The 129,309-nt window shown below is 54.8% G+C and overlaps 3 protein-coding genes and 1 long non-coding RNA gene across 15 annotated transcripts; 1 reads left to right on the top strand and 3 right to left on the bottom strand.

Moving 5' to 3' along the window:
* Window positions 1–261: 261 nt before the first annotated feature.
* Window positions 262–11,115, bottom strand: TEPSIN (TEPSIN adaptor related protein complex 4 accessory protein). 4 transcript variants are annotated; one of them, XM_020875716.2, is made up of 13 exons: window positions 11,031–11,115; window positions 9,236–9,308; window positions 8,816–8,907; window positions 8,552–8,645; window positions 6,454–6,521; window positions 6,224–6,302; window positions 6,037–6,108; window positions 5,021–5,224; window positions 3,875–4,049; window positions 3,649–3,762; window positions 3,444–3,522; window positions 3,124–3,258; window positions 262–2,146 (listed from the first exon to the last, which is right to left on the bottom strand). In XM_020875716.2, exons 1-13 carry the CDS (start codon window positions 11,076–11,078, stop codon window positions 1,586–1,588), a joined length of 1,794 nt encoding a protein of 597 aa, XP_020731375.2. In that variant the 5' UTR covers window positions 11,079–11,115; the 3' UTR covers window positions 262–1,585. The 4 variants fall into 4 exon arrangements, with proteins under 4 accessions (XP_020731375.2, XP_020731374.2, XP_020731377.2 ...); XM_020875715.2 differs by having other exon boundaries at window positions 3,875–4,052; XM_020875718.2 differs by having other exon boundaries at window positions 3,875–4,052; window positions 8,816–8,905; window positions 9,236–9,492; window positions 11,031–11,102.
* Window positions 11,116–11,439: 324 nt separating this feature from the next.
* On the top strand, window positions 11,440–13,298 carry NDUFAF8 (NADH:ubiquinone oxidoreductase complex assembly factor 8). Its single transcript, XM_020875724.2, has 3 exons — window positions 11,440–11,524; window positions 11,694–11,804; window positions 13,051–13,298. The coding sequence occupies exons 1-3, from the start codon at window positions 11,441–11,443 to the stop codon at window positions 13,078–13,080; spliced, it is 225 nt and encodes a 74-aa protein (XP_020731383.2). The 5' UTR covers window position 11,440; the 3' UTR covers window positions 13,081–13,298.
* Window positions 13,299–15,427: 2,129 nt separating this feature from the next.
* Window positions 15,428–56,225, bottom strand: SLC38A10 (solute carrier family 38 member 10). Of its 8 annotated transcripts, none has more exons than XM_020875708.2 (17): window positions 55,811–56,225; window positions 52,923–53,040; window positions 48,068–48,113; window positions 47,171–47,264; window positions 46,817–46,960; window positions 45,838–45,962; window positions 43,082–43,184; window positions 42,081–42,263; window positions 39,749–39,860; window positions 38,792–38,898; window positions 27,851–28,007; window positions 22,511–22,678; window positions 21,863–22,315; window positions 21,211–21,330; window positions 20,045–20,068; window positions 18,166–18,336; window positions 15,428–17,563 (listed from the first exon to the last, which is right to left on the bottom strand). In XM_020875708.2, exons 1-17 carry the CDS (start codon window positions 55,907–55,909, stop codon window positions 16,518–16,520), a joined length of 3,270 nt encoding a protein of 1,089 aa, XP_020731367.2. In that variant the 5' UTR covers window positions 55,910–56,225; the 3' UTR covers window positions 15,428–16,517. The 8 variants fall into 8 exon arrangements, with proteins under 8 accessions (XP_020731367.2, XP_070335812.1, XP_020731366.2 ...); XM_070479711.1 differs by having other exon boundaries at window positions 18,166–18,333; window positions 27,836–28,007; XM_020875707.2 differs by having other exon boundaries at window positions 27,836–28,007.
* Window positions 56,226–64,532: 8,307 nt separating this feature from the next.
* Window positions 64,533–95,655, bottom strand: LOC139039157 (uncharacterized). 2 transcript variants are annotated; one of them, XR_011492396.1, is made up of 4 exons: window positions 95,081–95,655; window positions 67,494–67,629; window positions 67,132–67,185; window positions 64,533–65,421 (listed from the first exon to the last, which is right to left on the bottom strand). It is a non-coding gene; the product is annotated as an uncharacterized lncRNA (long non-coding RNA). The 2 variants fall into 2 exon arrangements; XR_011492395.1 differs by lacking the exon at window positions 67,132–67,185.
* Window positions 95,656–129,309: the final 33,654 nt, after the last annotated feature.

Below are 129,309 nucleotides of genomic sequence, written 5' to 3' on the forward strand. Positions count from 1 at the left end.
GACACAAATTACTGAAACTCATGAGGAAATAGATAACCCAAATAGTCCTAAATCTACTTAAGAAATTGAATTTTGTAGTTAGAAACTTTGCAATTAAGAAAATTACTGGACAAGATAGTTCCGTTGGAGAGTCCTTCCAAACATTTAAGGAAGAACTAATACCTGTCCCAGCTTTTAGAAGTCTCTACCTGTGCCCCTTAGTGCCGTTTTCTCTCCTCTCTCACACACACAGATAGAAAATGAAAAAGCAATCAGCGCAGCTTCCTGTGAACAGCAGTGTTTATGTGGGAGGTGTGACCCCAGGCCATCCCCAGTTCTCCCCAGAGCAACCACAGCCCTAGCTCTGAGGTGGCTGCACAGTCTGCAGGCAGAGGTCACGGGAGTGGGGAGATGACACGGGTCACACAGGGACCTGATGCTGCTCTAACCCTACCCAGACCCTAATCCTGATGGACGAGAAGGTGGGAGGCTGCTTACAGCACCCCCCTCCCGCAGAGGGAGGGATCTGAGCTCAAAAACAAAGACCCAAGCAGTGGTTCCAAACTGACCCAAAAAACCTTGTTTCTGAGGGCCAGGAAGGCAGGGGTTTCCCCAGGGGACCCCAAGGTCAGTGCTTGCAAGGCTCTGTGCCTGCCTGCCTGCTGCTACAGGAATTCAAGTCCAAATGGCCAGTCTCTGGCCAAGGAGACAGCAGGGTGGGGGTGGAGGAATGAGTGAGGTGGCCCTGGGATCCTCCTCTCAGGATTGTCGCCTGGAAATAGCAGAAGCTTGGCTGGAGGCCGGGCCTGGGCTCAGCCTGCAGATGGGTCCTCTCCGTCTTCCCCTGGTACCCTTCTCTGTGTGCCCATAAGGATCCCGGGGACTCGGGCCAGTTCCAATGGGTGTGGGGTCTCCAAGCTCAGTCACCAGGCCTCTCCCGTGAGCTCCCCTCCAGTGCCCTCTGAGCAGGCCACGTCATGCTGTCTGCCCCACTGCCCTCCCTTCGTCCCTCTGGAAGATGGGAAAAGTGGACGGTGTCCTCATCCCGCCAGAGCAGATGGCCATGAGGCGGGAGATCCGGCACCCCAGGGCCCACTGGCTGCCAGGCTTAGCTCGTGCTCGGCTCCTCTTTCTGGGCCTGTCCTGTGCTCCCTGCAAGTCCTGCAGAGTGCTTGGGGACACTGCTCCTGGACCATCAAACCCAGAGGGCAGGCTGTAAGAGGGGGGTCCTGCCGCCCAGCAGAAAAAAACAGGAAATCCACCTTAGGGGCAAAGTTGAGGAGCAGCTCCCATGGGCACCTCATTACCGCAGTGGTGGTCTGGCTCTGGCTGGTGCATGGACTAAAATATCACCTGGGTTTTACTGGCGGCCATTTTCATCCCTGGCAGGGCAGGATGGGTGAGCCATCCATTCTAAGCTCGGCTGGCTGGGTAGCTGCTCACACCAATGCCTCAGTGGGTGAGGAGAAGAGGCCAGGGGAGGGCAAGGCTGACCACAGAGAGGGGAGTTGGGGGCTGTGGGCATAGGGGACAGCACAAAGTCACAGGGTCCTGGGAGTCACGGGCCAGGGAGCACACAGACTGCATGTGGCCCAGGCGGACAAGATCACGAGTTTAAGAATGCGAAAGCTGACGGCTCAGAGCCGGAAGGCTCTTTTGCTGCCAGCCTCTGTGACAACGTCCAGGGAGGCTGGTGGGCTGGGAGGGGATCCTCTGCAGCAGTCCCGGCCCCCACCAGGCGGGGACAGGCCACCAGTTCCATGCCAGCAAATAAGGAGCTGCAGCTGTGGCCGGGGCCCAGGCTGATCTTTGGCCCTCCCTTTGGGGTGTCCATGCAGAGCGGGCCCTGCTCAGATGCAGCCCACTGGTCTCTGGAACCTGCCAGCCTGGTCTCAGCCTCCCTGGCAGCCCCAGGGACTGGAAGGGGGCAGCTCTCTGGGGACGTTGGGGGCACAGGGCTGGGCTGCAGCCCTGATGGGGGCATGCTGCCCTTGGGCGAAAACAGAGCTGAACTCAGAGGCTGTAGGAAGGCCTGGCCCCCGGTGAAAGGCAGGGTGTCGGTCAGCAGGTCTGATGGGCCCACACGGGCGGCTGCAGGGCTAGGCTCGGCTGGGGGCCTCCGGGCAGGGGGCCACTGTCGGCAGGAGGCTTCAAAGTGTCTCAGGATCTGAACAAGGGAAGAGGGGAACTGGTGAAGGCTCTTGTGCTCCTTCAGGAATCATAGAGGACAAGGTCCTCCTGGGTCCCCTCCTCAATGTCGCTGGCCAGAGCATGGGGCAGGACCACTGGCCGCTCACAACAATTCTGTCATCCCCCGGCAGTACCGCTGCTGCTCTCCACCAGCTGTCATACAAACAGATGCTTTCCCCCACATCAAGCTGCTGTGTGGCCTGCCAGAGTGGAAGAGCGCCCCCTCCTGGTCAAGTGCCACACAAGCACCTGACACACGCAGAGGGAAGAGATGTGTCTGAAGCACCCCCAACCGCCACCCAAGTGTTATTCCGGATAGCTGGACTCCTGGGTCCTTCTCAGGCTTTAGCAACACCATGATGTGCCCTCGACGTGTTTCATGTGTGGCAGGTTCACTAGTGCTCTGATGAAGAGCGGTTTAGAGACAGGTGACTAAGGATGTGAATTGTCCACTGCCATACAGAAAACTGGAAGCTAAGAGAGGCCAACAGCAGGCCCCAGAGAAGACTGCAGGTGGCCTCCCCATATTCATCAGAGGAAGAGGACTCAGACAGACAACCATTTCTGCCCTCCCAGAATTGGGGATATGGGAGCAGAGCTTAGACCCATGACACAGAGTACAGAGCAGAGGAAGAGAGCGATCCAAGCAGTCAAGGAGGGCTTCCTGCAGGAGGAGGGCTTCCTGGAAGAGACAGCCACAAGGGAGAAGGCACTGCCCAAAAAGCAGATGTGCTGGGCAGAAGGTCGGGGAAACCTGGGGAAGGTTGGGGAAACCTGGGGGTCCCATGTATGGGAAGAGGCCAGGCTGCCAACTGCCGTTCTAAGGACATGACCTGTGCCAGCCGCAGGAGTGGGAGGAGGGACATGTCTAGGGAAGGCAGTGGGGGCGGGGGGAGGGTGTGGGATTGCTGGGGTGTCCTGTACCCCCTCCTCTGGGCCCTGAAGGCTGCCCACCTTGGTGGCCTTGTTGGTCACGGGTCCGGGGCTGCCCGCACTGAGCTCCTGCAGCCGAGGCCGGGTGAGAAGCAGGACTCGCTCCTGAGAGAGCAGGTCAGTGCACCCGAGGGAGGCGATGGCACCCAGGGCTCTCTGCAGGGTGGGTGGGCTTGATGTCAGCTGGGTTCCCCACCAAGGGAGGTCTGTGTGACCGGCTCCCTCCCTCCCTCCTCTCGGCCCTCAGCAATCAACCAGACAATCGACTGGGCATCCTGTGCTCACTCTCCCCACTCCCCGTGCCCGGGCATACCCCCAGCCCCACCTGCTGCCCTCCTTACCATCTGAACACGCTCACTGGTGGCAGCCAGGTGGCGGATGAGCAGCTCCAGCACAGCCTCACAGTTGAGGAGGCCACACCTGCAGGAAGGGGGCACCGCACAACAGGGCTGGGGCTGTGGCGCAAGGGGTGTGTGTGCAGAGCCAGGGCGAGGGATGGGGGTGAGGTGCGGGGACAAGGGGGCCCTGGAACGGGTCGGGGCTCACTCTTTGACGAAGTGCTGCACCTCCTCTCGGCTCAGGAAGGTGTGCTGCCCCCGGGTCACGGTCCGGACCAGGCTCAGCTCCTGCTGGCAGTCACTCAGGGTCACAGCCTCAACCCTGCCAGGTGCACACGGGGCAGGACAAAGGCTGGTCTCCCTCGCGCCCCCTCCAGGTCACCTCTCCCCTATCAGGGTAGGGAAGGGAGGGGCGCCCTGGGGTGCTGGATCACCTTTCTGCCAGGTCACTAGGTGCCCGGCTGGCCCCCGAGGGGCTGTCACTGCCCGATCGACTGCCCGAGTCCGAGGCCTTGCCCAAGTCATCGTTCTCCTGGGAAGACTCCTGAGAGCTGGGACTGCTGTCCAGCTCATCCCAGCCGCCTCCAGCCTGCCCGGGCTGGTGTCTCACTGCTGGAAGAAACACCCACTGAGGGTTGAACCCTTGGGGGCCTCAGATTGGCCCCACGTCCGTCTCCCCAGGAGCCCTGGATGGGAAGACCCAGGGAAGAGCCGGTGGGCTGGGTCCTGGGATGTGGACACGGTAGCTGCCAGGGCGCCAGCTCCAGAAAACACCACCCGAGAGGAAACAGGGCAGAACACGGCACACCCTCACTCAGGGCCAGGGTGGGGGGTCTGCACGGGACACGCCTGCCCAGAAGACACAGATGCCAGACGCCAGGCGGGTGGGAGGCCATGCAGTGCCAGGGCAGTGGGGACAGTGCCCAGCAGAGCAGCTCTCAAGTCCCGGTAAAAGTGCTGACATCCTTCTTCCGAGCCAGGCAAACGGGACGGTGCTTCTGGGAGAGGCAGAAGTGGAGGCGGAGGGCACGGGCAGTCATCGCTCCCTCCCATATCACGGCGCACCACTAGAACACACACGGCATGGAGCCTGGCCCTGCGGAGGGCTCCCCTGTTGCCCCTGGGCCCTGATGGGCTGCAGAGCTGCTTGAAGGCACTGGGTGAACACACAAAAGCTGGGGATGGCTCCTGTCCCAGCTCTAAGCTTCTGTGTCTGAGCAACCGGGATCCTGGGCAGACCCCACCTCTTGTGGGGCCGTAATACCCGAGCTCCCACCCAGAGCAGGCTGACAGAGAACACTGGACATGGGGGTTGAGGCAGGGCTGCCCTAGTGCACTGCCGCAGAGGCCGCAGGGAGCCGAGTCTCGTGGGCAGCTGGCTCTGCGAGCTTGTCACATGCTGGTTCTGAGAGGTGTCGCGGGACCCGCAGGGTGGGGCTCCTGCCCCTCACCCCCACCATGGATGCGCTGCTTTCTTCCTCCTCCCTTGTCTGCTCCCGCCTAGCCCCAGCAGGTGACCGCAAGCCCAGGGCCTGGGGAGGGGGAAGCCAGCGCCCCAAGGGAGGAGTCCAGCTCGATACCTCTCGCTCCTGGGCTGGCCATGGGTAGAGGGCTCCCGGAGGTGGGGGTGCTGAGGCTGGCTGAAGGTGTCACAGCCGGCTGGTAGGCGTCACCCCGCAGAAGGGACCTCTGGCAGCTGGGGCTCTCAGGCCCAGGGCGCACGGCACTGGCCACCACCTCTGCAGCTTTCTGGATGGTGGACAGGAAGGCTTCACCCGCGGAGCCTGCAGCAGAGAGAGGGGAGACGGCACAGACCCCTCAGTCCCACCCTGTGTTCCCGGGATGAGGTGCCCATGGCTGCTCCTTGCCCAGGACCCAAGAGGTTGGGACACAAGCTGCAGTCACAGAGCAGAGGCTGTATGGAGGGACAGGGCCCTCCCAGAAGCATCTGCAGTGAATTCACTTCAATGCATCCTGGCCCCAAGGAGTGTGGATGAGCGGCAGCTCATGGCAAAGCTGTGCCCTGGCCCTCCTGTGTCCCCACCTCAGAGCACGGGGCCACCTGAGGTGGCTGTCCTGAGAACCACAATCTCCCTGGCCACTTAGGGAGCACTCACATCCAGTGCTGGGGGCTTTCCCAAGGAGTGCCCCATGGAGGGTGACCTGGTGGTCACCCCCAGGTTAGGAACAGGTGGGCTCTAAGGCCAACCCACTTTAGGAATCGTAAGTGCCGAGGAACTAGGAGCCACGGATGGAGTGGCCAGCATGTCAGCTGGACCTGGCCCAGAGCCCACAAGAGGCTCACACGGCCCTGAAGGGCTTCGGGCTCTCCCCGCAAGCAGGGCCGGCACCGCGCCAGCTCCAAGTCAGCTCTGTCACAGCTGGGACCACCGCCCTCTGTGCTCAGCTCCCTGAAGGAGCCCAGGGCTGACACCCCAAGTGCGGGGCTGATCCTCAGCCTGGCTTCTCACCAGTCAGGTGAGGAGAGCCGACTGCACCTCCCCAGCCGCCCCAGGGTGGCAGAGAAGTCAGTGGGGGGCACACAGGCCCACCCGCCCCTCGCCCGCAGCCGGGCCCCGGGCCCTGCAGCACTCACCTGTGTGACCCCGCTCCTTGCTGTAGCCAAAGCCCTGCAGAGTGCTCTGGGGCCTGGATTGGGAGCCCATGCCTGCGGGGAGGCCCACGTCAGCAGCAGCGGGGACCCGGCCCTCAACCCCAGACATTTGGGGAAGGAGAGGCCCACCCAGAGTAACCCAGTGACAGGGCTGGGTGTGCTCGCGTACCTGCCGGAGGCAGGGTCCTGGGAGGCTGGGAGGGAGGCGGAGGCAAAAAGGCGTCCGAGTACAAGGCAGCCCCCAAGTCCTAGACGAGGCAGAGGGCACTCAGCACCACACACCCATGGTCCCCCCACCCCTCCTCCCCTGAGGGCCACTCAGGGGCTCCGTCCTGCAGAAAGAGTGGAGCCAGGGCCCTGCACGGGGAGAGCAGGGAGTGACCTGGGTCCTGGGCTCACCTGGGCGGCCGCCCGCACCTTCTGGTACAAGCTGTTCCCGTGGAGAGGATCCGGGGGCCCGGCGAAAACTGTGGGACAAATGGGAGCAGAGCTGAGCTGGGCGATGCCAACCAGCCTCAATGCCCACACCCGACACAGGCAGTGAGCCTTGGCCTTGCCCAGCCCCTCTTGAAGCCCCCAGCTCAGCCCCCTCAACCAAGTCCCTGGGGGCTTCCTAAAGCAGAGGCACTGCCGTCCTCAGGCCTGGGGTAGCTGTGCCCTCACAGCCCCTCGGTGCCCCCTGGCCCACACCTCCCACACCCACAGCTGTGAGGCTGCAACTCAACCTCCAGAACACCAGGACCATGTCAATGTGCCACTCCTTATCACGGCCTGAAAGGTCTCCTGCTCATAAAGCTTCAGCTGTGGCCCATCAGATAACTTGTGTGCGCTAAGTCCCTTCAATTGTGTCTGACTGCAACCCCATGGACTATAGCCCAGCAGGTTCCTCTGTCCATGAAAGTTTTCAGGCAAGAATACTGGAGTGGGTTGCCATGCCCTCCTCCAGGATATCTTTCCAACGCAGGGGTCAAACCCATGTCTCCAGCATCTCCTGCACTGGCAGGCGGGTTCTTTACCACTAGTACCACCTGGGAAGCTTGTGTGCTTGCATGCATGCTTAGTCGCGTCAGTCATGTCCGACTCTCTGCTACCCTACGGACCATGGCCTGCCAGGCTCCTCTGTTCATGGGATTCTCCAGGCAAGAATACTGGGTGGGTTGCCATTTCCTTTTCCAACCTGGGAAGCTTATGTATCATTAAATCTCGCTGGCTCCTCCTGCCCTAGGGCGCTGAGACCAGCGGGGGGGGGGGGGGGGGGGGGGGGCACCTCCCCGCCGTCCTGCCACAGCTCCTACCCTCCTTGTGGGAGTCACAGGGACCCCCCGCCAGGCCCCCAAAGTTGGGCCACCCCCCTCCTCTCACCTCCAGGATCAGCTCCTCTCATAGCCCCATCTCTCTGGGCACTCATCCTCTGAAGACAGTGCTCAGAGCTTGAGAGATGTTGGTGCTAATAGAGAACCACGGTCCCCCTCTGCTTCCTTTGTCCTCTTTGGAGGCCAGGACAGAGGTGAGGCCCAGCACTGGCCACAACCGTGTAAGGCGCACAGCGGGACAGGCCCGTTCTGACCCTCCGGCTGGTGAGGATGAACCAGCCATGCTGCTTCAGTGCACAAACTCCGGGGAGCTGGGCTGTGACGAGTGTGCCCCCAGCCCCCTGGACGCCTCTGGGCATCTGTCAAGTAATGATCTGTGCCCCCTCCGAGGCCACTCCCTGTCTCCAAGGCACCCGCATGGACCCCAGGGCCCACGGGCAGCCCAGCCCCGGCCTGGCCTCAGTGCGCCTGCAGTAAAGGGAAGACAGTGGATTCGGGGTGCGGCAGGGTGGGATGAGTCCAAGCACCTGGTGGGTGGGGCACAGTGAACTGCTGAGGGTCTCCGACAAGCAAGCGGTAGACAGAGGACTCAGTCTCCTCCGTGGCACCGCCCTCTCGGGGACAGCTTGGCGGGGTGGGTTCTGGCCTGAAGGCCAAGGCCTTCCTGTTCCATTTGCCCCACTCAAGAAGACCTCAGGCCACGTCCCCTCACCAGCTCTTATTAACAAGAGACTCATGAACACCTCTGGTCCGGGGTCAGGTAACAGACAGGGCTCTATCCCAGACTCACCTGTCACCTGGATCACCACAGGCCAGGGTCCCACGTCTCCCAACAGCCTCACTAGTCCGGTCCCCCACCCTCCCAGCCCTTCCAAGAACGGAGGGGTTCCTAGGGTCCGGAGGAGAAGCCCTGGGGAGAAGAGGGAACCCAAGGCAGGGACAGACAGGAAAGGTCCAGGCCGCTAAGACAGAGCTCATGGACAGACACCAGTCATTCTGCAGTGTGCTGGCCTGGCCTGGCCGGGACAGGGGGAGGAACTGGCAGCGAAGGACAGTGTGGACGGGGGAAAGAGGGGTGCACAGGTACGGGGCAGGGAGGTGGGGGCTCGGGTTAAGGGATCTGGCCGAGACCTGCCCTGGCCACCTTCCTCCCCAAGCCTCCCACGGGCAGTGCTGGCCTGTACCCGCGGCCTCCTGGATGAAGGCAGGGTTGCGCTTCAGGATGAGCAGGAAGGATGAGGAGCCGTGACCACACAGGTGCAGCAGGATCTTCAGCACCTGGGAGAGCAGGGATGGGGGTGGGGCAGAGCTGGATCCACAGAAGGGTGCCCCACCCAACACAGCCCCCGATGCCCCCAGCTCATCCCTCCCCTCCAGCCGCACCACAAGGGGCGGGACGGGGCCCTGACCTAACCCCCGCACAGGCCTCTGGAGCCGCTCGGACTCACCTTGAGCTTCACGCGGCCAGAGCCGCTGTGCAGACGGTTCAACAGGTACTCCAGGAGACACTGGCTGCTGCCCAGGGATTCGTGGGAGATCTCTGGGAGGCGCTCAGTTAGGGAAGGGGCGAACTAACCCCAGGCCACACAATGCCCTGGCCAGGGAGAGAAGCCGGGCCTTCCTGCCATCAAACTCCTCAGTGTGGCCCCCTCCACCACAGGCACCCACCCCAGGCCCTGGTTTCAGAACACCCAGCTTCTAGGGTCTCCTGAGCCTCATGTCATCAGTAGGGTGACTTTCAGAGCCCACACACCTAGCAGCTATGGGAAAGGAGCCAGGGTCCCCTCAGGATAGGAGAAGCCCAGGACTCTGGGAGATGGGGTAGGAGAGGCTACAGGGCCCCCAGATGTATCCACAAGGAAGGATACTGGCAATCTCCTCAAACAGGTAGCCCGGACACGGGACATCGTCATCCGACGTTCCCTTCAGGAGAATCGGTAGCTGAAAGGGAGCGAGAGCCCAATCCACAGTGAGTGGCCACAGGAGCCCTCATTCTTGGGGATCTGTTTCCACACAGTTTATAGTTGGCATGCCACAGGGTCAGGGGACCCAAAGAGGACAGCAACGGTCCCACTGGCCACAGACAGCCTGCAGAAGCCTCCCTTCTAGAGGCCAGGATGAACACCTAGGAAGAGGAAATGGATGGTGGTCTCCATGGTGACAGGCCCTAAAGGTCATGATTCAGCATGGCCCGCCCAGGCCCCTACGCCTACAGCCACACAACTTAAAAGCACCTTTACCAACTTACAGACTGGCAAAAAAAAAAAAAAAGACTCCTCGGGTGAGCCCCTGTGACACCCGATCACACCTGTGATCATTCACCCTGACAGACGTACAGCGCCACTTCCAGGAAAGGATCCCACAGAAACAACTCAAAACAAGACCAACCGACTCAGCTGTGTGTCTCACGCTTATCTGTCAGCACAAAGGTGTTTACACTGAGTTGACTCAGCACAAAGATGTACAATTTCTAGGGATAAAAACCAGAAACACCCATTCCACCTCACGGCACATCTGGGGGGTATGACCCTCAGTGTAGACAGGACAGGAGACCTCAGGTGCAGTCTCTGAGGTGCTGGCCACAGACACAGTTGGCCTGAATGTTGCAAGAGACTGCTTACGCTACTTGTCCACCAAGACCCAGAGGGAAGCTGGAAAGGTCTGTAGGACCATAGGCTGTTCAGCACATAGCGAAACCTCTGCTCAAAGAGGCCGGTCTTTCAGCAGCATGAAGGTGAACCCAGCACCCCCCTCACCCTCGCCGCCTGCCTGTGGAAGCTCACAGTGCCAGAATTCACTGTTCATTTTGGCCTATTTCTGGTGACAGACCCCAACCTCCCTTTCTTGACCCTGGACTTTGGACTGGTTCAGGCTCATTTTAGGAGCATTTTCTACCATTGGGAACCCAGACCTCCTACAACTTGGGAGAGTCTTTCTCAAGGACCTGAAGGCCACTCCTTGAAATGTAACCACCAGGAGGGACAGGGTCCGTCCCCCAGTTCTACTGGACATTGGGATCTTAGCTTCTGTAACCATCAGTTATCAGCACAGCAGCCATATCCCACCAAAACCGCCCAAACGCCTGTCATTTTTCACTTGAACTCCACCCTTCTGTCCTGTCCTGAAAACGCCCAGTCCTCTCCGCACAATCTGAACTGGAATTCAGGGCTTCCCCCACTGCCTGGACCACTTAATAAAAGGTTTTCTGCCGCTCCTCGAATCAGCGTCTGGTTATCTCGGACAGAGTTCTGGGGATCACTGTTTCTTTTTCTGTAAAGCTACTTTAAGCTGGGTAAGAAAACAGAAAAAAATGGATTTTGTTCAAGGGGATGTCACTATCCACAGTAGACCTGACACAGGGGTGGCCTGACCTACCCCCGACCCCCAAGGCTGTGGACCCCCCCCCCCCCAGCCTCGGGAGGGGCCGAGGAGTAGGATTTGAGATGAGGAGAGTTCTGAGATGTTGAAGCGGCCGAAAGACAGGGAAAGAAGCGAGAAGAGGTGGGAGGGGACAGAGGGGGACGAAGGGGACGCCGAGCCTGGCAGCAGCCGGAGGACACGGGGATCCCGCGGGGGCAGTGCGCAGCCAGGGAGGCGGTCGGCCTGGGCCAGGGGCGAGGCCAGGAGGCGGCGCGTGGTGGGACCGGGGCCGCCAGCACTCACCCGGTGCAGAAAGCTCAGCCGGTCCCGCAGCGGCGGCGTGGCCGCCATAGTGCCGGTCACCTTCCGGCCCCGCCCCTATTCCGCCAGGCCCGGGCCCCCGCCAATCACTGCGTGAGTCTGACCCCGCGGGCCAATTACTCGCGTGAGGAGGGCCTTGAGGCCGACTTCGGGGAAACAATTTGCGCGTAAACCAATACAAAGTCCAAGAACAGCGACAGGCAACGATCCAACTGCAGGGCTCTGGGAGACTTAAGAGCGGTTCCGGAGAGGTAGAGGCGAGGGCTAAGCCTGACCAAATGACAAAGCGCAAGAAAGGTTGTGGGCGGAAGTGCCTGCCTGTCAAGCCGTTGGGCGCCGGAAGAGGCCGGACCTAAGATGGCGGCGCCCACAGGTGCCGGGAAGAGCCTCTCATGTCGGGGAACGGAGCTGTGTGGGGTCGCGTGCGTAGCCGCCTCCGCACCTTCCCCGAGTGTCTAGCGGCCTGTGGGGCCGAGGTGCGGAGTCGTCAGACGGGGCAGGAAGGGCCGTGCGGGGCGGGGTGCGCGCTGGCGGGAGGCGGGTAGTGGTGACCCAGGAGCGGCGGCGGCGGCGGCGGGGTCCGCCCCGGGTAATGAGTGGGCGCGTGGGCCGTGGCGACCCTCTCCCGTCTCCATCCGCCCCCAGGCCGCGGCCTACGGCAGGTGCGTGCAGGCGTCCACGGCCCCGGGCGGCTGCTTGAAGAAGGATCTATGTGCGCAGGAGTTCGAGGCTTTGCGGAGCTGCTTCGCTGCTGCGGTAAGTGGACGCCAGCTTCGACCGGGGGTGGGACCCTGGGGGGCGGGGACCCACGTTACCCGCTCGGGAAGCTGGCTTCCCTTTCTTCTGGGTTCGGTGTTGGGCTCCAAGAGGTGCTTCAATGGGCCACAGCCCCACACCAGCCGGCGCGACCCCCGCCGCCACGGAGGCTGCCTGTAATGAGGCTAGCAGAAGGTTTTGAGGTGGTGCCCAAGGCGTCAAGGTCCTGGGTTGCCTCGACTCTGTGGGTCTGGGGTGGGCCACGATGCCCACAGTCAGTTCTGCTCACCAGAGCTGCTGGTGCTGAGTACTGGACCAGAGAGGGGGCAGTTGGGTCAGCTCAGCAGAACTGAGGGAATCCAAGGCAGTTTCCAGATGTTCCAGGATGGCTGATGCATGGGCCATACTTCATTTCCCAGAGGGCTCAAAGAACCCCTTGCACCTTCCTAGCAATCATTGTGGACTGGGATATGTGGCCTCCGCCCTCGTCACCAGTCTCTGATCTGACATGTTCATCCAAGATGCATGTGTCGCTTGGACTTGCTTCCTGCCCCTTGGCAGCTTCCCTGCTTTACTAAGAGCACTCCCTCTGGGAGGTACAAACCTTCATCGTGTGGTCAATGGTTGGAAGGATTCACATGTAAAATAAAGATCACACACTCCTGGCCAAACCAGGCTTTTCCCTACCGCCTGTGGTTATTAGTCAGTATCACAGGTATCTGGTCATCTATGACTCCGTATGCTCCTTTGCCTCTGTCATGTTGCCCTGCCCCCGGGAGCACATCACCGCCTCTGCTGCTGTTTTCCATCGAAGGCAACCTAACCACAGGCCCTGGAAGTTCAGGACAGGAAACCTGGGGGTTTCTCATTTAAAGACACAAGCCATTTTGTCTACTCTGCCTGCACTCTGAGGCTCTGTGGGGGTGCATGAGGAGGCAGGAAGGGAGCCTGTCTCTGGGCAAGTGTTTCCATCTCTGACTTAGAGATTCCTTTATAGAAGGGGTAGGACTAAATGGGACTCGTTGCTGGCACAATACCTGGCAGGGGTGGGAGAGGCCACAGAGCAGGTTGAGCCCAGCCCCGGCTACCAGTGCCCCAACCAGCCTGGCCCCATGCTGCACACCTGTGGCCAAGCTCTTTGTAAGTTATTTGCCAGGAGGTGGCTTCTGGTATGGTAGTTTTCTTAACTTTGAAACCATGTCTAGCTTGAAAGCAACCCATTCAGACACAGCCTTTTGTCTTCCAGGCCAAGAAGACCCTGACAGGAGGCCATTAGGAAGAACTGCGAGCTCCAATCCACGTCCCTGGGTGCCTGGCACTGATGATCTCAAGGGGCAAGCGTCTTAAAACATCAAAAGCTCTTGGGGCTAAAAGGACTGGAAACATATTAGGCGCGCATGAGCAGAGGGGAATGGGTTTTCCAGCCTTGCATGCCTGATTTGGGGAGAATAAGATACAGTGAACCCACAATAAAGACCAGATCAGATATTGTAAGATTTGTCATCTGCAGAATGAGTGCATGGGCTGTGAACAAGCTGCCTTGCGAGTCTCGTTCTTTAAAGAATTCTCACCAAAGGTATGTCATCTGAGTCTGGCGAAGCATTTAGAGGTAACTTCCAGGTTATAGCACAGACCAAAGAGAGAACAGTGACATCGTGAGGGAAAGGTCCGAGCTGTAGGAATCTGATACTGATGGGTTTTTTTTCTGACTTAGAAAAAAAAGGTGGGGGTTGCTCTTCCAGACAAAGGGGTGAACCCCGGGAGGGTCTTGTTTTAGCAACCTGGTGCCCATGAGACTTGCTCCATGGGGTTGCCCCACCCTCCCTTACAGCCACTGGAGTCTGAGCCCAGGTCCATCCTGGCCAGGCTCCTGCCCACTCTGGCCCCGCCCCTCATCCTGAGATACGGTAAGGCCGCAGCAGCACACGTGCTGGAGCTCCAGGGAGACCCAGTGGGACCCAGGAAGATTCCAGCATCCTGAGCACTGCCTGCTGGGCGTGTCATCCCAGAGCCTCCTTCCCCAGGGTGTGGAGGTCACATTGTCCTCTGGCTCCACCCAGGCCTGCTGTCCCAGAGCTTTGTGCCAGGGCACCCACACCCTGACGCCCGGAGCTGTTCCCTCTTACAAAGGCTCCTGCACTTCCCCCACAAAGCGCTGAAACCCCTTATCTCTGAGCTATCATCCCAGTGAAACGCAGTTCCCAGGGCAGCCTTGGAGGGGAGCCACACGCTGTTCAAGGATTTCAGGGCTGTTAAAGACTGGCTGACTGGGCAGTCATGTTTACCAGTCACGACTGGTATTCAGGACCAGATATCATTGACATGACCCCCATCCCGGCCAGGGGTGATGGACCCTCAGATTGGCTGAGGGCAGGAGTGAGGAGTGGGCCAGGGGGACAGACTTGCTGAGAATGCCTCCCCGCTTCCCTGTCTGCCAAGACCTAGCATGCACACCCGGCAGGTGCCTCCTGCCTGAGGACGGCCTCTTTTTGACCCTTTGTGCTTTCTGCACTTTGGCATCTCTGCTGTGCACAAGCTCTCTGGTCCCTTCCAGAACCACCCCTCCCGGTGCTCTCCTATCATCCTTTCAGATCCCAGTTCACGGGGGCAGGTGAGGCCACCAGCCATGTGTCAGGTCCAGGGCTGTGGACGTGACCCACTGGCTGGGCCAGGCTGCTCACCACACGCTGAAGTCAGTTCATGGGCCTCCCTGGCTCCCCTCCCCAAACTCAACCTCAAAACTGTGTTTATGGGAGGGAATTCAACCGAGTTGTGTCAGGGTGCAGAAAAGATGGTTCCTGCTGCTTCTTCAGCTGTGTCACCAAGAGGCAGTCACCCTGTGTGGCTCTGTATGCTCCACCTGTCTTGGCCTCGGACTCAGGGCTCAGCTGCACCATGGGAGGCCACACCTAGCCTCGGCCCTGGCTTCTTCCCACCCTCGGGCTGGGCTCGGGGACCCCATTCTAGAACTGGGAGTACAGACAGGGTCCTGTCCAGTCACCTAGGCCAGCCAGGCCTCGTGTCTGCCGCGTGTATCTGCCAGCACAGAGGGTCACTCCTGGTGGCCCGGTGTGCTGCACTGGCCACATCTACCAGCCGTGGGACCCAGCGGGAGGGATGGCCTGTGGTCAGAAAGCAAGGCACTGCCCCCGGCCCCTCATGGCTCCCTGCAGTACTGGTCGCGGTGACCCCACCCAGAGGTCTGCCCAGATCTCTCCCGAAGGAAAGGACTGGGGAGGGGAGTGGAGCTGAATACAAGCATTAACTGGGACAGAAGACCCTGAGCGTCCAGAGGTGCGGGGACAGCAGGCGATGGCAGAGGCTGCACTGCTGCTCTCAGATGGCTGTGGCCCCTGCTCTGAGGAAGAAGTTATCCTTGCAGAAATCGAGAGAACACTGGGTCAAGGTGAGAGACCCAGGTAAAGAGGGCTGGACACGCAATCCCACCTTGAAACAACAAACGGTGTTCCAACCTGAGGGAAACTTTCGCCAGGTATAGTTTGCTTGGAATTATTTTTAGTTAAGAATGGAGGGCGAGAAGCACTGGGACCCAGCCGCCTTTCACTGAGCTCCCCTCTGTGTGAGCAGTGCCCGGGGTTCGTGGGGAATCAGCTTGACTTCCAGAGGACTCCACTCCTTTTATTATTCATTTTGAGGCTTCAAGATGACATAGAAATCACAGTAAACAATAAAACCATTTCAAAAGGCACAGGGGAAAGGTGAGCCGAGACCAAGGCTGGAGCTGTCATATGGCCTGTGCATCATGCCTGGCTAGTGGTCAGTGAATGGCCCCGCCATGGACCCCTTGGGGCAGGGTCTGGAGTGGCCCCTGCCCCCAGAGGGGAAGGAGGCACACACAGCACAAAGCACAAAGCAGGTGAAGGCCCCAGACTCCTGAAGGCAGAGTCCAGCATGTCTGTCAGGTCACCTGCCAACCAGCCCCCAGTCAAAGGATGACCACTGGCCTCTCTGCCCCTTGAAACAAAGTACAACAAAAAACACCACAAAAACCCTCCCAACAGATGAGTCCCAAGGGTGCAAACCCAGGGGAGACGCTGCCCTGGAAAAAGTGAGAAGTGGCGAGAAGTGAGGCCATGCACCCCTCCCCTCCGGGCCTCGAACCCACGTTTCGTGGTCACGGCTTTGGTCTGTGGCGTGGGAGCCTTTGGGTGATTCACCTCGCACCAACCAGACAGCAGTGGTCTGTTTTACTTTTTAAATCTCACAACCACTCGCTTGGGACACTGAAGTATGCAGAGCAGAGCACCAGGGCGGAGGCGGCTGGACCCACAGCCCTGTCCAGCCTCTCAGACTTGACGCAGCATTTGCGGTGAGGGGGTGAAGGCAGAAACATTTACTCAGGCTCTGTACTGACAGTCACAGAACATCAAGAAGGAATTCAAGTTCAGGGTGACACCTGCCTCTCATGGCAGCCGGGGGGCCAGGGCTGCAGTCAGCACTCAGAGCCCCAACATCTCCACCTGAACCCCACTGGCTCCCACAGCCACACAGGAGGTGGTGGGTCATGTTTCCTGGTCTCAGGGAGCGGCTGTTTTTCCTCCTCAAGGCTGGAGGGAGTTGAGTCATGGGAGAGTCAGCCTGGAAGTGGCTGCAGCTGCAGAGGCATCACTCCACCCTGGGCCTGACTTGAGCATGGCACCCACCGTGGTCCAGGTTCACCAGCTGACCAGAGCACCCTGGCCTTAGTGGGGCTCAGGGCTCCTCCAGGGTCCCAGGCAGCTGTTTGATCTGGCGGCCTGGGACCACCCGCAGGGCGCCCCCAGCGGCCTGGTGCAGCTGGGTCTCCAGGGCGCTGCGGAGGTCGTTGACCTGCACGTCGGGCAGTGAGTTGAAGCTGATGATGACACCGTCCTTTGGGGCCAGCCCCGCCTCTGCCAGAGGAGCTACGTCCCGCCGTCTCCTCCGAAGGTCGGAGCCCACCTGGACTTTCAAATCCCGGTTGGGTTTGGCGTTGTCCGGCTTCTGATCTCCAGGGATGGCGGGTTTGGGCCCAAGCTCAGGGTCTGGCCTCTGCTTGGGCTCCTGTCCGGCGGTGTCCTCCCGGGGAGCAGGCACATGCTCCCTGCCGGGGGCCTCCTTCCTCATCTCCGCATGCCCACCCTGCTGCCCACCCTGTCCTCCAGCAGGGTCGGCCCAGTGTTCCGGCTGATGTAACACAACCTGGGCCTGGGGGGCTGCTACCCCCGACCTGCCTCCAGGTGCCCGGTCTCGGCTCGCTTGCTGGGACTTTACCTGAGGGGCCCCAATCGCTGCCCCTACCCCCGGCACATCTGCCTCCTGAGCGTCCGCACCAGCAGCTGCTACCTCCTTCCCGGGTTTCTTCTCCTCGTGGGCGCCTCCACCAAAAACATCCCGGCTCTGCCCTGGGACGTCCCCAACCCCACGCTGCTCTGGGCTCCCGGGCACCCTGGCAGGCTCTAGCACAGGGACCCGCTCTTGCACACCAGCGCCCTCAGCCTCAGGCACAGCGCCCTGCCGGCCTTCCTGTGGCTCTGCCGGAGCTGCCCAGGGCTCCGGGTCAGCACCGCCAGGAGGTGCAACTGGGGCTCTGCCCACTGCCCCCTCAGGCTCCTCCACGGAACGCTGGCTGTGCCCCTGGGCAGGAGCAAGGGGACGCCCAGGAGCGCCGGGCAGGACTTCCACAGGCTGCGGCGGGGGACGCTCCACCATCCCCGTGTCATGGACCTCCTGCTCCTTACCTCTGGGCGCGGCCACCCCCAGCTCAGGCTGTACGTCCGCTGCAAATGAAGTCAGGCACCCGTTTAGCCACAGAGATGAGCAGAAGCTACCGACGCAGTGACTAAATGAAGCCAGCTTGCCAGCAATCAAGGAATACAAACACCTGCTTAAATTCGCCCAGCAGGACTCTAGACCACAGAGCCACAGATCCAACGGGGATGGCGGGGCGGGGGGCGGGCAGGAGGAGGCAGGAGACTCTGGCTTTCATGCATTAAGGGACAATCCCTGGGCTTCCCTGGTGGCTCAGTGGTAAAGAATCCGCCTGCCAATGCAGGAGACATGGGTTCGATCCCTGATCTAGGAAGATCCCACGTGACTTGGAACAACTAAGCCCACCCACCACAAGGACTGAGCCCACATGCCGCAACGACTGCCAAGAGCCTGTGCTCTGCAACCAGAAGCCAGCACGCAGCAACGGGGGCAACCCGGCACTCTGCAGCGAGAGAAAGCCTGTGCAGCAATGAAGGCCCAGCACAGCCAGAATACATACATACATAAGCACAATTCTTTTTAAAAAAGTGACAACCCCTCTTCCCTGAGCAGGTGCAGCCACCGTCCCCAGCCTGCCCGGCCCCTCCCCCCCTCCCTCCCCCAGACTTGCCATCCTCGCCTTCCTGGCCATCCTGCCTCTGCTGATGGATCTCTTTATGCTGCTCTTCGATCACCGCGAGCAGCTTCTCCTGCTGGTCCAGGAGGCGCTTCTGCTGCACCTGCTGTTCCTTGATCACTTGCAATAATACGGCGTGGTCCAGCATCTCCGCCCGGCCGGCTTCTGGTGCAGAAAACACGAGGTCAGAGTCTGGGAGCTACAGAGGCGCTTGGCCTGGGCTGAGGGCAGTGTGATGCATGCAGGGAGGCCACGGGGGCCTGTGGGCCCCTCCCTTGGACGCCTCTTGGGCATTCCCCTCTACCCGGCTGAGCCAGCACCCACATGCCACAACCACAAATGACAAGTGATCTGGGCTGGTGACCCAAACTATCAACTATTCTAAAAAAGAAAACAGGTTTTTTTAAGAGTTTCCTCTAAGGTGAGAATTTTAAAGACAAACAGAACCATCTTCCGCTTCAGCAGCCACAAGGGCGGGGACCTCAATGAGGAGGCTGCACCAGTGCTCCCGCCAGCCCCACCTCCCCAGGGAAGCTGGCTGCAGCTGGCAGTGGAAGAGCACCAGGTGAGCTGGGAGCAGGCCAGCTGCAGCAGGTGCATGTAGGAAGGGCCCCCACAGACTGTCGATCAAGAAGAGGCCCTAAGGCTGGACACCTCGGGTGCAGAGAGCTCATAACACACTACAAACACGTCAGCACTGGGTCAGCTCTGGAGAGCTAGCAGTCCGGGCTTAAAGAACTTTCATAACACGTGTCGTTAAACATGAAGCTTTGAAAGATGATGTAACTGTACAGGTTGTCAGATGGAAAAGCTCGAATCTGAAGAAAGGAGAACATTTTGGGAGTGGCGAGAGTTAACACGCCAGTGAGGGCCCCACGTGCTGGGCACATGCAGGTGTGCCAGCCTGTCCTCCCCAACAGTGACCTGTGACCCTCCAGAACAGGGCAGGGTTGGCCTTCTCCCAAGGACTGCCATGGCTTCCCTCCAGAGGCCGGTGCCCATGAGGAACATGCTGAGGCTAAGCATGCGGAGGATGGGTCCCTAGGCTAGCCCGAGTGATCCAGCCCCCTGCTCCCTACCAGGCACACATCCAGACATCCTAAGGTGACCAAGATGCCTGCCTGAGAAAGCCTATGTTCCGTGGATCATCTCAGGGCTTCCCACACCCCCTTTAGACAGGGAAGGGCACAGCACCATCCCACAGAGCTCCAGACCACCTCCCTCGACCATGACCATGGTGCCACATCACCTGTCCCCAAGGGAGGGTTCCTAAAGAACAGGCCCCCTGACTCACTGGCTCCTCGGAGGACTAGCCCTAGCCCGAGGCTGGGGTGGGGGGAAGTGCACCATGTCCAGCCAGAGCAACATGGGACAGATAGGAAGCAGAGTGGAGGTGATAAGCTGAGCCCCCAGCCAGAGCTCCACGTGCAGCTGCTCAGCTCCCCAGGACCACAGGGACCAGGCTCACAGATGGGATGAGAGCTGCACAGATATTAACACACATGCAGAGCACATTCATACCAGGCCATGCACACGGCGGAAGTCACACGCAGGCCCCGGCCCATCTCTGGGGGTGCCCAGGTGCTTACAGGCTGCACCTGGCTGTCCGGTGGTGGCGCCCCACGGCAGAGCCGCAGTGGGGCTAAGGGGCACCAGGGCATGTGGACTAGAAGAGAGTGGGCTGGGGCATCAGGGGGACCCCACGTGAGGGGCTGCAGATGAGCCCAGTTGGGGGACAGACCATGTGTGGATCCCGGGCTCTGACTCACATGCCCCATGCAAGGCGCTACCGGACTCAGTGACCACACTGTCTGCTGTCTCATCTTTAAACCCCCACAGAAGCCTTCACTGTGATGCTCCTCCCGACTCCTACCTGCCACCATCTTTCTGATTTCAGCTGTGCATCCCATTGAGAAGCGTTTGGAGAAAGGCAGAATAGGAAACCATGAAAGTTCTTTTCAGAAAAGAAAAAGTCAAAGAATCAAACAGGATTAGGTAACAGATTTTAAGGACCAGGACCAGCAAAGAGACTGAAACCAAAGACAGTAACATGCGGAACTCCATGGCATCCGAGCTACAGGAAACCCTAGGACCCTCAGCTCTGCCTTCCTGGCCTCTGCGTGCAGAAGCTCAGCTGGCTTCCCGGGCCTGGTGCTCTGAGCCAGCTATCCCAAGGCTGCAGGATCTTCTGGGAAGCAGCTCGTGGAGCAGCAAGGCATGAGCATCCCATGAACCCACCTGAGTGCTGTACCATGATCCCCACGTACAGACCCAGACTCTCAGAGCACACAGTGAAACACCCAGGGGCCACTCTGTGGACACTGCTAGCAAATAGGGTGACCCCACAGGGGTTCAGGGTGGGGACCAAAGATACCAGGATGAATGATCATTTGCTGGGAGAGCTGCCACCACCTCCTTTAGTGCAAGGCAGTACCTGACCAGGTGGGGCTGTGAGGAGGGAGGCATCAAAAGCAGAGAGTGGGAAGCACCCCAAAATGGGCATAAAGGTCTGGAGGAGGATGCAGAGCAAGTTTTGGTTGCTGGAGAGAAAAGATAAAACGAGCTTTCGCTTTGGGACAGGTGCTGGGTCTTCACTGCAGGTGGGAACAAAGATCCCCACCGGGCCCCAGCTAAGACAGGGTGGGAGCTGCTGCCACGGTGGCAGGGGAGTGCTAAGACAGCAGTGAGTCACCGGCCCTCCCACCCTTGCTAACGCCCCCCACACCTGGCCAGCTTGTTGGAAATATTAACGTGTCTATTTTGAAATGAGATACAAAAACGGGAATAGAAAGTCACATGACAGTGACAGGTTGTTTTTTTTTAAAGGGGGAGAAAAGAAGATAACAACATTCCTGGGGAAGTGAAATGGAGGAGAGAAGGCTGTTAGTTGGCAAGGGAGCTATTTAAGATCTTTCCTCAGCAGGAAACTGGCAAGACAATGGGCTCCTGTGTCTCCTTCTGGGCCACACTCCGCTTCCAGAAGGAAGTGGCAGTATCTCCAGGCCTTGGGAGGATGCAGGGAGAAAGCAAAGGCCTTACCCTCCAGCTTGCTGCCAGCGTGCTCCCCGCCCTGTCCCTCCTCGGTCCTCTGCTCTCGAGGCTCTGCCTGTGGCGCTGCCCCCGGGCCTGGCTTCTCCTCCGGGAGGGGAGCCTTCCCACCTGCACACATGGCGAAGACTCAGGAGGCTTGCAGGCAAACTCAGAAGAAGATAGCGGGGGGACAAGAGGAGGCCAATATTTCCTAAAATCACCCTCCACATTGGCTCTCTCTCCCCGGTATTGTATATTCAATCTATGAGTACCAGGGAGGTAATAAAAAAAATATTTAACATCTCACAGGCTGGTGGGAGGGAGCCAGTGTCAACTACCTTCGTCAATTAGCATGCAGGGACCGTCCTCAGTAGCTCTGAGATGGCACTTAACAAGGAGCTACCCGTCAGGCCCGCGCCGCGCCCTGTGTGCGCCCAGACGTACAGGAGCAGCTCAGCACCTGCTGCTTACGGGTCTGGCGAGCAAGTGTGTGACAAATGTCAGAGAAGCTGCCAAGCGCCAGCAGCTGCATCAGGGCTGCGACACACACAAGCTCATCTCGCGAGAAGAGAAAGGCAGTGCGACAGAAGGGAGGATGGTCAGTGTCTCCTGCCGCGTCCCCAGCCTCCCCCGGCCCCGCGAGGAGGGAGCCCACACCCACCGGGCCCTTTGTTCTCCTCCGGCTTGCCCACGGCCCCCACGGCACGGCCAGGCAGTAGGGCGCTGTCTGCTCTGGCCCCTGCGCCTGCCACTGGGACGTCCTGCCCCTCAGGGAGCACTGCCTGGGGCCCTGGATGCACGCCCCTGTCGCCCAGCCCCAGGTCCTCCTTCACAGGCTCAATGGCTGGCTGATCATTTTCTTCTGGAACCTTCTGGGGATCTTTGGGAAGACCTCCCGCTGCCTCCAAAGCCTGTTCCTGTCTGGGTCTCTCTCGTCCTGAATCCAGCAGGGGTGGTACCATTTGACCCTTGCCCCCCAGGGCCCTTTCATCCACGTGTTTGGACGGACGCTCCTTCTCCAGTCCTTCTTGGTCTTGACCTTCATCCACTACCACCTTGTCGTGAGGCACAGGGGGTTCGTGGCGGTGGGCCTCACCCAGAGGTACTGCAACTCCTGGAAGGAGACACACGATGTTGGGGAGTGGGTAGGGTGGGGGGGGGGGGACTCAGCCTTCCCTCCCAGGGTGGCTTTCCCTCTCCAGGTCTGTGAACTGAGCTCTCATCCCAACCAACCACGTGACTGATGTCCAGCTGAGGTCCCGCCCCCATGGACACCGCCCCCACACCCCCACCCAGGCAGTTGTAGCACCTTGACCAGGGCGATCCAGCTGTGCCTCCTCCTGCTTCTCCTTGGCGTCTTCCCTTGGGGGCACATTCACGGGGCCCTTAATCTGGGCCTGCTCCACCTCATCTTTCTCATTTGGCAGCTTCGGCTTATCTCGGCCGTCCTCAGCCACGTCCACAATTGGATTCTGGCCTGTAAGCACGGCACAGATAATTGAGCGGTGTTTCCACATGGCTACACCGCCAATCAGCACAGCAACTGGGCGGTTTTCCCTGGATTGTAATCACATTTCCCAGTCGAATGGCAGAGCCTAAGCAGTTATTTTTTTTTCCTGTTCAATCATTAGCAGCTAACTAGCACAGAAAACTGTCATTTTTCATGTGTATTCATAACAAAAATATGTCAAAATGCAATTTACACCTAACTGGGTGCAGAAGAGCGACACCCCGCCTAAAGCTGGCCATCACCACCAGGTGGCAGCATGAACCCACCACTTGAAGCCTGGGGACAGTAAGGGCCCACATCGTCCCTCCTGGGGACAATCACCCTCCCCAAGCCCAACCAACCCCTTGCTGAAGGCCAAGGGGGAAGGGGAGGAGAGAAATGCTTAAGGAAAATGCCTATGGGAGGCTGATTTGCAATTCCCATCAAAAGGAAGGTGAGAAAGAGGCACAGCCCACAAAGCTGGCTCCCCACACATGCCTGTATCCCACAGGCCTCCTTATCCTCCGGGAAGCCCAACAGCTCAGTCACAGCAGGCCCTTAGGGAGAGGGCCACGAGGATGGCCAAAGTGGAGGCTCTTAGGAAATTCTCTCCATTAACAAAACCACTTTCTACCTATTAGGCAAAAGTGGCAGAAACTAAAACACTATGTGGGGAAAAAAGAGTCATTTCATCCCAGGCCTGAAGCAACCGCTTTCCGCCTTCAGAGCACAAGCTGCCTGCAAGAGGAGAGGCAGAACCCCCAGCAGTGGTGGGACCTCAAAGGGGCTCTGGGGGGACTCAAGACAGTCCTGTTCAGGTGGGCTTGCTCCCTCCCCAAAAGGAGGGGAAGGGACTGGGCTGACCTGGCATGCTCGCCGGGGGGTACCTGCAGCAGCTGAGGTTTAATGTCCAAAACAAAGTGGAGGGGGGACGGCACTGGGCAAGGAGTCAGACGCAGGATTCCACAGTTCAATCCAGAGGCTGATTTGAGTAAGTGTGTGGTATCTGCTCCACAGCACAGGTAACACCCCCGTCCCCAGCCCCCAGAGGCTCCTGGGGGTCAAAATCAAGAGGGGTTGTCCAGTGGATGACCAAGTTAAGACAGGGGGCCAGGAAGGGAAGGAAAACCACAACAAAGAATATCTCCATCATGTTGTAGAACCAAGTCAAACTCCATCCATCATCAGGCAAAGGAATGACCAGGGGCCTCGGGTGAATGAGGGGTGTGGGTAACACAGCGTGGCCACCCCACCCACAGCAGCCAGGCCTCGGGCACTTCACAGCTGTCCTCGGCAATAGACACAGTGCTTTCTAAAACGAACCACAGCTCCTCGTGGGAACAGTTTGCCAGCAATGCCTGTGGGCCACAGTAAAACTAACACCAAACTTCCTAATTAGCAACTGAAGAACAGCCCGCACTCACCCACAGTGGTCACCCCAGGGAAGGATGAAGGCCGGGCAGGGGCCTGGCCTGTTTCTCCCTCCAGAGGCAGCAGTGAATCAGAGGCAGTGGCCAGCAGAGGGCACCCCGGCCTGGAAGAGCCTCCTCTCAGCCTCAAGGTTGTGGCCTCAGCTCCCCAAAGTGGGCACCACGCAGGGAAACTCCATGTCTGCCTCAGTTCTTCTGGGCGGGGAAGCTTTCTCACCTGCCTGGACCCCTCCACACTCAGACCCTCCTGACGGTGCTTCTACCAGGAGCTCCTGAGAAGACAGGCCGACAGTCACTGGTCTAGTGTGGATACCAGGTGGTTCTGTGACTGGCTCAGGGAGACAGAGGGCCCAAGTTCAGTTCAGCTGCTCAGTCATGTCCGACTTTTTGCAACCCCATGGACTGCTGCACGCTAGGCCTCCCTGTACATCACCAACTCCCGGAGTTTACTCAAACTGATGTCCATCACGTCGGTGATGCCATCCAACCACCTCATCCTCTGTCGTCCCCTTCTCCTCCCACCTTCAATCTTTCCCAGCATCAGGATCTTTTCCAATGAGTCAGTTCTTCGCATCAGGTAGCCAAAGCATTGGAATTTCAGCTTCAACATCAGTCCTTCCAATGAATATTCAGGACTGATTTCCTTTAGGATGGACTGGTTGGATCTCTGTGCAGTCCAAGGGACTCTCAAGAGTCTTCTTCAACACCAGAGTTCAAAAGCATCAATTCTTCGGTGCTCAGACAGACAACCACAGTTTTGAAATCTGGGGACGTGCAGCCGTTTTTGGGTGTGACATCCAGAACAGGCCTGTCCACAGCAACGAGAATCTGCCTTCAAGGCTGCTTCCACCTCAGAAGACAGGGTCAGGGCCAGGGGCTCCTCTTCCTTGACTATCCCCAGCAGGACCCCGTTCTGAGTCTGGAGCATCTCTGTGTATCTTGTGATCAGTGAAGATGGAAGCAGTCCTCTGACTGCCAAGCACAAAAGTAAAGTGTCTCTTAAAATCACATTTGCATTCCACAGATGGAATCCCTGTTGATTGGAGGTAAATCCCAAGTTCAGGAGATGCAAGGGACCCCAGGGCCATGCAGAGAGCAGGAGTGGCCACCAACAGTCCTTTAAAAAGGCCAGGTGCTGCTTCTGAGTACCTTTCCTGACTACCTTCGAAGTGCCTGCCTCACTGCTGCCGTGAGAAGGTCTACTTGGGAATACCTGCTCTTCTTGACTTAGGCAGCAAAGGAAACCCTGTCTAGCACATTCTACTGGATGTGCAGGAATCCCAACAGGTCCCTGGACCCAAAGCCCCAGCTGGGTGGCTGGGTATCCCTGTCTGGCTCACTCGTCACACTCTCCTGCAGATGGGCACGTCTGCCCATGGGCAGCAGGTGGAGGGGGCGTGGGCCGGTCCCTCGGGGCTGAACATGGGAGGCAGCGCCCCTCCCTCCCCTGAGGAGTCCTTCTGGATTTGGCTGTGGCTGGCGTGGTTATCTTAGCGCCAGTGTGATGAGCTCACAGCTGTGTCTGACACACAGGCAGAAAAACTGAGAAGTCACGTGGCACAGGGGCGTTAACTGCTCCTTTTCGGTGGGGCACTGGGAGAGCTGCGAGGGCACCAAGGAGGAAGGCAGGCCTGCAGCCGGGCCTCCCCACAGGCACGCTGGCATCGGTCGCAGGCGGCCTGGATGCTTTCCTGCCCACGTACACCAGCACCTGGCACAGTAGCACAAGGGACGCGTCCTCAGAAGAGAAACTTAGGAAGGAGATGGGGGAGGGCGAGCTCCCACTCAGGCCTGTGACACCCTCTGCCAGCTGTGTCCCCGCACCAACATGGTGCTGCCCATGTCCCATGCCCGGCCTGGCCCTTCCCATTCTTTCCCACCCAGCAGAAGCAGGGCCGGGTCCCCACTGGGGAAACAGACAAGCGGTACAAGGTGTGTGGCCAAGGCAGTTCCCAACACCAAGACAAGCCATGGGCTGGGAGGGAGAGGAAGACAGGGGATGAGGCCACGCTCAGAGGAGGGGCTGAAGAGCATGACAAACTCCAAACCCCCTCGCCAGACCCTCAAGGGGGCCGTCAGCCTCACATTCATGGCCTTGTAGCCTTTCCTGAAGGCCTGCCCACCTCTTCTGTCCACACCAGGTGTGTCACAAGCCCTGCGCTTGCTGGGAGCGCCAGGCTGGGGGTGGCCAGGCCCGTGTGTCCCTAGCAGGGCGGGACTCCCCCAGTCCAACGGCCAGCTAGGGCTCTGGGGAAAGTTGGTACTGTTTCGGCCTCTTCAACATCAAAGAGACCAATAAACCTGCCTCACATGCTGATGGGCGGACGGCTGCAGGGCACGCGGCCCAGGCCCCACGGGCCCAGCTCTGCTTCAACGAGGCAACCCATCAATGACGGGGAGGCCGGGGGGCGAGAAACACGGAGACTTGAGTTAAACAAACGGCATGTGGTGCCGAGAGGGGCCTTGTGTTTGTTACAGACTTGTGGAAGAAATGGAAACCAGATGTGGCCGCGGCGGCTCCAGGTGAGCCCGGGGCCCGCCTCCACGACAGAATGCAGCTGCTCACGCCGGCAGTGGGCTGGAGGCCGCCCAGCACTGTGGGGACAGGCAGCCCGGTGCTGGCTGCATCAACTGATGCCGAGAAGCCCACTACCGGGCGGGCCAGCAGCCAGCTGAGAAGCGAAACCAGTGTCCGAGTCGCGTTTTGCTGGGGGCGTCCCCAAAGCACCTGGGGCCAGGACCCCTGGGGGTGAGGGACGCAGTGGGGCTGCTAACAGGGGTGGAGGGGCGCCATCTCCCTCCCTCCTCCAAGAGGCTTCTTCTGGTCCAAGTTACTGAATCCGTGCAACCACTGTGGGGACACCCAAGCAGCTTCTGACCACTCCAATTAATATCTCTGCTGAGTGCCGTTATCCCCAGGGGTCCTCTGTGCAGGGGACTCCCAAAGGGGGAGTCTTCGTGCTGGCCCTCACCATCCAAGGAAGGCAGAGGAGAGCATGCCCCATTACTCTGGGCTCAGGGATCCCCCAAAAGGGCCCCAGGAGAGACTGTTCTCCTGCAGGAAGTTGGTGTGGGGTGCGGTAACTGCAGGGGCTCTCAGCACAGACAGGTAAGGCTGGAACAGAGACGGCGACACGTCCAAGAGGCCTGAGCCTCCAGCCACAGGTGGCCCAGCGCTGCGAGCACCTTCCTTGGACACACCTGCCTGCCTGGACAGCCCTCGGGATCTTTCCTTCTGCCACTCACAGCAGGCAGGGAGGCCAGTACTCCCACCTGGGCTTGGCAGTCATCACCAGCCACAGGGATCTGGAAGCCACCAGCAGCCAGCGCTGCTGCTGCCACAGGGAAGGCCAGGTAGGCCGCAGGGAACAAAGATGAGGGGCATCACTGACTCGGTCCAAGAAAATCTGGCTTAAAATTTACATCCTTACAACAGGCAAACATGAGTGACACCCACAAGTTTACTTACCTGTTGGTGCTCTGAACAGGGGTGCAGGGAGGAGTTGAGATTTCTGCCCTGCTGCCTTCAGCCTGTCCCCTGCACGCAGGCGGCACATGCAGGTGGCTGCACACACGGCCCCCAGGAGCCCCCTCACCGCCCCCCATCACCCGGATAGGGCGGAGGCAGCTGGGCAGGTGAGACGGCCTGGAGAGTGATGACTGCATCCCCATGACCCGCGGCGACGCTGAGAAGGCTGCAGGCCTGTGTGCGTACCTGGGGGCCACGTACCTGGAAGCGGGGCTGCCTCTGCCTTCACCGCGCCCTCGGCCTCTCCAAGCCTACCGCCCAGGGCTTCCTTCGCCAAGTCCACGGGGGTCTCCTGGCTCACGGACAGGGTGGTGTGTGTGCTGATCACCAGGATGCCCAGGCCGACCCAGAGCACCACCTGGATGAGACAAATACCCCAAGAGCTAAAGGGGTCACGCAGTCCTGCTGCCCCATCCTTCCTATGGGTGGGGTACAGCCCACAGAGGCCCCAACCACACTGCCCACTAGATGATGGTCACTAACTCATCAATGTGACGGAATCATGGGCCACATCTGCAGGGGCCACACTGGCGATGGGGTTGGGGGGCAGGGCGGGGCATGAGGGGGGCGTGAGTGTGACACGAGGGGCCTGCTAGCTAGAGAGACTCAGGCCCAACGGCCAGGCATCCTGGCGAGCCTGGTGGCCACATCTGCCCGCACCTACTGCTGCAGAGATTGGGCCCCTTGATGGTTTCCACCAGACAGCAAAAATCTCAGGGCACTGACCCAACTTAAAGTGGGCTCTGGTTTGTCCCACCCCCTCACCCAGTAGAGGGTCCAGGCCACTGGCCGCCCGGCTACCAATGATTAGTCCCAAGATCACCCAGCAGGCTAGACACGCCTGCAGCTGCAGGGCACAGACGGGGAGGCTGTGAGGACGTGGCTCCTCGCCCCCTCCGGCCCACTGGTGCCCACTGGTGCTACCCGGCAAGCTGAGCTGGATGCGCTGCTGCCCGGCGAGGGGCCTTGTCCCCAGCCCGTCCCCCCATGATGGCCCCGAGGCTGAGCATAGGCGTTGCCCTCAGAGACTCAGGACAGGAACCCCTCGTGCTGTGACGCCGTCTGCCCTGGAGCTCCGGCACACGAGAGGCCCACCGGCGCTCTCCGTGTGACTTCTGCTGTCACAGCAGTGGGCGCAGCTCGTTCTGCCCTGCCTAGCCTGGCCCACCTTCCTCTTCCCTGGGAGGAGTAACTCCTGGTTCCTCGGAGGAGAGCCATGAGGCAGCCTGCCCAAAGAGCCAGGGGACACCGCCACCCACCTCCACACACTCTGAGCCAGAGCTCAAACCTTTCCTGAAAGTCACGTTGACTCTTTTAAAAATATATCAGTTCAAAAGAACTGGTGAGACTTTCCCAGGCTCAACACAACTGCAAAAGAAAGATTTTTGACTGGAAGAAAGGCCCTGCGCTCCTGAAGGCGGATGCCAACCAACGTGGAGAACCTCAGAGAGAAAGTCCGTTTTCTCCAGTCACTCTGGAAACACTGAGCTGGTCTGGGGCTCACAGAGGCAAAATGCTGGCTGTGATCCAGGGTCCGCGATGCTTCAGAGAGGCCCCTCCGGTACCGACCACCAGCCGGCCTCAGCCAGGTGCGTGTGGGGATGTTGTTGGGCTCGAGCCCCCGGCATCTGAGCGCTGAAACATTGCACACTGCGTGGGGTCACAGGCTCCTGAGTCCTGCCCCCACTTCAAATAATTTTCTTAAAAACATGAGGATGCCAGCTTCGGCTGTGAGTTCACAGAGCAGTACGTTACACCCGCTCACCAGAAAGGGAAGGTTTGAGAAGCAACAGTAGACGCCACCACAGTAGTTTTTTAAAAATAAAAAAGAAACTTTAAATCCCTTGCATCTTGTATTTCTCTGGCTGTTGGCTGAGAAAACAACAAAAAGAACTTCATGTCCTGCCTTGGACCCCGCGGCACAGATAGGACGAGGGCAAGAACGAGTGAGAGCCCTACTGAAGCGCTCAAAGGGCTGCAGTGGCTCTACCCGCAAGGCTGGCCAGAGGGGGCAGGGAGCTCCAGCACGGCCCCCAGGACAGCGCCAGGTGGGGGTCCCACAAGCCTGGGCTTCACCAACAGAAGCCCGTCCCCTCCAGGCTCCGATTTGGGCGGCCCCTAAAATGGTCTTGACACAGAGATGAAGACAGCTGGTTGGTCGTTTCTGTGTTGGGTTATTTTTACGGGACATCACTGAACATTCCACGGGAGACCAACAAGCCAAAGGCAACATTTCATCCATGGCTTTGAATGATTTATTTCAACCCTCGGCTTTCTGGCCTTAAAGAAACAAATCGCACACAAAATAAAAAACATTAACTCCATCAATGCTGGGAGACAGCAAGCTTAAAAAGGCCAAGAAAGTGTCAACTTAAGTTCAACTTACAAAGAAGAGCCTGCATGGAGCCAGGAAGCGCTGCATGGTGCCACGTACATACCTGTCTCTGCCTCCGGCCCAGACATCTCATGACCCTGTCAGCAAAGTGTCTTTCCTGTCTCCACCTTGTCCATCAAGACACCCACCTATGCTCCCCTACCCAGCAGCCGTCGCCACCCCACCGTCTGCTGGGAACCCCCTCATCCCCTGACACATCTGGCGCTTGAGCTGCCCAGGGTTCTGTGGGGTACTCGCCAGTCGACCACTGTCTTAAGCGTGAGCAGCCTCCTGGCCCCACCAGAGCAGTTGTAACAGATGCCAGCTCTCCACTCTAACCCTTTCTTTTAAAGAAATGCCACAGGCCCATGAAAACCTCCAGGCAGGGAAGCCAAAGCCACCCCAGCTTGAAGAGAGCGGAGGATTAATGCCAGGCCGACATCAGTGAGGACGTGGGAGGGCCATGCCTGACACCAAGGGAGTCTAGGTCCACAGGCAGTGCTGTTGCAGTGGCCAGATCACAGTCTGCCAGCACGCACGTGTTGGGAGGTGATAGTCCGCACCAGGGCAGGAACACAACCCCCACGGCAGATGCTCCAGGTGGGCTGGACTTTTGTTTAGTCGCTAAGTCATATCTGCCTCTTTTGTGACCCTGTATACTGTAGGCTGCCAGCCACCTCTGTCCACGGGATTTCCCAGGCAAGAATACTGAAGTGGTTGCCATTTCCTCCTTCAGGGGATCATCCCCATTCAGGGATCAAACCTCGGTCTCCTACACTGCAGGCAGATTCTTTACCTCTGAGCCACCAGGGAAGCCCTTTGGGCCCAACTTTGCAAAGGGCACAGGTGTTGGCCAAGTCCCTGGGGCAGCCATGACAAGTATGTGCTGACCACAGACCTCCACCCCCTGCAAAGGCCTGAGGCATCCGGTAGGCCCCAGGGTCACAAGAGGCCAGAACTCTCAGGTTGCCGCTCTACCATAAAGTGTGGAAGGCCGAGGGCCACAGGTGTGTGAACAGGGATGACCACCCATCCCCCAAAAGTTCTGCAAGAAAGAGCTGCTGCTCCCAGAAGAAGGGGCCACAGCCGAGGTCTGCACCACACCAGCCAGCCGTGATGGAATGACAACAGAGGAAGCCAGCAGGGGTACCGGGCTGCCAAGGCCTCAGGACAGGGACAGGAGGGGCTCAGGCCTGCAAAACCCGTCTTCCAGGTACAACTTCCTGCAAGTCCAAGAGCTGCTTCAAAATGGGACAAGGTTGGTGAGCGAACCCAGTGCACCAGACATCTGATCACACAGCCCTGACTTCTGTTCTTCTTAACCAGTTACAGACCCGCCAGGAGAAGAAACACAAATAAATCCTGACATCTCAGGCCCAGTACTTATGACAAAACCATAGACTTGGCCTGGGGACCACGTGTGACTCCCCAGGGCCCCCAGTCTGTTGGGATCCCCAACTCAGAACCAGAGAGAGGTACCGGCCCAGAGTGAAGGTGTCCCCTTTCACTGCTCACACCTGAGACTGAAGACGAACATGTTCAAATACAGCTCATACCTAGAGGCAGGGGCTCTGGAGTCTGCCACGTGTACCCCAATTCAGGTCTTCAGTGCAGTGTGATCAGGGCATGGCAGGCACCCCAGTCCTGAGGCAGAGGTATCACATTCTGGGTGAGGTCCCATGGATCCCATGGGTATTTACATCCCTGTTTCAGGAGCACAGTGGTGCCTTCGGACCCTCCCGAGGAGGCTGGTGCAGCTCCGGCTCAGAGCTCCATTGCCTCCCACCAGGCCCCAGGTCCAGGCGGCCCTGCTCCCCCTGTTGGCTCCCAGCCACAGTGTCAATTCCAGGTGGCAAACCCACCCCTCTAACTCAGCCCCACTGGAGAGCTTCTCCAAGTTCTTGAATTTTCAACATAAAGGATGAACTGGTGATGACAGATAAGGTTTCTTTTCAACTAGCTAAGGGCCAGTAGTGTTTCCACGGTCACTGCTTATCCTTCTGAGGATGTTTCTCAGAACACTCTTTGGTGCCTTTCTCCAGCACAGCTACGATGGGCCCATAACCTGCGCCCCCCACCTTCCCTGGCTCTTCCGGAGGTCCAGGGCCGGGAACAAGCACCTCAGTGCCGACAGCACTCAGGCAGTGGGGCAAGTGGACTTGGGCTGACACCAGGTCTGTGTCATCCAGGAAAGCAGTAGCCAGGCTCCTGGGACAGCAGGGACACACCCCAAGCAAGTGCCCTCCAGGCCTGAGGTCTGCGCACCAGACTCCAGTCACATTTCTGAGTGTGCCCCTTGCAAATCTCATTTTTCTCAAAACATGAAAATTCCACACTGAGAAGTAAAACAGCAACACATACAAATGGTATGCCACAGTCAGATGGTCCACCCCAGGACTGATCCACAATGCATCTCACCAGAACACTAAGTCCAGTGGGGAAACCTACCATCTTCTCTGCACGTGGTCAGAAAGCAGTTAATATGATTCAATGTGCTTTCCAGTTTTAACAATCCATATTAAAACAGGCACAGATAGATGCTGCTTTAACGTGATTCTAAGTGTGCTCACATCTACAGAAACGTGGGGGTGTTTGAATGCACATGTTCATTTCTGTACATGAAGCCAAAACCAGCATTACATGTGACGATTCAACACTACAAGCTGTCCCAGCTCAGCTGGGAAGACAGCGAGCTGGTCCTCCACCCCCGAGTGCCACGGGGAGAGGCAAAAGACAATATGGACGAGAAACGACCAGAAAGGGGGAGGTGAAATTACCAAGAGATGCCGTAAGGGCAGTGGGTAAAAAGTCGATAAATGAGAACCTACAACCTCCCTATGTACAAACAGTCGGAAAAGCCAGAGGAAAGGGAGGTCCCACTACTCCCAACACACGTAGCAGACAGAAGCTGGTCCAGCAGATGGAGACGGGGAAGGTGGGCTGAGAGCAGCCGTGGCAACTGAATGCCACACCCCATTATTGCACCGGGAGGCTCACAAATACACTCCACAGATTAGCCAGGGTATCAAGGGAATGATTCTTCCTAAATTTATCTACAGCTTCAATGAATTCCAAGTAGACCAAAACTAAAAAGGTGGATTTATTTTTGTTAAGAGTCAGATCAGCTGATTGGAACATTCACATAGAAAGTAAACAGGGAAAAAAAAAAAAGAAAGAAAGTAAACAGGGAGTTCCCTGGTGGCCTAGTGGTTAGGATTCCGGATTTTCACTGCCACGACCTGGGTTCAATTCCTGGGTAGGGAATTGAGATCCCACAAGTCATGTGGTATGGCCAAAAAAAAACCAAATAAAGTCATCAAGAACAACCAGAAACATCATTAATGAAAGAAGAGAGATTAGAATTAAAACATTCTCAGAGCCACACGACAAGGCAAGGGAGTACCATCGCAAGGCTGGGTAATTAAAACAGCACGGATGGCCACATCACTGGACAGAACAGGCAGGAAATTAAAACACAAGTCCCAAACAAGCCCAAATACATACAGCAATTTAATACACAGAAGCAGTAACATCTCATACCAGTGATGGACTCACAGTGTTCTGACAACTAGGTATCATCTAGAAAAAACTGAGGGTACCTACTTTGTTTCTTACACCAAAATAGAATACAGATGAGTCAAAGACTAAATGAGGGACTTCCCTGGTGGTCCAGGGCTTCACGACTCTACACTTCCACGACAGGGGGCACAGGTTCAATCCCTGGTCTGGGAACTAGGATCCCACATGCCATGTGGCACAGAAAAAAAAAAAAGTAAAAGATTTAAATGGAAAAATGAAGTTCTGGAATTACTACAGGAACTGATGGAAGAATTCCTTAAAATAACACTGGCATAGGAGGGTCATTTTAATAATGACTTTTTTTCCTCCTAAAAAGAGTCTGTGGACTAAAACATTGGGACTTCACAAACTGGGAAAAACATTTGCCATTTGGAAGGTAATGGACTGACTGCCTCATATTATAAGGAGTTCCTAAAAGCCACTAAAATCCCCAATTGAAGGCACTGGTGAACCGCTTCGGCAGCTGAGACTTGAGGAGTGAGAATCCAGAGAACATAGGCGGGCACCACCCCCCAGGCCAGGCTTTTCCTGGTCAGCAGTGCTGGGCACTGGGACAGCACAGCACTGGAGCACTGGCCTGGAGCTGGCAGACACACAGGGTGAGCCCCAGGCTCCCCACAACCAGAACCGGATTCCTGTAGAAGAGGAACCCTCCAGGAGGCACCCATGTTCTGCGCACAGCTCTCCCTGAGGCACGTGCCAGCCACCAGCTGCGCCGAGTCATGCGGAGAGCAGCTGCCAAGAGGATGAAAGCTAAGCAGAGAATTTAGCAACCTGCGGGTGATCGAGCTGAGACTCAGGAAGGGCTCCACCCTAGGAGTGAAGGCAAACCTGACACAGATTGCTCGCAAGTGGACACAGGCCTTCTGCCCATCCTCTGTCTGCTGGACACAGGACATCATCCTCCGGGGACCGAACGATTTCTCACACCTACCCCCATAAACTACCAAGCACACCGGGGGATGGGACCAGGCCCCAGAAAACCAAGTGGGTGCAAAGGATCAAAATAAACATCAACTATCTGAACAACAAAAATAACGTCTTGTAATGTTTAAAATACACATAAAATTAAAACACATAAAAACAATAGCACTGAAGGCCGAAGACAAAGATAAATGGAGTTAAAATATTGTTGGATGGTCGCTTCGTCTGGGAATTAGTAAAAGAAAAACAAGTAATTTATGGTCAACTCTAATAAACCAAGGATTCTATTAAACTGCCTCGTATAACCACTAGCAGAACAGGAATGAACAACACCAGCTAAGAGAAGAATAGAGAACAAAGACTTTAAAATGCTTGATTTATCCAAAAGGCACCAAGAAAGAAAGAAACAGAAAAAAGAACAGATGGGACAAATAAAAAACAGAGTAAGACGGAAGCTTTAATCCCCACCCCCCAAATCGGTATTAACTGTAAATAGTCTTAAATACTCCTATTTACAGACTGGATAAAAACAAAACAAATCAAAAGCAAACTATATGCTCTTACCCAAGACATAACCTTAAATATAAAGGTACAGAGATATCAAATGAGAAAGGATAACAAAAACTACATTATGCAAATATAAACCCAGAACAAACCTAGATTAGCTACACTGTATCAGACAAGGCTGCTTTTAAGGAGAAAAGCATCTCCAAAGACAAAAAGGGACATTTCATCTAGAAAAGGGTCAGTTCAATAAGATATAACCATCTTAAAACTGTAAGCTCCTAGTAACATAGCTTCAGGACAAAAAGCAAAACTTGACAGAACTAAAAGACACAAGAACCTTTAAATAATTCGAATGGAAATTGTCATACCTTTCTCATAACTGATACACAAGGAGATTAAAAAAATCAGTCAGAATACATAAAAATCTAAAAAAATCATAGCAAACTCAACTCAACCACACAAGGGATGTGCTCTGCATCCAACAACTGCAGACAGCCAGACAGCTGAACATCCATTGGAATCAACCACCTGCTGGACCCCAGCAAACGTCCGAGGACTGAAGTTCTTCAGCTCATGTTCTCAAACCACACTGGAACTGTGCTTGAAATCAATCAAAAAGAGTACTAGGAAATCCCCCAAAGTTTGGAAATCTAAAGAAACCACTGGTGAAAATCAGTTGGAGTCTCCAGAAGGCTGCAAACGGAGGGGGTTCTGATAAGGAAAGGTCTGAGACCTGCCTCAGGAGAAGCAGGGCAGTCAACAGCAGGGCTGGCTACCTATTTATGTAGGACCAGTGAAAAATAAAGACATGGGGTCTTTCGTCCAAAAATCAAAAGTACTAAAATGGTTTCCCTTTTTTCTGTGGTTTCTCTCCCAACTTATTACAGTGTTTTTTGTTACTTAATGCTGTTCTAGGAAAAATTGACATTTTAGTGTTAAAATAAATAAATAAGTAAGCCACTGGTGAAAGGAGAAATACGGATGGAAATTAGGAAAAGTCGCAAAGTGAATGATGATGTCAAGTCTTCAATCGACAGTTTGACGGAACCCCAGTCAAACACCAATGCTGAGAAGCCACTCCTAAAACTGAGTTGGAGGACTTCCCTGGCAGCCCAGTGGTTAAAGACTCCTGGCTTCCACTGCAGGCGGCATGGGTTCAATCCTTGGTTGGGGAACTAAGATTCCACATACTTCATGGTGCAGCCAAATTTTTTTTTTTTAATTAAAAAAAAAAAAACTGAGTTGGAAATGCAAAGGACTAATAATAGGTAAAACCACCCTGAGGAAGAATAAAGCTGCCAGCATCAAGACTCATTACAAAGCCTCAGCAATCAACACAGCGCTAGTGTGGGACAGACGGACAGACCTGTGACAGGAGTTCCCACTCTCACACGTACACAGGTGACTGACAAAAATGGTGCTGGAGCAAGAGGGTGCTGCTCCTCAGAGAACCACCCAGAACATGACCCCTGACCCCTGCCACACACCAGGCACCCCAGATGGGCATGGATCTAAATGTGAAAGAGAAAATAAAAGGCTTCTATGATATGACAGAGTACACTGTCTTCAGGACCTGGGGATAAGCAAACATTTCTTAAATAGTACATCAAAAGCACACAGCAAGGGACCTCTCTGATGATCCAGTGGCTAAGACTCTGTGCTCCCATTACAGAAGGCCCAGGTTTGATCCCTGGTCAGGAAACTAGATCCCATATCCTGCAAATAAGACCTGGTGCAAATAAAAAAATTTTTTTCCTTTAAAGTACAAAAGCAAAAGAAAAACTCAAAAAACTGAACGACTCTAAAATTAAGAACATCTGCTGATCAGAAGAAAGTGAAAAGGCAGCCAAGAGTGAGAGAAAACATTTGTAATATACATGTCTGAAAAAAGTCTTGTATCTTAAATCTTTAACAAACCTCCATAAATCAATAAGAAAAAGACAACTCATAGATTAAAAAATGGACAAGACTTGAAAGGCACAAAAGAAATCCACACAGCTAGCAAAGAGTATGAAAAGGTGTTCAATGTCATCAGTTACCTGAAAATTACAAATTAAAATCCAAATGAGGTATTGCTATACATCCAGTGGAAGGGCTAGAGACTGAAAAAGGGACCATAGATGTCAACGTGACTAAAATTCCAATATGGTGCCTGAGGACCACTTTAGAAAGCTGGGTAAAGTCTGGAAAAATCTACCAAGACTGGACAAACATAACCCCAGGACCCAACAATTCCACACCTAAGAGAATAGCCAACCAAAGTGCACACAGGCTGCACCAGAAGAAGCAGGCAGAGCAGCCCGTCCCAGACACTCAGCTCTGGGTGACCGTAGACTCCTACGTGGATAAGCATATGGCAGGGAGGATGGGCAGACCACCCCTGGCCACCCAGCAGTAACTTGGGATCTCAGGTGTGAAGCTGAGGAAGGAGGCCAGACACTCACCAATACTTCCTGTGAGGCTCCACTTTCACTAACTTGAAACGCAGGCAAAATTATTCCAAAACATAAGAAAACAGGCAGTAACCTCTGTGGAGGAAAAACTAGGGCGGCCCAGGGAAGCTTCGAATGCTGGAATGTTTTGCATCTGCCCTTAAGGTGGTTCTGTGACTGTGTTCACTTAGCCACATGCTCTGGTGCCTCAGATGGAAAAGAATCTGCCTGCAATCTGAGAGACCTGGGTTCAACCCCTGGGTTGGAAGATTCCCTGGAGGAGGGAATGGCTACCCACTCCAGTTATTCTTGCCTGGAGAATTCCATGGACAGAGGAGCCTGGCAGGCTATATAGTCCATGGGGTCCTGAAGAGTCAGACATGACTGAGCAACTAACACTTTCACATTTTTCACTTTCAATTAGCCAAAATATATCAAGCTATACGTGAGATTTATGTGCTTTGCCTTACGTATACTATGTTCCCAAAGAATTTACCAAAAACTCAACAACGCCATAAAAGGTGAGCAAAAAGCATGGACAGTTCACGGAAAGAGAAATGCCCACCTTTACTTCAGGGAAGCCAAGACTTGCCATCACCCTCGGGTTGATGGAGGGGAGAGGCCAAGCTCAGCTGCAGAGCTACGGCACTGACCCATACACGGGCCCTTGAGGAGAAGCTCCTGCTCTGAATCAGGGATCCCAGACCCAGGTAGCCTTCTACAGCACTTTCTCAAAAGTATAGAGGCGCTCGTGTGCACACATATTCACTGTGGCTTTGTCTGTAACAGTGAAAGCCTGGAGAGGTGACACCAGCAGACAGTCCCCAAGGACTTTCCTGGTGGTCCAGCGGTTAAGACTCCACACTCCCAATGCAGGGGGGCCTGGCTTCGATCCCTGATCAGGGAACTAGATCATGCCCACTGCAACTAAAAATCTTACATGTCAGATAACTAAGACCCGGGTCAGCCTAATAAATTAAAAAAAAAAAAAACCCACAGTCTCTAGCAAGACAGTTGCAGGTGACCTCAGCAGAGGATGGAGTCAGGGTCATGGAACACTAGGGGCACACACGGATAATCCAGTCACCAGACAGACAGGCAGGGAAAAGCTGTTCAGTACTTGACACTCAGATAAGCTTGGCTCGGTTCAGCAGCCCTGGGGTGCAAGGCTGCTCACCGTGGCATAGCCCCACGTCTCCCAGACCTGTGGGACCACGATCCTTTTGTGTAAGGAACACAACTAGTTCACAGTAGCCTTCAGACAACATGCCCTCCTGCTCTGCCTGACCCAGCCCCACCAGGAGTGGGGCTGAGAGCACTGCTCACCTGGGAGGAGAGAGAGTTCTTGTGAATCTTCTTGTAGATCAGCGCTGGGCAGATGAAGCAGATGAGGCTCCCCATAGTGGCCCCCGTGAGGCCCAGGATCGTCTCCACTGGCGAGAGAGCGAGGGAGGGGTGAGCGTCCAGCAAGCAGCGTGAGGAGCCGTCTTCCCGCGAGGACCCTTCTACGCACGCTGCTGGACAGCGGTGAGAAGCAGGGCACAGCGTTCTGTGCTCACAAGGACAGCTGGGGTGTCCCACCTGACGCCGTGATGAAGGGGTGCGTGGGGCCAGGAGCCTCGGGGAAGTCTCCCCTCTGAACCTCGGCTTCCCTGCCAGCGAGGTGAGCTTAACAGCACTGCCGGCCCCTTGCTGGGCCCACACCACTGCTCCAGCTCCTTGTGGAGTGTCCGGGCAGCCAGCGGAGGGCCTCTGGGCCAGTTCATCTTACACCACCCGACCTGGTGCCCAGCGAGTGACCCAGCAGAGCCTATCCTGGTTTGTGGGGAAGCCAGGAGTATGGGGGCCTCGGGGTTGCTGCCTGGAGGGTATGCAGGGCCCACTGGATGTCTGAGGACAATAAGCTTTGTCTGTGCTGGAGCAGGGGCCTGCCCTTTTCCCTCAGTGACATGTCAACAAAATCAGGAGTCGTAAGTAAGGAAGGAACTGCTTGGTAACCGCTAACTCACACATCAGGCCTGGACCTCACACCACAGCTCCACCCACGTGTTTGTGGTCCCATCAAGCTGCAGTGTTTTCTACCAAGCCTTTCTCAGGGAGTCAAAGAAGAGAGCACCCAAGAGTGTCTAGACCTATTTTTTTGACCAAGAGAGGACGGTGGTGAAGACTCTGGGTGTCTTGGTTGAACACCCAAGAGTAAGGGGTGCACAACAGCAAGACAGGGTCGGGGAGAGCGGGATAAGCCGGTGGGAGGCCGGTCACTGGAGCAGCCACCCTCCTTACCATTTGGGATCATCATCCCACCGACCATGGTTCCGAACACAACCGAGAGGGTGAGGGCTTTAAATCGCAGGGGCGGCATGTAGCCTCCAGCAGCGAATGTCCCATCTTTTTGCTATATGAAAGAAAATAAAAACAAGATTTAGAAATGACCAATTTCCTCTCCACTCTCCTATAAGCACGTCCCTAAAGGGCTCTGCCAACACCCCAGGCGGGTCAGCCTGGGAGGCAGCGAGTGAGCACTCCAAGTACAGGCAGCTATGCCTGAACGTGAACCTGCAACCAGAAGCTCGGACCCCCAGAAGGCCCAGGCTGCTCCTCACAGCGGCCACGGGGATAACTTTGTTCTGAGAAACTCGGAACAAATCCTCCCGCCCTCCTTTTAGGGCAGTGCTGTGACAGAGATTTTTAGAAGCACCGCATAGCACAGGAGACAGAACACAGCCCCACTCACAGTAACACACAGCAAGTTTCAGGGTGCAGAGGGCCCCCCATGTGCACAGACATGCTCAGTTTTGCCATCCTTGTCTCTAGCAGGTGAGTCCAGGAAGAACACAAGGGGAGAAGTCACAACATGCTACAGTCAAGCCCAAGAGACCATCTCTGGCCTCGGCCTCCGCGCCCAAAAGCACAGGGGCACCGGAAGCATCTCATCAGGCTGTGGTGGGAGGCGATGGGAGAGAAGCTTCTAGAACAGCACTGTGCACACAGAAGGGGCCAACCGTGATTACTGTTGCCGAGCTAGGAAAACATCACTCAAGTGAAGCTTCAACCCTTCTCAAACTACAGTTTGGAGGCACCCAACGTCCAGAATTGACTAGCAATGGTGGCTTTCTCAGAACAGACCAGAGAGGGAGGGTGTTAGGTCTACACCTTCTGGCTCAGAATCCTGCAGAAATTTCCCCAGGAAACACTCTAAGAGCAGAAGAAACAAGCAGCTACAAGCATCAAGGGGACACAGGTGTTATCTGTGAGAGGTCAAGGGTGACCAGGAGACGTCAAGCAACGACCAGGAGGTGAGAGCAAGGGCACAGTGACGCTGGGGGTTTCTATGGATACACGTGGACTGGAGACAGGAGAAAACACAGCGAGAGGAAATCTGCAGAGATGCACACAGACGCTGAGGGGAGCAGAAGGGGTCATTCACGTGAGGATGCAGACATGCAGGTAAGCTTTCCACTCAACATTGGCTTTATCACCACTACTGATTTTCTAATTTTTAAAATGATAAAAATGTGTTACATACAGAGACACAAATGCTATTCAGATATGAAGTACACGTATGCATCAAACGAGGACCCCAGGGCTCCATGAGCTGGCCTGCTGTGCCCCCCAAGGGGACAGAGCCTCGCGTGGTGCCCAGGTGCCTGAACAGCCAACAGGGGCAGGGGGCTCTGCCTCAAGGTGCTGGCCTTGGTGGCAGAATCCGAGGGAGGCTGACTCGACCACGTGCCGGCCACTAGAACACAAGCCCAGTTCCGGCTGTCCCAAGTAGCCACCTTCCCTGCCTGCCTGCTGGACTCTCCCCTCCCCGCCTCTGTGGCCTAAGCAGTTCAAATGACCGCCAGGAGTCCTGGCTGATGCCGTAGACCAGGCTCAAGGACTTGGGCGGGAACACAAGAACCACCACAGAGAGACAGGGCCAAGCCCATGCCCTCACCCTGGGGCATGAGACACCACACCGGCACCACCTGTCAACTGGGCAGCAGTGAGCGGGGAGTCTGGGTTCCAGCTGTACATTTGAAAACTGCTCACATAGGACTACATGGAGCTGGGCCTACACACACGACAGCAAACGAAACTCAGCCTCTCTCAGGGCTCAGATGTCTTCTGTCAAACTGTTAAAACTTTCTGTTACACGAACCTAAAGAGAACGGTGGCCTGACCCCAGCATCCATCGGCCCACCTGGCCAGCCATTATACACGCCTGTCAGTCAAGCCGGCTCTCCTGAGTTCCCACCTGCTCCTCTCCCACGGGTTCATGCTGAAGCAAGCCCCCGATTTCCCACTACTCCTCTAACGGGGGGACAGCAGGGCAGTCACAGGACACAGGCCTAAGCTGCTTGGACACTGAGCATGACTCCACGTCTCCTGCAGGAATCAACCTGGCCTATATGGGGCTCTTTTCTCCAAAGTTGGTTGGTTTAAAAAAAAAAATCCCTATTAAAAGATTCCATTTTAACTGGAGTTTCTGATTTTTAACTAGGAAAAGCTCTGCCTGCGACTGCCCAGGAAAATAAGGAACTATAAAAAGCCACTGGAGGACAATGTAACTGAGGCCAGGACAGCGAGGATTCTGGGCAGAACGCCATCCGATGGGCCCTGAGCACCTTACCTGCTGCTCGAAGAGCAGAGTGTTCAAGGCCTGTCTGCAGGGCAGGATCATCATGGGGAAGCCCACGGCCACGGACATCATGAAACCCACACGGATCATCTCGGTCACCAGGTTGGAGGGGAAATGCATGAGCACGTTGCCCTCGGTGGCCTCAGTGAAGCTCACGTAGCCGAAGAAGCCCACCTGCGGGGGAACAACAGCAGGGGACATGTGGCAGGAGGGGCACACCCTCCCTTGAACAGCCTCGCACTTGTCACAAGCAGCTGCAGCAGGACGAAGGCCCGCCAGCTCCCGGCTCATACGAGTCCTCTCTGATGAGCGGGCGGAAGCCCTGAAGGTGAGAGTCCCACATGGCTTCTCCCTTTTTGGACAGAGAGGCACCAAGAGAAGGGAGCTGCCTGCTTGGAAAGTGAGCAGAAGCATGCCCCATGAGCCCCACGGAGGGGCTGGATTTAATGGGCCTCAAAACCCAAACCCGGGAACCACGGGGTAAACTGTGGTTCCCACAGGCTGAATGGATAACAATCATATGGACCTTTTGGAAAAAACGACAAGAGTGGCGGAACCACAAGGTTCAGGAAAACAAGTCAGACTCTCAGCGAATTTATAACTCTATTTGCCATGTAAGAAAACAATGAAGAAAAAAAAAAAGAAAACAAAGAAGAGAATTAAGAAGACTGGAGGGGAAACATGAACTGTGTCTGCATCTATGGCCTGGAACTTGTGATTTTCTTTCTCTGCTATTTCTCACTGCTGCACCACCTTTCTGCAGTGAGTCAGCAGAGGTCGTGCAGAGGCTCCAGGCCCTGGGTTGAGGTGCCCACGCTCCTCCGGGGATGGGGACACCAACACCACCTGGAGAGTCAGCTCCCTGCCGGCCCTGGAGCTGAGTGGAGGGGCAGAGCTGCCCTTCGGCCACGGGGATGGGAAGAAGCAAGGACAGGCCTGCACTGGGGACTGGTGGAGCTGGGGGAGGGAAAGGGGCACAAAAGGCTTCCTACCGTGACGTAGAAGGTGGTGACCACGTTGAGGGAGGAGGCAAAGATGGAGCTCATGGTTTTCACTGATGGCTCATCCAGGCTGTCGTACGTGGGCAGAACCTGGCTATAAAAATAACAAGCAACTTCGCAGAGCTGATTCCAGAGACAGACATGCCTCTCCCAGGCCCTCAGCCGAGTCTCCAACGCCTGCCTTCCCACCGCGCCGGCCGCCACCAGCACTGAGGCTGGGCTTGCACAATAACGTGGACAGCACTCGGCGCGCTCCCTGCACGCACACTCTGTAAACACTTCAGAAGTGCCACAGGATGAAAGGCCGTTTGTTCCACTGTAGCAGGAGCGTGACCGCTCCGGGGAGCTCCGGGCTGGTCTAAGCAGCCCGTGTTTACAGGGGAAGCAGGAAGCAGTTCAGAGCGTCGCTGTCAAAAGAATGGAAAGTTAAACAAACAAGCCGGGCCGGCTGCCCATCTCAACGCCTCAGTGAGGGGCTCAGAGCCGGCATGGACCCAGCTCTGTGACAGAAGAGCGGCTGCAGCCCCACGGCCCAGGGCCAGCAGGGACAGATGCGCCCATGCAGGATCTCTGCAAATGGCAGGCAGGGAGCGGCACCTGTGAGAGGTGGGCCACACAGAGGCAGACAGGGAGGGGCGGGCGCCCTGTGCAGCCCTGAGAGGAGACAGCAGGGTGACACTGTGCTGAGAGCTCAGGCTTGGTACCCAGGGAGCCGGGGCCAGCGGTCACACCACGCGGGAGGCCAGGAGGGGGAGCATTAGGATGTTAAGTGAAAAGCATGACAGTCAGCAGAGCCAAACCCCAAAACTGCCTTAAAAAAAAGTGAAAGGAGAACAAAGAGGACCTGTTAATGTTACTAGCAGCAAATGACAAGGACGGGGGAGGCCTGGCTGGCAGAAGCTGGCACCGTCCCTGGCACTGCACACTGTCCCACTGGCCACTGCTGGTGGGCAAGAGTCACTGTGGACAGATGTCCCCACCTCGGTCCTACAGAGGGGGCAGTCAGCGGCCACATGCACGCACACCCATGCAGACCAGGGAGGTGGCAGAGGACCTGCAGGAGGACTGACACCAGCATCTGGGCACTGCCCAGCTGCTAAGGCCAGGGCCAGGTCCATGCCAGGGAGCCCCAGCACCAGGTCTCAGGACAGGGGCATCCCCAGCACACACAGGGAGAAGCCCCTGCCCAGGAGCCGCTGAGGGGAGGAGCTGTGCCCACATGTGGGGATGGATGGGTGTGGCAAGGCTGTGGTGCCCACCTTCCTCAATCCTGCCTGTGCCCCTGGGACCCTTGATGGCAGCAACCAGATCCCCAGCACCCACAGAGCACTTTCCCATCTCACTGAGCAGCCTGTGACTCGGTTTACCTGAGTCAGAGGTGTCCGCCTGCCCTTGCGTGGCCTGGGCCTCCACGCGCTCAGGGCTCTGTCCGAGCTGCTCTGGGGGCAGATGGTCCTGGGCCGCCCTGTGCTCATCTACCTCGAAGTCAGACCAGGAAGGGCTGCACACTGACGGCACAGCGGAAGGCCAGTCCATCCAGAGTGGGGAGACCAGCCGTGCCGTGGGGCCCACGGCCACCTGGCAAGGGCAGCAGAGCTCCTAGCCTGCACGTGCTTCAGGGCCAGATGTGCGGGAAAGAGCCCCAGCTCTGGACCTCTCGGCTCCACTCCCCAGGGGACGTGGGCACATCCCCAGGCCCCGCGCCTTCCGTGAGCGGCAGACGGAATATGAGCTCACAACCCACCCCCCTCCGGAACCCATAACTCAACCTGAGAACCAAGCCCAAGAGACCCGCTTGATGACAGAGCGGCCCACACCGGAAAGCCAGACCAAACCCACAGGAAAAAGGACAATCGGTAACTAGGTACACGGCAAAAGGATGTAGCTTCTGTCACCAATTTTAACAGGGACGTTAAACAGCAAGAGCGGAGTGTGCTCTGGTGGAAACCGAGCTGCCAAGAGAGATGAGAAGTGGGAAACGACGATTTGGATCTCGCATGTGGGTGTAAACACAGTCATCGGAACAAGTCTCATCTGTCACGTTAGTTTACGACTGGCACAGTTCATGCCCGTGGAGCTGCAGGGGGCTGCTCTGCCAGACCCCCGCCACCGATGGTCCTTTCCTGTCCCCGCCAGATTTATGCCTCTTTTGAGCGGGGTTACCACCCGGCCAGGTGTGGATCGTAGGCGCCTGTCATCTGGTGGAGAAGGTAAGGCTGCTGGAATCATGGAAGACACTGCTTTGCATTTACAGAGTCCTGAGTGCCAGAGCACACGCCTGCTCAATTACACACACGTGCGCACGCGCACGCACACACACACACACACACACACACACGTCTCTGAAAGCGTCCCAGCAGCAGTCTGAAGTCAATGTTTGTGCAATTCCCTCTTAAATATTCTCACACGAATAGCTAAATTCTGGCAAAAAGCTCGGGACTCTGTGAGTCAGATGGTTCGGGGCTGTGCTGTGTTCCCCACAGCCAACTCTGCTCGTGGGGGATTTGGCAAACTGGGCGTTGTCGCCAACAGTGCCGGCAACACATCTCAGGAACAAAGTTGATTTCTCTCCTGGTAAACACAGAACTCCCGCCCTGAACCTGGAGCGGGGAGAAGCCACGGTGAAGAACACCTTACTCCTCGTGGCCTGCATCATCCACTGAAGGAAATGGTGCTTTCCGCTCCCAGGATGGCAGCCTCCCCTCGTAACACTCACCCCCAGGGCCCCGGGAGCAGGTGGTACTTACGACTGGCAGGCAAAGGACATGCCAAAGATGGGAATGCAGCGGAAGACGCCCTCCCAGCGGATGTAGCTGACCCGATGCAGCCACTGCCCACCGAACAGGCCGTGCTTGAAGGAGCAGAGCACGATCTGCGAGAAGGAAGCGGAGCTCATACCAGGCAGCACACACAGGGGGACTGCGGCCAGGGTCGGGCAGGGCACCGAGGCGGCTGGCACCACAGTGCAGGCCCCGCACGGCGCAGCCTGGTGCCACCGACGGGAGGGGCTGGGGGGGCTGGAGGGGCTGGGAGTGGTGCGTGGCCCAGGGTTTCGGCTCTCTGCTGTGCCACCAGCTGGCCAGGTGATGCCCAGAGGAGCTGCGGGGCTTTCTGGCCCTGGGGGCGGCTGCCCGTCCAGGGCTGCAGATGGTAAGCAATGAGGCCCACCTGCTGTGCCCACCCCAGTCGCCTCCAGGTCAGGACAGTCCCCCAAGCTGGCAGGTCCTTGCCAGTCCTGCACGGACATAATTTAATAGACAGACCCATCAAGGACAGGGCTGCCTGGAGAGGAAGGGGAAGGGTCACTGGGCTGGCCCTCAGAGCCGAGGGGCACTGGAGACACCACCCGGGGCTTGGTCTTCTAAGGAGAGCCCACTACACAGACTCTCCCATTCTGCTCCCACCGGAGTGGTCAGGGGCTCAGGCCCGGGGGCTCCCAAGGGGCGCCCTGAGTGTCAACTCCAGACTGCACCCCTCTGCCCCCCGCAACAGTCAGCGATAAACACTTGTTAGACAATAACTGCTCTCAACCCCTTGTAAGGCTGGCCTCCTGACTTCTGGCCACAAAGCCCATATAAAAGGTCTTCCGTGAACTGGGGAGCATCGCACTTTCACTTCCTGCCTCAGAGTGCTCCCCTCCCCTGCAGCCCTGTCTGTGGGCTCCTGTGGCGGATTCTACGTCACGTTCCCGTCAACCTCGGCGGCAGGTGGCGGCCTGACACTCACCACGAACATGAACACGGTGTAGAAGATGAGGGCCATGGCACTGAAGGACTGTATGGAGGCCATCATGTTCCTCTGCAGGCTGAGCGGGAGCACGATGCACAGGGACACCGCGAAGAGCAGGAGCATGCGGAAGGTGCCCGTGACCTGAGCAGAGTGCCAGGAGTTGGCACAGGGATGGCCCGGGCTTCCCACCCCGAGCCCTGGGACTGACTGGGGCCCAGCGAGCTTCGCCTCTTGGCGTGCTGGTCTCGAAGCCCCTCCCACCGCCCCCCCATCCGAGATTCGGACTGAAATAGTCCCAGCGCTGCCATGCGAGCAGCCGTGAGGTTTCCGCACACCTGAAGATGTCCTTACCTGAAACCCAAACAGCCTAGCAAAGAAGTTGGACCCCAGGTCGCCAATCACAACATAGAAGGCAATGCATGTTCCCAGCATCAGCCCAATCATGCTGCAAGGAAGGTGGGCAAGCTTGAGAGCTGAGCACCGGGGGTCCCAGATGCACCGGCATCCCCCTGGCCGCTGACACGCAACAACCCAAGGGAGAGGTCGAATGGGAGACATGGTGTCGACATTCAACAGTTTCCAAGGTTTGGCTACAGAGTTCGCTATTTTACTCAGAATGAATATTGAGCAACACTAGACTCTTCTTTATGTGATATTACATTTTTCTCTCAGCAGGAGGTTCTAAAAGTTCTTTCAGGTGGTACAAAAATGCACTGTGATGTTAAGACAAGTTAAAAGAACAATCAACTGCTTCAGAAAAGGGTTATTCTTTTCAGTTTGCAATTCCCTAATTTAGAAGCCTAAAAGTGCAATTTCTCAGCCATTTTTTTCATCTCATAAAATTTTACTCCAAAGGGAGAATATGACATTTCCAGTTTAATGCCACCTTTATGCAGTAGTGTTCAGGGCAGGGGGCGGGGTTGGGGGGGCATCTGAGTTTCGGGAACAGAACCCAGAGATGAAGTACAGCCCAGGGAGTGCCCCCTCGCTGTGTTCCCTGGGTTTTCCATTTTTATATTTTTCTTAGTAAGACTTAAATAAGGCTTTCAGCCTTGACACTAATCATTTTAAGGGTACAATAAATTAAACTTTCAACTATTTAGTAAGTAACACTTCAGAGAAATATTTTAAGCTATGAACCAATGCACATCTGAAACATACAACTCATTGTGTAGCAATCCTCTTGTTTCTTTTTGGTCACAAGTGAAGAACAGAGAGAATTACCCCCAACAGAACAGCACCACCTACCTGGTTTCCACCAGCATCTTCCCTGCTTTCCCGTAGGCGTGCAATGCTAGTGCAGGGAGGGAAAAAGAGAATGAACGCTCAGTCTAAAGTGAGAGAAGCACATCAGTAAAAATATCCCCAGTAAAAGTTGTGAAAGGCAATCTGACAAAAACCTGTAGGTCTGGAGTTCTACGGATATAAGGGGATATTTGAAAATTTTGGTCCCGTCTTTTTTCAGATCTACCTTCAACAAATAAGAATCACAGAAAATAAGAATAAAGCTAGGGTGGGTCACTTTTCACACTCACTCGTACACAAAGAAAAGGAAAGGAAAGAAAAAAGAAAAGAAAAACGGTCTCAGGGAAGCAGCAGTTTCCCTCTGGGCAAGTTAGGCTGCCAATGAGGAGGCCGAGGGAGGCCTGCCTGGGACAGGGTGGGGGTGCCCGGGGAGGGCGGTCAGCCCAGCCCCAGCACATCTGGTTTTCCCAGTCATAACAAGGGGACCTGGCTAAGGGCCTTCATGTTCACTCTGTGGTTTTAGCAGAAAATCTCGAGCAAGGTGCTTTGGGACAGGAGGGGACAAGTGCACGCAAGCCTGGAAAAGCCCCTCAGCCTGTCCTTCCTGATAGTGGAGCTGTTTCCAGCAGGAGAGACATTAGGAGCTGACTCAGCAGGCCCCTCCCTGGACCTCACAGAGGCTGGGAACCCCTGCAACCCAGCCCCATGGTAAGCCAGACGAGGGCCGAGAGAAGCTCTGATCCCCCAGAAACAAGCAGAAGGGGGTGCGCGTAACAGCAAAGACCCCTCCCTCACACGGGCAGAGCCATCCAGGAGAGCAGAGAGCAGGGAACACGCAGGCCACCTCACGTGAACGAGTCCAAAAAACACAACTACTTTACTTTCAAACTATTTAGGAAAAATCACAGCACTGCCAAAAGCCAGTGAACATGGAGCCCCTGGGCTACATGGCCACAGGGCAGGTGGCCTTGGGAAGCAAACCAGGGGTCATTCCGGCCTCCCGGCTTGTCCAACTACCACATGGACACTTGCACCTCAGGGTCCTCTAAGACACAAAGTCCAGTGCCCCTAACGTGAAGGTGGCTGGGGCCCAGCCATCCCATTCCCCTCCTTCTCCAAAAGGAAGCTGAGCATCTACAGCATATTCTAAGTGCTCAGAGCACCCAGCCAGAGAGAGTTCCAGAACACACCCGCATTCTGGACAAAGGAAACTAAAGTTGTTCTAGGAGGCCAGAGAAGAGTCATGAGGCGGCACCTTTTCACCCAGAAAGACTCGCTGGGTTCCCAGAAGGACAAACCTAGTGGGGCTGCCCCCGAGTAGCTGCCTGTGCTGAGAAGGCCTGTGTTTCCTGCCCGGCTCTTAGCCGGGAGAGCCCCACACATACCCCACACACCGTTCCAAGTGTCCAGGCCTCAGTAACCCCTAATCCTGAGACATAAAAAGAACACCTGGCAGCCCCCCAGCCCTCAGTCTCTCACTGGCAAGCGAGGGACTGCCCTCCCACCCCTCTGGGCCAGAAGCAGAGCACCAGACCTGCCCCGCGAGGCTGGGCGGCATCTGCTGGATGGTTTCCGAGAAGGCAGGTCCCTTCCCCACGCTCCTGGGCCGGCCTCCCCTCTCCATCTGCAGCAGGTTCGCTGCAGCTCGTGGGCTGGGCCCCGCGGGGACCCAGAGCCGGCACTCCTGCCAGGTGTGTAGCCGGGAATGCTGTCAGGAGGGGCTTCCCAGTCTCCCCAGAGAGGCTGGCTCAGGGCTTTCTCCTGGGGCCACAGCCGGGCCCACGGCTCTCAGCACACCTTGTGGAAATCGGGACCCCAGGCCCACCCCATGCTCTCTGCCCACAGTCCACAGCCTCCGCTCATCAGGCAGAGATGGGGAAGCACACACCAAACTGTGCTATTCACGTGGAGGGCAGCGACCTCAACCCAGCCCTCCCCAAAGCCAGCCACCTGACTCCCGCTGCCATCTGCCTGGGGGTGGGGTATGATGACCATTTGCTGGATAAACAAGGGGTGGGGGGTGCAGAGAATCCTGGGTGTCAGGAAGGATGGTTTTGTGACCCTCATTTCCCAAGCCAAGTATCCACAGGTACAGGTCACACAACTTGGGACAGGCAGGGAGGGACAGGCCCTCTGCAGGCCCCACCCAGCCCATGATCGGGAAGAAGGCTGACCAGGGCCACAGAAACCTGGGCGGGTAGAGGACAGGAACACAGACGCGGTGCCAGAGCAGCTGCTACGCACAGCTGAGCGCTCCGAGGTGGCAGCAAGGCCTGGTCACCTCTGCAGGCTGGGCCCGCGTCAGAGTGGCCTCATGGGGCCATGACTTCTCGGGACAGCTGACTGTCTGGTATAGCTGTACATCTTCTGAAAATGGGGTTTGAAAAGTCTACTTGAAAGTCAGCCACACAAGGCAAAGGAGCAGCAGATAAAAAGTAGATAAAATTCACAGAACTGGTCTACAAGCAGCAAACAGAACACCACAAAACACACACACAAAACACCAACAGAAACAAAACACAGCAGGGCAGTATTTCCACAAACTGACAAAGTTCATCCTCCAGTGATGCCTACACCCGGGCCAGGACCGGGAGGGCGAGCACTGTGGTCACTTCCAGGCATGAACCAAATTGAGAAATGTCACAAACTCAAACTTGAGAAAACCATCCACCTGTTCCTTAGAGCGCGATGGCTTAAAAAGGTTTATTTGTTGAGGCTGCTTCAGCCGTTTCAGCAGCTTCCACACCCTGCACTGCACTGTCTTCAGGTCTGCCCATCTCCTCACCCCCACCCCCCCACTCCCCCACCCCCAGCTGTCTGATGCCCATGGGCCCAGCAGACATGTGCTGGGGGCTCTGCGGACAGAGGCCATCTGTCCCGGGCCTGCAGGACTGGCATGCAGTGAGCTCTCTCCGCCCAGGCCACCCTCTCTGGCAGCAGTGCAAGCTCTGGGCCAAGAGAAGGAGGAGGACAGAAGACCTACAAGCAGCAGAAATGGCCCAGGAGGTGTGGGAGGATTGCTGGTCCATAGGGTCCAAGAGACTCCCATCTCCTCCTGTGTAGGGCTCCTTTCCAAGTGGTGGGGTCTCTCCATTTCAGAGATGGTGCCAAGACGGAGCCAGGACAAAGGGCAGCTGATGCTGCAGGCTGGGCCTGGGGGGACTGTGGGAGTTCACACAAATGCACCATCTTGTTTGGTACCAAAGGCATAATCAGAGACTACGGGTGGTTTCAGATATTTTTTGGTTCTGGGTAGTGAGAACTGGGCTGCAGCCACCACAAGCAGTTAAAAGGTAGGAGCACCAGCCAACCACACAGGAGGGTGTCCATGGGTAGTGTTCTTCAATCTTTCACACCTCGCCAAACCAGTTTGCCTTCTCGGGGACCTTCTAAGAATATTCAGATGGACAGCTGTCAAAAACCACAGCCTCCCCAGTCCAGGGTCACTCATCCTATTTCAGGGCACAGCCAAGCATTTTTTGGGAACCCTGAGCAGGGAGAAAGAGTCACCCCAAAAGCCACAGCCTCACAAAAGGAGGAAGGGACCTGCCCTGGTACACATGTCATCCCAAGTAGAACCTGGTCTCATGGGTGGGGGAGCGAGTCAAATTTAGCCTCTAAATTTCACTTCCCCAAGTGACTCCAACAGCAATGAAAGAGTCTGACAGCACCATTCTTATCAGAATGGAGAGAGAAGGAAGCAGTCCTTCAATTTTGAGGTCAGAACAAATGTGAGTATCTCAGTGCCAATGCAAAGTAGGCAGACTGGAAGGAAACCAGAGGTCACACTGCCAAAAGCCCACGCGTGGGGCTCACAGATGTTTTTATTTTCTTTGGCCCTGGGAACCCTGCACACCGTTTCCTCTTGGCGCCTCCTCCCTGCTGTGAGAGCTGTGAGCCGAGGGCCCACCAGGGCCTCCGCAAGCGGACCCAGCATCCGGGCCACACACTAGCTGGAAGGTCAGGGGGTCCCAGCCAGAGGATGGGAGTCTTCCACAGACGTGCACAGAGCAGCCCCTGAGACCACGTGTATTGGTATTTCAACACCCACACCACATATCCCCAGAATGCAGCATGGAGTCGAGAGGTCCAAGGTGGTGGAGAGAATGCAGCCTTCGCACACCAGCCTGAGGCGGGTGGGAGAATGGGGGCCCTGCACTCAGAGACAGGCTGTCCAGGAAATAGATCAAACCGAAAGGAGGTGGAAAGCGCAGCCTTCTTTGCCTCAGACGAAATCAAAGGAAGAAAGAACTAGAGGAAACAAGACTGCAACCAGCAACAGGACATAGAGGATGCCGTAGAGGAGCTGATGACTTGCTGCCGATACAAGCCTGAGCCCAAGGACAGGCTGCCCGTGGCATTCAAAGTGGAGACGTGCAGCAATATCTGGGTCAGGAAGGAAGGCTCTGGGGCTGTAGGCATAAGAGCAGAAGCTGCCAAGGCTGTCTGAACCGGGAGGGGCCTCTCTATGTGGACATGCATAAAGAGAAGGCAGGAAGACAAGCATTATCTCAATTTTAAAACATGTTGATTTAACAGCTTTGTTTTTTTAACTGCATTAAATTTTAAAATAAGAAAAATTGCTGCTCAAAAGACTCTTTAAGAATAAAGTAGAATAAAGAATAAAGCACTGGCGGTCCAGTGGTTAAGAGTCTATGCTTCCAGTGCACGAAGTGTGGGTTCGATCCCTGGTGAGAGAAATAATATCCCTCATGCTGTGTGGCATGACTAAAAAAAAGATTAAAGTGAAAGAAAAGTACTTAAAAGACTAAGGCCCACAGCCCCAGATCCAGATGCTGCACTCCTTAAGAAGGTGCTAAGAAAGGTCCCGCCCCTCTCAGGGAGGCAATGCACTCACCCAGGCCAGCGTAAGTCCTCCGCTTGCTCAGGCTGGCAGCTTTCACCAAAAACATGCAGGACTGGTGCGTCATCCAAGAACAGAAGACCAAGAGCAGGGCCCCCAGGACAATGCCACACTGGAGTGTTGGGACAAAAGAGAGACGTTAACAAAATAAATGGGGTCGCAGAGTTGGACACGAATGAGTGACTGAACTGAACAAAATAACATTACCCAGCATCTTTATCTCACACGCTGAACACAGGTGAACAGCACAAATGATGACCAAAAGCCCTCCCTTTGGCTCCCGCTCCCTAGACTTGAGGGCCCAGCTCTACTTTGTCCCAACACCAATGGGTAACAGTTCCTGGATGGAGTGGTCAACACGTTCTGTGCAGGGACATAAAGTGTATACATGTCCCCGAAAGAGCACCAGGGACCCCATTTCCTTCCCAGAGTTTCAAGGAATGGTGAGAGGTTGCCAGTCTCCCCAGTTCCCTGCAGACACCCTACAGCGAACCACCTTCCAGCCACTAGGATCAACAGCTACGAGTGATAAACACATTCTGGAAGGAAGAGATTAAAAATGACATTTACGCCTTTCTTATAAGTTAAGCAGACACTCACCATCTGACCAGCAATTGCACTCCTAGGTATTTACCCAAAAGAAATGAAAACATGTGTTCATGCACAAACCTGCATGCCAATGTTTACAGCAGGTTTATCTGTAATCCAAAAACTGAAGAAACAACCAACTGTCCTACTAGCATCTAGCAGAGCAGAATACACACACAGTCCACCAGCCAGCTCTCCTGCGTGAGGGTCACCACCCCACAGGACAGGTCCATGTGGTCAAAGCCTGTGCACTGCTCCAAACAGGAAATGTCACGCCTGCCTAGCAAAGGTTAAGAAACAGATAAATTGAGCAATGCTAGCCTGACACCTACGACATGATGCATTCACATACAGTTAAAACCTGGCAACACTGACCAGTGGGGCCTGGGGGTGGGAGGGCAACCATCAGTAAGGAGGCAGGGGTGGGGGATGCTGGCAATGCTGTGTCCCTCAATCTGGGAGCTGGCTACATGCGTTTGTTAATATTATGAAAATCCATCAAGAGTACACCTAAAATGTGTTCACTTTTCAGTATGCATGTTACACTTTAGTAAATTGCTAATTTTTTCAGAAAAGTACCCAAATTATTAAAACCAAACAAACAAAAAACACAAAAACTTTTAAGTGACCTGGCTACCAGATAAAAACACACATCTCCAAGTTGCCTGTTGGCCTCACATGGTGTTCTTGCCAACAGGCTTCTCACGGAGAAGACACTGAGTCTGAGTGATGAGTGACAGCATGTCCTAACTTGGCCAGGCCCTCGGGGCAGGGCAAACCACTTCCAGGTCTTTGCTTGCAAGAGGGCACCCACCAATAAGCTCTCCCCCCAGGCAACTCAGCCTGGCCCATTTTTAAATGCTCTGGCAGGGGACTCATGCCCAGCACACAGTAAGACACTCAAATCTGAATCACCAGAGACCAGAGCCCTGCCACAGTGGCACTTGGCAGAGAGGAGTCAAGGAAGGCAGCACTGCATTTACAGACTCAGGACCAGCCAACTACACATCCCAGGATGCAGTTCTGTGCCAGGCAAGTTGCACTGCATGCTGGGACACGTAGTCCTTCCAGAAACATCCAGAGGTGGCCGGCCCACGCTGGGATTCGCAAGCCAAGACACAGATGTTGCTTTTGAAGCCGCCAGCGTGGCCTTCTACATAGCCCTGCAGTCTCCATCCTCCCACCAACATGCTCACCAACCAAGTCAGATCAACCACTCACACGGGAACCCTAAATGCATTTTCTTTTTGCTATTTTTATCCAAAAGATGCTAAATGTGAAAAATGCAAAGTGTTGCTCTAAAATTAAATACTGATGCCGATTTTCAGTTCCAAAATATCCATCTTATTTTCATTTTTCCACCTATTTGGTTTCATCATGTAAGACTGGTCTTTGAGGCCTTGTTGGCCACCTGTCCTCTGGTGTCCCTCTCCTCCTCCACCCTCAAGCAACCTAGCTAGTAGACAGCTCCTGCCCCAAGAGGCAGAGGTAACAGTATCTCCAGCATGGCACACAGTAAGCTAAGAAGTTCAATTTTAGGAAAGAAGTTATCCAATTTGATAATTCTATCACCTCCCTTTTCTACCATACCAAATGCCTGTTTATTTGTGAATTAAACAAAAGTCAAATGAATCCACACCTCAAAAATGGTGAGTTTCTTTCATGAGGTATTTAATGCTGGGATGACACCAATTTTTTAATATTTTGGATTTCTTCAATCAAGGTAACATTTGCACATGGTGGAATGCACAAATTTTAAGCACACAATCTGGAGAATGTAGTAATCACCTTGTAACCAACACCCCAAACTAGTTCCAAGGTCTGGGGGTTTGACAGGTGTGCTTCTGAATACAAGTGCAGTCAGGTAAGAGCTTTTAGAAATAATAACAAAGAAAAATAACACTGAATCCTGTGATCACTTTCCATTTTTGAAAGATCATATTACTTTGCTACATTTGCACTTCGATCTGAAATTATTAATTGTTCTTAGGCTTTTCGTTGAGAAAAGAGGGATAAGATGGTTGGATGGCATCACCGACTCCACGGACATGAGTTTGAGCAAGCTCCGGGAGTTGGTGATGGGCAGGGAAGCCTGGCGTGCTGCAGTCCATGGGGTCGCAAAGAGTCGGACACGGCTGAGCGACTGAACTGAAGCTTTTCGTTTAGGGAATTCCCTCAATTTCTCTTGCATCCACGGGGCGGGCAAGCTGCGAGGCCGCCTCCCCAAGTCCTAGTTCCCGTGAGGGAGTAAGCCCCGGGCGGCGAAGGGGGTGACCACTGCCTGCTGGACTCACCTGTTTGAAGCAGAAGGGCATGGTGAGGACACTGACCCCTACTATGCTGTTCACTATGTTCGTGATCAGCCCCCAGTTGGAGGCTGCGGCCGCAGTCATAGCGCGGGGTCTAGGGGCCAGGGAGCCCCAGTTCAAGACGCCGGGACGACGGTGGGGCGTGAGACCCTGAGGGAGACGGGTGGCTGGCTGCCTGGAGGAGGCGGCCTCTTGGGAAGGCGGCAGGAGCAGTCAACCTCCAGACCCCGCCAGGCCCCACGGCCGCCTCATGTCTTCCTCCCTCGCTGGTTCTCGCTGGCCACCTCCGTGTCCCCACGCATATACCCGGGAGAATTGCGGGCTGCCAGCCAGGAACACCTCAGCCCGGCTTTGCAGCCACTCTGACACACACTTCCTCCTTCCGCGGACTCCTCTGCCCGGAAGTGACGGCAAATAGGCGGCGCTCAGGCAGGGCTCTTACGGAGCGAGGCGAGCCTAGTGGGGCGGGGCTTGGTAGGAAGCAAACCAATGAGAGGTGGAGCTGGGTCTCTGGGGCGGGGCCCGCGGGCGGGGCCCGGTGGCCGAGCACCTGTTCCAGCACCCAGCTAATCCTCCTGAGGACCAGGTATCCTGAGCCCTTTCTTTCAGGACCTGGAGCACAAGGAACTCGCCACGGCTCTACATTGTCACATACATATGGTATCATCAGTTGGGCTAATCTGGTGAATAAAATGGAATCGCATTGTGGTTTTTATTTTTATCTTTATTATTTATTTATTTGGCTGCGTGGGATCTTAGATGCAGAATCAGTTCAGTTGTGGCATGCTAACTCTTAGTTTTGGCGTGTGAGATCTAGCTCCCTGACCAGGGATAGAGCCTGAGTCCCCTGCATTGGGAGTGCAGAGTCTTAGCCTCTGGACCACCAGGAAAGTTCCTAACCGTTCCCCCAATTACAAATGAGGTTAATCATCTAGTCCTATTTTTATTGTCCATTCATATTTCTTCTTGAAATGCTTATTTACTTTTGCCCATTTTTCTAATTAGCTATTTGATCTCACGAATTTTGCATTCTTTCAACGTGCTTGACAACTAACCCTGTGTCCCTCAATTGGGGTTTTTCTGATGCCTCCTCGTTGTATTAGTTTTTCATAGCTAGAGTAACAAATCACCACAAATTTAGCAACTTAACCAACACAAACCTGTTCTTACGGTTCTGTGGATCAGAAGTCAAGAATGCATCTCACTGGACTGAAATCAAGATGTGAGCAGTCACCCCCTTTATGGAAGTTCTCGGGAAGGCTCCATTTCCTGCTCATTGGGTAGATGGCAGAATTCAATTCATTTGGGTGGTAGGACCAAGGCCCCCATATTCTTGCAAACTGAAAACTGAGGCCTGTCCCCAGTTTCTAGAGGCCATGTTCCCTGGCTCATGGCCTACTTCCTCCAACTTCAAAGTCAGCAACAGCGGAGAAGGGGTCAACTCCCTCTCACTTCACATCTCTGACCCAGCCAGGAAAAGTTTTCCAATTTTAAGTATTCATGTGATTAGATTGAGTCCATCCGGATAATCTGGGATTATCTCCCCATCTCAAGGTCTGTAACCTTAATCACAGCTGCAAAATCCCTGTTGGCATGTAAGGTAACATATTCACAGGTTCCCTGGATTAAGTGGGTGCACATCTTTGCGGGGAGCCAGTATTCTGCCTACCCACACTCATGGTGAAATTCAAATTACTTTTCTTTGGCACAAATATCATGGATGTGCTGCTGTCTTTCCATTGAATCCTATCAGATGCCCTATGATTTTGATTTGTCCCATTACTGACTATATTCTCTCTGATTGCTTGATTAGATAGTTATGTCTTTCTCCTTAGTAAATAATGAGTGGTTTGTGGGGAGGTACTTTGAAACTAAATGTTCTGGTCCTTGTCAAACTTGCAACCTGTTAATATATCAATAGCACTGTGGACTCCTATTTTCCAATTGTATTCAGTGGATTATCATCCATTATTATCACGAGTTATTTTGATGTGCTGATTTCCTAGACTTGGACAGTGAGAGCCCCTTCAGCTGGCCCTTTTGTCCTGTGCTGGGTCCCTGTCATCCTCTGAGCACTTCTTTGCTTTCTTGCATGATAAGGTGTTCCAAGCTCATTGCATACTTTTCAAGAATCAATCCTTTCTCCAAGAACTCCAAGGAGTCCTTCCAGTGGAGATTAGTCATAGAGACCAAGATCTGGGCCCTGGTCCTGGCCACTGTTCCTCAATGGGCAGAACTAGAAGACACGTGTGTGTACCACTTTCACATCTAGATTTCTTCCTAGGTCCATCTACATATTGAAAGTCACATGTTCACAGCAGTATCTCCAAACACTGCTAGAGGTCCAGGGCCACAGTCTTCATCCTGATATTCTCCCCTTCGATACTTGTAATGCCTAAGTTGATGCTCTCCACCTCACTTAGGCTCCCATACCCTCCCCTGGGCTGTCCCACTCCAATCCCAGACTCCCTCTCCTTCCCACTCTGGTTCTGAGTGGCCTCCCACCCACAATTCCCAATGGCACAGACACTCGCCTCACTTTGCACTACCTAAAGGTTTTAGGACTGATGTGTAAAGCAGAGAGAGTCATGGTTGTGGCCATTTCTGAACCTGCAATCCTTCCATTCTCACTACCCACATGTGAGTTCAATCAGCAGAGCTGATGTGACACTGCTGTTCCATGGGAGCCTTCTGAAGCATAAAGGCTGTGTGACCCTGGGCATGTTAAAGAACCCCTCTGAGCACCCATTATTGGGGCATCCATCACTGAAGAGGCAGCAACTTTCCATTTGGTTGCTGGAGGTGACAGCCATGGGCACCATCTGGGCAAGGAGGTGGAGGGGGCTGGACTAGGGTCCCACCTCTGGATGCTGGCGACTCAAGACTTCAGACAGAGGGGGATGCTGACCCCACCTGGCACACTTGTACTAAGGTGACAGATCCTGCTTCTCCCACATCGGTGCCTGCTTTACCAAGGGGGATCCCCTCTACCACCCTCTTCCCCTTCCCTCCCTCTCCCCCACCTCAGCCCTCACCAAATACATGCAGGGACCCAGCCTGGGTTAAATTTACCTGACAGTTGTGGCTGCTTTAGAGAAAGGCTCCTGGAGAAGGTGGCCTGGGCCGGGGAGGCAGCTGTGGGAGAGCCAGAGCTGTGAGCTGGCTGTGACCTGGCTACCAGAACACCGGATCAATCCTCAGTGTTTTCAGTTGTTAAATGGGGCTGATGACACTGCTCTGCGATTCTCTGTGAGGTCACAAGTACAATCCCTTTTCTCCTGGAGAGCATCATTGTTTTTTTAGCAATCTTCTGCTTTTTCAGGACTTCCCAGGTATACGCGTGTTAAGTCACTTCAGTCGTGTCTGACTCTTTGTGACCCTATGGACTGTGGCCCACCAGGCTCCTCTGTCCATGGGATTCTCCAGGGAAGAATACTGGAGTGGGTTGTCATGCCCTCTTCTAAGGGGCTTCCTAGGTGTTGCTAGTGGTAAAGAACCCACCTGCCAATGCAGAAGACCTGGCTTCAATCGATCCCTGGGCCAGGAAGATCCCCTGGAGGAGGAAATGGCAACCCACTCCAGTATTCTTGCTGGGATATTCCCATAGACAGAGAAGTCTGACCGACTACAGTCCTTGGGGTCCAAACAGTCAGATGGGACTGAAGTGACTGAGCACACACAGCTTTTCCATCTGTCTCCAGTTTCCAAACTGGAGGCATGATTGGGGGCCAGGATGGTCCCTCGGGAATGAATACTGGGGGACTCCGGGCAGTTGGGGCAAGATGGGCAACAGGGACCCTGGCTGGTATGGAGCCTGAGATTTTATCACCCCAGCAAGCAGGATTTAAATATTCACTCTAGCTCAGTGGCGGAACTGTCCAGAAGCCCAAGTTTCCACACCCCTCTCTGGTTGGATCTGCCCTCTTTCAGGCTGTCTTGTGTAGGAGCAGAGCCTGGGGGCTGTCTTGAGCCCAGGGAGGTGGCCGAGGGAAGAAAGAGGGAACCCAGGCCTGGTGGCCCTGACTCCCTGCATGCTCCTCCCGCTGTTTATATAACCCCAGAGCCATAAAACTGACAACAGATCCAGCAGACAGGAATGGATCTCATCTAGCATCCGCTGGGCGGGCGCCATCGGATCACGTGCTGCAGAGGAATCCACCAACTTCCCCCCCCCCCCCCCGCGCCCTGCAATGCCAGGCCACCTCCTCAGAGGAAGGGGTACTGTGAAAACCACATGGAAGGACCAGCTTCACAGGGAGACAGGGATGCACGCCACCCCCCACACGCACACACAGTCCTGACCTTGGTTTCCTGGGTGCGGACATTCAGGCCTTAAAGAAGTGTGAGGGGAGAGAGGGTCAGCCCTGGTGTTTGCCAAAGTGCACTTACTCTGTCCACTTCGAAGTCCCCTTTGTGATGGGGGAGGGGAGAACATGAGGAGGGGGTTGGGGCTGGCCCCACTATGGCCTAGAGGAAGATTATGTCCTCTCGTCCTCTATCAGGGGCCTCCCAAGTTGGAGATGCCTGGGGAGCCCCCCGGATGCAAGGGAGCTTTCCTGGGGCTGACAAGGGGGAGCTGGCTGGACCACCCTTAGTCCCCCAGCTCTGAGAGTCCATCCTTGGCCTCAGCCCCAAAAGCCAGGGACCAAGGGTTTTTCCTGAAGCTCAAGCCACTGATGACCACTGGGCTGTTGGCTCAGGTTCTGGGAGAAGGACCGGGGGCCAGGTGCCCAGGAGAAGAAGGCAGAAGAGTAGCTGCTGTTGGGCACCTGGGCTGGGTGGGCCTGGGAGATCCTAGGGGGCCCGGCAGGGTCTTCCAGGGTTTTTAACACCACTTCCTTCAGCCTCAGGGGCCTCTCTCGTGAGTAGGGGGAGCCATAAGACCCTCTGTTGGAAAAACCACAGACTAATCATCCAGTCTTCCAGGGGCCCCCCACCCAGGCCCCAAATTCCCAGAGACTAGGAAAGCTAGAAGCCTGGCAAGCAGAGGCCAGGCCAGCTGACCCAGCCCTGAGGGAGACCAGAAGCCAGCTGGGCCAAGATGGACCAGGCCTCCCCTCCCCAGGTGGCTCTGGGACCCAGGGGGGTGGTTCGCAGGGAGGCCTACCCTCTAGCCTTTCCTGGAAGGCAGGAAGCCAGAATGGAGTGCTGGGGAGAGGCACCTACATTTTCTCCCAGCCAGCAGCCTGGCCCGGGTGCCCACCCTTGGTCCTCCCCAGGGGACTCCACTAGGCCGACCCATCTCAGGATGCCTGGTGGGGAGGGAGAGGCCCAAGAGTTGTTTTCTACAAGGAACTGAGAAATAACCATCAGCAGAGCTGCCTCTCAATGACCCAGAACCCCCCAGACCCACCAGTGAGGGCCTGCGACTTTCCAAGCCCGGGGCCACTGCTGCCATGGCCACCCTCACCTTCTCTCCTTGCAGCTTTAAGGTGAATGTGAGGCCACCCCCCATTCACATGTGCATTCCTAACCCCTGTCCCTCAGCATGTAGGGGGCCCTGATCCATTAAGACTGGTGTCCTTATGAAAACGGGGAATTTGGGCACAAGCACCCACATGGAGCGAACACCTGTGAACACTGGCAGAGATTGGTATGATTCATCTACAAGCCAAGGAACGCCGGGAGCCACTGTCAGCACCAGGAGCTGTGAGAGGGACATGAAGCAGATTCTGTCTCAGAAAGAACTGCCCATGCTGACACACTGACATCAGGCTTCTGGCCCCAGAATTGGGAGATAATAAATTTCTGTTAAGTCTATCAGAACTTCATTACATCAGCCCCAGGACATGAATGTCACCATGCTGTGCTTTCCGGACACTCTTGGGTTTCAGGACCCTTGGTGTCCACACGCCACAGCCCCTGCCACAGCCTCACCTGCTCCATCTGACATGCTCATCTTCCCCGCCCTTGACCAGTGGTCCACTGGTGCCTTTCGCCGCCACTTCTCCCAAGCCTTGGCCCTGTCTCTTCCTTGCATCTGGACACCCCTCAATGCATGAACCACTCTGACCTCCCCTAGGGCCAAGTTCACCACACCACCTAATTTGCATCACTCTCCCTGGAGAACCATAGGAATTGGAGCCATTAAAGTGTGTGCCCAGGTGAAATTCCTGACTAATTCCTGCAGGTAGAGAGGGTCCACGGGACATCCTCCCTGGCCCAGGTCATCAGGTTGTATCTGTTCCAACACTTCTCACAGGGCAAATTCTGGACTTCTTGCTAGAGGCAGTCAGTGGCAGTCCCTAACTATTGCCCTCCCCATTTTACAGAAGGGAAAACTGAGGCTCAGAGAGGCGAGGTGATTTACTCAAGACCATGTAACTCTGAAGTTACATGGCCTGGACCCAGGTCATAGTGACTCCATAACTCCTTGCACTCAGGGCCACTGGCCTCTGCCCACTGAGCTGAGCCGAGGGAGGCAGCATCTTCTAGCTGGTGGTCGAGTCCAGCACTGTGCTGTGGGGCTGGCTCCTAGGGACACTTTTGGCCATGTTAGAGCAGAAAGGACACAAGGATCACAATGGCACCACTCCAGACCCGCCGCCTGAGCTCACCTGCACACAAGCTTTGGGGCCTCATGTGGCCTCTGCAGACCTGTTTCCCACCAAGGCGTCCCCTGTCCCTGGTCTGACGGGGGAGCCCTTGACCAGGTCCTATTCAGCAACCAGGAATGGGAAGTGTGTCCCCATAGGGAAAGCCTTCTGTGCAGCCAGGGTGAGCTGGAAGGACAGTATGACCTTTGTGATGTCCCTAGTCTCAGACAAAAGCTGCAGATTATCATCTTGGCCACCAGGAGAAAACTCCCCCTGAATCTCATTATCATCTTGTAATTAGAGGGGGTGGTTGAGAATTCGACAAGATGGAAAACCTGCTTTCATCTACTTTTTTTTTACCCTTTTCTAAAAATTCCAGACACGAGGCGAGAGCTGCCTGGGCCCACAGGTGCAGCATCACACGTCCAGACACAAGGAGCCGCATGCACAGGCCCCAGGCCCCCTCCCCACACAGCCCCTTTAGGGCAAGTGGGCTCCCCACCTCAGTCCCTGGGAACTTTGCAAGTGATTTCCCTTCTTTTGGGGGCTGGAGGTAGATCTGGGGGTGCAGGAAAGGCAGGGCCATGTCTGAGTTCATTCTCCTGACGCACCAAGCAGGTTAAGAGCTGTCACTTGACCCCGGTAGCTCCGGATCCTTAACCAGCAAGCCATGCGCTCCCCTGCCTGCCCTGGTCCTTCATCCCCCTAAGTGGGCATGCCAAGCTGTCCTATGGCCACTGTTCGCTCAGCCTCAGTCTGGCAGGCTGGGGGCAAAGTCAGGCTGAGACCCCAGCATGCACTTAGCCCACCCTCCTCCTTGCGCCACGGATCCTCTGTGGGGCAGGCCAGTGAGGCACACGAGGCCTCACCCCTGCTCCCCAGGCTGCATCTCAGGAGTGGGAACAAAGGGTAGGATGTTCTGGCTGCAGATGTACGAGCTCCAGGCTTGCCAGGGTGAGAGGCCCCAGAGGGTTTGTGAACCAGTAGGAAACTGCCATTTCATGCTCCAGAAAGGGAACGCCGGTAGTGGTGGCCCAAGCCTGGCAAATGCACCCTTCAGGGGCCGGGAAGGAACTGGGAGACCTGCTGGCCTTCCTTTTCAGCCCCTTCTGCATCTGGCTCCCAGGCCATAAAAGCAGGGAGATCTCCCAGAGATCAAACCTCTTCCAGGACAGCGGCCCTAGGATCAAAGATGTCACTTCCCTCCACTAAAAGGTATGCCCCAAACAGGGCTTGCCCAGGCACCACAGAGCCCGGGGTCCCCGCTCAGGCTCCAGGGAAGGCTGTGACCCACAGGTTGGGAGGTGACATGGGAAAATCAGGTGGCCCCCTTCAAGTGGGGGAAGTCTTGCCCTTGCCCTCGTCATTAGAACACTGAGCTCCTCCAGGTGGCCCCAGCGGACCCGGAGGGGTACATTTCTGACTTCTTTTTGCTGGGTTGGGGACTGGAATGGTAGGGGGTGAGAGAGACACAGCTGAGAGTCCCGGGGCACAGTTGGGCTGTATCCAGCTCCCCCATTGAACAGCTGCAGCCCCCCAGGCTCCCTGCACCCGTGGCTGCCCTGCAGTCGGCAGGACAGTGGGCTGTGGGGCGGGATGCAGGAATGTGACATGCCCGGGCATGGGGCTAGGCTTCTGAGAGCTTCCCCAGCTGTGCGGAGGCCCCAGCAGATGGAGCCTGGGTAATTAGAGCCAGGGACAGCCGAGGGCTGATGGAGACAAGGCAGGTGGGGGCTCTAGGATAGGCTCTGCCTGGGAACCCAGGCCCCTCCACTCCTCAGGCAGAGGGTCAGAGCTGGGCAGGGGGTGGGGGTAGTGCAGCCTTCACGGACGTAGGGGTCCTGGGCAGTGGCAGGAAGGGCAGAGGGCAGTGGATCTGGCTGGGCCCTCCGGATCCACGCTCAGGCTTTGTCTAATCCTCAGGCCCCTCTGCACAATAAGGCACAGTTTCTGCTCCCACAGGAGCTGGGGGACCCCCACCTAGCCCTCGGCCGGAGTGGACTCAGTCTTCATCTCTCCTTCAGAGGAGCTGCGGCTGCTGACAAGGCTGTAGGCACCAGGCAATGTTCAAATCCCCTCCAGCCAGTGGGCTAGGCATCTTCATCCAGCCTCGATTTCCTCACCTGAAATATACAGTTACACACACACACACACACACACACACACCCCTCCACAGCCATAGAAGTTAATTATGTATTAGGAGGTCAGTTGTGTCCAACTGTTTGCGACCCCATCGACTGTAGCCCACCATCTCCTCTGTCCAAGCAAGAATACTGGAGTGGGTTGCCATTCCCTTCTCTAGGGGATCTGCCTTACCCAGGGATCGAGCCCGGATCTCCTGCATTGCAGGCAGATTCTTTACCCTCTGAGGGAAGCCCCAGTTAATTCATGGAGGTCCACAAAGGGCCTGGTCCACAGCAGGAGCTCCATCACTAAGGAGTCCCCTTCCTTCAGCACTGTCCAGCCCTTCCTCCGGAAGCGGCCACAGTGGGCCCTGCCGCCACCTCTGCAGATAAAAGGCCAGCCTCTGCTTGCAGGCACTTGGCAGCTCACAGGACCCCGGACCCAGGGACGGGAGGGCGGTCAGCACACCTACTGTGTCAGGTGCCTGAGGAGGTGTGGGTCCTGCGTGTGGGAAGCAGCAGGTGAGCGTGGGACGTGGGCACCGTCACTGCCAGCTGCTGTTGATACTCTTGCTTAGGTGCCCACACACAGGCAGGGTTTTCAGGTAGCAGGGGAGCTAATGAAATCCAGGCCAGAGCGTGCTGAGCCCCAAGCCTGGCACCCATGGCACGTCCCGGGCCCATCAGAGACTGGCACTGATGACAAGGGCCCCCAGGCTCAGAGTCCAGCCAGGCTCCTCCAGCTGTCCCCACGCTACCGAGGGGTGTGACCTCTTCCCTCAGTGCAGGGCGAGCAGTTGGACTGGCCGAGTACAGCTCCCAGAGGGTTCAGAGCTCACAGCCTTCTGTCACACGTCGCCCCAGCTCCCAGTCCGTCCAGGCTCCGCACAGACGATTCTCTTGTGCTCCACATCCCTGGGGGGTGGAGGCATCCAAGCTGAGGGGAATGGAGGGGGCAAGTAGGGGTGAGCTCCAAGCAGGCAAGAAGCCCCTGGCCCCACTCCATCCTCCAGCCCCCTGGGAAGGCAGTCACAGAACAGACCTGTAGCATGCTGTTCCCACCTTTCCTGGGGTCCCCGACACCCCAGAAGGGATCTTGAAAGGACCCCTTTGTGTGGTGAGCTCTTCTGTGGGGGCTGGGCCACAAGATCACCTCAATTCCCAGCTGACAGGAACTGAAGTCACTCATGTTCAAGGCTATGGTGGGGGGAGTTACCCCAGCGGGCCAGAACTTCCTAACACTGTACCCCCAACCCCCAGGGGAGAGCGAGCCCCCTCTATGATCCGCAGGTCCTGCTACATAACCTGTGAGGCCTGGTTAAAAGAGAGTGTGGGCCCTGCTCAAAAGTCGGAGGAAATTCCATGAACGGTAGGAAAGTATAAACCTTTTCCCTTTCTTCCATGGTCTCTCCACTTGTCCTGGTGTTTTTTTTATTTGTTACTTAATGTCACTCTCAGTAAGGAAAAATTTAAATCGTTAGCACGCATTTTACATCCATGTGTATAACAGGTGATGCCCATTTGAAACACAAACATAGGCAGAATCGCTGAAATCACGCAACTCATATTTTATAGCTGGTACCTGCTCTCATTTTCTATTGTCACAAACACAGTACAGACCACAAAACTAACTCCACTGTTTTTATTTCACTTCCGGTTGTGCCTGAGTTCTCATCCTGACAAGCTGATGGGGGAAGGGTGGGAAGAGGGGCCTTGTCCCCCCTTTCCTTTCACATCATCATTTCCAGTGGGACTGTTGCGCTGATACCAGAGGGAGCACCAGGAAGGAAGGATGTGATGGGTTCCTTGATTGGTGGTCACGCCTCCCACCTTCCCAAATTGCCTGGGAATGAGGCCCGTCACCTCAGCTCTGCAGCTGTGGCTCACCTCCTGCCAGCCTCCCAGGCCCCTACCCCGTTCTCCAGCCTCCTGGAGCCACCCACCTTTCCTGGCATCTGCCCAGCAGGCCCTTCCTCACTACCCATCTTGAAACTCCACAGACTCCTCCTTCTGGAAGCCTCCCAGGCCCTCTCCTTCCCCTCAGTGGGTTCATGTGCCCCAGATCCTCCTGGATTTACATGCCATCTCTTCCACCAGATGGGGACTAATGCAAGCTCTCATGTACCGTTGTGGCCCCAGTACCTGGTACCAGGCCTGGAATAATGTGAGTACTCCACAAGAAAGCGGCTTGCTGGAGGGGGACTAGTTAGATAAAGGATGAATGAGCAGATGAATGGACACTTGGATAAGTGGGTGGCTGAACAAGCAATTGAATAAGTGGATGATGGGTAGATGGGTGGATGAAAGGGGGGAGTTGGTCGATTGGTGAGTGAGTGACAGATGGGTGAGTAAATGTACACATGATGGATGGATAGATAAAAGGATGGGTTGGTGGGCATGATCTGGACTACAGTCCTCTCCAAGAGGAACCTCAAGTCCCAACCCTATTAGTTTCACCTTGGTGGATCTTAAATCAGCCAAATGCTTTCAGTCAGTTTTTGGAGACAAAACCCAGCACTGGTCTCACCATTAAACAGGATAAGGTTGGAAGGATAATGGGATCTCACAGCTGGAACAAGTGGCTGGAAAGTGGAGCTGGGAAACTGGGCCTCCTGGGGAGGCAAGACGCGGGAAGATTGTTACCCACCTTTGGGCGGGCAGGTGACTTGTTCAGGGGTCAAGCTCCAGACCCAGGGAGAGCCTGCAAGATCATACAGGTCCTGGCTACCAAGGAAGGGGTGCCCAATGTTTGGGCTTCCTGTGGGGGCAGCGACCACATGGGGTGGGGGTCCTTCCTCAGCAAGAATCACGCATGGCCCCTACTAGTCTCAAGGGAGAGCCCACTGCTCAGGAGTGGGGTCCACTGGGAAGCGGTCTGGTCATGCTGGCCTCCCAGTATGCCGTGTTTGCATCTTCCCACTTTGGGGACCCCTGGTGGGCAAGGCAGGACCCACCCTCTTCTTCGAGATGCCCACACAGACCCGGGCTTAAGGTTCTTGACCCACTTACTTGTTTGATCACAGTCAAGTGGTTGTGGGCCCCTGGGCCCCAGCTGGCAGCGTGTTGGGGGTGAGCCCCAGGCATCGGTGGGAACAGGAGGGCAGCGTCCAGCCTGTATGTTAGCCATAGTCACCTTGGTTAGCACCTGGAACATGTGAGAAAATCACATAGAACCTGAGGGCCGTATGGAGGAAGATGCCTTAGTCCCAGGTTCCCAGACCCCTCCTGGGGAGGGATGGGGGGGTGGCACCTGGCAGAGGAGGGGGCGCGGCAGGAGCCAAGAGCTGTTTTCACTCGGAATGTCCGTTAACATTCTTCTAAACAGGCTCCGTGCCATTTTATAAAAGACTGAGAACTCGTCGATGGTACACAAAAGATTTTTGTTACTTCAGAAGGCAGCTGCTAAAAAATTCGCCAACTGCCACCACCCCCAGAGGAGACCAGGGGAGAGGCCCCCACCTCCCTTTTTCTCCATGCATGCTGTGACACCAGGGAAGAGCTCAGTTTGAGAAACAGAAGTCAACTTAACATGTAAAGAACACAGTTAAGGATTTCCCTGGTGATTCAGTGGCTAAGACTCTGAGCTCCCAACACAGGGGCCCAAGTTCAATCCCTGGTCAGGAAACTAGATCCCACATGCCCCAGCTAAAGATCTTGCATGCTGCAACTAAGACCTGGCACAGCCAAATAAAATAATAAAAATAAATATTAAATTTAAAAAAAAAAAAGAACACAGTTACCCCAGCCGTTCCTCCCTTCCAAACTGAGAAGTGTTGATAGGGGATACAGTCCTCCTGTCCAAGTCCAGATGCGGGTCCCCATCCTTCTCCCCAGGACGCCACTCCCCACACTGCAGGTGGTAGGAGGCTGATGGTGGGGTAGCCCTTCTGCCAAGCAATTTGAAGTGCCCCAAGACCATCCCCCTCCCAGGAAATGCTGTTAGGGACCCTCTGGCCAGAGTCAGAGGTGAACTCAGGCTGGGCACCATCAGTCCGGGTACCCAGGAGGAGCCGACTGTGGGGTCCCCCGGGGAGGAACATGGGGGTCCTGGACACTTGGACAGGCTCAGCCCTGCAGAGCACAAGACTGAGCCGGCTTGTGAACAAAGACCAGGTAAAGACATAAATCAGCCACCGGATCACATTTCCTGCTCTGAAAGGTCCTGTAAAACACGGGAGAAAATTGACCTGTCAGGGGGATAGATGGGCAGGGATAGTGGCCGCCAGCCGGGGGTCAGATCCCCCTCCACCCTCAGGATCCCACCTGCGCTGGGTTCCCCCCCCGAACCCGCCCCCCCCCACCTGGCCCTGCCAAGGGTTGGGTGCCCATGGCCTGAGCAGCCCTGGAGCAAAAGTCAGCTGGGGAGGGAGGGGGGAGGAAGTGCGTCTATCAGGCTCCCCTGGGGGGATCTGGCTCCTCACCAGCCCCAACATACACACACACACACCCCGCACGGCCTGACAGCTAAGCCCAGCTGCCTGAAACGGCAGGCTATAAAACGGATGGAGACCAGAGATGGTGTCAGCAGACAGCTAGAGTACCTTTTAAAAAATGTAATCTCTTTTTATTTCCCTTCCCCCGGCCCCCTCCTCCCTCCACACCCGTAACCTCCCGGTCACCCCTCTCCCTTCCTGCGGCCGCGGACTGGCAGTGACCTTGGAGCCTGGACCATGGAGTGGGGCCGCTGGAGCCCTCAAGGACGCCCTCTTCACCTTGAGGAGCTTTCTGTGCTGGCAAGAGCTCGGCCGGCCAGCCAGCAGGTGGGGGTAGGGGGAGCAAGCCGGGCTCCAAGGTCACCCCGCCACCTGCAACTCCAGCAGCCCTGGGCTGATGCAGGACGTGGGCCTCTGCGGCTGCCAGCTCAAGGGGAAGGGCAAGGAGCCCGTCTGCTGTCTGCTCACTCGGGGGGGCACTCTGGCCTCCTCCACACACTAGCCTGTAGCCACTGGTCTCAGGCAGTCCTTGTACGGCTCCTGGGGCCTCCCATTCTCACCAGTCCTAGGTCACTCCTCTGGCCCATAGGACAGGGGAGAAGACAGTAGGAGAACCACACATGTCGTTTTGCAAGAAGGGGCAGAAAAAGGTACAAATATCCCCATCCCCTGAGAGCTAAGGGTCCAGGTGAGCACCAGCCTTCAAGGATCTCTGGAAGGTCCCGGGGTGTTGGGAGGTGGGCTGGGTGCAGAGACCTGAAGGCCAGGGAGCAGGTCAGGCTGCCAAGGATGGGCATGCCCGAGCAAGGTGGCAGCACAGGCAGAGGATCAAGGCCAGGCCTCCCGTGGGAGATTGTCACCTAGGGCTCGGACCTCTAGACAGTGCGTTCCCTCTGTTCCTCCAGCAGACTGACTGCCCTGGGGGATGTGCTTTGGGGGTCAGGGTGGAAAGGGGGCACAGAGATGGAGAGATACCCAGAGACAGACAGGAAGGAGAGACCAGGAGGACGAGCAGGGCAGAGGACAGAGGCCAAAGGCTGTGCGCTGAGCAGAGCAGGGCAGAAGCCATCCCAGCCCCTTCATGGTCCCAGGCTGCCCAGGAAGTCAATAATCTGATGTCATTTCCCAGGGTCTCGGCTGGACCAGAGGCTCCAGGGGCCTTGGGCTCTCGACTTGCATAGTGGCCAACTCTCCCTCCAGCAAAGGACAGGGGAGGCGGCCCCTGAATTCAGGCCTCACTCTGAGCACTGCCCCAGGGTCCCCGCTGGCCCCCATGCACAGCTGGCCCTGGGGAGTATCCTGAGTGTGGCCCAGCCCAGGCCCTTGGGTCTGACCTGACCGACGGCTGAAGGCTCCTGTGTCCCCGTGCCCTTCTCCTTCATCCCCTCTGGAACAATGACTCTTTTAGCTCCTGGGCAAGAGGCCACTGGCTGGCAGAGGCAGGCCTGGCTGGGGTCCCGGGGGCTGGCCCTTTGGCCTGTCGGTGAGCAGGCGGATGACTGATAAGGCAGGAGAGAGAGCGAGAAGATACCAGCCAGTCCCAGGGAAGGTGGGGTGCCCTGCTCCCCGAGACCCCTGGGATGGTGGATGCCTGGAGGCTGGAAGGCAGCTAAGGAGGGCGGGACTTGGCTACTCCCCCTGAGTCGCATTCCATTCTCAAGATCTGGGGGCTGGGAGGGGGTCCCTGAAGGTCAGGAGAGTTGGTGAGCCTGAGGGGCCTGGTGTGGTCGTAAAAAGGCACAAGCTGGGGAGCACTGGTGCAGGGCAGAGTTGTGGGTGGGGGTGGGGCCCTCTTTGCAAGACCCTCCCCAGCACCCAGGCAGCCCATTACCCACTGGCCCTCTCCTCACTTCCCCAGGCTGAGGTTCTGGTTCCCTGCCACTGCCCAGCTCTCTTCTTGCTGGCCTCTGCACTCCCAGCTACCTTCCCAGCCTTGTGTCTCCCTCTCCTGGGATCGCCCAGGATTGCTGTGGCCCCAGCCATTGCACCTACTTTCCCACCCTGGGATTCCTTCCTGCTGTTGCTGAAGACCCAAGATCACACCCTTGGGGCTTCCCAGGTGGCTCAGTGGTAAAGAATCTGCCTGCCAATGCAGGAGACGCAGGAGATGAGGGTTCAACCCCTGGGTCAGGAAGATCTCCTGAAGGAGGAAATGGCAACCCACTCCAGTATTCTTGCCTGGAAAATCCCATGCACAGAGGAGCCTGGCTGGCTGCGGTACATGGGGTCACAGAGTCAGACACGACTGAGAGAGTGAACACAAAAGATCATATCCTGAATGGAGGTGGTGATCCATTTCCAAGCAGCCTCATCAATCACTTGCACACACACTCCAGGGTCTGGGAGCACGTGCCTCAAGCTCCCAAGGACACGGGACAGGCAGTGGGAGTTGGCACAGATCCTGTCCGTGGATAGTACGTGCACACACATACTCACATGTGCACGCACTGGTATCCACGCACATGATCGTTTCCCACCCTCCCTATCAGTCTCTGGCCCCAGGCTCTTGAAGGGATGAGGGCCCCAGGGAGTGAGGGCTTGTCTCCCAGCTGCAACAGGCACAGCAAGTTTGGGGTGCTGGTGGGGTGATGAAGGTTATGAGAAACTAAAGTTCATACACACACCCCATGGTGCCATCTTCCCCTTAGGTCACCCTGTGATGGCCCCTCTCCAGGCTGGGGGGGACCCCCTGCCTCATCTCTGCTCCTCCCACAGTCCTTGGGAACCTCTGAGGACCCCTTTGTACAGCCTGCCCAGGTTGGACCTCTCTTCAGCCTGTCCTGGGTCCACTAGGACCCAGGTTGGTCTGCCAAAGAGCAGAGAGGGGTTAATTCTCTGTTTTTTTAATCTGTATTGTGATTTAACTCTTCACTGTGCCATCCTTGGAAGTGGGGGGCCCTGGCTGTACCTTAGGGTTGCCCTCGCCACCCCCATCCCTTGCTCAGCCTGAGTCTCTACCCGATTATCTGTTCACCACTGACTGGTTTTATATTTTCTGGCCAGCAACCTGGCCCAGTGACCCTGGACATCCTGCTCAGCAGCAGCCTGTCTGACAGCCCCTCGGGTCCCACCCCTTCCTCCTCCTCTTCCTCGTCCCGCCTGAAATCCTCCATATTAAGTGCTGGGTCCCGGGCGGCCCAGGCACACAGGCTTATGTAGGACAGGCCCCAGCTCCCTGGGGGTGACAGACTCAGAAAAGCAGGTTACAGCCAGCGAGCCTCAGGGCCCGCACATTCTTAAGACGCATCAGGAAAGGCGAGTGGGTACTGTCAGGCCTCCAGGTCCTCCCCGGCATCTTGGGGGCAGCTGGAAGGCGGTGGCTGAGTAAACAATTGCCAATGTCATTTAGGATCCTCACATGCGGGGGGGCTCTGGGCCTGCAAAGGACTGCAGAAAGAGCAGGCATCAAATATATTCCTATTTAGGACCCCATTTTGCTGGCATGGTTTCTTTTAACACACTTAATATTTCCATGTCTTTGAAAAATTGTTTCTTGAAAAAGAAAAAAATTAAGTTTCTTAACTCTAATGAGATAAAGAGAAAATTCATGAAGCCAACGAGAGGTTAGGTTCTCACATCTGGATTGGCACACGCTGGACCACCCACCGTCCGAAGTGGGGCTTACAGAGCTATGAATCATTTGGGAATAAAAATTCAAGAGGGGGACGTGCATTGGGGACCTTGGGGCTGGGGACCCCGGGGCTGGGGACCCCAGCTGGTCCTGCTGCATGTGTCGAGCTCCATGGTTCCTCTTCATTATCTTTCAGGGCTCCCTCCCCGAGAGACTCTACTTGACCACCCAGGTCCCCCATGCCTGTTCACACCTGAGCCCAGGCCCCCAGGCTAGCCGGGAAGGACCACAGCTCCCCTCTCCTGAACACACCTCTCTCTCCCACAAAATAATTTAATGCAACTTAATGGCTTGAAGTTGATGTAAAAATTACAGGCGTGTGAGGGTGGGGTGGGGTGGGGGCCTCGTAAGAAATCCTTTTGAAAATATAATTGAGTTAATGGAGCCATAACTGTGTCTCATTTTGGGGGGGTAATTGGCCTGCTTTTTGTCACTCTGTCCATTTACATACTCCTGTTTTCTTTTAGCTATTGATTTTTTTCTTTATAAAGTGGGCCACTTTACTGCAATTTTTAAAGCCCCAGTGATGAATAAAAACCTCATCTTCCCACTCATTAAGACACAGGAATTAGCCGGGCTCAGGGCCCTACCAGTCAATTTGCGTAACAATCCTGAGCTGCTGGTGTTTTGGTTGGGGCCCAGGGGCTGCTTGCTAATGGCAAGGGATTCAAAGGCAGCAAGAGGGGCTGAGTCAGTTTCCAGAAGGTGGGTCTTGGGTGAGGGGCCTGGAGGACTGAAGGGATCTCCAAAGACCTGATCTAAAGGTGCCCCTTTCCTTTTCTCCCCTTCTGGTTTTCTTCCCCGGCTGCCCACGGCCTCTGGCCCTTCCTTTGACCTGCACCTGCCTTCTTGTGGCTGTAATTCAGAGGCCCCACTCACCTGCCTTTGACTTTGGACCAAGGTCACCTGTCCTTTAGAATATATATACATATATATATCCATATATATATTTAAAGTCTTTATTGAATTTGTTACAATATTGTTTTATGTTTTGGCTTTTTGGCTGCGAGGCATGTGGGATCTTAGCTCCCAGATCAGGGATCAAACTTGCACCCCTGCCTTGGAACGCAAAGTCTTAACCACTGGACCACCAGGGATATCCTCTGGAATATGTTTTATAAATTACAAAACCCTTGAGTGTTAAGTCGCTCAGTCGTGTCTGACTCATTGCAACCCCATGGAATTTTCCAGGCAAGAATACTGGAGTGGGTTGCCATTTCCTTTTCCAGCACAAAACCCATACGCACACAGAATAAAGGAAGCCAATGGGTTCCAAGCACAAAGGGTTACAAAGAGAAAGTAGTATCTTCCAGAGCCTCAATCTCCAGAGGCAATGTCTGTGGACCACCCCATGCCACCTGCAACATGTTTGTTTCATCTCACCCAGTCTCTCGGGCATCTTGCCTGTTGGCACTAGTAAAGGGCATCTTGCCTGTTGGCACTAGTAAACCCGCCGGTCATTTTTCCTGACTTCCTAGTACTCCCTTGCCTGTCTATACTGTGGTGTGTCCCAGTCTGAGGGGGCTTGGGATCTTAGGATGTGGCAATGTCAGCGATAATGCCAGAACGGTCCCAGGGAAACTGAGACGGTTAGGATGGGTCAGCTTCCGTGTATTCAGCCAGAGGCTACTGTTGGATATTTCAGTCACTGCTAGTTTCTCAACCTGACAAAGGGCATCTCTGTTCACATATCTTTGTGCCCTTATGCACATGTGTCTAGAAGATAAAATTCTGAGAAGAGAAACTGCTAGGTGAAAAGCATGCATATTTCAAATTTTGATTGCTATTGCCAAACCACTGGGCAAGTGTGTGCCAATAGACACCCCCAGCAAGTGGGAAAGCTCACACTTCCCTCTGTCCTTGATAAAGCTGGAGACAATCGTTTAGGCCTCTGTCATTTGATAGGTGACAAATAGTGTCTGGTAGGATTTTTTTAGAAATCAGCTATAAGATAAGACTTAGATAACAATAAAAGCGCTCATTTTAAGCGTCCAGTTTGATGAACTTTGACAAATCGGTACAGCTGTCTAACCATCCCCAAAGTCAAGATGCAGAACATCCCTAGCAGCCCCAGGAAAGTTCCTTCAGGCCCCTGATCAATCCCCATCTCCCACCCAGTCTCAGCCTCGGGCCACCACGACCCACTCTTTCTGTCCCTGTAGAATAGTTTTGCCTTTTCTAGGATTTCACATCAGAGAGACTGGGTTGCAACCCACTCCAGTACTCTTGCCTGGAAAATCCCATGGGCAGAGGAGCCTGGTGGGCTGCCGTCTAAGGGGTCGCACAGAGTCAGACACAACTGAAGCGACTTAGCAGCAGCAGCAGTAGGATTTCACATAGATGGAACCACGTGAAATGCACCCATTGCTTTGCTCAGCAAACCACTTTGAGATTCATCTAGACCATTGTTATGTGTGTCCTGTTCACTGCCAGTTATGGTCCACTGCCTGGGGGTCGCGTCTGCACCGTTCACCTGTGGCTTAGCCACTTGGGCCAGTCCAGTTTAGGGTATTAATGAGCCAGGCTGCTGTGAACACTCAAGTACAAGTATGTGAACGTGTTTCAACTCCTGGGCAAACACCCGAGTGCAGAACAACTGGGTCACATGGCAAGTGGACAAGACCTTTCCTGAGCTGTCTCCTATTTCCCGACCCCTATCCCCAAGCTGCCCTGCTTTCCATTCCCCCAGGCAGAGCAAGAGGCCTTCCGTATCCTCTCCAGCATCTGACACCAACTGCTTGTTGCGTTCAGTCCCACGGAGAGGTGTGCGATGGCATCTCTTTGTGGCTGTAATTTGTTATTTCCCGGGTCAGTTCTGCTGTTTTTGGCATTTGTTAATAACGATGTTTTTATTGTGGAGAAATTTCAAACATTTTGTGTAATACATTTCTCTGTTTGTGGTTTTGGGGTTTTGTCAATTTCCTTTTATACCCCAAGCATGATGGCTTCAGCCCCGAGAAATTGTTCCCTCAGGGTGAACCTCCTTATTTTTAGGGGTTTCCAAAGCAATGGAACCTATACCCGGGTTCACAAACTCCCCGTCTCCCCAAGACCAAGCAAGCCATTTGGTCTTCACCTGCCTTAAGCCCTCACCTAGAACAACAAGGTTTGACCAGGGTCGAGGGACACAGACACACGACCACCAGCCTTCATCCTTACTGTACTGAGCAGAGACCCTCAAGCAGGAAGACTCTGAGAGGCCCCTGTCTGGTGCGGACAGGGGCTGAGCAGGACAGGGTCAGAGGCCACTCCCTGGCCCACATGCCCCCTCTGCAATCCTGTCCCAGGGAGGGCTCTGGTCCGCATGGGACCGGAGGCTGGGAGAGCAGAGTGCCAGTGGTCCCCTGCCAGGCCTCCCGGGATGGATGGAGGAGGCTGTGGTGTGTGTGTGTGTGGGGGGGGGGGGGGGTGAGCGGGTGGTGGTGAAGGAACAGATGTGTGGGGGAGGAGAAAACTGGCTTTCCATGCCCTGTGCCCTGGTTGGGGCCCATTCACCAGCTCCCGGGCTGGCCAGGTCACCTCAGAGACGCCAGACACACCTGACGTCTCAGCCTCTGGAGCTGTATTCCCGTCTGTTTTGTGTCATAAGTTAAGAGTCGCTGGGAAGCATGAAGCCACCCCAGGCTGGAGCAGAGGCTGTGCAGAGAGCCTCAGGTCCGGGGAAGGAGCAGCCCGGGCTGAAGTGGGAAAGGGAGCCAAACTCCAGGAAAATCCCATTCGCAAACATTTCCCTCTAGTATTCAGGAAGCATTAGATTCATTGCAACTGCTAGTGATCTTTATTCAAATTAAACTGGAAACCCCACAGACACTGTGATCCTGTTTCAGAAAGCAAGTTCTCCCCTTAATTCAGTTCTCTGGTGTGGGGGCGCTCACACCCCCATCTCAACACAGTCCCAAAGATACAAGCAGGAAGGGGAAGTGGTCGGACCTCCAGAAGGCTGTCTGAGGGCTGGAGAGACTGAGAAGTGGAGCCCCAGAGACACTTGCCCACCCACCTGGGGCGACCCTGCGCCAGCCTGGCTCCACCCCCACCCCAGAGGCTGTCCCAGAATGCTTTGGGCCAGGGCTATTGCCTGAAGTGTCGCCTGAGCTTCCCCAGAAGAGCAGGAGACATCATACCTCCACCTCCCACTCTGCACAAGTCCCCAGACTCACACGGGTTTGGAGTAACACCTGAGTTGAAACATCTGCAGACACCAGCCCTGCTACGTGGTACTTCCCAGGGGTGCGTGCGTGCTTGCTAAGTCACTCCAGTCGTGTCTGACTCTTTGTGATCCCAGGGACTGTATAGCCCACCATACTCCTCTGTCCATGGGATTCTCCAGGCAAGAATACTGGAGTGGGTTGCCCTGCCCTTGCTCCAGGGGATCTTCCCAACCCAGGGATCAAACCTGTGTCTCCTGTGGCTCCTGCATTGCAGGCAGATTCTTTAATGCTGAGACACCAGGGTAGTCCCGTGCCCCGGGGTGCTGCTGGCTCTGTGGGAGGTGGGCAGGTTCTTGGGTCCCACTCTTCTCCCATGTGCTTGGGTCTTGTCAACCACCCACTTCCTGAGCCTGAGTCTGGCCCCAGGGGCCCCCTTGAAGCCCCTCACCCCTTAAATGATGGGCCCTGAGCCCTCAGCATTTCCCAGGAGGGTGGGTAGGAAGCATGGTCCCCACAACGTGAGAGATATAACCTGGCATCCAGGCCTCTCTGCCCACGGTGTGGGGCGAGAGGGGTGGTCAGGACAAGAGATTCCCCCACCCAGCAGCTGGGCAGACCTGGCCTTGGGTTCTGCTCCTGGATCATGCAGTCTGGGGGGTGCTACCTGTTTGGGGGGGCATAGGGGTACTCAGTGCAGTTCTTTGCGGGGTAGGAAAGGGATGCACTGAGATAATGCTGAGGGGAAGGGGGTGGCCTTGCAGCCTAGAAGTCCCACTCTAGGTCCCCCAGGCCCCCACCCCACCTAGACCAGGGAGTCTCCCAGCAACTGTTTTCTGAAACAACTAGAGGCTGCAGTCAGCGGGAGGCCAGTGGGGAGTGCCCTGGTAGGGCTGAGAATGGGAGGCCCTGCCCCCAGAAGGAGGGCCCCTTCCCCCTTGCCTTGCGCCCCAGGGCCCCAGGAAGGCTGGGGTGGCCCGGCCAGCCCGGGAGCCGCAAAGGGCATGGAGAGTGCAGCGCTGGGGCGAGCCGCCAGCAGGGCCGAGACAATGTGGTTTCAATCTAATTGTCCCAAAATATTGTTACAACACAAACCACGTGCCATCCACTCACCTGCAACTAATCAGCGGCAAAGCTACCGAATAAATCGGTTCCACACCCGTGGGGCCGGGCAGCCCGGCGCGCGAACCCAAGCACCCAGGCCAAGGCCACCGCCGCCAGGGCCTGCTTCCTGTGGTGGGTGAGAACCGTCAAGGGGCTCCTCCTCTCTCTGTGACCCCCACTGCACTCTGGAGGGCGAAGCTGGAAGGCCCAGGCCCTCCCATCACACCCGTTCAGGTCCCAGAATGTCAACAAGGAGCTGGGGCTACACTGGGGCTAAAGCCAGGTCAGTCAAGGTCATACCAGGGTCGGAGGGCCCAGCGAGTCCCCAGCTTCCTCTCTCCTCCCTCACCAACCCATCTCAAGACCGGGGCCTTGGGGACTTCGCCCCTCTGGGAAATACTGGCAGGCCCATTGCAATAATGACACAACTGCCTTCTAAGGCACTGAGGCCTTTTGGTAAATATGATTGAGAGATTTCTGCAGCACCCATGGGAGCCAAGGACATTCTCCATGTAGCTGGCCAGGAAAGCCAAGCTCACAGAGCACCCCTGCTGTGCCAGGGCCCATTGCCGGTGGGCTGGGGCACCGGCACCCTCGCTTGGTTCTTCCTGAGAGCCTCGCTCCCAGCTGGCACTTTGCACGCTGCCGGGCAGTTGGACTGGATGCAAGCCCTCTGGGAAGGGCCTGGGCACTGAACACCAAGGGACAGGACAAAGCACAAATCTGAGCGCTGGAGTAGCAGGCGGCTCAGACCCCTTCCCGGAGCCTGGACGGCCCCCAGGGCAGCCCTTGAGCCCAGCCTTGAGGGCGAACAGTGTGTCCAAGGGCAGCAAAGATGGCGCAAGAGTGAGCTCCCGGAACCCACCCTCAGTGGGGTATTGCAGGGGAGGCTGGCAAAGACTTTCTTTCCAAATAAGGTCACAGTCATGGGTTTCAGGTAGGCGTATCTTTTTTTCTCAGAGGCGGGGGTTGTTACCATTTGACCCTTGACACAGTGACAGCCTCACCCCTGTCTACCCTTGAGAGCACAGTCTGTATTAGTTACCATGTAAATAAACATTTGCCCACATTCATTTGCACAACACTTCTGGGATGCGGATGTTATTATCCTACTTTATAGGTAAGAAAAATGAGGCTCAGAGATGTTAAGCAGCCTCCCAGAAGTGGCACAGCTTGGAAACAGTAGAGCCCATTCTAACAACACCTGGGCTCTTCCTATGGGACACTGTGCTCTCTTATAGAATAAAGCCTGAAAAGTGGCAATAAGGCCTCATGACAGCCAAACACGCCCCGAAATGCCCCTCAAGGAGAAGCACCACCGGGAGCACCACCACACACCACCATGAGCCAGTGTCTTCTGCTCACATGGGGACATGACTGACTGTTCCTTGCACATCTCGTGGGTGACTCCCTGTAGAATCAGTGGCCCAGAGAGGTCGCAGGTATTCCCAACACCACACAGCCAGCAGCTGCAGAAGTGGTCTTAACTCAGGTGCACACTGAGCCCAGCAGCAGGGAGCTGGGGATCCCCCCCAGGACAGGTTTTCCCAGCAGCAGGGGGCGGGGAGGGGAGGGCTGGTAGAGAGGATACTGCCCCCCGAAACCAGGCCTGGAGGACGGCAGCATCAACCCCGGCTCCTGGCAGTTCCTCCTGCAATGGGTGCGGGACGTGAGAACCCCACACAAGATCCCCACACCACGTATGTGCCGATGGTATCAACTTCTCCCCCATCCGTCTTTGGATAAGAAGCAAAGTAGACAGAATTACTGTTTATCTCCTGTTAAGCTGGGCCTATCTGGCAGGGGAGCAGCCAAGGAGGTGGACTCTGACCCTCAGGGGGACGGGGAGGCCCCAGGGGGGCCCCCTACATGTCTCTCTCTGTGGGCCCCTCCCCTAATAAAATATTTTTATTGTGGAAAAATACCTATAACATAAAAGTAGCTATTTTAAGTATTCTTTTAAAGTGCGCAATTCAGTGCCTTTAGCTACATTCACCATGCTATACAGCCATCACCACTATCAAATTCTAAAACTTTCATCATCCCAAACAGAAAAGCTACTCATTAAGCAATAACTCCCCTCTCCTCCATCCCCCAGCCCCTGGTAACCTCTAATCTACTTTCTGTAGTGAAAGTAGCCCATTCTTTCTGGCCCATTCTAAGAACCTCATATGCATGCATGCATCCTAAGCCTCTTCAGTCATGTCCGACTCTTTGAGACCCTATGGACTGTGGCCCGCCAGGCTCCTCTGTCCATGGGGCTTCTCCAGGCAAGAATACTGGAGTGGGTTGCCATGCTCTCCTCCAGGGGAATCTTCCTGACCCAGGGATCAAACCTGCATCTTATGTGTCCTGCATTGGCTGGTGGGTTCTATACCACTAACGCCACCTGGGAAGCCCAAGAACCCATATAAGTGGGGCCAAACAATATTTGTCCTTTTTGTCTGAATACTTAGCGTAATATCTCCAATTACCCATGTTGTAGCATGTTATCAGAACTCCTTTCCTTTCTATTCCTCTGTATGGACAAAGCACATTTTGTTTACCCTTCATCAGTCAGTGGACACTTGGATTGCTTCCACCTTTCAGCTGCTCTGAAAGCCAGCATGCAAAAGGCACTACTGGGTCATGTGGTGATTCTTTTCCTTTCGACCACATGGCACAGCTTGCAGGATCTTAGTTCCCTGACCCAGGATCGAAGCTGTGCCCCTTGCAGTGGAAACACGGATCCCTAACCACTGGACCACCAGGTGATTCTATGTTTGGAGAACCAATAGCTACCCCTTCCTTTTTCAACTCAGATTTGAATCTTTCACAGGAAAAGATTTTGTCTCCATTCCCTCCCCGGAGCCAGAGGGGAATGTGTGAGGGTGAGAAATGCCCGGGGAGCTGCTGCAGTGGGTGAGGGGGCCTGGAAGGCCGCATGGCCAGGACCCAAACCAACAGAGGGACCCCGGCCTCCTGGGCCCTGCAGGTTGCAGCTCTGAGTCTCAGCTCTGAAGCTCTGGGGCTGCTGCAGGGCCTGAGTGGGTGGTTCCATCACTGGGTGCCTTGCTTTACTTGTCTGTCAAAGATGGATAAAACGGCACCTACCTCTTAGGAGGCAGGTACAGTGTGGAGGCCAGCATTAGTGTGTCGAAAGCACTCAGGAATATCAGCCCTCAATGCCCACAGCCTCACTCTGGGGGAGATAGGCCAGTGGGCTGTCCTAGCCCATCCTGCACCTGGCCCATATCTCAAGGACCCCATCAGCTCATCTCCTCCCTCCAAGCTGTTTCTGAGGGCCCCAGGGCAGGGACTGAGCTCACAGCCCCCTGGAAGGAAGCCTGGAGGAGGGACCCTGGGGGCAATGTCGTGAGCAGAGCAGACGGGGCCTCCTCTGTCCTCCTCTGCCTGCATGGCATCAGGGCTGGGGTCAGGGGTAGGGGGAACTGCATGCCATGCAGGTTCTCTCCAGTAGGGGGCGTCCTCTGCATTTCAGCCTCACCCTTGCTTTCCTGAGGGGTTGCAGTGACCCTTTCCTCATCCAGTGATGGACAGCTGGCAGTGGCCTGGGGCAGGTCCTGGAGTAGGGCCAGGTCTGAGGCCTGCCCCGGGGAAGGCCCCTGGAATGCAGGGGCTTGGAGATGCAGCCCAAAGTGATGAGCCCAAGGGAGGTATGGGCAGGTGTGAGACAGACTGGGAGCCTGCTTGGGGTGTCCCTGGCCTTTCATACTGTTCCCAATGGAGAGGGGACCCCAGGCTGCCTGCAGAGGCTGCTTCTAGGGTCCAGGCCTGTTGAAGATAGGGTTGAGGGGGCTCTGGACTGGACTCAAAGCCACAGACTCCATGCTCTGGGGAGACCCCCTTCCCAGATTGACTCAGCTGCAGCCGGACCCCCTGTGGTTCTGCAGCTTCTAAAGGAAGGGTTGGCCTCCCCCCAGGCCGGTTGTGCCTGACTTGATCCACAGATGGTCCCAACAAACTTTTCAAAACGCGCGATTTCTTTTAGCGTCTGTCAGAAGAAACAAAACCAACAGATCAAGCCTGTGATTTCACAGATCTTAACAATGCCTGGGACAAGATCAGGTGAAAAAGGAGCCGTGAAATTTCAGAACTCGGTTGAATAAGCAACGGGATGGGGTCTGGGGATGGTCAGGCACAGACTGACTCAGGTTTGGGACGTCCACCTTTCCCACCCCGCAGAGGCCTGGGCAGCCCTCGGCTCCTGGCCCAGCTAGAGAAGGGAGGGAGATGCTAGGCTGGGCGGGAGGGCCCCCCCCCATTACCACCCCGCCAGTGCCCCAGGCCCAATGAGGATGCTCCCAGCCTGGCCCCTTCCCGCAGGTTTTTCCCGTCTGGCAGGAGCCCTGGCAGGCAGGCCGGCAGTCTGGGCGGGGACTCGCGGCTGGCCGGGGCCCATGTGCCCTGCACCCTGCCTCAGGGTGAAGTGAGAAACCTGACCAGGTTCCAGCACAGATGGGAAACCCCACCCCAGGGCCCGCGGCGGGACAGGTGTGGCTGGGCGGCGGGCTCCCTCCCACACCCACACAGGCCTTGGGCCAGGGCGTCTGAGCCCGGTTTGGCAACGTCCCCGCACTGACACAGCAGCTGCCACTCCCCAGGCCTGGAACCCAAGATCCAGGCCGTTTTCCGGGCAAGCGCAGCTCAGGAGCTCTGTCCTGGGCGGGGGAACACCTGCTCTGGTGGCAGGGCTGAGGAACTGGGGTGCCCAGGAATGGATATCAAGTGAGGGACGGGAGGACGTTGGTCCCGACCAGGAAGAAGGCCGAGGAGGGGGAGGCATGTGTGGGCAGTCATGGCCACATCCACAGGTGGGCCCAGCAGAATCAGGGCCTGGGGCAGCCACCAGCCTGGAGCTGGGCAGAGGCTGTGAACTCTGGGGGCCAAGGCCCACCCCCTCACCTGCCCTGGGAAGGCCTTCTGAGAGGCTCAACCTCAGGCTGATCAGGGGCTGCAGAGGGTGAATGAGCTGGACACAGAGCCCCGGGCCTGTCCTCATCCTCCCCCTGGTCCTCCCCACAAGGACCCTCAGCTACCTGCTGGGGCAGAGATCTCATTCACACACAGGAAAGCAAGTCAAAGGCAGGCCCCTGGCCTCCACGTAGCCCTGGGGAAGCTGAGCAGAATTCTGCAGGCTGATCACGATCCCAAGGAGCAAGAGAAGGGAAGGCCAGGATCTAATGAGCAAAGGTGATGAAGAGACTCTGCCACACCATGGGCCTGAGGACAGTGCAGAAGGCCTGGGCTGCCCGAGCCACAGCTGGCTCACTGTACCCGCCTCTCAGGGACGAACCCTCGTCCCCAGTGGCACAGGCCTGAAGCTGCGGAACGCAGGGGATGTCCGCGGTTCTGGGGGAGCCGAGGCAGCCTAACAAGCCTGTTTCCTTTTCTGGGGTTTGCACTCTACCATCTTGAGATGCCATGTGCAAGAGTCAGTAACACACACGGCCCAGCACGGGACCCAGAGCAAGGCCCCCTGGGCAGGGCTCCCTCCAGCTCCTCCTGGAGCTGTGTGTGTGTGCCTGCATGGGTCTGCAAAAGTCTCCACTGTGGCAATGTCTCCAAGTCTGTGTCTGTGCAGCAGGGGCTTGGACTGGCCACACCCAGCTCCCCTTTCCCTGGCTGGGGCTTTGGTCTTGGTGTTTAAATGACTTACACCCCAACTTTCTCATCTGAGAAATGGGATCATTTTCAATACCTTTCTCACAGCATTAATTGTGAGGGTCAGATGAGGCCATATTCTAGAGGTCTATACACAGTGAAGGTTAAATCAGTGGCAACAACTGTCTCCCTTCCCCCGAGTTTTACTCTCTCTTAGCCTCAGTTTCCTTATTTAATAACAGCAAACTCCCAGTGGCCACTGGGACCCAATATGTCAGTGTTTGAGATGGGACTTTGTGACGGTTTCCTCTTCCAACACCTTCCCGTGAGCCCCAGGAGTCTCTGTGTCTCAGGGTGCAAGGACAGGAGCCCAGGGAGATTCAAGAGCTCCTTCCAGGAGCATTTGAGCAAATGGACCCCATCCCCTCCCTGCCTGGATACAAACAGTGTAAACACCAGCACAGCACTGGGCTGGGCTGGGCTCTTGCTTGCCCTCTCTGGGCATCTCCCAAGGTCCCCAGGGCAAGGCAACAGTGGGATGGGGTCTTGGGGAAGCACCGGGGGTCTGGCCTCGCCAAACCTCAGAAGATATCTTTTTTTAAGTTATATAAATAAAATGTATTTGTGTATATTGACTTTGTACTCACAGCTCTTTTTTTTTAAACAGCTCTATTTAAAGCAATGCTGTTGCATTTGCGCGCTCTCTCTCCCTTTATACAAAACTGCTGAACTATTTGGAAGCCAGTTGCAGACACTGACACTTCACCCCTAAATACTTCAGCATCTCAATTCCAAGAAGGGCTTTCTAACCTCGTCATGCCCTGGAAATGTAGATGGCATGATCTCTCAGATCCCATGAGGCCCATGTGCAAAATTCCCCACTTCTCTCTGAAACCCTTCAGAGGTGAATCCCACACCAGCCTTTTTTTTTTTTTTAACATGGACCATTTTGAAGCAACCAGAGCAGTTGTTCTGCCAAATGGTTTTCAATTTGGGTTTCCTCTATTCTTCCCTTGTGACTCAACTCAGGTTAAGCGTCCTGGACAAAAGCATCTCACAGGTGACACCGTGAACCACCTGGAGGAAACTGAGGCTCAGAGATGGAGTGGCAGGATCATCACTGCCAGGCCTGGCCCCTCACCTACTGCTGCGGGGTGAGGGTGCTGTCCACCACCTGCAGGCCTGGATGGCGAGGCTCCCCCTTGCAGCAGTAGCTGTCTGCTCAAGGATCTCTCTCTGGGGGACTGGGGGCTTCTTGAGGGGGCACCTGCCTTTTCTTCACCTCTGAGCTGGCCAGGAGCCAGCAGGGAGCAGAGAGGACCCAGGATTGCTGGCAGCAAAAGGTGGGGTCCCTGAGGAGCTTGGCGAGGGTGTCCCTAGGGTGCCTGAATCTCAGACGAAGAGGCATGTGGGGCTCAGGCCAGGTCTTGGAGGACTGTGGGCAGAGCAGAGCCAGGAAAAGTCCAGACTGGAATCAGCACATCTTTTTCCTAAGAGACTCAAGAAGGATGCAAAGGGCCCATGATGAGGCCCCTGGGATACAGGGTGGGCCTGCCGTCTAGTTGGGACCACCCTGTGTTCCTCCTCTGTAGCCCCCAGTGCCCAGAAGGGAGGTGGGGGCAGGGATTGTATCACCAATTTTCCAAGGTCTTCTCTAATGAGGGCAGAATCCCAAAGGTGACCTGTGTGGCTGAAAAGAGGAGGGAGCCCTGTCAGCTTGGCCTAGGGGGTCTAAGGCCTAGGGGTGCACCTTCACGGCACTGTCTCTAAGGCAGTCCAAGTGTGTGGGGCCACCACAACTAGAGACAGCCAGCCCCCCTCTGCTTTCACGCTTTTGCTCAGCACCCCGGAGATGTTCTCAGGACCAGGGACCACACCAGGACAGCTGCATCAGCAACATATCCTTAAGTCCGTGGGAACTTCTCCTAGGCTTTCTTGAGGCCAGGACACTGTTACCTGCAGGGACCAGGACAGGGCCCCAGGCCAGGTGCACTGAGGCCTCCAGTCATGCTGGCAGTGGGGGGAGAGGAGAGGAGGGCACTCATCAGAGCCGAGTGGCCGAAGGGTTGTCAGTCGCTCAGTCACGTCTGACTCTTTTGTGACCCCATGGACTGTAGCCCACCAGGCTCCTCCATCCATGGAATTCTCCAGGCAAGAATACTGGAGTGGGTAGCCATTCTCTTTCCCAGGGGATCTTCCCAGCTCAGGAATCGAACCCATGTCTCCTGCACCGCAGAGAGATTCACCGTCTGAGCCACCAGGGAATGGCCAAAGGGTCACTGCAAAACTTAGAGAGCAAACAACAGGCCTGACGTGACTTCAACCAGAGCCAGAACGCCAGAGCTGGAGCGTGTCTGTGTTTCAAAGGGCTACGTTCCCATAAGGGTGCAAAGAAGCATCAGACCAGTGAGTCCCATGCTGATGTCACCCAGGTACCCAGCGAGGCTCTGCTGGATGGGGGCCGGTCAGTGTGAAGAGGGAGATAAGGTCCCAGAGGGGAGGTACCCCCTTTTCTAGGGATGTCCTCAAAGTGGAACCTCCCCCTCCCCACCCCATCCCGCTTTACCCCTCCCCCATGGCCCCGGCTGGCTCCAGGCCCCAGAGCTGTGTGATGAGGCATGAGCGCCTTGCCCTCAGAAGCAGCTTAGCCCAGGAAGCTGGGACAGCTGTCTGGCTCTGGGCCACAGGCACAGTCTCAGGTGGGGGTGGGGTGGGGGGCACCATTAGGTGCCCTGCTGGGCTGACGACTTTAATTAATCTGCAATATGTCGTGTCGTGGACACAGGCAGGCTTCCCAGGCAGACAGGCCTGGTTCACATCCTGCTGTGTGCCTTTAGGCACATAGTGAACCTCTCTGGGCCTCTTCATCTTTAATATGCTAAGGCTGTCGAGTGATGACAGAGCCAGTTTCTTTCTCTTCCTTCTCCTTTCCTTCCTCCCCTGTGTGCCTGCTGCCTTGGGACAAAGTTATTTGGCAGTCCCCATAGGGTGGCCATGGCAGGCAGTGTGGGCCAGCCCAAGCTCACCAAGCCCAAGAAGAGGTCTGTACCTGCCAGAGGATAGAAAGGCCCTGACCAGCTGTGGCAGTCAGCCTGGAGCCAATTCCACCAGGACAAGTGGGACTTACCCCTTTTTCCTCCTCTCATTGCTCCCTTTATCTACACTATCCTTCTCTCCTTAATCATATCCCAGTTCCTCCAGCTTCATTTTGGTCCCATTTCACCAGCCTGAAGATGCTGGGGTGGTGAGGTCAAAAATGGGGGTAGACTGCATCCCAGGCCCCCCATGTGCCCCTGCCCTCAAGGAGAGGGTCTTTCTTCTGTCCCTTGTGAACTTGGTCATTGCAGGGAAGATGCCAGGTGGCCCTCTCAACCCTCCCCACCTCATCTTTCTCCCTAGGGGTTTGCTCTGATCTCTGATTCTCCAAAGAAAATTTATGGGTGGAGCCAGTGAAGTCAGCTCTGCCACCAACAGGCTGTGGATGCTGAAAAGGCCAAGAAAATCATCTTTGTGCCTGGTGAAACATTATCATCCATCCATCATTCATGCATTCATTCATTCATTCAACAAAACATTTTTTGTGCCTCCTATCACTAACTGCAGCCTGTCCAGGCCTCCTGGGCAGTAGCTGGGCTGCCCGAGTCAGAACCATCTAGGGTACGTGCTGGTCATGCCCACACTTCCCAGGCCACTATCCAGCATGCGCTTTCACTGAGGGCTCCAAGAACCCCTCACTGTGGTGAAGTGCTGTTGAGGATCCAGTTATCAGGCACTGTTTCCTCGCTGCTCCCAGGGATGCAAAGTCCTGAGCAGAGGCCTGTTTTGTCCAATCACTGATTTTCCACCCAGGCCTGACAGGATGAGGCCCAGAGCTCCACAATGATAGCAATGGGGACTGTGCCTCTTTACAGGAGTCCTGGGAGGAATGTTCCCAAGCACGAGGCACCCTCTGCCTTGGGTGGACCAGCAAGACCTCGGTCATCTTCAAAAGAAAAGCTCCAAAGTGGGGGAGGCGGCCCTGATGCCATATGCAGCCCTCATGGCCATCCTCTCTTCTCTCCTTTCAGGGCCTCTTCCCCCGACAGGCCTCCAAGTATACAGTCAGGGTTCCCCTTCTCACACCTCTGCTGTGTAAGAGAACCCAGCTGGAAGCACCCCAGTGGACTTCGTGGGGTCCAGGTTTCATGGCAAGAGACCATGGGAGTGTAGAGGTGGCTCAGACTCTCCCCAAGCACCCTCCCTGCTGCCAGCACTGCACCAGCACTGGGGCTACAAAACTCCTAAATTGTGTAAGGAACCCCCCCAGCCCCAGCAGATATCATTCATGCTAGTGGTTTTCAGCCGTGCCCCCACCCACCCCACCAGCCTTCACCCAGGCCCCCTCCTCCCAGCCGGCATGATTAGCAATGACTGCATCGTTGGGAAAATTATTAATTTCCATCCATCAAGTTTACTTCTGGGAAAGTTTGCCAATTAACTCAGCAGGCCAAGGTGCCCAGAAGAAAAGGGAGAGGGAGGCAGAGGCCTGGGACAATCCTTGCGGGGCGGGGAGTGGAGTCCATGAGCCTTAGGAGTCTGGAGGGTGAGGAGGAATTAGGAGGCTGCTCCCCAGCCCCCAGGCACCCACCTGTGGGAGTGAGCGGCAGGAGGGGCCAAGGCTGCCTCTCTCTGGTTTTCCTGGCTGTGGCTGTGTGATGCTAAAATCAGGGGATGTGTGTGTGTGTGCGTGCGCGTGCGCAGGTGCATGTTGCAGGGGGTGCATGTTGCTTGTCAACCTGGGCCAGGAGCCCTGGCTTTGACAGTGTCCACGACAAAGTCACTCGTCTAACACTGGATGTCTGAAAGGCAGATGCTGATGGCCCAGGACCCTGTGATCACCAGGGATGGAGTGGGTTCCAGGCTTTCTGATGTTGTGCACAACAATCCCCAGCCCTGGTCCTTCCCATACTTCCTTTCCCTATTTTTTTTTTTTTGTCTGAAGCCAGCCCCCTCCACCTTCGAGGCCAACTTGCAAACTCTCCCACAGGTGTCCTCACCTCTCAAGTGTCCGCTGCGGTCTGTGGCTGGGCTTGGAAGGTTGCTGTCATAATCCTGGGTTCTCTAAGTGCCTGAGGTCTGTCTGTGGGTGGGGGGTGAAGGGGTGCAGAAGTAAACCAGGAAGACACACCTAGAGAGTGTCTGGGCCCTCAGGCCTTGGCAGTGCATATGGTGTCCGGGTTAAGCACACAGCGCTGGGGACAGGACAGCTGGACCCTTCAGAGGCTGTAGAAATGGACATCTGACTCATAAGGCCAGGAAAAGGCGGACAGAGCCACAGCTAGGCTCCTAACACAAGGAGCCTCCAAAGGCAACAGGCAGGCTACTTTGGGACCTGAGGAACCTGCCCAGCCGCAAGTGGGGCGGGGCGGGGAAGCCTCTGTGCCCAAGGTCCCAGGGCCCCCGGAGACAGTCCTGCCCAGCACGCTTCCGGACGTTTGGCTCAGGAGTGCTTCCCCGGCCCACTCTGCAGGAGCCAGAGACAGAAGGGCGAGGCCTTGGAGTCAGTTTCCACCGCTTTGTAAAAGGCAACCCAGAAGGTCCAGCTCTCGCCAACCTAAAGCCAGGGCCCACTCCTTCAGTCTCCTCTGTATTTTCTGCTGCTCCAGGTCGCATTTCATCTCAGCCACTTCCTGTCCCTCCAAATGGATGGGCTGTGGCCCCAACCCCCTCAGTGATACCCGAGCTGCCCCCCCATGAAACCCCATAAATACTTAGAAACATAAATTAAAATAAATTGCATTTTTAAATTGCAAAATCAGGGCCATTTTATCGTTTTTATTGCATAACAACCATTAATGAACTATAGTCCCTGCCACCTTAATTGCCTGGAGACTAAAGTTCAATTCCTGTCTTCGCGCAGGCCGGGGACCCTGCGTCACAGAAGCCACGCACCTGGTGTCACACCAGGGTAAATACATTTACGGGCAGGATGAGGGGCTTCAAGGAAGGCCCTGTGGGCTCTGCAGTGTGGCCCCTCCTGAGTGAGAGGAGTCAGGTGTTCCTGGGGACCACTGGATACAAAGAAGCCTCTTCCCCTGGACCCCCTCCCCTCTCTATCCAAGGAGTGGGGGGAGATGCAGGCCCAGGCTGAGCTGTGTAAGAGCTGCCAGTAGCCCCTTCTACCTTCACCCCCACACCTCCAGTGAGGCTGATACAGGGAGGCCCAGACCAGCCACACACTGCAACACCCGCTGGCCGGCCTTGCTTTCCCTGGCCCCTCCTGGGCCTGGCCTTGGCCATTTTCCTGGGCTTCTTGCCCCAGTGGGGGAGGGGGCCAAGAGGGTCAGAGTTCCCCTCTGCTTTCCACTCCAGGTAGCGGGGGTCCCTAGGGGTGAAGCTGGAATCGGGGTCATGTGTATAGTTAGCAGCCAGAGTACATGCCCCCCTACCTCCTCCTGGGTCAGACAGGTGGGCCCCAGATAGCTGCCTGAAGCTGAGATTCAGCCCCAAGGGTGGAGGAGCAGCATCAGGGAACAGGACTTCATGCCCAGCACAGAGAGTACAGAGGCCAGCAGGGGACTGATGGCCCAGGGAGGGAACAGATTCCCTCCCCAGCCCCCTCATACCATCCCCCAGGGCCCAGGCCCATTAATCTTTAACTGCCTCTGATCTAAAGCTGACCCCCAAAGCAAACAGGGATAGGATTCCAGGGGACAGGACAACCCCCCCCCCCCCCCACTGCCCCCAGTGCAGGGGGCGGGGAGCTGGAAAGCTCTACCTCTTGTCCCTTCCCCCACGGATGCTGGAGGAGACTACTCCCCAGTTCAGGAAGCTGTGACCTCTCCCAGGAGTGATGGGGGCAAGGGCAGGACCCCACGGTAGATTTGGGAGTCAGACTCGAGGTAGATTTGAGAGGTTCTGAAGGACGAGGAGGGGGCTGGGGTCAGAGTAGGAGAATTGGTCCCCACTCCCCACAGAAGTCTCCTTAGCATCCTGAGGGCAGAAGCGTCCCTGGAGAAAACAGGGGAGGGGGCACTTCCTCCAGAAATCCGCTAGTCTATTGTTACGCTTTCTGAGACCAGGGAATTTTTCCAGGAGGTTGCAACAACCAAAAATAATAATAATAACGCCCCTCCCCCAGCAGCAGGAATTCTGAAAAGAAAAAAAAAAAAAAAAAAACCCAGCTGCTGCCGCTATCAGGCCGAGGAAAAAACAAGGTCAGACGCTGCGAAGATTTAATTTAAGGCGCGCACCCACAGCCCGCCAGCCACGCACCGGAACGCAGGCCGTCCTCTGAGCGCAGGATGCGGGGTTCCCGGCCGCGCGGATGCCACGTGGAGCGCCCGGGGACCCTTCAGGCCCCGGGGACACGGGCTCGCGCCTGGCTCCCCAGTCGGAGGCTGGGTCTCGGGTCAGAGATCGACCTGGGAAAGGGTGGACCGCACTCAGGGCTGCCTTCCGCCCCCGATCCTCGGAGAGAGGGTGGGGGCTAAATCTGGGCTAAAACCACCCAGTAAATGGGGGAGGGAGGAGAGAGGAGGAGAAGGGGACAATGCGGTCGGGAAAATAGAGCCGGATCGTAATGAGAAGTGACAGTAGAATGGGCCGCGGGCGCTGGCGGGCCAGGCCCGGGCAGGGCCACCGAGTCCCCCATCCCCCCATGGTCCTCCGCCAGCCGAGCGGGCCGCGCCGGTCTCCACCGCCGGGAGCCACTGTCAACTGCTGGGCGCGGAGAGGGCGGCCTCCGGGATCTGCACGGAGGCCGGGGGTTGGCGGGCCCTAGACCGTCCTGCGCGTGATGCCCACTCCCCACGGGACAAGGCGGGTCCTGGAGTCAGCCCCTGCGGTCGCCCTAGGGCAGCCCTTGTGGTCGAGGCGGGCGCGGAGCGGGCCCAGCGGGAGTGCAGTTGTTTTGCACAAAGTAGCGTGAGCCTGTTCCATTCACGGTGTCCCGCCGCGGGCTCTGCCAGGGGAACGCGCACCGGGCTTTCCGAGGGGCGCTTTCTCCATCCCACCAGCGCTGTCGGGGGAGGCTGTCCTGTGCCGGGGGCAAGCGGAGGCTTCGGCCCTCCGCGGGAGCTCCGAGGGCCCCAAGACTGTGGTGCCTGGGCCGGCATTTCGACTTTCCCAGACTCCGAGGAGCGGGGCCCCAATCCTTTCCGGGTAAATGGCACCGCGTGCGCACCGCTAGCGAGGCCAGTCGTCCGGCCTTCAGGCACAGGGGCGATGAGGCCGGCTGCCTCGCGGAGCCCCCGGCCGGGTTGCGAGTGGCTTTTCCCTGACCGCCCCCTCCCGAGTGTGAGTTCCTGTCTCACCCGCAGAAATCAACAAATAATTCTCGGTATTTCCCAAACTGGGGAACCGAGGGTGATGAAGAAGGATGGAGAACAGAGGGGACAGGGTCGAACCCGTTGTTTTTTTACTTTAAAAATTATATATTTTATGTCACAATCGCTTTTCCTTAAGACCACAAACATCCAATTTGGCTTGGCGTAATAAAATCAGCCGGAGCTCCCTTAAACGGAGCCATTCCGGTGAATTAAGTTGTGAAATCTAATCTATTATATCCATAAAGGAGAATGCTTTCATTGTAAATTCAGGTTATAAAGAAACTATACCTGGGCCGCCAGCCCTCCTTTCGGATTTGCTACTCGAAGCCTTATCAAATTACTTCAAAATGTTGGGCTACCCTCTCCGTATCTCATGGCAATAGAAATTAAACGTTGCAACATTTCTTATAACACTATGAAAAGGTCAAAAACAACTGCCACAACAGGGGGTATAATTTAAAAAAACAACAACAAAAAAGACAGCCCCCCCCCCCCCACCTCTTCCCTTCATTGGAAAGTTCGGTTACTATTTTCCCAATTAATTCAAGTTTTTAAAACGATCTAAACAGGCCGAGACTTCTTTCACGTTCTCTCCCACCCAGGCTGGTCGGGGGCACAGCTCCCGGGTGGATCGCACATGGGCCCAAAGACCTCTGATGCTGGGACCTCTGGAGAAGGGTGCAGAGACCTCTAGGCTCAGCTGAACCTGCATCAGCGGTCCCCACCCACAGCCGGCACACCTGAGCCAGGGAGGGGGTCCTTGGAAGCCAGGCTGGCTCTCCTGACTTTGGTGCCTAGTGCACAGGCCAGGATGCCACTTGTCTCAGCAATGGACTGGCCAGACAAAGGAGTCGCTAGCGAGGGTTAACGGCCCCCCCAACACATGCCCTTTTTGTCCTCCCCACCACACCCTCCTGAGGCAGTTCAGGTAGGGGAATACAGCACCCTTGTAATATTTGTTAGCAAAATGGGTGAGGGTATTTGCTGCCCTTCCTCGGATGGGGGTCTTGGGCCCTGGTCACTCGCTGGCCAGACCACCCCTTTCCCCTACCACACCTTCATCCATTTCTGAGAACTCTGCGCCAGGCAGAAATTGAGGCCTCTGAGGACTCTGTGAGGAGATCGGTAAGTTCCCAAATTCCCAGAGAACCAGAAGACACAGCTTTTGTCAGGCCCGTGAAGATTTATGAGGCTCCATCAGAGTGTCGGCCAGGCCTCACTGAGGCCGCCAGCCAGCGTGCCTGTCTAATCTTTGATTTCCATCTAATTATTTTTTTCCTGCCACTTTCAACTCAGAGTCCGGAGTGGCAAACAAAGGGAAGAAGATGGGGGATGGGGCCGCCAGACAGTGGTGTGGGGTAGGTTCCGGATCCCTCAGGACCGTGGGGGGGCACCCCTTAATGCCCCAGGCTCCCAGTAGGGCAGATGAGGGTGACTACTGGAGCTGGGACCATAGGGGGACTTGTTCTCTGGCTAGGCTCACCCCCAGTCGTTGGACTAGAGTTAGTGGGAGCAGGGTTCTGAACCCCAAGCAATCCGCAGGGAAACTAGTGCGCCATGGGGAAGTGCTTCAAGGGGAGAATACCTGTTAACGATCGCAGAAAGAAAAAAATACTTTCCCCTAAATTGCAATTAAGGGGGCTATGGAGGGATTCCACAGGTCCAGTACACCCAGCCAGAGGCCACAGAGAAGGCAGAAGGAGGCCGGATTTTTCTTCCGGAACGGAAAAATGCCTGCCCAAGCCGGTAAGAAAAAGAGAAGCTCACATTTTTCATGTTAAAAGAAAAAAATACAAATGGAAAATGATTTTAGTGGTCACCACCCATAAGTCAACTAAAAACAGGCATAATTAGAGTGTGGGGAATCCAAGGGACCATAAATCTTCAACGCCTTTTCCACTGGAATCGGGAGCCTTTTATGGCTTGTTGAGTTTTAAGTATTTCGAGAGAAGTGAGGTCCCGGGCTTTGATGGATGCGGGTCTGTGTCGGGAGCGCCACGCCGGGCGAGCGGGGACGGGCGCCGCCGGGACACCGCGAACCTCTCGGTTCTTCCGGGGAAGGTGGAAACTGAAACTGTGCGCTTTATCCCCAGGAGAGGCGTTTCCCGCCCACCGGGTCCCTCGCTCCCCAGCCCGGTAACCAGGCTTCCCCAGAGCGGTGGAGGCTCGCGAGCTGGGTATTGGTACACATGCGGACTCTGGGGCGTTGATTCTTTTTCTTTCCAACCCAAACTCCGATGGGAATATTCGCTGGTGCGCGGGAACTGGGAGGTTTTTACAGCGGGCCCGATTTGAACCCTTTCACCTGGGCCCTTTGTTCCGACTTATGCCGGGGGTGGAAGGGGGGGGGGGGTCACGGTAGAAAATGACACAAAATTAACCCCTCCCTTTTAACCATCAAATCCCTAATTTTCAGTCTTCCCCTAAAGGGCAAGCAGTACGTTTCACTCCAGGGGGTATTTTTCCCCAGCTGGTGGAGACCAAATTGCCAATTTCTCATCGATCTAGCCCTCTTTTTCTGAAACACTCTCCGAACGAAAATATCCCATATCCAAACATCACCTAAAACTCCATTAATCAGGTAAGAAAACGGGAAGAAAGTGAAATGTGCATTCTCTCTCTCAAAGTCTCCCTAAATAAAAGCGCGCCCTTTCCTTCAACTGTCTCCAACCTTCCCCTTTGTTGTAAAGGCTGTCCCATCCTAAGAACTGGGGCGGGGGAAACTAGATTCACATTTGGAAGAGTTCTCCCCAGGAAACGATTCTCCTAAGACTTCTTTTGTTTGAAGTGGGCATGGGGGAGGGGAGGGAGCCCGCCCCAGGCCAGCTAAAGGGCCTCCCCAAACCACCAAAAAGCAAAGCCCAAGGGCCTCCCCTAACAGGCAAGTCCGGGACTCGTGTGGCTAACTACCGGACAAGGGGACCTGTCCGCCTAGCGCGGGATCAAGGTCGGGTTTCCCCATCCCGAGTTGCCAGCGATCGTCCCTCAGAACTGAGCGGCCCCGCTTGAAAATCCCTGGGGTTCCAGGGGTTAGGGGTGGGGGAGACTGCACAAAGCCCCATAAACCCAGCCCCGAGGCCGAAGAAGGGCGCATGGTCTCCTCGGCAAATTAAACGCAACCTAGAGGAAAGGGACAGGCTTTTGAAAAGAGACATCTCCTCCGAGCCCCGAGGTGGAGTAGGGGACAGTCCTCTGACCGAGGCCACAGGTACAGACTAGGCCAGTGTCTACCCCGAGTTCAGCAGCCCACCCCGAGCCCTGCAGAAAGACACGTGTGCAGCGAAAGGCTCTTACACACCAGCCGGGTTTTTATTCGTTCCCTACCCGGAGTGCGCCCTGGGCGCGCGGGAAAAAAGGAAAACGCACGTACCTGGCGGCGCTCCGAGGGCGGCCTCACGGGCCCGCCGCTGGCGAGGGGGCCCCCAGAAGCCACTCCCCGCCCGGCCGGTCGCCCCACGGCCCATCCCTCCCTCCCAGGCGACGCACCCCGCCGAGCCAACTCTCCAGGAAGCGCGAGGAGCTTCCTGTCCGCGCGCCGGACACGTCTTCCAGCGCCAGGGCCCGCATCTCCTCCCAGCGAGCGGACGCGCAGAGGAACCCCGAGGCCCAGCAGTCCCGGAGAGGGGCTCCAAGATCAAGGGGCGGCGCGTCCCGCCGCTACGCTGCGGCTCCGGTTGCACGTCCAGACCTGGGTCCGGGCGCGTCCTTCTAGACCCAGGTTCCCGCTTTCCCACGTTCGCGGCCGAGCTGGCGTAGACGGACGCGGAACCCTCGGGGAAGACGAGGAGGCAGCGGCGGCCGCGGTCCGCGCAGAAGCCCCGGGGCGGGAGGGGTGCTGGGCGGAGGGGCGGGCGGGTTCCCGCCGCCCCGCGCCCTGCGGCCGCCGCCCTCCAGGGGCTCTCGGCCCCGCCCCCGCGGAGGGGCCCCGCCCCCGCCTCCACTGGGCCTTGGAGTCCTCCCCCTCGGACACCCCCGCTCTCCCCCTCCTCTCCTTAAACCCCTCGCCTCTCCCCCCCGCCCCCGACCTCGAGCCCTCCTATCCTCCCCTCCCTGCTCGGCTCCGCGCCCCCGCCCCTCCCTTGCTGCTTCCCCCCATCCTCGCCCTTCCACCCCTCCCCCACTCGCTGTCCTCCCGCCCCGCCCTCCCCGGCTCAGTCCGCGCCCCCACCCCCACCCCCGCCCCCGCCTGTGCGGGTGTTCCCCCTGCTCCGGCCCCGCTCTCTTTCTTCCCTCCCCTCTGGCCCCCTCCACGCCTTCCCCATCCTGTTCCCGGCCCAATCGCCGCCCGCCGCCGCCGCTCCCTTTGTCTAAGCCGCGGCCGCCGGCCAATGGGATCTCGCAGAGACGCGGGCGGTGCACGTCTGAGCCAATGGGCTGGGCGGACGAGTCGAGGGCGGAGGCGCCGCGGACCCGGAGTCGTACGCTGCTGGACGGCGTCGGGCAGGCCTGTGCCCGGGCCCAAGCGGAGCTTCGAAAGCGGCTGACTCTCCGCCCAAGGCCCCCGCGCGTTCTACCTCCGAATCCGCTCTCGGGAAAAATACCCTGGAGTGCGGAGGGGGTGGGGGTGACACCGCGTGGCGGCTCCGGAGCGGGTCCCCAGGGGCCCAGGGGATTTGCTTAAAAACCGCCCGTCGCTTTCTTCCCCGGAGTCCGCCGCGCATATTTCTCCCGGGATTTGCAAAGAAATGCAACACTCCGGAAGGGGAAAATGATGCTCTGAGAGCGTCCCGGGGCCCCGGAATGGGGCGCTGCTCAGGGGCTTCGCCACCCGGAACTGTCTCCTGGGATAGAGTTGGGGCCCAGGAGCCAGTCCTGTCTCCCCGGGCTGGGTCATGCTGAAGGGAAGAAAGACGCCGCCCCGGGACTCTGAGATATGGACCTTCCATGGATGGGGCTGCAGGTCTGCTGCACAGAGGTGGGGTTCTTCCCAGCTTACGGGTGGAGGAGGGGGTCACAGCCAGGGCCTCTGCCTGTGCCCTCACCTGAGCCCTATGGTGATGAGCATAGTTCTGACCCTTTAATTACTCCCCTGCTGCCGCCCCAGAAAGGAGGAAGGTAATCCCAAATTACTAGTTCCCATCTTTTCATTAAAAGCAGGTTGGCTTGCTTTTAGAGGAGAAGTTGAGCCCGGTGCAGTCCTGCACCTTCTTTGAAAGCACCAGAAAGACAGGAGAAGGAAACACAACCGGTGGTCCCAGGCCTCAGGAAGGGTGGCTTCTAAACTTTTCTTGGTCTCCAAGTAAGTAAGCAAGTGTTAGTCGCTCAGTCGTGCCCGACTCTTTGCGATCCCATGGACTGCAGCCCACCAGGCTCCTCTCTCCATGAGATTTTCCAGGCAAGGATACTGGAGTGCTTTGCCATTTCCTTCTCCACGGGATCTTCCCAACTCAGGGATCAAACCCGGGTCTCCTGCACTGCAGGCAGATGTTTACCGACTACAAGCTACGAGGGAAGCCCTTGGTCTTCAAACCTCTGTTCAAATTTTGATGACAAATAAGAGTAGAAACTGGAGCAAAAGATCTGGGGATGATTCTGCTTGAAAACACTAGTGGGGGAGGGACTTCTTTACAGGATCCTGTTGGTCCAGGGGTGAGCTGAACCTTGTGTGTGGGTAAGATGCCAATGGTAGAGGGACCTGCCCTGTCACAAATGTCCTGGGACCTGCTGGGTTTAGCCTGAGAATTGTCAGTGTCCACATCACTGGGCTGCTGCCACCAAAGTTACGGTCCAATTTCCTATTGCTAAAGCCACTAGTCAGTGAGCTTCAAGGCACCACCTTGGGGTTCTCCCAGTGGCCCCTAAGGCACCACCTTGGGGTTCCTTCCTCCAGGGGTCATGGAGATCCTGAACTAGGCCTCAGGAGGCCAGCAGCAGCCAGGTGGAAGCAGGCAGCCCCTTCCAGCAGCCTGCCTTGGTCCAGACCATGTTGCAACCGGCAAACCCATCACAGGTCCTTGGAAATTCTGCTCCCGGGGTCTAAGCACCCAAGGCTTGAGAATTGGACTGGTTTAGATGCCTCAAAGAGATAAAAAATCAAGTTGATGGTCCAGATGCTTCCTAACAGTCTGTACTCTACCCTCAATGCCTAGAAATGACAGAAAAATGAAAAAACTCACTATAACCAGGAGAACAGGAAGGGTTCCCTTCAAGCCCAGATATCCCAAGAAATCCTAGGGGTGGTGGGTGGTTCCTCTGGCTCCAGGGAGGAAACTGCTGGCAATTGATGGGTGGCTTTGAGGCAGCAGCTGAAAGGCCCTGAGGTACTGTCAGGGTGATGCACAGGTTTATCCGGGACCAACCTCACCCCAGCTGTGATAAGCAGCAGGCAGTAGACAAAGGGAAAATTACATTAATGAACAACACCAAGAAGAGCAGGGAACCACATGTCCCCAGAATGGTCACTCATGCCCCCAGAAGCTGGTCAGACCCACAAACACAGTTTCAAGGCCAGTAAACACTTATTGATGGACGAACAGGAAACCTTGCGTATGAAGAGCAAGCCACAAATGAAGGATTTCGCACGAGGTGGGGCTGAGATTGCAGCTGTCCACAACTGCCCGCCCCCCCACTTCCTCCCAAATTCCTTCCCATGTGCTCATGGGACACCACTGGTCCATGGAGGGTGAGGGAGCCCTGGAGCAGTCCTGAACCCACCCACATCCTCTCTCAGAGCTGTGAGTGTGAGCATCAGTGACTGTTGTCTAAGACACAGAAGCTTTGGAGTGGTTTGTTATGCAGCATTGTTGTGGCAACAGCTGACTAATACGCCCAGTCTAACTAATGCAGAAATGGGCACCCAGGGAGCTGTTGTGACAAAACTCTAAAATATGCGGCGTTAGCTTAGTGGCTGGCTTGTGGATGGTAGGGAAACGGATATGGTGAGCTGGAAATAATAACGTGCTTGCCTTGTTATGCCAGGGCTAAACATTTGGGAAAACTGGGGAGGTGATAGGAAACAACCAGGGGAAATGTAAATGGAGGAAAAGTATTTTAAAGATATTTCCGAAAATCAAGTCAATGTCTTGGGACATAAAAAAATTTGGATGCGATAAAAACTACTCAATAGGTGGGCTGAGAAGTAGAGTGGACACATCAAAGTGATGAACTAGTGAGCTGGACGGTCAAACTGTGGAATTCTCCAGAACACAAGAGTCAGAGACCAAAAGTTATAATGTCGGAAGGAAACGTTAAGAAATGGGACATGAGCCCAGTTTTCTGCATTCAGTTATTGTAAAGGAATTCCGAAGGACAGAGAGAAGAAGGAAAGGAATGCTTTGGGAAAGAATATGCGGGAGCAGCCTTGGGCTGAAGGGGACACAGGAGGACACTTTAGAAAGCAGAAGAGAGAGGGATCAAAGAAAAGCTCCCAGTGGGGAAAAAAACACATTACCTCCAAAAAAAAAGAAAAGGATAAGCCTGACATGAGACAGCTGCAAGTTCCAAACAATGGAGGGGCACCTTCACATTTTGGAGGGAAAGTGATTTGAGCCTATAATTCTCGAGCAGGCCTAACAGCCATTCAGTTAGGAGGAAAAACAAACACTTTTTTGGGTCGTGCCAAGTGTTAGGAGAGTTTATTTCCAACAAATACCATCCAAAATAATTACTAGCTCAGATACTCTAGCAAAACGAAAAATGAACCCGAGAGGAAGACATGGGCTGCAGGAGCCAATGAAACTATTTTTATCAGGGGACGAAGCCTGGAAAATACTCTCAGCAGTCTGGGAGGAGAATCCAAATGATCTCATTCTGGGCAGTGGAAGGGAGAGGATGGGGTGAAATAAAACTGAAAAGTGGTGTATCTTGTTCATGGGGACAGACATGGGTTGGGAGAGCTAAATTCAAACATGCATGTTAAAAAATTTAAACTACTAGATAAATAGAAATATAAAACTTCCAAACCATAGGAAGAAAGAATTGGAAGGAAGACATTTTGACTTACCTAACAAGAGTAGGAAATGGGGGTGGATGGGTAGGAAAAGCAGGAAACTTGCAAAACCTGAAACCAGGTCACAGGAATAGGTTTAAGTATATCAATAATCACAATAAATGCTAATAAGTCTTGCATTGAAGATAGAAACACTTGGGATAGATTCAAATTTGATATCTGGAGGGTGCTATCAATGAAGCTGACCCCCAACAATGACTGGTCTGGGCCAGGGTTGCCTAATCTTGACTCATGGATGGTAGATGAAGGGGACTGGGGTCCATGGCCTTCAATGGAACCACATTATCACACCTTTCCTTTATTTGACCTCCAACTACAGTTTGACATTTCTTTCATGAAACCTGGCTCAACCAAAATGACAATTATTTTCAAATCATGCTGCAATGATTCCAGGTATCTTGAAGTACTGTTTCTATCATCAGTACATCAAAATTTGGGTAGCTACTTAATCCGTTAATGAGGAAGCACAAATATCACACATTTTTGTGATATAATAATACATTATATACAAGACATACACAAGTCATATAAAGACTTTGATGATTATTTTATCACATGGCTTATCTATGCCTCAGTGGGTATAGAATCTATCTGCAATGTAGGAGATTCTGGAAGATACCCTGGAGGAGAAAATAGCAACCCACTCCAGTATTCTTGTCTGAAAAATCCCGTGGAGAGAGGAGCCAGATGGACTACAGTCCACAGGATCACAAAGAGTCGGACACAACTGAGCACACATACATGCACACATGTGTACAAGACGTGTCAAATTGACTTTGATTACTGTCTTATCACATGGTTTCCTTTATAACCCCATGCATTTTATGTATTTAAAAAACTTATTCTATGGGGGCTTCCATGGTGTTCCAGTGGTTAAGAAACCACCTTCCAATGCAGGTTTGATCTCTGGTTCGGGAAGATCCCAAATGCCATGAGACAATAAAGCCCATGCACTACAACTACTTGTGTATGTTACAAATAGCTGAGAAAAGAAGAGAAACTAAAGGCAAAGGAGAAAAGGAAAGATACACCCATTTGAATGCAGAGTCCCAAAGAATAGCAAGGAGAGATAAGAAAGCCTTCCTTGGATCAAGGCAAAGAAGTAGAGGAAAACAATAGAATGGGAAAGACTAGAGAGCTCTTCAAGAAAATTAGAGATACCAAGGGAACATTTCATGTGAAGATGGGCACAATAAAGGACAGAAATTGTATGGACCTAACAGAAGCAGAAGATATTAAGAAGAGGTGACAACAATACACAGAAGAACTACACAAAAAAGCTCTTCATGACCCGGATAACCACGATGGTGTGATCAGTCACCTAGAGCCAGTTGTCCTGGGATGCAAAGTCAAGTGGGCCTTAGGAAGCATCACTATGAACAGAGCTAATGGAGGTTATGAAATTCTAGTTGAGCTATTTCAAATCCTAAAAGATGATGCTGTTAAAGTACTGCACTCAATATGCCAGCAAATTTGGAAAACTCAGTAGTGGCCACAGGACTGGAAAAGGTCAGTTTTCATTCCAATTCCAAAGAAAGGCAATGCCAAAGAATGTTCAAACCACTGCACATTTGCACTCATCTCACATGCTAGCAAAGTGATGCTCAAAATCCTCCAAGCCAGGCTTCAACAGTACCTGAACCATGACCTTCCAGATGTTCAAGCTGGATTTCGAAAAGGCAGAGGACCCAGAGATCAAATTGCCAACATCCGTTGGATCATTGAAAAAGCAAAAGAATTCCAGAAAAACGTCTTTCTGCTTTATTGACTACACCAAAGCTTTTGACAGTGGATCACAACAAACTGTGGAAAATTCTTCAAAAGATGGGAACACCAGACCATCTCATCTGCCTCCTGAGAATCTGTGTGCAGGTCAAGAAGCAACAGTTAGAACGTCATGGAACAACAAGACTGGTTCCAAATCAGGAAAGGAGTATGTCAAGGCTGTATATTGTTACCCTGCTTATTTAACTTATATGCAGAGTACATCATGCAAAATGCTGCACTGGGTGAAACACAAGCTAGAATCAAGATTGCCTGGAGAAATATCAATAACCTCAGACATGCAGATGACACCACCCCTATCACAGAAAGGGAAGAAGAACTAAAGAGCCTCTTGATGAAAGTGAAAGAGGAGAGTGAAAAAGTTGGCTTAAAACTCAACATTCAGAAAACCAAGATCATGGCATCTGATCCCATCACTTCATGGCAAATGGGAAACAATGGAAACAGTGACAGACTTTATTTTGGGCGGCTTCAAAATCACTGCAGATGGTGACTACAGTCATGAAATTAAAAGACACTTGTTCCTTGGAAGAAAAGCTATGACCAATCTAGACAGCATATTAAAAAGCAGAGACATTACTTTGCCAACAAAGGTCTGTCTAGTCAAAGCTGTGGTTTTTTTCCAGTAGTCATATATGAATGTGAGAGTTGGACCGTAAAGAAAGCTGAGCGCCAAAGAATTGATGCTTTTGAACTATGGTGTTGGGAGAAGACTCTTGAGAGTCCCTTGGACTGCAAGGAGATCCATCCAGTCCAACCTAAAGGAAATCAGTCCTGAATATTCATTGGAAGGACTGATGCTGAAGCTGAAACTCCAATACTTTGGCCACCTGATGTGAAGAACTCACTCATTGGAAAAGACCCTGATGCTGGGAAAGATTGAAGGCAGGAGGAGAAGGGGACAGCAGAGGATGAGATGGTTAGATGGCTTCACTGACTCGATGGACATGAGTTTGAGTAAGCTCTGGGAGCTGGTGCTGGACAGGGAAGCTGGGCGTGCTGCAGTCCATGGGGTGGCAAAGAGTCAGAGACAACTGAGCAACTGAACTGAACTGTGCCCACGTGCAGCAACTACTGAAGCCTGAGCCCCTAGAGTTTGTGCACTGCCGCAGGCGAATTGACCACAATGAGAAGCCCACACACTGCAACTGGAGAGTAACCACTGCTCTCCAAAATTAGAAAAAGCCCGTGCAGAGCAACAAAGACCCAGCGCAGACAAAATAGATAAATATTTTTAAAAACTCTTATTCTAAGTAGGGGTCCACAGACTTCAAGAGGTGCCCAGGCTGCTGATCCAGAGCCCGGTTGGGTGGGCGGGGGGCACAGCGCATGCAAGGGGACATATGCTGGGACTCCAGGACAAGCTCCTGGTTTTTACACACGCTGCAGGAGGAGATGCCCTGGGGCTTTCCTGGATGCTGTCTATCTGGGCAGGAAGCCTGCAACTTCAGGCACCTCACGGAGACTGAGAGCAGAACCAATGCCTCCCAACCTTCCTGAGCCGGGGCAAGGCCCTGGTTCTGGGAGACACTGTTGGATTCTGAGTCTCACTTGCCCACATCTGTCCTCTTGCAAAAACATTCAACTCCATTATTGTCGATTCCAGTTTGAGGCAGAGCTTCTGCTACCTGCACACCGATGTGAAAGAAAACACCACAGAGAAAAGGGGAAAGGTGACACCAGGGGAACCTTCTGTTTCTTTGCCTGGGTGTTGATTGCACCAGTGTGTTCATTATTCCAGACTCCATAGGGCTGCACGTTTAACGTGGGTGCATTTTTACTTATGTGTATGCTGTACTTCAACACAATCAGTGCAGCAGTGTGACAGTTCTGAATGTCATTGCATTGTATACTTTAAAATGTTTACAATGATAAATTTCATACATTTATTTTACCACAACAAAAAGCAAATAAAAGGGACTTCTGGGATGGTCCAGTGGCTAAGACTCCACTCTCCCAGTGCAATGGGTCTAGGTTAGATCCTTGGTCAGGGAACTAGATCCTGCATGCCACAGCTAGAGATCCTACTTGCTGCAACTAAGACCTGGTGCAGCCAAATAAAATGTGTATGTATATGTATATATATATATATATATATATATATATATATATATGACTTCCCTGTAGCTCAAACGGTAAAGAATCTGCCTGCAATGCAGGAGACCAGGGTTCGATCCCTGGGGTGGAAAGATCCTCTGGAGAAGGGAACTGCAATCCACTCCAGTATTCTTGCCTGGAGAATCCCATAGACAGAGAAGCCTGGTGGGCTACAGTCCATGGGGTTGCAAACAGTGGGACATAACTGAGCAACTAACACACACACACACACACACACATATAAGGAATTGTATGCACATATATAGAAGGAATATATGTATTCTTCTTTTATATGAAGGAATTCATATAGAATTCAGGTAGAAGTTGTAAAAAAAATCAGACCAAAAAAAGCAAACAAAATTTATAAGATTACAAAAAGCATACTATATCAGACAAATGCTAACAAGAGGATTAAAAAAAACACAAAGCAAAAAACATTTAAAGAGACAACTCCCCCCAAAACACCCCACTGTTTTCCATTTTTAGCCCCATCACAGAGATATGCATCCGTCTGCAGTAGCTGTTCCTGTAGTTTCAGTTGTAGAGACCAGACAACATATAATGAGCAGCACAAGCAGAGTTTGTTGGTAGACGAAGTGCAGGAGGTGGAGTCCATGATTAAAACACAGTTGTTGGAGGAACTCATCAGAGATACTTCAACTGGTTTTTGGTGACATCTGGATTTGTCCTTATGGTTAAAAGATGGCTGCTGTATCTCTGGTTATGTACTGTTTCCAAAAAATGAAGAAGGCGGAAGGGCCAAGGGATAAAGCCTAAACCTTATCTCCACAAATCTTGCCTTCATTTTTAGAAAGAAAAGCCCTCAGAGATTTCCGTCTGCATCTCCTTGGCCAGGACTAGGTCATATGGTCACCCTGTGTCTTCCAGGGAGACCAGGGATCTGGGCATCTCCTTTCTTTAAAAAAAAAAAAAATTATTTTTATTTTTGGCTGCCCTGGGTCCTCATTGCTGTGCATGGGCTTTTCTCAAGTTGCGGTGAGTGAGGGGCACACTCTAGTTGTGGTGTGCAGGCTTCACATTATGGTGGCTTCTCTTGTGGAGCACAGGCTCTAGGCACTTGGGTTTCAGTAGTTGCAGCACACAGGCTTCAATAGTTGCAGCTCCTGGGCTCTAGCGCACAGGCTCGGTAGTTGTGGCGCACAGGCTTATTTGCTCTGTGGCATGTGGAATCCTCCTGGATTGGTTATTGAACCCATGTCTCCTGCATTGGCAGGCATATTCTTAACCCCTGGACCACTTGGACATTTCCTTTCATAAGAGGAGAAGCAGACGAAAGAGAAGGGATTGGAGTAGGTGATGAACATCTTTCTATAGCCTGTCACACCACTTGTGAACTGCTATGGACCAACCAACATATACCCTCAGAACATACAGAGCAAAAAAATTACAGCATGCCTATATTAACAAATCCATATTTAGTAGAAGACCTTAACACTTCAGTCTCAGAAACTGAGAGACCAAGTAAACAAAAAGCAAATAAGATATAGCAGATTCTGAAAGCACAGTTAACAAACTTGATCCAACAGATCTGTATAATAGAACTTGATGATCAATGAACAGAGACTGTATTATTTTCATATATATGGATCAGTCACAAAAAGTGGATCATTTTGGGGGCAATGGAAATCTAATAGATTGAAGAGCAAAAATCATACAATTCACATTCTTTGACTGCAATAAAATCATTTAGAAATTAAGAGGAAGGAAATAATATAAAAAATACGCACATTTAAGGACACCCTTCTAGGTAACTCTTGGCTATAGAAGAAAATCAAAACAGAAATTGTGAAGGGGAAATAGAAGAAATGAGAACACTGTATCTGAAAACATGTGAGATATCCCAAAGGGAGAATTGAAAATGTATACCCCTTAGTACAGGACTTCTCTGATGGCTCAGTGGTAAAGAATCTGCCTGCAATGCAGGAGCCGCAAGAGACTCGAGTTCCATCTCTGGATGGGGAAGATCCCCTGGAGGAGGGCATGGCAACCCACTCCAGTATTCTTGCCTGGAGAATCCTATGGACAGAGGAGCCTGGCGGGCCACAGTCCATAGTGTTGCAAAGAGTCAGACACAACTGTAGCAACTTAACACACATCCACCCCTTAATACACTTATTGGGAAGCAAGAAAGATTGAAGAGGAATAAACAAAGCTTTCAACCGGTGAAGTTTGTAAAAAAAAAAAAAAAAAAGAACAAATTTCAACATTTTAGTTAGAATTTTTGTGTCTACATTAGTAAAGTTGAAATACAGGTTTCTTTTCGTGTTTCTGCTTTGGATCTGTAGAAGAGTCAGGAAACATCCTGTCTTCTGTGCTTTGGAGGAGTTTACGTGTATGATGATTGTCTGTTTCTTGAGAATTTTTGAAATTTAATTAATTATTTATTTAGGTTGCACCGGGCCTTAGTTGCAGCGCACGGAATCTTTGATCTTTGTTGCGGCTTGCAGGTTGTTTAGTTGTGGCACGTGAACTCATAGTTGGGGCATGAGGGATCTAGTTCCCTGACCAGGGATCGAACCCAGGAGGGCCCCCTGCATTGAGAGCCTGGAGTCTTAGCCACTGGACCACCAAGGAAGTTACTGTGCCTTGAGCATTTTGGTAGACCTTACTTTATGACTATCTGGGCCTTATCACATTTTAATGGATTAATTAATAACTACCTTTCCACGAAAGGTGGTTGTTTCTACTTCTTCTTGAGTCAGTTTTAGCTTTTTCCCCCCTAGAAAATTGTCTAATCTAGATTTCTTTTTATTTTGTTGGTGCAGAGGTGTACTTAAGATTATCATAATAAAAAAAAAAAATTCTGGGACTCCCCTGGCGGTCCAGTGGTTAGGATCCACACTTTCACTGCTGAGGGCCCAGATCCAATCCTCAGGCAAGGAACTAAGGTTCTACAAGCTGTGTGGCGTGGCAAATAATAATCATAATAAAAATAAATAAAACAAAATAAATTCTACATTTGGATTTTTGTTCACTTCTCTTATTCTGTGCCTGTGTGTGCACATGTGCACCTGTGCTCTTGACTTTTCTTCCCACTAGCTCAAGAGGTGACCTCACTCCATCAATTATATCTTCTCTGCTATATCCTGTCATCTCTTTCTTTCTCAACTGGCTTTTTATCTTCATCATGTAAACATGCTCAGATTTCTCTCATCCTAAAAGTAAACTTCAATAACAACAAACCAGGCAACCAAAAACCCCTCCTCTAATGCTGAATGCCCTTCAGCTGATGCTTTTTCCTCTCTCTTCCTGACAAAACATCTGGCAAGAGTTGTCTACACCACTGCTTCTGGTTTTTTTTTTTTTCTGTTTTGTTTTGTTTTCCCAATCCTGTGCAGACTAATACTTCTGTAAAATATAATAAAATGAATTACTAGAAAAATGAAATTAAAACCCCAAAGCCATTCCAAATGCAGGCCCTAATTTTTTATTACTGGATTCAACAGACATAAATTAGTGTCCGAGTGCTATAAAAGTTGCTAAACACTCCCTCTCGGTTTCTGTACTTATCTCGACATGGATGTGGCTCACATGGGGCCCTGGTTTGCAGCCGCACATGGAGGGTGCAGCCCATCCAGGGCCACCCACACTCTCTTGAATCCACCACCATCTGGCTTCTGCTTCCACCCTCCTTGTTCAGGAAAAGTCTCCAAACATGTCCTGTGGCTTTTCAGCCCTTATCTCCCCAGGCAACGCCCTGATCACTGGGGCTCCCTTTCTTCATGAAACTTTCTCTCCAATCTTCCCATCTTGATGTCCTCCCATGGGTCGTTTTTCCTTCACCCACCCTTTGAAATGTGGTGCCCTGGACCCATTTCTTTTCTGCAAACTTTCTCTGGATCATCACATTGCAGGTTGCATTTTTTTTTTTTTTTTGGCAGGTTTCATTTTTGACCACACCTCTGCACTGAGAACTCCCAAATTTGTATTCTAGCCACTTTCACTACCACCTGGTTCATTGGTCACCCCCACTTGGATGTTGACAGCACCTCACGGTCAGCGTGGCTGCATCAGAATTTTTGGCGCTAACTCGGAAGGATGTCGGTTGGCTGATAGACAGGAGGGGAGAGCTGTACATCCAGGATTCCAACAGGACAGGAAGCAGGGAAGCTCTTGAAATCCAAGTGGCAAGAATCCATGAGTCTTCTGGTTGGGCTTCACCATGGGTTATATCATCTCTATTCCAGCTAGTAGTACTGTGTAAAAAACAATCCTCAGCTCAGTGGCCTGAAACCACCATTTCATGATGCCCGCATGTTCTATGAGTTAGGAATTTGGACTGGGCACAGTGGGAATGGCTTCCATGCTATCTGAGGTCTTGGTTGAGGAAGCAACTAGGTGTAACTTGAAGGGCCTGGGGACTGAAACCATCTGGAAATGCCTTCACACATCTGGTGGTTGAGGCCCAATGTAGGCTATGGCCTGGGCTTCCTCACCCCTAGGCCTCATGATGGCCTAGGGGTGTCCTACATCCTAGTTCAGGGCTCCAAAGGCTAGTATCCCAAGAGAACCAGATAGAAATAACAAGGTTTTTCTGAATGAGCAAAGGCTGTCTCCCGAGTCAGCCCTGATTTGAGGAGGTGAGGGAACAGAGATCCATGGAAGGAGTATTTGAGAATTTATGAGCCTGTTTTTTGTTTTCAAACCAACACATGAAGGAAATGTCTGATTTTCAATCATTGCACAAGAGTCAAAACTCCAGGGAGGGAGAGTCTAACTGCTGAGATTCAGTCTATGTGTAGAAGGATCCCCAGAAGAGTTAATTTAAAATTTATTTAAAATTTGGTCTATGAATTTGGGGTGGGGTCCAAAAAGCTCATATAATATGCTCCTTTAGTGAGCCTGATGCAGGTTCCCAGAGCAACCTCACTTTGAGAAACAGCATTTTTTTGTTTTTTTTTTTTTCTTCTTCTTCCAATCCATGTGATCCAGGTCACCACACCAACCCTCAGGCAGTGCTAGGCAAATGAGTGATTGAGAGGTGGCTCCCAGGACCTGGCTGGATAGGGGGACTGATGAGCAGTCTATAAGCCAAGGGTCTGTGAGAGCACAGCAGAGGTGTGAGATGTGGGACAGAGGCCTGTTGGTAACCGGCTGCTGGCCTTGCATCCTGGTTGTCTTCGTGCACTGACCTCACCTACGTCCCCTGCTAGCCGTGTGCTATGGGCAAGGTCTCTGGACCCCCAGCTCTAGCCCAGTGCCTCCTCACAGGACATTCTCAAATAACATGAGTGCACTGGAATGGTATGGTGCCTTGTGGCCTAACGGAGGTTGAGGGCTTGAAAAGACAGTGTTCTTCTCTGGAGACCCTGAGCTCTTGTGGTTCTGTCTGAGCGGGAACCAGAATCAACTTTGGAACCTGCTGGCACAGAGCCTAGCTCTTTGGGTTTTTTTTACTTAAAAAAAAATTTTGGCCATGCTGCACAGTATGTGGGAATCTTAGTTCTTAAACCAGGGATCAACCTGTGCCCTCTGCATTTGAAACTGGGAGTCTTAACCACTGGACCACCAGAGAAATCCCAAGAGTCCAAATCTTTGGCAATTCTAGTCCAGAGGCTCTGGAGGACTGGGAACTGGCCTTTGTTTCTAAGCATTTCAAGTTTCGTTTAAGTGCATGCAAATGTATGCAATAAATACAGCAATATATATTTAGCGATCATCAAAAAACACGTTATTTTATATGATATTATATGTAAACAGTATATATACAAACAAAAAATCAGTTAGGATTTTTTTGGGTTAAGCTTTTTATTTTGAAATAATTATAGATTCATATGCAGTTGTCAGAAATAACACACAGAGGGATCCAACATACCCTTCACCCAGTTTCCTCCCATGTAACATCTTGCAAAATTATACTATAATATCACAACCAGGATTTTGGCATTGATACCGTCAAGATACAGAACATCCCGTCACCACAAGGATCCCCCAGTTGCCTTTTTATAGCCACGCCCACTCCCTTCTCCCCGCTACCTCAGCCCCCTTCACCATTCTCTCCTCCATTTCTGTAATTTTGTCTTTTCATGAATGTTATGTATGTGGGCTCTACAGAATGTAACCTTTGGGACTGGCTTTTTTCACTCAGCACAATTCCCTAGAGATTCGTCCGGGTTGCTATGTGTGTGGACAGCTCTTCCTCTTTATTGCCGAGATGGATTCAGTCCCCAGTGCGGACAGATCAGTTTGTTTAACCATTCACCCCTGGAAGGTCATCTGGGTTGTTTCCCGTGTTTGGCCTTTACAAATAAAACTGCTCCAGTTTAGGGTTTTGTGTGAACATAAGTCTTTATTCCATGGGATAAAGATCCAGGAATGCAAGTGCAGGATTTAAGGTAGTTGTATATTTAGTTTTTTGTTTTTTAAAGTATATTTATTTATTTGGCTGTGTTGGGTCTTAGTTCCCCTGTGGCATGTGGGATCTTAGTTCCCTGACCAGGGATCAAACCCACATCCCCTGCACTGGCAGGCAGATTGTTAACCACTGGACCACTGGGAAGTATGTTTCGTTTTTAAGGAAACTGCCAGACCATTTTCCAAGGAGGCTGTACAGGTCACGTTCCCACCAGTAACGTGTGTGTGCGATGCAATTTCTCGACATCCTCACCACCATTTTTTTGTGTGACTATTTTTTATTTTCGCCATTCTGATAGGTGTGTACCAGTGTCTCAAAATGGTTTTAATTTGCATCTCTTACAATGATGTGGTCCATCCCCTCCTGTGCTGTTGCCATCTGTGTGGCCTCTTCAGGGAATGTCTGCTCATGTCTTTTACCCATTTTCTAATTCAATTGTTTGCTTTTTTGCTGCTGAGCTTTAAGAATTCTTTACATATTTGAGATACTAGGCTTTGGTCGGATTTGCGGTTTGCAGGGATCTTCCCCCAGTCTGGAGCTCGTCTTTTCATCCTCTGAACAGGGTGGGTTTGGGGTTTGTTTTCTTTTTTTAAACTTTTTACTTGTGAATAATTTCCAACTTACAGAAGTTGCTAGAATAGTACAAAGAGTCCCTAGGTACTGCTCACCCAGATTCCCTAAGAATTAACATTTTACCACTTTTTCTTATTCTAATTTTTGTTTTTAATTTTTTGAACCATTTGAGAGCAAGTTACAGCCATGAAGCCTGCTATCCCTTAATGTTCATCTGCATTTTTCCTGAAACAAGCACCTATATAATGATCAAAATCAGGACGTTAATATTGATATGACACTGCCCTTTGTCACAGACTTCCCAGGTGGCTCAGTGGTCAAGAATGCGTCTGCCATGCAGGAAACCCAAGAGACGCAGGTTCAATCCCTCGGTCGGGAAGATCCCCTAGAGGAGGACATGGCAATCCACTTCAGTATTCTTGCCTGGAGAATCCCATGGACAGAGGCGTCTGGCGGGCTGCAGTCCATGGGGCCACATGGGAACACTACTGAAGTGACTGAACACACCCTTTATCTCAGACTCCAGCAGAGTTTCACAGATTGCCCCCAAATGTCTTATCCAAAAGCCAATCCAAGGTCACACATTGGATTGTGAGGGCGATCTGGTTGCGACATCTGTCACCCCATTGATCGCCAGGGTTGATTCGGGTGATACGGCTGGCTAGGTGGGTGTCCCCTTCCTTCCTCAGTGCTCCATGGATGTCCCTCCCAAAGCTGCGTGCTCAGCGCATCAAGAGGACGACCATCCCCAATAGAGAAGAACTGGTCTTAGGGCAAGGGTGTACAAGTGGCTGCGCTCCCCTGCTAGAACCTCCAAACAAGCTCTCAAGTTTCCTTAGTCTACTTAATTTTGGAATCAAAGTCTTTCTTTGTGGTTTTGTCACTTAGGCTTGAGAAAGCTTGTGTTCCACACTTTGGTCTGACAGTTGGGGTCAGCACCTTGAAATTCAGGGAGGAAGGCAGAACGTGTGTGGAGAATAAGTGGAGGGACACAGTTAAAATGGCCCACAAGGGGGTTCCAAGCTCACTAGCCCCTTCTCAAGACCACACAGATCCCAAGTTAGGACTCTGAACATTGCTGTCAGCTGATAAAGCAACCCAGAAGTTCAGAAGACTAGAGGGTCACTTTTTAAATATTTATTTTATTTATTTGACTGTGCAGGGTCTTAGTTGTGGCATGTGCAGTATCTTGTAGTAGTATCATGTAGGATCTAGTTCCCCCACCAGGGATCAAACCTGGGCCCCCTGCACTGGAAGTGAGGAGTCTTAGCCACTAGCCACTGGACCAACAGGGAAGTTGCTAGAGGATCACTTTTGAAAAATCTAATTTAAAATCTGATTTAAAAAATCTCTATCTTTAGAATTTGTCTTTATATTTCATGTGGAGTCCTATACCAAGGTCACAGGTACATAAGTCATAAGTCTGGAACCGACCAAGCCCCATAGCAACTGTTGCCATGAGCCTCCAGACCTATATCAGCCCAGTTCCCTGACCCCATATTAAGTAATATACCCACCCTATAGCATCCTAACCCATCACCTAATGCCACCATTCCAATAGGAATTTTCTCTGTCTTGAGGCTATAAAAATTGGCTACTAGCCTGCGAAAGGGTTCGGCTCTCCTTTGAGCCGGCCCGCTGTTCTAACAGCGTCTCCCACTCTATTCTCCTCTCATTTTGCCTCATGTCTGGAAATCCTTTTCCAACCCGCGCACGGACCACGACATTTCATGACTGTGATATTTTTGAAGTGACTCTGTAAAATATCCCTTAGTTTGGGTTGGTGCCTAGATTCTGCTTCTGCGTTTTTGGCAAGACTATCTCAGAAGTGATGCCATGTTCTCCTCGCCACATCATATCTGGAGGCATGCGACGTCTGATGTCCCAGTGCTGGTGGCAGTAACGTTCATCACTCAGGTAAGGTCGTGTCTGCCAGGTTTCGCCTCTGTCAAGCTAATTAATAAGAATTTGAACTCACTAGTGAACAAGGGATAATGAGTAAACACTCAGTGAGGACATACATAGAGTCCATGTAAATATCCTGTTTCCCATTAGCCTTTCACCAGAGGTTTGAGCCTCTGTCGCTGATTCTTCCCTGAATCAATTATTACTGTGCTCTTCGCCAAATGGAAGTTTTCTAATTCCACTATTCCTTTTGCATTTAAGAGCCAGCTTTCTCTCCCATTTATATATTCATTCACTCATTTATATCATGAATTATTTACATCATGAAGATAACAATCCATTACGATTTGTATTTGGTTGCTCACATTGTTCTGGATTTGGACAGTGGGAGCCCCTTCAAGCTACTTCCCACCTTTTGACACTCCCATCATTCTTTGAATGCTTCCTTACTTTCTGCCACCACAAGATATTCCATTTTGAGCATTCCTTGTCCCAGCCCTTCTTGTTGTTGTTGTTCAGTTGCTAAGTCGTGTCTGACTCTTTAAACTGCAGCACACCAGGCTTCCATGTTCATGCCAGCTAACCATCTCATCCTCTGTTGCCCCCTTCTCCTCTTGCCCTCAGTCTTTCTCAGCATCAGGGTCAGTCATTTCTCAAAAACAAAAAACAAAAAAACCCAAAAACCTAGTTCCGTCTAGTGGATAAATGGCATTTAGAAACCAAGGTCTGGACTTGCCTGGCAGTAAAGTGGATAAGAAGAATCCACCTGCCAGTGCAGGAGACATGGGTTCAATCCCTGGTCTGGGAAGATCCCACATGCCACAGAGCAACTAAGCCCGTGTTCCACAACTACTGATCCTATGTTCCAGAGCCTGCCAGCTGCAACTACCAAGCCAGCATACTGTAGCTACTGAAGCCCAGGTGCCTAGAGCCGGTGCTCTGCAACAAGAGAAGCCACTGCAATGAGAAGCGCGGGCACCGCAATGAAGCATAGCCCCCACTCGCCGCAATTAGAGAAAGCCTGCGCAAAACAGTGAAAACCCAGCACAGCCAAAAAAAGAAAAGAAAAGAAACCAATATCTGGGCACTAGGTGCTACTGTGATTTCATTGTTTCTGGGCCCTTTCGGCAAACAGAGCTTAGAAACACCCCCCTACACACATCTGTTTCTATATTACAAAACATGAGTTCATACCAATGCAACAATTGTCCAGCTCCATAGAATTAATTCTAGACTTCTTACTGCCCACATTTGAAACTCCCTTTCTTCAAAAGTGAGAAGCCTGACTGCTCATCTTCCAGACACTTACCTATTGCCCTGCCCTGTGTCTAGCTCTCCAACTACATGCCTGAGTAGGCCAGTTCCTTGGCTCGAAATTAAAAAAAAAAAAGAAAAGAAAAGAAAAGAAAAAAGAACCGAAAAGCAAGGTAGAGGGGAGTGTATTACTTTTCTGCTGCTGCTGTAACAAATTATCACAAATGTTGGCTTAGGACAACAGGAATCTGCTCTCTCACAGTCCGGAGGCCAGAAGTCCAGAATCAAGGTGTCAGCAGTGTTTGTTCCTTCTGGAGGCTTTGAGGGAGAATCTGTCACCTTTTCCAGCTCTGGTGGCTACTGACAACCCTTGGTGTTCCTTGGCTTATGGCTATGTCACTTCAGTCTCTGCCTCCATCGTCATCCTCTGTGTGTCTGTATGAAAAAGTCCCTCTTCCTACAAGGATACCAGTCATTGCATTAGGGCCCTGGTTTAGAATGCTGACTTCTTCTAGTTCAGTTGCCAACACAACCACAGGGAGGTCAATTAATCTTAACTGGATCACGTCTCCAAAGGCCCTGTTTCCCAGTAAGTTCACATTCATAGGTGTGAGTGGTTAGGTCTCTGGCAGTTCGGCCCACAGCACAGTGGAACCTGCATTTATGAGAAGCCCAGGGGCTTGCTGCCCTCTCAAGACCTCTGGGCTCGGTGTCTGAGTTCAGTGGGAGGAGGCCCTGGAACCAAAGGGCAGAAGGGGTGGCCTTGAAGCAAGGCTGTAGAAAGAGCCAGAAGAACCACAGGCAGCGCTCACCTGGAGCCCTGGAGACAGGGTGGGCTGTGGGCAGGGTGGGCAGGGCATGGGACCCCCTGTTTGGGACAATGTTGGATCACTCTACCTGGAGCCCAGGAACTGCTGGCTTGGGGACCCTCTGTACCACAGCTAGCCTTGAGCCCCAAGCCCCAGGGGGTTCTTTTAACCTTGGTGTTGCAGAGGCCTAAGGTCTGGGGTCTGGGAGGGCCAAGACAGGCTCGAGAGGTTTTCTCGGGCTGGAGGGAGTGGTGGGCAGCAAGCTGGCCAGGGGTGTCTGCACAGGTTCTCTCAGTCCTAGCTCTGCTCCCAGGTGTGACAGCTGAGTGACCTTGGTCAAGAGCTGAACCCTCCCTGGCTGATTCCTACCAGTAAGATGAGTGGCTGAGGCTCCCAATGTGAATGGCCACATGTCCTTCTTCCCCTGACATTCAGGCCCTGTCATGGCATCAGGGTCATTTTGAAACTCACCCCAGTCTAAAGCTTAAAGGACAGCCCCAGCCCAGCGAGCACGTGCTCTGAGCAGAAAGATGTCCGCTGCTCAGACCTGTTGGGGAAGAGGGGGCCATTTGTCTGGAGGGGAAGTCGGGGTGTTCCCCAGAGGTCCTGCTAAGCACTGGCTAGCCCTTAGAGAGAATGGGGGTTCTGGAACTTTCTCTCACATGGAGGGTGGGTTGGGATTGTTTTCAGGTGTTAGCAGCATCTGAAATTCAAGAGGGAAGCCAGAAGATGCTAAGCCACTTGGGGGTGGGAGGGTGGGCGGCAGGGAAGCTCTCATCAGAGAGTTGGGGCTCAGAGTGAGACCATTGTCAGTCTAGGCACTGGGACCAGCCCCGGGTTCTGCCCCCTACACAGTTCTTTCTGGGGCCTGGATTCGGGGGAGGGACTGGAAAGGGCTGGAGCATTCCTCTTCCCTAGCGCATGGAGGCGCCTGCCCTCTGTGCTCATGGGTTCATTTGTTTGATGAATTTGTCATAACTTGAAAGGCCCTGGTTTATAACACTAACTTCCTGTTCCAGCTCAGTTGCCAACATAACCACAGGCAGGTTAATTGCACGTCCATCAACCCGCCTGGGGCGGCGGCCCGGGGGAGTCCCCTCCCTACCATGTGGCCCCAGCTCAGGCGTGGGCCCAGCCCCCCTGGCAGCTCAGCTGTGTGAGCTCCCAGGCCACATCCACACCCCAGAGAGCCCCATCTCATGGCCCACCATGCTCCAGAGCTCTGCTTCTCCAAAACTTCCTGTGAAGTGGCCCGGATGGGGGGTCGCTCTCAGTGTTTGCTGGACAGAGAATTGGAACAGCCTTCTGAGAGAATCACATAGCTATAGTTGTCCCTAAAATGTGAGTGCTCTTACCAAGCAACTCTGCTTCCAGGGATTTTCTGGGAGCTGACCCCCCGCCCAGGAGCCAGATGTGGAGTAGGGACGATCATAGCTCCTAGAACTGGACTGGGGGGAGCACCAGTCTCGGCGCTCAGCTCAGGCCTCTGAGTGCCCGGGGGGAGGAGGGGCAGGGTCAGTGACTCCACTGTTCAAAGCTTAACCTCAGATACCTCCCTCTATCTCTCAGTCTCCCCATCAGTGAAATGGGCATGTGAGCCCTGACTCACAGATGGCAGTTCCCACAGGTGTGAGTACGGAGTGTTTGTCTCTTATTCCATCTGCTCTCGAGGAGGATCCAGGGCCAGGCCAAGGCAGGAGGCTGAAACCAGCATTTGCAGGTGTGCATGCATGGGTGCATAAGTATGCATGCGTGAGCATGTGTGTTCATATGTGCACATGCATGAATATATTCATTGGAAATTAACATTGGGGAGGGGAAGATGGAGGCCTGTGACCTCTGGAAGTGCTCCCATTCCCTAGGTGTGGGTCACACAGTATTTCTGTCGGATGGCACAGATCTAGAAGGTGTGTCAGGGAGGAGATGAGTAGCGGGAGGACAGGACAAGGAGGTGATTAGAGGAAAGAACAGCCCTTCTCCAGGGAGAAAATCAACTGCTGCCTGAACCCCATCTGAACTGCCCCCAACCCAAGCCTCACCACAACTCAGAGTCCCTCTCCTCCTCGGAGCAAGTCTGGGACCCTTGTCCTCCCTGACCAGCTGGCGGTCACTCCCTGACAGTGGGTGCTCCCCTCTGCCCGGGCTTTGCCCAGAGTGGACAGGAGGATTGGTGCCTCCTGCAGTCCTGTCTCCGTGGGCCCTCTTGGACCGCAGAGGAGGGCAGGGTTGACTGGGGCCTGGGCAGCCTCTCTCCTTGGGCAGCGATGAAGGATGAAGCAGGATGAAGCAGACAAGGTCGGGGAGCCATGGGCCTTTTGGCCACTGATATGTCATTCAATCCTTTGAACGCAGGACCTCGGGTTCATTAGTAATGCAAATCACCCAATAGGAGAAAGAAGTAGGAACTGGGCTGGGTCTGGCCTGCCAAGTGTGGCAGCTGTCTGCCCACTACCCTAGGGCGGGACCCCACTCCTATTCTCTCCCAGGCGTCCTTGCCTCTGGCTCAGCCCATTCCCCAGGGACCCCATCACTCAGCCTTGGCTTCCCCACTAGAGACCTTCCCAGGTGAGGAAGGCCGTGGGCACCTGGAGGCAAGGTGGATGGAAGGTGAGAGGTTCCTTGACCCACCCTTTCTGCATCTGAGGGCTGGGCTCAGCAAAAAAGGGGGACAGCCCCCCAAGACTTCTCAGAGTCCTTCTTGGCCATGTGGATGTCTGTCTACCCTGGTTGTCCTGAGTCAGAGACCAGTAGCAGCTCCCTCTGAGGCTCATCCACCAGAACCCAAATCCTGCATTTCTCAAGGTTTGAGGACCTGGGTGTGTGGCAGACTTAGATTAGACTGGTGTGGACGACCTGGGTCTGAGTCCTGGCTCCCCTCCTTCCTGCCTGTGTGACCAGGAGCAGGAGTGAGGGAGTGGGGGGTGCAGCGCCCCCCAGCCATCTGGGTGGGGCTGGGGGTGAGCAACCAACCCAACCAGATGGCTGGGGGGCACTGAACCCTGCATGTCTCTCAGCAGTGGACTCTGACCCCTGGGTGAGCCTTTCCAGCAGCTCCTGTGGGGGAGCCAGGCCTCAGCCTAGGAGACCAGGCCCCATAGAGCCGCTGTTGCAGGGTATCCAGAGCCCTTGGTCTTAGCATGGCACATTCAGAGTGTGGGCCTCTGGTGGGCAGGGGCCTGGCCACCAAGGGCTCACCATTCTGTGGGGGTTCAGGATAAACATGCTCAGCCACCAGCCACATCCCAGCTTTGGGGGAGTGGGAAGGATTTCTGGGAGCTGGTCTGGGTTTCCCCTGGGTGCCGTGGACTTAGGGACAAGAGCCAGAGCAGATGGCACCCGCCCTGAGTCCAGCTGGTGGCCTCCATAGGGCCTGGAGGAGGGGGTAGAGCTAACTGAGGCACCCCAGGGCCTATGACCCCTCATGGGGTCTGTGAGGTAAAGCTGGGATCTCAGGTGAACCATGATCAATGAGCCAGGCAGGCTTACAGAACAGCTAGCAAGGGAGTAGCCACCCCAGATCTCCCCACCAGAGTGGCTCTAGGCCCCACTGTCACCCCCATTGCTCACTGAGAGGGAACAATGCTTACTCACTTCCCAGCCCAGACCCACTACAGTGAATTCGAGCCATTAGGCCCACAAATAACCCTCAGGGTGCCCCACCTCTGCCTGTCCTGCCCCCTGGAAACCCCTCCTGACTCACACGTTCACTTGCTCTGGAGTCACTGCACCATCTTCCAGCTCGGGGCGGGGGGAGGAGGCTCTGCAGCAATTGTCCCCCCTGTAGTTGGGCCTCCCCGCTCTTCCCACCGGGGCTGCAATCCAGGCCCGCCCAGTGGATGCCTAGCATGGGGGACCCGCCTCTGGATGACCGAGAGCTCAGCAGGGGTGCTGCCATGAGTGGCCCCTGTTCCCAGCTGGACCTGGTGTGGGAGGGGATTCCGCGGGGAAGGCTGCTCAGCCTTCCCCCTACCTTACGCAGGACCACCCTCTCATCTCCCCCAAGAAAAAGAAAGTCAAAGTCTCTCTGTCATGTCTGACGTTTGGGACCCCATGGACTGTAGCCTGCCAGGCTCCTCTGTCCGTGGCCAGAATACAGGAGTGGGTAGCTGTTACTTTCTCCAGGGGATCTTCCCAACCCAGGGATCAAACCCAGGTCTCCTGCATTGCAGGCAGATTCTCTACCTTCTGAGCCACCAGGAAAGCGTCTTCCCCAAAGGCTGCTGCTATTTAAATATGGAAAACTTTGAGTTTAACAACATGCTGTTTTGAACCTTGGGACTTGACACAGATTTTTAACCCTTGCTCTGCTTGCCCCCCTAAACCCCAGGCACAGAGCTGGGGAAAGACTGTGCATTCAACACCCACTCAAGGGTTAACAGAGGCCAAAAAGCAGCCGCTCCAGTTCTGAAGCGCCCCCCAGCCCCAGGCGCTGATCTCTAGTCCCGTGGTCACCACGGGAGTGTGGGTGCAGACAAAGCTGTGTTCATCCAGCCCAGGGTTTGATGATAGCAGCACAAGGACCCCATTCTCTGCTGTCCCCAGCTGCATCCCCTCCCCAGTGAGCCTGACATCCCGGGAGGGCCCTGGAGAGTGCAGGCTCAGCTGCTGGGGCTCCGGGAAATTCACAAGGGGCCTGCGTTGGGGAGCCCATTCTGCCTGAATGGTACAGACAGCTGCAGGTCGCTCATCACGTCTTCAGTGGGAACTGCCTGCATTTTTACAACTGATTTTTGAACCTAAAAGTGGAGGTTCACATCCAGCCTGTTAAATGTAATCTTGTTGGTTTCAGTCCAATGTGACCTTCTGGAATCTGGCTTCCAGATTCTTGTCATATATTAGCAGTTCTTCCCAGCTGCAGCAATGGGGACCTGCTTTGCGGTGCCTTCAGCCCAGTGACTCCACAGGCCGGGCTGGCAGAGCCTGGAGAGGGGGCTTTCCAGGGAGAATGGGGCCCTGGTGGCATCCTTCTGTGGGTGTTGTGATCCAAAGCACCCAACTGTGGTCACGAGGCCCACCTTTTTCTGTTCTCCATCTACAAGGGTGGGCGTCCCTTGTGGCTCATCCGCTTGCAATGTGGGAGACCTGGGTTTGATCCCTGGGTTGGGAAGATCCCCTGGAGAAGAAAATGGCAACCTACTCCAGTATTCTTGCCTGGAGAATCCCCATGGACAGAGGAGCCTGGAGGGCTAAAGTCCATGGGGTCTCAAAGGGTCAGACATGACTGAGCGACTCTGCACAGCACATCTCCAAGGGTAGGAGGCATGTGGAAGTTAGGACATAAGTCTGCCCCCATGAGTCCTGGGGCTGTTGGGGACCAAAGACCAGCCGATCCATGTCTTGGCTTTGCAGAAGAACCTCGGGCCTTCGGGGGAGAACATAGGAGAGTTATTCATTGTCTCGGGGCTTTGCCCATCTCGAAAATGGGCATGGTCATCATGCCATCTGCTTCCCAGTCTGTCCAGAGATTGAGTGTTAAGGACACCATCTGGCACCCAGGTGCACAAGTCTTCATCTAGGCCAGAGGGGTAGACCAAGGCTTGGGAACCCGCTTCACAGAGTCTTCAGCCCAGTGACTCAAACAGGCTTGTCTGGCAGAGCCTGGAGAGGGGGCTTTCCAGGGAGAATGGGGCCCTGGTGGCAACCTTCTGTGGGTGCATCCATCCAAAGCCTTACCCTCTGGATCCCAATATGGACCCCCAACCTGGACTCTGTGCAATCCCCGGGGGCTGCCCCTTACTAGGCAGTGCTCAGCCTGCCTCCTTGGTCGGTGGGGTTGTGTTCTCTCTTGCCAGCACTAGCACTTCTTTCCCCCTGCGGCCCCACTGGGGCTCTTTCATTCATTCTCTCTCTGAGAAGCACTCCCCTCAACCTCCTCCTGTTAAAAAGTGGATCCTTGGCCCAGCTGTGTGCTCCAGCAGACCAATGTATCTTGTGCAAGTCTGGAGGTCACAGGCAGCACGTGGCCAGGTGGTTGCTAAGTGGAGACCTCCTCCCCGCCAGAAGGCAGGGCAGGGAGCGCCCTAGTGTAAATTTTGGAGGACGGAGTGGAGGAAGGGTGGGGAGGCGAGCGCTTCGAGGGGCCCATAAGGCTGCCCAGAGTCCCTGGCGTGACCTTCCCAGCCAAAGGGACAAAGGCCGGCAGGGCCGCCGGCGCCTTTAAGGACGCGGCACGGCGGGGTCGGTGCCAGGAGGCGCCCGGCGCGCCCCAGGGGAGCCGAGGCGCGGGCGGAGGAGCGCGGGTGCTCCGGGCCAGAGGCCTCAGGCGCGCCCAGCGTGGTCACTTGCCCTCTTTTCCCCACTTGCTTGGGGTGGGGGCTGGATGGTCCGGGTCCTCCCCTCCTCTCCTGGCGCCGGCTCGTCTTGGTGGGGGCGGGTAACTCCGCTCTGGAAGCGGAGGGGGGGGTGCTCGTGGAACGGGCTGAAGGTTGGGTAGCGGACGGAGGGCCGGGGGCGCGTGGAGACCCCTATCCGGGTCGGGGGCCCTCCGAGCAAAAGGGAGAGATGCTTGGCTCCCCGCTCCGCCCGGTGCGAATGGAAAGGAGAGCAGCTCCGGCCCGAAGCCCAGAGGAGAAGCAGCGGGCCGCAAGGGATGGGGATCCGGGCGAGGGTCGTGCTACCTCCTCCAGTGCGCCGGCTGGGAGCCCGAATTCGGGAGGAAGCATTGGCGCGGGGCTCACGAGCGCACCAACTAACGACCACTCAGCCTCCTGTCCCCCAGCCCCTCCCCGAAGGCGCGGAGAGTCGGCCTGGGGTTGGGTGGGGGGCGGGGGAGAGATTAGATTTCGCTCCGCTCTCATCAATTTTCTGTTTAATGTCACCCGGCCCCATTGTGGGAGAGGGAAGCACGTCACCCAGGCCATAAATTGCGATTATGGGGCCTCCGGCCGCCTCCGCGTTCTAGGGACCCGGCAGACTCGGGCGATCAGGTCGGAAAACGGCCGCCCGGACCGGAGCCGGAGTCGCCTTGGAGCCGCCGAGCGGTAGGTGCTGCGCGCCGCTTCTCCCGACGCGGGACCCGAGCGCCCGGCTCCGCCCGCCCTGCGGCGCCGTTTCCAAAGGGCTTTTGTTTCTGGCAGGGATGTAGGGACTTTGATTCCCCCCCGCCCCCGCCCCCCCCCCCCCCGCCGCCTCAGGAGGGTTTTTGCATCGAAAATTCCTGCTAGTAAAAAAAATACAAATGCAAACCAAACAAAATCAAATTCCGGTGGAAAGAAAAACCTCTCTTTGCGTCTGCGCTTCCACCCGCCAGAGTAGAAATCGGCCGGCCAGGCTCGAGGTTTGCTTATTGAAACGAACCTCGGCCCAGAGCCTGCCAGAGACCCAGTCCTGGTGGAATGTGCTCGAAAAGGCTCCAGCGGAAGTGGCTGGCGGGGGCAGGCGGCGCAAGGCCCGGCGTGGCGCTGACCCCGGGGCAGGCTCCTCTGACCGTCCGGGCTAGCATCGCTGGAAAAGGGAGCTTTCTGGGTAGTCATCTTTTGGGAAACTTTCCTGCTTCCTCCCATTACCGCCTGTAGCCGGTATTGTTGAGTCATGAATTGAGGTGGAATATGTATTTGTGCAGGTCAGAAGAAAACAGACCTATTGGATGATTTTTAATTAAATGGTGTGACTGTCCTGCCAACAAAAGAGGCGGTGGCTGTGCTTAGACCAGGCCTGATGGGTGGTGGTGTAGCCGAGCCTGTCAGCCCAGCTACCTGCCTTTGAGGACTGGGAGGAGAGCGCTTCGCTGCAGGCCTTAGCTGCTCTGTGGGAATTTTGATGGGAATAATTTATTTTTGGTCTGTATATGCGGCAGGTAACCAGGCCAAGGACTCAACATCCACCTTCCCCAGAAATAAGAGAGAGGAGGAAAAGATGTGTCTGTAGCTTTCCCAGGCCTCATGCCCAGCCCTGGGTTCTTCCCCAAGGCAGCCTGGGGAGCGCCCCCCCTCCTTCCTTGGCCATCAGACACAGGAAAAAGTCCAGAGGACAGGATGGGGCTGTGGCCCTGCCCAAGGGCAGGAGGGAGTTTGTGGGGGTGGGGGCCCAGATTGCTGGGCTGGTGTGTGAGTGGGGAGCTTGGCAGGCCCAGCTTGAGAGCAGGAAGAGAATAGGAGAGTGGGATGTATGGCCCCAGAGACCAGAACTGCCCAGGCCTCTGTTTGTTTTGTGATCAGAAACAAGTCTGAGTGGGTAGCCCCTTACCCTCTGGAGCCCTCTGCTGGGGCAGAATCGGGAGGGGGGCGTCTGGCAGGGTCTGGGGCTTTTCTAGGTCTGGGAATTGGAAGAAACCCAGCGGGGAAGCTGGCTTCGAGGTTCCTGCCCATCATGGGCACGGTGGGAAGGGGCAGGTGCTGTTCCTGCTGCTTGGGCTCTGAAATTGATGCCCAGAGGAATTTGCTGAACGTGTGTGGTGGAGGAGTGGGGGTTAGGGGGTGGGGCTGACAGCTGTGACCCTGTGGATCCAGGGTTGCCAGTCCGAGTCCCTGTCCTTTCGGTTCTCCTCTTGGTCTGGCTGGACCACTCTGGCTCTGCCTGGGCCAGCTGGATTTCATCAGAGGAGACCCTGACACCCAGCCTGCGCCCCTCTCCCAGGGCCCTCCTGCTAGTGTGAGACCAGACCCGGGAAGTCCAGCCCTGCAGGCCCTGTCCAGACTACCTTGACAGCGACACGTGTAAACACACCCAAACACTGCTGCGAAGGAGCAGAACGGCTGGGGCAGCAACTGCTTACTCGGCACTTCCTGTGGCTGGGCTTCGAGGTCCCGTCTGGAGGGAGGCAGGTGTCCTTCCAGGAAGGGCGGCAGTCAGGCTCTGGTTGGGGGGTGTGCTTGGAAGCACCAAGTAACCTGTAACCCACCCTTCGTTAGGCCCTGTAGAACTTTTGTCCCCAAAAGGGGCAGTTCCAGCCACCGAGTCTCCCACAGCTATTTGTGCAGGCCAAGCCTGGGCTCCGGTCATCAGTAGGGTCCTTCCTGATAAGCAGGAAAACAGAGGGCCCAGTTTGGGTCATCCTTCTGCAAGAAGGCCCCCCAGTGCATCCCCCCTAATTTCAGCTTTACAGGGGGAGTAGAGTTCTCCCCAGAGAACCTGCTTCCCACTCTCCCACAGTCACTCCCAGACTTCCTGTGGGGCAAGAGCAGGGCTGTCTTTGGGGAGGATGGCTTGGCACTACCGATTTATGACTCCCTGGGGCGTCCCCTGCCTTCCTTCAGCCTAGATGAGAAAGTAGTTGAGAGACTGGAGGGGCAAGACAGAGCAGAGTGGGGAGGCTCCCCTCTCCCCCTGCCCCTGGGGTCCCAGGAGTCCCCCACTCCTATTATTCCCTTTAACACTAACAACAATCATGCAGTCACTAATAAAAAGTCAGGGAGGAGCCTGCCAATAGGATGCTCCTACCCGTTTATGAAAATCACTTCAATTTAACCCAGATGGGCCTCCTGGTTGATAACCTCACACAACCAGCACCCTGAATTATACTCTCCGTGTGAACACACTGGCTTATATTTAGCCACAGATTACGACTGTGTTTAACAAGCACCTTTCCGGAGTGGAAGGGGCTGGGCAGCCTCCTGACTTGGTTGGACAAACCGGCAACAGAATTACATCCCACCCCACTCCCCCGAAAAAAGGGAGGGATCCCGGGAAAGCTGTTCATCTGACTTCAAAGTCTGGCTCCCCCGCTGCTCTTGTTGCCTTTTAAAACTTCCAGCCACATCCCCAAGTCTGTCTTGGAGCCTGTCTGTGGTCTGCAGAGACCAGCTGTGCCTCCCTGACATTCCAGGGGCTCCAACTGAGCAGGGCTCAGGCCTCAGCATGCAGGCCCTTTGCTCAGGCAGGAGCTGGGACCTCTAGGAAGGGATTCACGGTAGCACACAGGGCTCAGGAGATGCTGGAGGATGGCCTCATGGAGGCATGACCTGAGGACTCTCCCTCCTGGCCTAGCTCCTGACAACTCTTCATCCTCGGTCGGATGCTTCCCCTTGACCCTGGGCCTCAGAGTGGCCCTCTCCCCTGCCACCTGGCCCTCTGGGCCCCCGCAGGCCCTGCTAGATAATCAAGGGGCTGTGACTGGAGATTTTGTTTTTGGTGGGGGCAGCCCCCTCCCCTTGGTAGTGGGGGGTCTGGGAGATCTTTGTATTCCTTTCTATTTCAAAATAGGCCAACTCCAACAAAGCTTAAGCCCCTAAAGGCAGAAGATGGCCAAAAAGAAGGCCACTCCCAATCTAGGCACAAATTCCCCATGCAGCACCTTGGGGAGGACTCTCGGGGATGGGGTAGGGACTTCTCAACTCCACTCACAGCCAAAGCTGAAGGCACCTGGGCAGGTAGGGGTGCAGGCTGCTCTGATGGCTGCCTAGTGAGTGGGAGCCAGGGTGGGGCCCCAGGACTTCTGAATCCTGGGCTGGGCTGGCACCCTAGAACCTTCCCCCCATACCTCTGCCCCGTTCAGTCCACCAGCCAAAGGCCCTGGTGAAAAGAACCATTTTGCACATCTGTGGCAGAAGATCTCATTCAGAGGATGGGGTGGGGCCTAACCCTGCTTCCTGGGGCTGGAGGGGTGCAGAGGCTGAGCTCCTCCAATCCAGGCGTCTCTGGGAATGTGTTTGTTTGGTTTTTTTTCCCCTACCCCACTTACTTAAGAGGAAGAGTGCAAACCTCTGACCGCTGCATCAGATTCTGGGCTGAGATGGGGTTAACGCTGCCCTCCAGCTGAGGGCAGGTGGGGTGGTTGCTGTGAACCACACCTGGGGGCCCCCAGTTTCCCCTACTGCAGGCTGGGCAAGTGCAAATCAGTGACCCCAGCACCCCTCTGGACAGGCCTGTCTGTCCCCGAGCCCAGCCTCTGGACCCGGCCCCCTGTGCCTCTGGTAGGAAAAATTAAGAGTCAATTTTTGTCAAGAAATTGTTTCTAATTTGCCCTTTGACTAATGGCACAGGGAACAATGGAGAGACACCCGACACACAATTACCCGGCGCGCAGCTCTGCTGCTCTCTGGCCCAAGCAGGCGTTTATTTGGAGCAGAGACCAATTCACAATTTTATGTAACTCGCCCAACACCTCCACCCCCTTGCGTTAAAAAAACGATTATTTCATGATTTCAGACAGAGCTGGATGGCAGTCTTTGGGGAGCAAGGAGCCCTGGATTTGCAGCTGCTTTCAGGGGAGCAGTGTGTGGGGGCAAGTGCTGGGAGGGGCCCCATGGCTGGGCTAGGTTCTGGGGTGACAGTGGCCCCCAGGATGTATAAGGGAAGGCAGGCTTTCTAGAGCACTGGTGCCAGTGTGTTCTGTGAATGTATCAGTGTATGGGTGTGTGATGTGCTATATAATGCTCAAGCATGTGCCGGTGATGTGTTTGTATATGTGTGTGCACACATGCATATGTGTGGATGGGTGATGTACAAGGGTGCATGCCCAGGTGTCAGGGCACAGCTGGCTGCATGGCCATAGGGCAAGCTTGGATACTTGCTAGGGAGGAAGCAAGCTGGGGGTTCAAGGACACCCCTGGGTAGTGTTCCAGGCTGGGGCAGGGCATGTGGGCTGGGCAGGGTGTGTGGGCCTCCCCTGACTGGGAGCCCATTCATTTGTGAAACTGTGGGCGACTGCAGAGACCTGGACACCCCAGCTCAACCCTGATCTCACATTTCTATCCCCTCTCCTTTCTCCTTCCCCACCCACTCCCTGGTTCTCTCTCCCTCCCCAGTGGAAAGCTGGTCTGCAGATCCCTACACCATGTTCCTCTAAAATTAAAAACATTTGTTAGCTCTGGACAGCAGGCAGAATAAAAAAGGAAACCCGGGAGGTTTCCTCTGAGCTGATAGTGCGCCCAGCCAAACATGCCCCGGCCCGCAGGAGCCTTGGTAGGCCGCGTCTTCTCAAGGGGAACACGGGGAGCTTATTTTGGTACTGCGGGAGCTGCTGAGCGGCCAGGCGCCCGCGCTGGGCAGCTGCCAGCCCCTGCCGCATCCAGCAGGCCCTTCTGCAGCTATTTGCTGTAACAACTGTTTTGAAACAGTATTAAGAAAAAAAAAACCCACTAGATTTGTTTTCAAGTGATGCTGGGGAGAGGAGAGGGGAAGGAGCCAAGAGGACAGGGGGCTGTGCTTCGCCTCCCCCAGGCACACAGCCTCTCTCTCCCTATGGGCCTGGAGGGGCAGGGGACAGCAGTGGGGGTTCTGAAAGCCAGTTCGCTCCGCTGAATTAGGAATGTGGTGATGACGAGCTGGAAGGATCTGAGTCAGCCTTCGCAAGGGCAAGGAGGACCCGAGCCATGCCATCCTCTGTCCTTCCATCTCGCTGGCAGCCTGCACATCTTGGATTATGCCTAGGGTGGGGCCCATCAGCCAGGCTCCAGGACCCTCAGACAATATTCTGCTCGTGGGGGATGGGGGTTTGGGAACCCCTCCTCACACACTCGGATGGAGAGTGGGGGCTTGGAGGCCCTTCCCCCTCGTGGTGGTCCAAGGCTGAGCCCCTTTTCGACTCAAGTGCACCGCGAGGGCCCGCGCTGGCGGGCGCTCAGGGAGCTAGGCGCAACTACAGAGACACTGAGGGTAGGCAAGGTATTCTTTCTCTTGGGTGGAGGATTTTTCTCTCATACACTTTTCTCTCATTTTTAAAAATTTCAAGTGGAACTTAAAAAAACTTTAGTTATAAGAAAAAGTTTCTGCGCCAGAAAACAAGCTCATCAGAGACAGTAATCCGGAACTCAGAATCCAAACGTCCGGAGGCGAGGAGCACACTGCTGGGGGTCAGGACTCCAAGGGCTGCGGGAAGCTGGCGGGACCCCTGGGCGCGCGGAACAGGCAGTCTCGGCGTGCCAGGTCACCGGTTCCGAGGAGGCGGTGCGAGGCTGGTGTGCTCCGGGACCGGGACCGGGACTGCACAGCTAGCGGCTCCCAGCCCTAGCTCTGGCTGCTCCTGGCCTTGCGCTGGATCCGAGAGCCTTGGTCGCCCCTCCCGCCCGCCCACCCAGCCACCCTTCCGAGGACGCGATTTCTACGCAGCCGGACCGGGCTCAGGCTAGCTTTGCACGGTGTGCATGGGAAGCCGGCCGCCCCCGCACGCACCGGCTGGGGCAGGACCTGGAGGAACTCGTCCCCTCAACTCGCTCCGGAGCCGATGCTTTACTTCTTCCTCCGGAAGCCACGGCCCAAGCCCGGAGGTCCACCACCAAGCCAGAACCGTCGCCCCCACCCCCCCGCCCCGCATTGGCCGCTGCGCCCAACCCGCGCCGGCACCCCCCCACCCCTCGGGCCCGCACCCGGAACCTAATTCAATCGCCCCCGGCCTAATGAATAGCAGTGCGCTAATCGGATCTCCGAGCGCTTTATGGATTTATACGTGCCGCCTCCTCTCCCGCTGCCGACGCGCGCCACCCCAGTGGCTTCCGAAGGCACGGGCTTCGGGACTGGCCAGGGGCTCAGGCCGTGGGGGACAGGGGTCTTCGTCACCTGGCAGGGGTGTCGCTGGAGCCGGGACTCAGGACCGAGCCGGCCGAGTCCTGCGTCCTAGGCCCGGGCCCGCGGAGCCAGGCGCTTACCTGCCAGCCCCGGACTCTCCGGAGCTGCCCGGCCGCGCCGCCCAAAGCGGGCTCCCAGTTCCGGAGCCCCGCCCGCGGCTCAAGCCCCTACCCAGGTCAGAGATGCCCGCGGGGGAAGGCCGGCCGGAGCCGTGCGCCCGGTTTCCCCTTTCTCTCTGGATTCCTTTGATCCGCGGGCTCTTCGCCGCACCTCGGCTCCAAGGCTGCCAGGGTCGGCCCGCGGGGGTCCTGGAAACGGTCCCTAGCTTATCTCCTTTCATCAAGCGGCCTGGGGCCGCCTTGAAACCGCGGAGCCAGTAATTGCTTTTTTCAGGAGGCCCTGTGCGGACTGGACAACAGCCAATCAGTGCCTTGTTTACACTCGGTGATTGACAGCCTGCTGGCAGAGTGCCAGCCAATCCTGGCGGTCCCGAGGGAGCGGGCGGGGGGGGGGGGCGGGGAAAGGAAGGTGACAACAGAAGGCTTCTGGCTTAACCCGTTCCTGTCCCTATCGGTGGAGAAGGAAATGGCAACCCATTCCAGTATTCTTGCCTAGAGAAGCCTGTGGACGGAGGAGCCTGGTGGGCTGTGTTATAGGGTCTCACAGAGTCGGACACGACTGAAGCGACTTAGCATGCATGCATGCATTAGAGAAGGAAATGGCAACCCACTCCAGTATTCCTGCCTGGAGAATCCCAGGAACAGAGGAGCCTGGTGGGCTGCCGTCTATGGGGTCGCACAGAGTCGGACACGACTGGAGCGACTTAGCGGCGGCGGCAGTCCCTACCGGAATGAGCTGGTGGATAATTTCTACCGCGCGTGACCTAGTTGGTTGGCATCCAGTTTAAATACCATTTTTGTCCCGGGAGAGGGAAGCAGAACTGCACCTAGAGGAGTAAAAGTAATGTATCCGTCGCCACTAAGACATAGACTTGACTCCCGAGCATAAATAGCTCGTTGGGAAACCAAGCTCTAACAAATATTTGGAGAATAACCTAAAAAGTAGTTTGCATCTGATTAAGATGAAGATATTTGTTTAGTGGCTTTTTTATTTAGGGCAAGAATTTAGCAGATATGCAGGAGAGTGACATTGGAAAAAAAAATACTGTGCATGGTTTTCACACTGTGGATATCAAGGTGAACATATTAAAAAAATCTAGTTGCAGATGAAAAAAGGGCAATCTTTGTCATGGCCATAAATCCCCGATTTTCATTTTCATTAGTGCTCCGTTGCAAAATATAGCCAAGGGGAATAAAAACTGAGGGTCTGCAGATACGTGGCCAGAGACACAAGAACTTCCCCCCGATTCTGATCCCTGGGGAAAGAGGAGAGGACAAGGCCGGCGACTC

The sequence above is a fragment of the Odocoileus virginianus genome, chromosome 17 (genome assembly GCF_023699985.2).
Source record: "Odocoileus virginianus isolate 20LAN1187 ecotype Illinois chromosome 17, Ovbor_1.2, whole genome shotgun sequence".
Classification (NCBI taxonomy): Eukaryota; Metazoa; Chordata; class Mammalia; order Artiodactyla; family Cervidae; genus Odocoileus; species Odocoileus virginianus.

Coding starts and splice junctions, on each gene's coding strand:
- TEPSIN (XM_020875715.2), bottom strand. CDS start 11,078: ATGGCGGCCACGCCGCCGCTGCGGGACCGGCTGAGCTTTCTGCACCGG. Junction 3,763..3,874: donor CCTAGTGACCTGGCAGAAAG/GTGATCCAGCAC, acceptor TGCACCTGGCAG/GGTTGAGGCTGTGACCCTGA. Junction 3,523..3,648: donor GTGCAGCACTTCGTCAAAGA/GTGAGCCCCGAC, acceptor CCCTTCCTGCAG/GTGTGGCCTCCTCAACTGTG.
- NDUFAF8 (XM_020875724.2), top strand. CDS start 11,441: ATGTCGGGGAACGGAGCTGTGTGGGGTCGCGTGCGTAGCCGCCTCCGC. Junction 11,525..11,693: donor TAGCGGCCTGTGGGGCCGAG/GTGCGGAGTCGT, acceptor ATCCGCCCCCAG/GCCGCGGCCTACGGCAGGTG. Junction 11,805..13,050: donor GGAGCTGCTTCGCTGCTGCG/GTAAGTGGACGC, acceptor TTTGTCTTCCAG/GCCAAGAAGACCCTGACAGG.
- SLC38A10 (XM_020875707.2), bottom strand. CDS start 55,909: ATGACTGCGGCCGCAGCCTCCAACTGGGGGCTGATCACGAACATAGTG. Junction 46,961..47,170: donor CTAGGCTGTTTGGGTTTCAG/GTAAGGACATCT, acceptor CACTCTGCTCAG/GTCACGGGCACCTTCCGCAT. Junction 20,069..21,210: donor CGCTGGCAGCAAGCTGGAGG/GTAAGGCCTTTG, acceptor TGGGATGCACAG/CTGAAATCAGAAAGATGGTG.